Source organism: Tiliqua scincoides, chromosome 2 (assembly GCF_035046505.1).
Source record: "Tiliqua scincoides isolate rTilSci1 chromosome 2, rTilSci1.hap2, whole genome shotgun sequence".
In the NCBI taxonomy this organism is placed as follows: domain Eukaryota; kingdom Metazoa; phylum Chordata; class Lepidosauria; order Squamata; family Scincidae; genus Tiliqua; species Tiliqua scincoides.
Window position 1 is genome coordinate 188,104,210 of NC_089822.1, and position 144,179 is coordinate 188,248,388.

The window sequence follows — 144,179 nt, forward strand, 5'->3', positions numbered from 1 at the left end:
ACACTGAGGAAGGAGTGAAATTGCACAATGATCTGGCTCCTCTTTATCTGCCAGCCCTCCAAAAGAGCCTGGTGGGGGAAGGTGAAAATTGCTCTTTCATCTGTAGGGGCTCTTCAAACCAGGGGTCTTCAGACCCCAGCCCGGGGGCCAGATGTGGCCTGCAGTGAGCCTCTATCCAGCCCATGGTCAGCCTATGATCCCCTGAGAGCCTGTGGCCCCGTTGACCAAACACAACTGGAGTTGTGCTTGTGGGGTGGGGGAATGGAGGTCCATTTAAGTGTGTGCTTTATTTCTTGGTCTGTGTTGGTGCTTGGAGAAATCCTGGACATTTGAGCCCATTCATTCATTTATTCATCTAAACACAATCTCTAATATATTTATTTAAATTTTATATTTAATTTTTTTTTTCTGACCCTCAATACTGTGGCCAGATATTTGATGTGGCACTTTGGCTGAAAAGTTTAGAGACTACTGTTTTAAACAAAGGAAGAAATGTAGAGCACTCGGGGAGGTATCCCAGCATGCTTCAAATGTTCTGCTTTGATTCAAAGAGTCCAAAGGAGCCAGGTAAAGGGATGATGGAACTGGTGGGGGGGGGGGCAGAGCTATGTGCTGTCTCAGGTAGCCCAATAGCTTCAAATAGTCCTGGGTTCATGACAGAATTAACCCCAGACCTTCCCCCAGTCTCATTTTCCCTGTGTTTTTCATAAGCATGTACAGGAAAGTAGTGTTAGAACTAGTTTAATTAAATATTCAGGATGCCTGTAGCCTGATTTTGTCATGCTGTAAGCTTAAATGCTTAAAGTGATCTGTTAAAGCAGGGGTGGGCAAACTTTCAACTTTAGGGATCCTGGACCTTTAATAATTGTGTAGGAGAGAGAATTTCAGCAGGTGCAGCATGTCATCTGTGAGATGACACATTACACCTGCTGAAATTCCCTCTTCTATACAATTGTTGAAGGTCCAGGATCCCTAAGTTGAAAATGTGCCCACCCCTGTTTTAAAGCAAAATACACTTCACCCCAGTAAGTTTTTAAACAATTTTAATGTGCGGGGGGAGGGAGCATAGGGGATAACTAAATCCGCAGATATGGGATCCATGACACGACTGACTCCCCACCTATATACTTTGTTTAGCATCCAGCTTTTCTGGCACTGTACAGTTCTGCCTTTGATAAAGTGGTTTCATTTAGTACTGATTTGGTGCTTTTTGTCCTGGTGTGATTGACAGTCATTCTTAATATATGGGAGTAGTATTGGTTCTGGGCTAATCTGTGCCTGCTTCCTCCCTATTAATCAACTGAGGGCCCAATCCTATCCAACTTTCCTTTGCCAATGCAACAGCAATGCAACCCTGAGGTCAGAAAACAAATGTTCCCTTACCTTGAGGAGGCCTCCATGACTGGCCCCTCCTCACTGCAGGATGCAGCACATGCCCTGTTGGCACAACTTCGTCAGTGCTAGAAAGTTGGATAGGACTGGGCCTCCAATAGCCTTGTTTCACGTAGCATTCAACTTTGGGGAATGTATCTTCCATGCTAGTCAAAGTATTTCTGTATATCAAATTTCTGGACTGTTCTCTACTCTCACTGCATTTCTTTAAAAACACAGTTAGGAAAATATAAGTGGATTATAAAACCTTTGCTTCTGGGCATATGCAGGGCTGGTGCTATCATTAGGTCAACCAGGCAGCCACGTAGGGTGCAGTACTGCCATTTGAGCTGTAAACTGCCCTTTTGAGGGGCACAGTTTTAGACAGATTAGATTTTTTAAACCCATGTAAAAATGCAACTGACAGTTTATATTCTTTATTTTAAGATAAATACCACAATAATGCTATGGAATATAAAGTCTTACCAATAAAAATGGAGGCGTATTTACGAGTAATTAGCCTTGCCTAGGGTGCAAAAGAGCCTGGCACCAGCCCTTCTCACAAGTAAGATCATTTGTTTCTTTCTGAGGTTTTCTTATTGGTTACCTGATACTTTTATTGTTTGGGCTCCTGCTGTAGATTGTTATTTATTCTGCATGTGTCATCTCTACCAGTCTAATGAACCTGTCCAGTTTGCAGCTCTGAAATTTTAAGAAGTGGGATAGAGAAATGTTCTGGAAAGCACTCTCAGTTTACACTGGGGTACAACTGCTGAAGCAGAAAACAAATCAACCCCAAATTCCACACAACCGATTCCAGCAGCCTTTTCTGAATCCATTCTTTGGTTCATCATTACATTAGTGGGGTCGTGCATAGCACAAGACTTCAGGTGTAACAAAGGACAATTAACTTGAATGCTTGTCCCTATTCAAGGAACATAATCTCTTTGGTAGTAAAGTACTGTACTACTCAAATAAGACTTGCAAATAAGAACTCTGGCCCTACTTCCTTTTACATGTATTAACTCAATGAAGTGCAAACATGTTAAAAGTTCACTTTCTAGGTTATACTAGTCTATAAAAAAGCTCTTAAAGTGGAGTCATAGGGTTTCTGAGAGACAAATAAGCTGTTCCTGATGGATTAACCATGTAGGTGGTAGAAATCCTAAAATGCTAATTTAGTTAAGAGAATTCACTCAACTTTCATGCCTCTAGCCATAAATAATGCCAAGCTATCCTGATGCCTCCAGTCATGAAGGGATAGGCTACAAGAAGGCATTAGCAGGTACAGCAGCTTGATTCTAGTTAGGGTCACATTTTCCCAAGGGCTTTGGCCAGAAATCATGTTCTTTTTCATGAAAGTGATCCAATCCAATCAACATTCAGCGTAGTGTCAGAAGCAGCTGTTTTAATGCAGAAATCTACACAAACAATTTGAAAAATTGTAGGTAACTGTGTTTGTCTGTTAGAAATAATCCCCACCTACCCACTCCCCAGCTAAAATAGGGTAATACCTTTAGATTAACTGAAATGGTATAAAGTAGCTGAAATGGTATTAACTGAAATGGTATAGTGAGCAAAACAAATTGGGAGTGAGGGAGAAGCCAAAGGTGGGTGTTTGAAATAATAAAGTATATAAGTACAAAAGAACTTGCCATCATTTCAACATCAGAAATAATAACAATATTTTCAAAGCATTACACCTGCACTATTTCAGTAAATCTTACAAGAATCACTTATGGTTGACCAATATTATCATCCCAGTTTTAAGGGGGAGAAGCTCAGAGTAACTGGCCTTCCAGTGAAATGATCACTAATGATCTCCCACATTTCCGTTGGTTTGCTCATGAATGAATGAATCCTAATGTCTTTTTAGCGTAAGATCTAATATCTATATCTTATACTATATAGATATAGATATATTAATAGCCTAATATCTGCATATTGTAATATCTCAGAAAGTAAATAAGGCACACAGAATAAAAAGCTGTCAGCCACATTAAATCACGCTAAAATCCATAATAGTACATTCTCATGACAACATATGATATTTGTATTTATTCACAGAGTCTGACCTAATTTTAACAGCCTCTGAAGCAAACAGTGTAACCTTATGGGTGATTGCTTTGAGCTGCCACTTACCAATGTTTTTAGACAGAATGCTCCTTTAACTGTTGCAGCACAAACTTCAGTGCCTCCTAAGCTAAAACAATTGTGCACAGTCTGGCTATAAGTTATGTCTGCTACACAGTCCAACAGTATTTTCCACAAGACTTCTAAGGAAGATGATTCCATAAATACCTCTGCCAACTCGTTTAATTGCCTAACTGCATTTATGTTAGGAGAGCTTTCCCAATATCTAATCTAAATCTCACTTCCCATAAACCCTTCCATAATAACATTGCTTCCTTCCTTATCTGAATGATTTGGGTACATCCCAGGCTCCACAGATAAATTTGCAGTGCAATCCTATACCTGTCTACTCAGAAGTAAGTCCCACTGTGGCTAGTAGAGCTTACTTCCAAGTAAGTGTGTATAGGAGTAAAGCTTTCGTTTGTACAATATGCATTTTGAATAGAGATTTTTTAAAAAGTATAATTCACAATTTAGTTAAACTTATTTTATACCTGAGAAGAGCACTATGAAGTGATGTAGCAGAATGATCCAATATAGGTAGGGGGGGGGAAATCAATTAATTTTAAAAGTTATAGTTAGATACTGAGCAAAATGGACATATATAGCATTTCAACATGAATTGTGGCTGACACACAGTTTGTAAACACCTATCTTTGGTGGATAGAGGCCTTTTGTGAATCCCCATCCTGAAATGATATCTCAGCCAGCCTCATGGATGGGCCAGCCCACCAAGAGGAGAGTGGGCAGAAAAAAGGAAAAGGAGCGTAGAGTTTACAGTTGGCGAATGGAGTGAATGCTGATGAGGTAGGTCCCCTGTGGAGGTTTGCCAAATGTTCAGAGTCCAAAAATTATGGAGTTGAGTTTGACATAACAACATTTGTGATAACCCAACAAAATCTGTATAAAATAAATGGAGCCCATCTTCCATGAGAATTCCCATCTGACAAGGTTTCCTACAGTATACAACAGACAGTAATATATCAGTAATGGATCTAGAACATAAGACAGTTTTTGGGGGAAATGAATGTAAACACAAGTCTGTCATGGACGCATTTCATTGATTTGTTGATGGTAAATTAAGCGGAATCAGTGAGCCTAAGAAATAACTGGACTTAATGTTTAGGTGGGGAAAGTCCACTTATGTTTGTCATTTAAAATGCAGAAAAAATAAGAGTAGATAACCAAAGTAAGAGTTGCACAGCCAATTAAGTATGATATGGGTTTCACAGCCAGAAAGGTGAAAAGGTACAAGTAAAATGTTCAAGGGATCCTTAAGTGGATATTTCACCTGACCTTATCACAGCTTGATAAGCTTTACCCCAAAGTACTCTGAAACATGCCTGTTTACATAAACCCTGTCAGGTGCCATAGCATCATTCCTCATCTTTTGCAAGAAATGAGCTCACAGCTAAAGGTTCATTAAGAAAAGGGGGCAAACAAACCTTTGAAACCAAGTGCCAGAGTCAGACACAGCCCAGTTATTTTGTACTTACGGAACTGTTAAGGGTAATGTTATCACAATACATGTTCAGCAAATTTATGGAGGACATGTGCATATGGAGAGTTTAGACAAGCTGCTAGACTGAACAAACATCAAGCAGAGACGGGAAGGGAAGGGGGGGGAACTGTGGAGTTTCATGTGCGCAAAGGAAGACTAATTGCCTGAGGAACAGCTGTGCCGTGCTTGAAACTCAAGCTGAACAGCCTGCTCCAGCCAGGGTCTGACAACAAAAGGGCACCACTGAAAAAATCACCTGCCTCTGCTCCATCTGGGAGGCTAATTAAGAGGAAACAAACAAGAAACAAACACAGAACATCACTCTGCTGTTCAGACTGTGACTTAAGGTGGCACCATTTGTAAGGTGCTTAGAAAGGTCAGAGGTCCTTTGGCCTCTGTGCACCTCTCTCCATGAGAAGAATGGTACACTGCAGCACTGGCATGATGATGCCTGCAAATGGGGCTTTTGCAATGTTCAAGATAGTTTCCATTGCATATATTTCAAAAAGCACGATGAAGCCATATAACCAGCTTGCACTTTGTTTTAGAATTCATTCATTGGGGAAGGTTTGCAGAACAGTAGGTGACCTTACACAAGTTTTCAGTGCTAGAGAATTTCCTTCTTCCTTGTCAATGAGATCATAGCTCTTGACAGAGATGGCGTCAGAAGTCAGCCAGGTCTACCTGGCTAGTTCAGTCCCTGATTCCTCAGTACCAGTGGCAGTGCCTGATGTGCCATCCAGAGGCAGGTGGGAGTTCCCAGCGGGGACCTAGAGCAGGCTTTGGCCCAGTCTCCAATAACCCAGTGTCAACATTGGCTCTTAGCCACTCACAGCATCTTGAAAGGCCTTCCATTCTTTGAAATGATCCTTTGATTCTAGCATTGCATCTCATTGGCTGTAGTAAATTGCTCATGATCTTGTGACTCCTGGTTTTATTTTCCTGACTCCTGGTTTTATTAAAAGTTTAAAGGAGGCTAAGTAGACAGACGAGGCTTGATTTTCAGAAACAGTGTTACATCTGTTTCTGGTCCATACCATTTTAAACTGCATGGTTGCAAGAGACAGACAGACATCTGGGAGGAGGAGTTTAGCTTGAGCTTCTCTCTGACCTGCTAACTTGGTATGTTTGTAGGTTGTCATTATTGTTTATATGAAGGAATTTTTAATCTTGTGAGCACCCCCGACTGCAGTCTTAAATAGTTCAATCCAGAAACAGGTTTATAACCTCATCTGCTCTTTAAGTAAGACAGTAATTATAACCTACCAGTACCATAGCAGTGCCAAATAATATTGTTTCAATAAGAACATCCTCTTATAATTCATCATTATTGTAGTAATGGATGGTGCTTTTAACTCATGCAGCAGAGTCAGTTTAGGGGTCAGGAAGGGAAAGCCTGTGATGTTGACAGGAATTGTGACATGGGCTCCCTCTTCTGTGAGAAGCTGCAACTTTTCCAGCAGGGGGAACATAGATACTTGCTTGGACAATGCATAAACAGATTTTAGGCTCCAGTCTATGCTGCATTTACTCTAGAGTTGTTACACTGTGACCACAAGTGATTTGGACATATTCCAGCCTTAAGAATTTCTCCCCTTTCTATATACTTTATACAGGCAACAAAACGACAAACGGTTTATGGTTTGATGCACAATATATCAGAACCTGTTTTAACGTCTGCTGAAATTATGACAAGACTCCAGGGAATTTAATATAGCTGGTTTCAAGCCCACATATATGGAAGTCCAATTTGTGCAATTCTTCATCTCAAAAGAAGACAGAAGATAACTTGAATGGAGGTGACATAAGTGAACATAAGTTACATAAGTAAACCTAACACATGTTATGTAATATGTGTGATGGAGGGCTGGTTGGGCTCTATAGTGTGAGAAAGATCACGCGGCTCATATCCTCCTTTTTCTCTTGATACAAGCAGCCACATAGCTGCAGTCATGTGGAGAAATGTCCATGAGAACTGAGCCATGCATGGCTACAGCTGGCAACAGTGTTCACAGGCATGGCAGCATTTTTTTTCCAGCCCATTGAGGTGCATACATATGATCTTGTGGTCCCTGACATTTCCCCAGAGTTCATGGATATGTCCATGGCTAAAGAAGGGTGGAAGCCTGAAGACCCTTCTGTTTAAACAAGCCTTCTGAGTTCTCAGCCTTTTTAACATTTTTTTTAACATCTTTTAATATTTTTTTACAGGCCTGATTCTTTTATGATTTACTGCTGCTCTATGCTCTTTTTACCTATTTTTTATCTGACTGCTGTTTTTATGACATGTGTTAATATGTTTTTATTTGTTTTAAATTATGCTTTTTAATCTGTTGTAAGCCGCCTTGAGTCCCTTTGGGGAGAAAGGCAGGGTAAAAATAAAGTTATTATTATTATTATTATTTATTTGTGAAAGCCCTTGTGAAACTTGCTTTCATCTGTCACTCAGCTCTGAACGCCTCAAGGATACAACCTGGTGGAAGGCACACATCCTTCAACTTGTGTAGATATGCTTGCAATTGAAGCCTGGTGGGGTGGTCAGTGACAGTTGACAAGTATATTAGAACCAAGTTAGGCTAAATGAAAGCATTAATCCATGCCTTGCCTAGTATCCGTCTTTTGCATCAGAAGAATGAGTCAGCCAGGAGCGGATCCAGTGTTTATACTGGGGGTGAGGGTGGGGGGAGAACCCTGGTCAACCAGTCAGGTAGACCTGGGCTCCCGGTTGAACTTTTGCCTCTGGCCAAGATTTACTGGGTGGATAAACCTAGGCTCCAAGTCTGGGCAAAAGCCTAGATCTACCTGCCAGGTAGTCCTGGGCTCCTGGCCATGCTTGGACTGCTCCCCATGCTGGCAGGTGCCCTTCCTGGTTGATGTAACAGTTCCGGGGGGGGCTCTTCGATCCGCCCCCAGTGCCAGCAGAGATGAGTACAATTTCTGACGATATAAAATCTCATAGAAAATAACAAGAGTGTCTTCATCTGTGTGATTATTGCTCGTTTCCAGATATCTAAGCTTGGCAGTGGGGTTGCAAATCAGGTGGTGTGGATTTGGCTCAGATTTGAGTGCAGTACTTGTTTGTGATAGAAATTCACTCCTTTTCTTGGATCCTGACATTTGCCTTACTAATATCTGGAAGCAATGAGCTCTACCATCAACATCTGATAAACGTCCAGTTTTATTCTATGTCAAATTGTGTGTGTGCGTTTGCTCCATTGTAAAAGTGTAGAGAAGGAGAAACAGAGGGAAAGAGTTGTACGTCTCCAGAATGCCTTGAGGATACAACCTGGTGGAAGGTGCCCTGTTTCCTTCAAGTTGTGTAGAGATGCTTGTAATTAAGGCCTAGTACAGCTGTCAGTGACTGTTGACAAATATATCAGAACCAAGTTAGGCTAAGTGAAAGTTACTTAGCATTAATCCATGCCTTGCCCAGTCTTCGTCTTTTGCTTCGGAAGAATGTGCCAGCAGGGATAAGTACAGTTTCTGACAATATTCTGAGAACCACCTCAAGGTGGAAATTTGCAAATAGAGCTACTGTAGTAAGTAATGAGAAGCTGCAGGGCTTTCAATTATCCCACATAGTCTGTCTCTTTGCAACTTGACTGACAGCTAATTATGCTGGTGCCATTTTTTGGCAGTAGAATTTAATCTCCCAGATGGAAAGCAAATCAATCTGCCCATCCACTGCAGCTGAGGCATACTTTGGCTCAACTTTAATTTATTCTCCTAAGCCTACAAAGCCTAGTCATTTCAAGGTACAGAAATATCAAATTTCCTGCGTTAACTGGGCTGGTGCAAAAACACATGTGGCAGTGTTGGGATTTCATAGGCTACGCTCAGAAATGTTGTCACTATTTGTTTGCTATTAGAAAACAGCAAATATCATCTCCCTTTGATTCCTATTGAGAAGATCCAGCCAAGAGCAAAGGCATTTATGGACTGGTTGCTAGTGATAATGGTTAAACATGAGTTGTGGAGGCATTAAGTTGGATTCTATGGAGGAATGAACTAAATCTCTGAAGAACAGCACACAGAAAGGAACTGGTGGCAATTTTCAAGTCTTTTAGCCAAAATGCAGTAGCCTAGTTCCCTGTGGGTTTTAGCCCAGGGATGTAAATGCAATCCTTCTACTTACCTGCACTCTTCAGGCCTATCAATTATGCTGCTGCCTTTGAGTTGCAGTTACAACTTTAGGTATTACGGCCCTCTGCAAAGGACATACAGAGCAAACTGTAAGACTAGTTAGCGCAGACACCAGGCTGGATTCTCAAAGGTTACTAATAGGCTCCAAACCAACAATCAGATCAACGCTTCAGAAATAAGGGATGCTCTGGAGTGGTGAAGTCTGTAAAGGAGGGACAATATTATGCCCTTTGAAGCTGTGATGTTCTGGAATAGGATGCATCATTTGGTTAAATGGAGTTTGTTTATGAGCCATTATTTATCAGACAGTACAATATCAGCAGCAGACCATCAAGTTCATGGGGGTTCCTTTTCAGAAAGGGTTCGTTTCCTGAGATTCCAACAGATTTCTCAGTAGGAAGATCTTGAGATTCCAACAGATTGCTCAGCAGGAAAATCTCTTTGACCAGACCATGAATTATCATAAAAATACTATTAATGTCAATGCCCCTAGAACAGTGGTTCTCACACATTTAGCACCAGGACCCACTTTTTAGAATGAGAATCTGCCAGGACCGACCAGAAGTGATGTCATGACCGGAAGTGACATCATCAAGCAGAAAAATGTGTAACAATCCTAGGCTGCTATCCTACCCACACTTACCTAGGAGTAAGTCCCATTTACTATTGTCAAAAGAATATACATAGTAACTTGTTAAAAGTACAGGTCTGTAACATTTCCCCAAATGCAGTCACATACCATCAAGTCTAATAAAAATAAAATATTCAAATGAATGGGGACCTGAAATTGGCTCGCAACCCACCTAGTGGGTCCCAACCCACAGTTTGAGAAACACTGCCCTAGAATATACTAGATATTGGTAAAGATACAGTATAAGGATCTTGCCCCAAATCTCTCAACATGAAACTACTTAGGAAGGGGAACCCATCTTTTCAACAGAAAGCAGCAACCTTTCAATCCCACTCAATGGCCTGGGAGGCTCTACCCACTCTTCTGAAGTCATACCTTGTAAATGATTCTGGGCTGAAGAGCTTCACTGTTCCCTTGAATCTGATCAGTTCCCATCGGGGAATAGTCTTCCTTCATCAGTGCTCCAATGCTGAACAGGCTGAATGTGGGAGGAACACTAAGGAAAGTGTTCTGAAGGAAAGTGTGAAAGGTATCTTACTACAACTGAACTCTTAAAGAGGCACTAACCTAGGGGCAATTAGAGGATGGCATCAGGAACGAAGTACAAGTATCCAGTTGCAGAGGATACTTCAACTTGAGGATAATTCAAACCCCAAGCCCTGCAGGAAATATCAACAACATAGACAAGAGACATGAAAGAAAACAAGCGGACTTGCCCAAACTTGATCATTCAGGAGAGTCCCTGATGGTATATTTTGTGGGGCACTAACCCTTATAACTGAGCAAGCTGGTGATAGTTAATAAAGACAATCTGTTGAGCTATGAACATGTCTTGAGTCTATTAAGATTTGATACAGATCAACATGATAAACATGATCTCCCAAAGATCACAGTTAGTACTATACTACAAACCATGAACACCTACTACAATAAGGATAGAGTCATGGGACAATGGCCTAGTTGCTAATCTGAGTAGGTTTAGGATCTACAGTGCTCAAGGGTGGGATGACATAGTCATGAACTGTAGTAATGCTACTCACATTTTCAGAAAATGCTGGTATTGACAAGTATTTTAACAGGCTCTCCTAGAAGATGAGCCTAAACTCAAATTCAGAAAACAAATGTAATCATCATATTTTCTAACAGCCCAGTCCTATCCCCCCCCCCTGCCACCACCACTGGTGCAGACATGCTGAAAAGGCACATGTTGTATCCAGTGGGAGGCTTCAGAAGGGAAAGGGGATTTAAATTCCCTTATCCCTCCTGTTCCACAATGAGTGTCCTTGGACCTGTGCCAGTGATCTTGCTGGAGCAAGTCCAAAGAGATAAAAGGTTGGGGAGGCTGTGAAAAAGAAGTGTAGGATCTGGCATGTGCCTTCGCCATTGGATGCATCCTGCAGCCTCTCCACCCCCATTCCTCCCTCTTCTCACCCAATTTTGCCCCATCCCTGCCTGTGGTTTGGAATCTGGGATAGCCTATTTGCTTGTTCTCAATCACCACCTGAGGTCATCAGGTGATTAGCATGTGTCCATGAACAGCTCTTTGGAAGAGCATCTCATGTTCTAAAACCCAAGCGCTTGAGTGCCTTCCACACTCATTCTCGCTTTCTGCTTTTGCACCGTTGAGTAACATGCAAAAGGAAACTTGTACATCTCAAGACACATGCATTCCATGTGCATTTGGAATTTGCATTGCGCTTTAAGTCCTCTAATGGTCCACTCATATTTGGACCTTACCCCACCAAAACAAGCATTCTGATGCCATAAGGCTCTTTACAGCAGTTGCAAAACACAACATGCCAGTCAGCATGGCCTGGCCACCACCACAAGAAACAAGCAGACATCTCTGCATGCCAGCAGACTGAGGACACCTGCCTGCACCCATAAATCAGTGCAGGAGGTGGAGGGAGGCAGGTGGGGGAGGAATGGGCGGCAATGGGGGCAGGGGGAGGGCAGATCAGGAGTGGGAAGGGGGTGATATTGGTGGCTGCAGTGCACACTGATATCTTATCCCCCTTCCTCTCCTTGAACCCTTGACTTGGGTCCATTGGAATTGTGCCAGAAATATAGCTGGTGCGGGTCTGAGTAGACCCTGAGTGAGCAAATATTTCCTTACCCCAAGTAGGCCTCCTGAGCCCCTGCAGGATACAGTATGCGCCAGAGCCCCCTCCAGAGCCGATGCAGGATGCACCATATTGGCTCAGCTGAATCGCCACACAGGCAGTTAAATAGGATAGGGCTGCCCATTATGGACTGAGGAAAGCAATAGGACGATGATGAAGAACGGCCCTACTAGGTTGTTACTTTGCCCTCTACTCAAGTGGAGAGAGGCAAGTCTGTGCATGGTTGCTTTACATTGGTTAGAAATGGAATAAGCAAAGCTCTATTTTCTGGTCCTGCCATTTGCAAATATTTGTGTATGAGGAGCTGAAGAAAGTGCTCCTGCTTTAAATTGCAACTGCCATCTCTCCGAAGGGTAATCTGCCTCACATTCTGAAAACAGGTTATAGAGCTATTCCTTCTGATAAAAAATATGAGATAAAAATTCAGAATGGGTAAGGATTTGCAGACTGGAGATGTCGATGGAGATAAATCAGATTAAAGATAAAGCCAAGTAGCAGAGAGTCATAATCATTACTGGAACTTTGAGCCAAATATAGTAGTAAGTAGTATTAATGAGTTAACAGAAAGAGTTTTTTACAAAATAAATAAAAACATTTGTAGGCTGCATTTGTCTCTGCCTTGGACCTTACTTAATTGCAACATAGGAAATTTGCAACAGTAAAATAATAAGCAAAAGTCAGTTCACAGTTCCAAAAACAACATAAAGATGGCCAGAAAACACACCCGTAATATTTTCTTTTCCTCCTTTTTTATGAGGATGTAGCCTGATACATTGCTGTTTATATCCTCAAGAGTAATACCTATACCATAAACCATACAGTATGCACGATATAAATAATGCTGGTGGAGCCTTAACATCTGTGTTCTTTGCTGACAGCGAAGGTTAACTTAGAGGATGCCATGAGCATTACTCCATGCTCCTTTCCCCAGTGCGAGCTTCAGATATTTTAGAATAGGAAAATTCACACTAGTGGAAAAAGAATCAAATACAACTGGAATAACTTTCTAGTCACCAGTAGCTCTACTCAGCAGAGTAGCTTCCAGGTCTGCCGAAATTTGAAGGCAGACTCTTTACAATGCAGAAAAATGAGTCTTAAAATTCTCAGATAACAACATTGCAAGATCAGTGCTAAATGCTTGGATTTTTTTTTTGGGGGGGGGGGATTCAATGCAGCTGCATTAACAATGGTCAGAAAACTGTTTTAGAACAGTGTTTCTCAACCAATGGTTCAGGTACCACCAGTGGTACTTGAGGTCAGTCTGGTGGTACTCGAGTGACCCCTGGACTCCTGCTGCCTGGCAACAAGACCAGGATTGTGACACAACAAACAGTGGTAGGAGGCTTGGCTCAGCGGGCAGAGCTCCAAAGCATTCTTTTCCATGCTCAAAAAAGTCCTCCCATCCACTCTGAACCTCTTACTGGTGTTTGTCGCATCGCTTCTGGCCACCCAACCCAGAAGTAAGTGGCAATGATATCATTGCAGTTACTTCTGGTGGTACTTCAAACAGGTGGACCATATGACGTAGTACAGCGGAGGACAAACGTTCAGAAACACTGTTTTAGAATACTGCAAAAAAGACTTTCGGTGAAAGGAAGACTTATTAAATCATGCTAGATTCCAAATTTCCTAGTGCATTTCAAACACAAATGGTCTTCCTCTGGGGAAAGTACAATTTTCAGTAAATAAAAACATCAATATTCTGACTGAATTCAGTAGCTCCAATAAATTCCTCCAGAATCAATGCACTTAGTCAAAATTTGTAAGATTTTAAGGAAAGAAAACTTCACACTCAAATGCAGACAAGCCATAGCTTAGTGGTCAAGCACTTGCTATGTATGCAGAAGACTCTGGGTTCAATCTCTAACATACTCAGGTAAGGTTGGGAAGGATCCCTGGCTGAAACCCTGACAAGTCACTGCAACTTGATGTAGACAGAACTGGGTTAGATTTATCAATGGTATACAGGCTGGGCACTCCTCATCTGGAATTCCAAAATCCAGAATATTTTGAAAATCGTACTCTTTTTTTTAGCATAGATATGACTTTAAAAGTTTTTTTTGACTTTTGGTGTACCGCAAGGAGTTGATCAGCATAGCACAATGCATGCACAGACATTAAAAAACTTTTTAACTGTTTTGCACACCCACCAGCACTGCGCAAGGTGCATGGAGAGGCCTAAGACTGCATAGAAGGCGCCACTGAACCAGGCAAACACCTCAGGGGGCCTTGCGGGGGTGATGAGGTGGAGCCAGGGACCTCACCCACACTGGACAGCACAGAGCACCGCCAACAGTAAGTTATTCTTTGCATATTCAGTACAGTATTCCAAAATCCAGAAAAATCCAAAATCTGGGACGCTTCTAGTCTCAAGCATTCTGGATACAGGATACTCAACCGGTATTGGCCATAAAGAAGCTCTTTTGTCTAGATTTAGATGGCACACTGATGCTCCAAACAGGCTGGTAAAATTTGGAAACCAGCCTTTTAAATCAATCTTCCTTGTACCCACTTGTTTTGCTTTCTTATCTGATATTTCATGAGGCACTGATAAAATACTTTAAGCCAAGAGTTACCTTTACATCTATTCATCAGCACTAGGAATTTGCTTTTGAAATGCAACATGAAGTTCTCAGATTGCTGAATTCTGGACTCATAGTAAATGCTACCAGGTTTCTCTGTGCTTGTGTGAAATCATGGAATACACACAGTTCCAATTAAATTGTGCCGTGGCATTGCTAGGGGGGTGCAGGGGGTGCAGCCTGCACCAGGTGATGTGCACCAGGGGCAAGTGAAATTGCTAAAATCACGGTTTGTAGGAATAATAGCATCATATTATATCGTAGTGTAAACAAGACATGCAATGCTTCAATTACAATCATTTTGTCAAAGTTAGTTGATGTACCAAACTGGTGTTTGGTTTATAGTGGTTAATAGGAGAACAGGAGGCACCTTGCAGTTGGTATTCATCTTCAGGTTCTCTGTGCTCTGCTTCCCTTTCCCAGGAGAAGGAAGAACTACTGCTGTTAAGAGTGTGCATTTGTGTGCAATAGGGTGAATATGGTTCATTCATTCCAAAATGAGAAACCAAAGGTCTACATGAATAACAAATGGGTTTCTCATTCATTAGATGCTGCTGGCCTTGTACCAAGTTCATCTAGGTCAGTGTTATCAACACAGGATGGCAGCAGACCTCCAGAGTATCAGACAGGGTTTGTAGGATTTTTTCCAGCCTAACCTGAAGATGCTCCCAGGGATTTGAACCTGGGATTTTCTTCTGAATAGAAAGCATGTGCCCTGGCATTGAGCAATGGCCATTTCCAATTCATAGAATCACTGAATGTTGAGTTGTGTTTGTTTTTAAATAATAGGTCAACAGGCAAGTGATGTGGATGCTGGTGAACCTGTTGATATTCTATATCTGGATTTTCAGAAGGCATTTGACACATTCCTCACCCAGGACTCCTGGGAAAACTCCACAGTCAGGTAATAAGAGAGCAGGTCCTCTTCTTGATTAGGAACTGGTTGAAGACCAAGAAAAAGAATATAGTGTCAATGGGCAATTTTCACAGTGGAGAGAGGTGAAAAGTGGTATGCCTCAAGGACTGGTCTTGGGACCAGTACATTTCAATTTGTTCATAAATGACTTGGAGTTGGGGATAAGCAGCAAGGTGTCCAAGTTTGTGAATGACACTAAACTTTTCCAGGTAGTGAAGACCAGAAGGGATTGTAAAGAGCTCCAAAAGGATCTCTCCAGGAGAGAATGGGCAACAAAATGGCAGATCAATGTAAGGAAGTGTAATGTAATGCACACTAAGGCTAGAAATCAAAATTTCACATATAGGCTAATGCGTTCAGAGCTGACTGTGATGGATCAGGAGAGAGATCTTGGGGTGTTGGTGGACAGCTCACATCTACCCAATGAGCAGCAGCTGTGAACAAAGCCAATTCCATGTTTGGGATCATTAATCCATTCTGTGCTGCATGCCATTGAAGAGACAGAAGGCATATATTTAGTCCTGCTGCCATGACTCTGATTTTATGTTTTTTATTGTGCTGGTTTTTGTTGTTTCTATCATTTTAAAGGTTGCTATTGTTGTTTATAAATTATCTCAGGCACCTCCCTCTTTTTTATTCCATAAAAAATAAATCAAAGTAATAAAATATGTAACTTTAAATATTAAATAAATATAAATATTATTAAATATTGTATTTCAAAAAAATAAAGTTGTTGAATACCTTTTACAGTGTGAGGGATAAAATACTCTCTATAATGTTGGTTTATTTAACTGTAACTTCAGTTGCAGAATTCTGGGCTGGATAAGAACATTTGTTTTTCATTAACTGTCTCAAAAAAAGATGCAACAGGGCATTCAGTCATTTCACAATTCTGACATCCAATACTACGGTCTAGTTTCAAATTTTCACACCCACAGCATTTTCCTTGCAAACAACATATGGCATCTAATTCTCCATTTGTATTAAGGAGAGCCCAGATATAATGTCCATATGAAAAATGCTGACAAACTAAACTGGGTGTATTACAGGAAAAATTCCAAACCAGTAAGTACTGTTTTCCAGAGTTCTCACAATCCTTCTACTGACATCTAGTGGAGTTTGTGGAAAATGCACTTACAGGGGGTATATACAACATGAAAAACCCCATCCTTTTAAAAAGTAATCTTTAAAATGTTTGGTGTGACTATTAATGGAAAGAAGTGAGTTGGTATCCTGGATCTAGATCATGGAGGTATTCATTATTCAAATCTTAATTATTTGAAGATAGTCTATTTCATATAAAAAGTGTAAGATTCAACAATATTCTGACATAATCCCCCTCCCCCCAAAAAAACACTTCGCAGGAATTAAGCAATACAAGGTGAGACCCTAAGACACTGATCTGATAAGAGAAATATTTCCACCCAGGTTCTGACATCATTTATGAAATTATTTCCACTGATTTCAGAGAGTTTCAAAACAAGTCAAAATTGGATAGAAGCAATTCAACGGATCCTCCAAAATAGCTTGAAGAAAGGGCTCAGTAATCAATAAGGAGCGTGCCACTGCACATCCATTTTCTTTATGCCTGTGGAAAGAATCATCTCCTGTTATCTGTCCTCAGCGTCTGGTAGTCACAGGCACAAAGAACAAAATGTACATGAAGCAGTATTTTCTGAAAGCTCATTCTGAGGATGGGTTAGATTGCTTTGATTTGGTTTTATTCAGAAATTAACTGAACTTGCCACTTAATTCTTATGTTCTTATCTACTCTCTACAATCAATCCATCAATTTTTAAACTAGATGTTGTGTTTATGTTATTAATACAAACAAACTTTACTGGGGGGGGGGCACATAATGAAGCACATAATGCTTCCATGAAGCACACTCCAAGAATGGAAAGAGAATTCCGCTTGCATGAGCAGAAAGGGCCTTTTGCATGAGTGGAATGCTTCTTCTGTTCTCAGAGGAAGCTTGCATTCATGCACTTCTATTCACAGCAGTGTCATTCTGGCTGCAACCCTAGAATGCAAGCATATGACATTTCAGAATGCAAGCATATTACCACAAGTCTTTGATGAAGAAAAAAATATAGCATGACTTAGCTACAATTTTAGTATCAAATCTCCCTACTAGTAAGTAGCCTTTGCAACTAAGGGCCCAATTCTGTCCAACTTTCCAACGCTGACGCAATCATGCCAACGGGGTATGGGCTGCTGTTGTGGGGCGCAGTCATGGAGCCCTCCTCAAGGTAAGGGAGCATTTGTTCCCATACCTTAGGGCTGCATTGAGACTGAGAAACTTGGATAGGATTGGGATATGATAGGTTTGCATTGAGAAATTTGGATAGGATTGGGCTGTAATACTGTTTTAGGGCCCAACCCTAACCAACATTCCAGCACTGATGCCGCCCCAAGATAAGGGATCCCTACCTTGAGGAGGCCTCTGTGACTGCCCATCCCCACTGCAGGATGCAGTGCACTCCCCATTGGCATGGCTGCATCGGTGCTGGAATATTGAATAGGATTGGGTCTTTAGGCTGTCAGGCCCTTGATCCATCTAGTTCAGTATCATCTTCTCTGACTTCCAGCAGCTCTTCAAATAGGGATTTTGTCCAACCCCATCTGAACGTGCCAGGGATTGAACCTGAGACTCCTGCATGCTGGAAGTTGCTAAATGATCATAGAAATGCACTGCACATTTTCATATACGTACTTAATAAATGGGCAATTGTACAGAAACACAAGTGCATTTTTGATCATGCAAATCAAGATTGGGATGATGGTGCATGTCTGTCAAGAGGCTTAAAAACTCAAAATACACCAGTGAGAACATTTCGAACATTTTACTAAATCAATTCACACAAATTCAAAATTGCAAATATAATTAAGGACAACAGTATTCTTTTCTTCTCAAAGTCATCATTAAGACAAGAAGTAAACGCAAATTAGGTCTGTTGCATCTTTTTTTTCTTTAAAAAATGAGAAAGGAACATCACTCAATAAAAGCACCACAACACAGTTACAAAATAGGGTCTGCCGGTTTCTTTCACAAATAAAAGACTATGTACTGCTAACAACTTTCTGCATCAATCCATACTTCATTAAAATAAAACTATAAAATCTCCTAGATTACACTAAATTCAGACAATGCCTGGAATACAGTGCATTAACAGCAGTAATGCCAACTATCAGTGCCAACATAAAAACATTTTAGAAAGTCAAAAAAAGCCCCACCTTTATTCCCCTAGATGAGCAAAATTTAAAATAAGGGGCGCTCTGTTTCACAATGAGGAATTAAGAATTTGAGGGGGAGGGGAGGGGTAAAGAGGCTGGTATGGTTTGCTTTCTAGGCTTAGTTGGCATCTAACTTAGCCATTTCTTGCACATAGATCCCTATACTCTCACTATCAAAGAGCACAAAATACACTGTCTTGATTGAAGAGGACATTGTTGACACAAAATAGCTGGAAATGGCTTTCAGGATCAGCTGGGCAGCAGTCTGTTTCGGAAAACCGTTCCTATAGGAGAATATAGGGAGAAAATAAAGGAGATTATATTGGATAAATAATTGACAATTCCTATTGTCATCCTCTTCCAAAAAAATCCAAAATGAATCACCTTGTATGTAATACATTACAATCTATAAACCAGGCTTGTAGCAAAGTGCTCAAATTTCAAATTCCAAGGAAAAATCAGGTATGTAAAAAAAAACAAAAAACATAAATCCAAAAGGTAGAATTCACTGGATTTCCTGGAGGACTACCTCCCTCTTTTTTCTACAAGTGAGCAAAAAATGGGGGAGGGAGATTGGTTCTTGCTTACTGAATTGGACAGCAGGGTACAATGCAGAAGGCAGTAACCACTAACAACTCACCTGCCAGAGAGGAGGGAGAGAAGAATAAAGTGTTGTGGGCACCTTAGTGTCACCCCTGGCAAACTGGTCATTTAGGGGTACCACAGCCTTTAGCAAGCCTCTGGCCCACAATGTGACATTCTCAACAAAACCTATGGAAGAATATGTGAAGGGAAACTGTGGCCCAGGACACAGAACAAACCTGTTGACTTCATGAAGGTTTCTGAAACTGCTCTTTATAATGGAAGAATGCAAACAGCAAAACAATGGACTCCAATTGTTCTTACCCTTTAGCTTAACTCATTTTTGCCCAGCTCACAGGTGTACACATTTGGTCCCTGTTGCGTATATGCAACATTGGACAGAAATGGCTTAAAGTGGAAGATACATTATTACTAGTTCCATAACACACTAGGAAGTCCCTGTTTCATGGGAGCCAGTATACAAAGTACAATATTGAACTCACAGTGGTATGTAATTTTTACTGTATTTTCAGACAAGCCACCACCAGGAAATTGTCTGGAAAAGTATAGCAAGCCTGGGGCACTCTCAGTAGGAATCTCTTCGTAAGGATGGATTGAAGTGCTTTTTCTCAAGTTGCAGTTACACAGAATATATAGGAATGTGTGTATTAGGTAATGTAAGAACAGGGGTTGGATTTGGGGTGGGGGGAGGTAAGGAAGCAGTGAAAATGCTAGTTGGATCTCCAGTGCTGAAATTCTACAGAAATGAAGTTGGATGATTCAATGGGAAAGACCCCTAACCATTGCACTTAGGACTTGGTATACAGAACATGCAACTCCTTTTACCAAGGCTCATCCTACAAATTTGGTCAGTACAAGTTAAATTTAGCAGAGCATCTGGCACACTAAATGCTATAAACGGGCTACCCCTTCCTGCTAAAAAATATATTAAAAATATTTATTTGAATCACCCCCATGTAAACCCATTCTTTAGTCATAAAAGTGAACAGAGCTGTTTATATAGGTTTATTGAGTAGTGTCTGCTTGACAGATGTCTATTCCAGAACAGCTGTGTACATGTGCTAGATTTGCTAGCCCTAGAAATGTTTCATGTTTTAAGAACTTTTTCCCAACTTCCTTAAACTTGCAAAATACCACAAATTAGGATGAGTGTCTTATGCTTCAAAGGAACAAATTTTAATTTAATGAACCACCCTAATTCATATTAAACTCCTCCCTATCACAACCAATGTAGTCCTAACAAATGCTAAAAGATTGTCCTCTTTTTCCACTGCTTTATTTATAAAAGCTGAGACCTTACTGGCATAAACCAACCACACACACTGGAGAAAATGTCTCTGTGAAGCAGTCAACAGCTAGACTAACAAAGCTTTGAAAAGCAATGTACTACCTAGAAAAAAATGCTAGCATTAACATAATCAATCAAGGAAACAGCATGACCATATTCAACAGACTGTTGTCTCTGCAAATACTCTTTGCTTCATGCATACTATCAATATTCAGTTATGCTGATTGTTGCCTACAATGATACAGCTCTTTCAATATAAGATGTAAAGGTATGTGCATGATCTCAATGGTGGAAGTGGGCAGGAAGTAGGCATTGTGACAGTGAAGTGCTAGGTAAATTCTGGCAGAAAAGGGAATGTAATCCATTGTTATTGCTGCTTGAAATGAAAACCTATCAGTTGCAATATGTAACATGCACCATGTGATTTCACCTGTCATTGAAATACAGTATTTCTTGAAGCAGTAATAGTAAATGATTGAAAACTTGTGTATCACAATAGCTTGACCATATTCCAATGAGCAGTGGGTTCCTTAAAAGATCTGGTGAAGAAAGACATTCTGCAGACATGCCTTCTCACATAATTTTTCTGTAGTGGGACAAAATTATGGCTTTTGAATGGTGTCTTTCTTCAAAACTCTTAAATGGACAAACTATCCCGTGTAGAAAATAGCTGCCCTATATACAGTACTTCACATCCTACTTTTTAACAAGGGACATACAGGGAACCAACTCCACTCCAACTATGGTTACCTTCCTTGATCACATGAAGAAGGCACCAGCAGCCAGGACAGGGAGTGATAAGGACTGTTCCAGCTTGTACTTGCCTTCAATAAATGATGTGAGTACTGGGATGGATCTCTAATCCCTGTTTAGTTTGGCTTGCTAGAAAATGGCAGCCTTGTTCACTGATTCCACAAGCAAGAAGAAATTACAGAAGGGACATAAATAGAACAGGAAAATGCAACTTAATTAGCATGAAGGGAATGAGAGAATAGGCGGGACATGCTGTTTTTTGGTCACAAGTTTGATAGACCAACCTTACCTGCCACTTCCAATGGAAGGAAATGCAATTGATTTCAGCTTCTTCTCATCTGCCAGAGCTAAGCAGTTCTTCACTGTTTTTTCTAACAGCTCTTCACATTTGTCTGCACCCCAACTTGGGCTATTGCAATGGATCACAAACTTAGCAGGCAATCCATGGCCTGCGCTAACAGCAGCTGGTTGGAAAGAGAAGGCAAAACACTGATGGTTTAAATCAGCTTCAGATTTTGAAAAATGCAAATATGATTAAAGGCTTAACCTATCAAGGCCTTGTGCTGCCACAACTATTGTTCTGGTGTGAAAAGCCTGGTATGAAAGCCAGGCTACAGTTGCACACTGCCAGGCTACTGCTACAAATAATGAGGGGCACAGTGAATGTGACAGCAGCTCCAGGAGACTCCACAAGTGCTAGTAAGTTGGCAGCGGGGGTGGACCATGGGCAGGGAGGGGGGAGTAACAGGGCATTCTGGGGGAGGAACTGGGGGATATGTCAGTGGATCCAGCGGAAACGACTTGTGCCCAGACCCTAACTCTGAAACCCCTCCCCAGAAAGCCCCCTGGTTCTCCTAGAATCTACGCCAGCAAAATGGGTGCATAGCTCTGAGGAAATTCATAGATGATCAGGTAGGCTGCATGTGTTTTGCAGATAATGTGAATTAGGTTAAGGTAGTACATTACGTTAAGGATGAATGGGGATACCAGGAACAATGGATGTGGCTCAGAATTTATGTTCAAGGAACTCTTCTCAATCATATGAGCACCAAGTTGTGAAACAAAATTCCATATTAGTTTTTTCCACTTTAAATATTTGAGATTAGCCCCCAACATTCGCTGTATGTTCATTAAGAGCCTTGTGTATCTAACAACACTATACTTGGTCGCTTATACAAAATACAATGGAATGCTGAATCAGCATAATGGATAGGTTAAAACTAACAGTGTAATTCTAATTTGCACTAGAACAGGCAGACTAACATGCCTGTGCTGTATCCAGTGCAAGTTTGGAGCTGACTGTGGGCCAGCCTGGGGCAAGGGGAAATAAGTCCCCTTACCCTGGCTAACACCGCAGCAGCCCCAATGGTGCTACTTGGATCCGCACCACCTACAGAGATGGCACAAATTTGAGCAGACCAGAGCTGCCTAGGGCTGTCTGGGAATGAGGCTAGGATATGGCATAAGTGCCAGATCCTGGCCCCGCCTTCCCACAGGCCTGCCCACTCTCTCCCCACCCTGAAACACCTCCTCCCTGCCTCCTCCCAACGTCCTCCCCCCCCGACGCTCACGCCGGCCTGGAAAGGCCGACACCAACTCACCTGTCCACAGACCCGTGGTGGTATGGAGAGGCTAGCTCATGACCTTGCACTGGCCTCCCCAACTTGAATGGACATGCAAAAGTGCTTTACAGCACATTTACAACCCTCCTCGGCTGGCGCAAGGGACTTGTGCTGCCCTAAGGGTGCTTTAGGATTGCTTCCTAAGTGTGCAATATAATTTTGTTCCCCATTCCCCATATTATTACATTTTCTTTAAAATGGACTTCATATTCTCTTCTAACAGAGTACTTAAAACAAGCCTGGAAAGCTGTCTTGACAGAATTCTCGCAAACAGCTTGGCACAAAAAGACTTGGCCTTCTGTAATCTTAGAAGAATAAATTTCAGACAAGCCCAAGCTTCAGTCTATTGCACAAATAGACATTCAGTCCCCACATCTTTCACAGATTGAAACTGCACCTCCTGCTGTGTCCAATGGTCCATTCTTTTTGCGAAGTTCAACAATGGCCTCCAGGAACTCTTTTCCGCCTTTCTTCTCCAAAGTGCTCCCTGTGCAAGGACAGAGTTGTGAATGCTCTACATCCAAGATGTCATTCATCACTGCAGACAAGTCATACATCATAGATTTCTCTGACCAAATTTTTGGGGACTGCAAAGTAAGATCTAAACCTTTGGTGACTAGTCCAGAAATAATGATTCTCTCTCCCCCTCTTTTTATTTTTTTTAATGGTTACCATCCCACATATTTTTATCCTATTCTAAAATACGTTCTGATACAATTCTCAATGTCAACCAGCAGGGCAGTGATATTTCTAGCTGCTTCCTCTGCATCAGGTCATGAACAGTGTTCCAGAGAACATATTAATTCAGTGGCACTTTGTTAATGAATCAATTCTTTCCCTTAGCGGACATGTTCCCCTTTCACTTACAGATTGCTTGAAAGACAAGTTTGCCATAAGAAGAACTTGGAAACTCACCTCTTCTTCATCCCTGACCCCAACAGGTGGCCCCCGGGAGTGAAACAGTCTTGTGAGTGCAGCGGGCTGCTTTACTTGACAACTGCCCAGCTTGTTGAACCACCTTTAACCAAGAGGAAGAGCCTCAGTAATAAGGAGATTCTCTAGGAAACATATTCCTCCACTGAACTGCTTAAGTGCAGCTAAAGAAGCTTAACAGTGCTGCTCTGTGAGGATGGGAGCTGCATTATAGTTTACATTACAGTTGGAGAGTTACACAAAGGCACTAAATGGTTTAGATCTTATTTTGCAGCTTTGCTTTCATTCAGAAATAGAAGTAGCCCAAAATGTTTACTCCTAATTAAGCACCAAACCACACTGCGTTTTGCTTAATAATTGTACAAGAAGCAAGGCAAGGCAAAGGGACATTAACACTGGATTGATTTTGGATTGAGAAAGTTATTTTGCAAATTGTTCCTGAAGCCTAATCATAATCATATTTTATTTTGTGTGAAATGATTTCACTTTAGTAATAAGGATAAGAGGAGTGGGGACGAACAGACAGATGGGATACACTGCAGTTTCTGATGGAAGTGCACATATTATATGCTCAGTGAAATACATGGGCTCCTGTATCAAAGCAGAGCTATTGAGGCTGTACTCCATTTTACATCACAGATTAATCTTGGCAGAATGCTAGGAAGATATTAATTCTAACATGTAAGAGACATGCAATAGGCTTAAACTAAGTGCACTATCACATAATCTTTAGAAATAATTAGCTCAGTGTGAATTTTGTATGCATTCAAATTCTGGAAGACTGGTCTTTGTCCTTTGAAGAGCAATACATTCATAACAGTAATCTCAGTTAGCAAAGAAAATGGATTAGGGGCAAATGTTTCTATCAAACTATTATAAAGCTAAACTGGGCTTGGATAGGAGACTGACAGGGGGCTGTGGAACAATGGAAAGTTTCCTGAAGGAAGAGCAGGACTTCATACAGCTAAGTATTTTTACATGGCTGAGATAAATGATGATCTCTGCAGTAACTGAAGAAAATCGCCATAAGAATGTTTCTGGGATCAGCAGCACTCAGGGAATCTAATTGAGAATTCTGGCGCCAAAAAGCAGAGGGCAAACAGACCTCCAGCAAGTTTGTCTAGATCTATTCCTGAAAAAAAGATCCCATTGGTCGGGATTTAATGGTCTGTAGGCCTGGATTCTATACATTTATTACAAAAGTGGGAAGTGACTAGAACATACATCTTCACTTCACTAAGAATTACCTAAAAATGAATGGATGGCTGATTCCAGGAACATACAGCTTATGATGCCTATTGCCTCATAAGAAGGCTATTTTCTGTGATTAATTTAAAAAGCCTATTTCCTAAATTTAATACAGGTATTTCCTCCCCCCCCCCCCACCCAATGGTTTGCTTTGGTTCACCAAGTCTGCATTTATTGAGCACTGCTGCTGAATTGTTATTTTTTAAAACTTTTATTTTTAAAAACTCCATGAAATAACTATTTTCATCATTTAATTCTCCCTCTCCAGTTAATATCTACATGCATTAGTATCAACGAAGCTTCAAGATATTTTGGTGCCTACAGCTGAAAAGTCGTCGCCTCCACGGAATAAATATAATAAATGAAATAATCTGCTACTATTTAAAGATACCTCAAAGTCTGCCAACCTTTATAGAGATTTTGATTTTGTTTAGATTAGCTTAATCTAGTGTCACAGCTGTATTAATGCACTGTTAGCTGTAGCAAAATAATGCAATGCTGTATTGCTTAACCCTCTACACTGCATTAGCCGGGGTTTTATTAAATATTCTGCATCGTAACTTCCAGGTTAGTGGTTTCTTGCTCACAGGCATAAATATATGTGTTACTCCCACAGAATAGTCATTATTTCATGCTGTCAAAGCAGGCATTGGGATAATGGTGATAACGGCACAGGCAGAAACCCAAGTTTGTGAAATTTGCAAGATATTCCTCCTATCTGTTTATATATACTGCTGTTAGAAAGGCCTGCATATGGATAATCATATGGTTAATCATTTGAAGCTAAGCATGTGTGCACTTCTATTCTTTCTTCCAGCAGTCAAAGGCGAATAGAAGATCAAATGCTACTAAATGGAACAACCCAGGTTTTATTTAAGAGTCTTCCCACCCAAATCAGAGATCTGATATAAAAGGATGTTTTTATAATACGCTTTCAAACATCTGCTTGAAGATTTTAGAAACACTGTTTTAAGATACAGGTGTATTTTGCTTGGACTGCTCTGTATGCAATTTTGCAAAAGCCATTTAGGTCATGTTCAAAAGACTCATGTGTCTTTTGAACCTGTGGGGAAAAGTAATGTGGGAAGACGCCCCAGAAAGCTAATGAAAAATTGTATGTTTTCTAAAGTGACATACAGGGAAGTAGCTCAAAACTGTCTAAAGATGCACATATGCAAGCCACACATTTGACTACTTGGAAGTTTCAGAGATATGGACTCTCACCTTTAGAAAGTATGTGAGAAACAGCTGGACTTTTTATAAACAGAAGCCGATTCAATGAAAAAATGGGTCACCATCTAGAACAGGGGTGCTCACACTTTTTTGGCTCGAGAGCTACTTTGAAACCCAGCAAGGCCCGGAGATCTACCAGGGGGGAAGGAAGCATCTGACAGACACCCCCTTTAATGTATGGAGCCCTTGCTGGAGTCTAGTCAGTCAGTTTTGTTGCTGCATGCCTGAAGAGCAGCTAAAGTGTCAGGTTCAGTGTCAGTTTAGTGTCAGCTAAATATGTCAGTTTCGTCTAGTCACTAGACGAAACTGACATATTAACAGTTTGGAGAGACAGGGCTCCGCGATCTACTCATTTTGCCTCGCGATCTACCTATTGAGCACCCCTATTGAGCATGATTCTAGAAGACATGTTTCTAGTCTTAGAAAAACACCTCGCATCTGAATGTCTTCTTTCTTTCATCCACTGGGTAACTATCATTTCATCAATCCATACATTTTTAAAAGGGTGAATTGTAGTCTATTCTCACTGTTGCCAAATAAGCCAAGTAGGCCATCAAACCATCAACATTTTGCTTTAGGGGCTAATACATATATCTGATTAAAAAATGGGGATATTGGATCTAGTTCCAGAATACTCAGGCCTATTACAGCTCAAATCTTTAAAAAATGAGGACTTTGTATTAACACAAGAGGTTATACCCATAGTATAAACCCATATGGCTTAAGACACATTTTCCCCATTCTGGGAATTAAAGTTTTGTAAAAGTACCTGTGTTAGAGCTTTCTATATCCCCTTACAGAACTACGATTTCCAGGGCCCCATGGAGACAGGGAATGACCATCATTCCATTGTTTAAATCCTGTAGATATGCCCAAAGAACCCAAACAGCTGTGATCCCCTTACCAGACACACATAATTTCTGCACTACTATCCTTGTCATTTTTGTACTGGCACTGTATATAAACAGTAAGCACATTTTTGTCCTCATATCTGGCAATTAACCTCAGTGGTGCCTACACAGACAAGTCCCAACAAACCAACTGGATTATTAAATTGTGGATACAATTTAATAATTGTATCCACAATTTGTATCCAACTGGATACAAATTGTGATGATAAAGGCAGTGGTGGTAGGGGCAGCAGCTCCCCTCTTCTTTCTCCTGCAAAGGACTTGAGAATAATTTAGGGCTGCTGCAATTACAAGTCAAGCACATTGTCTGTTCGCAGGGACAAAGTTCCCACCTCTTAGGTGGCATTAGCCTAGCTCACCACTCCTATGGGAGCTGGCTTATGTCCATTCTGAGCATTTCTACCCACCTAAGAGAAGTCAGATAAGGATATTCAAGTGACACTTCCCTGATAATGGAGTGGAACAGGGACACCACTGAGCAGACTAAGGCAAAAGATTATTTGGGCTCTTGATTTCAGCTGTCGCAGGGTGAAGGCTAAGTATAACTGGGGCCTTCCCTTTCACTGGGGGTTGGAGAAGCTCTTTTATTTGTTGGGAGGTGTCTCAAGTAATTTGGCTAGGGAAGCTTAGCTAGATGTGTTAGCATTTATTAGTTTGCATGAGTCTGCCTCTCAGACTTTAAGGGTAATTGTATTTTATCCCAAGCAGCTCTCATTTCATCATCACTGTTTTTTATTTTGAATTCAAGCTTCTTTATTATTACTGATCACCTGCCTGGCTGCTTGCAACCAAGGCAGAACTTTGACAGTGCCCCAGGAAAGACTGTTGGGCCAGCACCCTACCAGAGAAATGAGCAGTGAGGTGGTACTGGGCATCCTGCTGGAGGTACCTATGCCCTCTTACTATTAAAAATTCCCAATCTGATGGCATCTCAACAAATCTGGGAAATTCAAGACATGACTTGTTTCTCAAGTGGATTTGGTTTTTAAATGTCCTGGTCTTTACTGGGTAGGACTGCTGGAAGTGAGAAAAGAATGCAGATCTGCAGAGCAGGGACAAGCTTGTTGCTGTTGATTGGTCATGCACACACATACAAACTCTGTGGCACTGAACTCTCCATTACCTACGTCACCACCGGTGTAGAAGTCAGAGTTTGTCGGGTGAACGACAGCATCACTGTCGATCGTGGCAATGTCAGCCTGAACAACTTGCAACTACAACAGGTAAACAAATGTACATCAAACATGTTGGTCAGAGACCCAGAACAGGATCTATACTTATGCATGTACCAACATCCTTGTCATCCTACCTTTCAGTTCCAAAATGTGTCATAAATAACAACATCATCCAAAATCCGTTTATAGGTGTGTATTGAGAAAGAGAGTGAGTAAAAAGAATGTAGATAATATATCAATTTTAACATTTGACCAATAGGACAAAGACATTGCAAGCACTTCAAAAAGTATCAAGAGCAGGTAGCCCCTGCATGACTTTGCAGAAACCTGTAAAATGGGATATCACAGAGCATGACGATAACATCAGCTAGTATATCTTTCATGAAGACATTCTGGGTTATCAAGTCCAACAAAGCAATTAGTTTTTCCATTTTAACATTTAACTAGCAAACCCTATTTGTAATTTTTTTTTTCCTGACTTTTTCCCATAGTGAATGTCCCAATTCTGGGGGTAAATTATGATCTGGCAATTTATGTGTTATGAATGCCTACTGAAATCAAAGAGTTGCTTTCCACTGAAAAAACGAGGCTTTAAAAGTCTTTAACATTGGCTGGATTAGGTCTGTTGGAATGCTTTGTCATTAGAAACAATGGATTTTAACCAGGCTAATAGAACTTGTGTGAAAGAGTTTTTGTTAATCTTTCATAAATGTTTGATAAGATTTTCTTTTGATAATTTATCATTTACAAATCTAAACATGTGTGTAACAAGATAAAGGAAAAATGCAATATACTGTGTAGCATCTCAAGTTCGTTGCTGTGATGAAAGAGTCCTTGCTCCAAAGGAAGAGACCATGTGAAGCCTGGTCTAAGATAATTATGTCTTTCCTTTCCATGAAATGAGCATGTTGTTAGCATTAAAGTCACTGTTTCATTAAGCAAATATGAAGTGTGATAAAACTAACAAATATGGAATAACAAACAGTTCCCTAACATTATCAAGATTGATAATTTTAAATATATACCCTTAGGTGACAAATAACATTTCTATCAAAGAAATAGTCAGCATGGACCCTCTGTTACAAGGTCAGCATGGATCCTCTGTTAAAACACTGTTATATTTATGTTTTGTATCATATTTAATGGGACAGGAAGTTGACTGAACTATCCTTGGAAAGCAGGAGAATCTCAGTTGATATTTATCTGTCTTTCTGAATGTCTATGCCTACTTTAACATTAATAAAAACTGAAACCTATTATCATGATGGAGAAACTACTTAGTTTGAAGGTCACTTGATGATACACACACACACACATATTTTTTAAAACTATTTTACTCCTCAAATAATCCACATAAGAAACATCCCCAAAAGAACTAACAGTCACATTTGATTATTATGGAAAAATATGTGACTTTGAAGCAAATTTGCCAATAGTCACATATAACTGTTATCTACAGAAAGCTGGAAATATAACAATGCTCCCATGATGTCTTTTGAAGAGTTTGAAAATATGAATTTATTACATAAGGATAAAATAGGAATTCCATAATTTTCATGTGACTGTTAGTTATGGCAGCCCATTCCCCATTTACCTAGATCATCTTTAAGGTCAATGTCAGCATTGGTGGGATTGATAATGGCCTCCACTTCGAAGCCGGCTAAATTACTGATTTCACTGTGAATAAGGTTCAGCTGTAAAGAAAAGCATGAGGTGGGAAATAACAACAGGACAGTTGGGAAATCACAGAGAAGCTGCAGAAAAGTAAGATTTGCAATGCAGAAGGGGGTAGCATCACTGCAAAAAAATGTGCAAAATAAATGGTGGGTCATAAGGGAGGTTATTGGTAAAAACAACAAGCGAAACAGAGTATGTTTCAAACCCAAGACTCAAACATGATTCTGTGGATGAGAGAGAAGCATTCGTTGGGTGAGAGCTTTTGCTTACCAAGATTTAATGCCTGATGGGGATAAATCTGCAATAGCATGGTATATTAGGGTTCTAGTACCCATGCTTGTATCCTACTATGGGTAGTTACAAACATTTTACGGCACATATGTATATGATCTTGTTTGCACTGAACTAAGAACCAGCTACCATTAGAAAGTTTTGCTTGTTATGGTTGTTGGGGTCAGAGGAGAATGCTTGTCATTTTTATTTCCATTCATATGGACGCACCTGCATGCCTAAGTGCTTCTGACAGGTACACATATCCTAAATGTTGATTAAAAAAATCTTTTTTTGATTTTTATTTTTAAGGAAATCTTTCTGTACTTAGCTCGGATGAGAGAACTTAATTTGACAAGTTTGGTACAGGCACTATATCTGATCAGAACTCACCCCTTACTCACCCACTCACTTATATGGCTTGAGTGTACCTTATGGCCCAATCCAGTTGGGGTTGGGTGCCAGCTGAATGCCTTTTCCACTGGACTGACTGCAGTAAAGCAGTCCGTGCCAGTTGTAAAAAGTGCTCGGACAGTGTGGTGAGTAGCGCACTGTCAGAATGCTGGAAAAAGGCTGGAGCCTTCCTACACGTGTCTTTGCCACATTGGCTGCCCACTGGATCAGGTAAGTCAGCAAGGGAGATGGGTGGGGTGGGAGGAACAGGTGAAACTGGGTGGGGGGGAGAAAAGGGGAAGGGAGGTTGCCAGAGGGGTGGATCTGGCAGCAACAATGCATGCCAAATCCTATCTTCCTTATCTGCAGTCTCCCCATCCCCTCTCTTTCCTTGGATTTTCACCAAAGAAATAGCTGATGCAGGTCTGAGGAGAAACATTGCAGGGTAGGAGGCTTACAGCTGTCCCTAACATGGTAAGTCTTCAAGGGCAGGGAGTTTTTGACATGAGAATTCTGTAGCCTGTAGTCTCAGACAGCTCAAGATGTCTATACAAGGTGATTGTTCTGGCTGTGGAGATCAGTGCTCAGGGACAGTCGCACTGCTATCTTACTTACAGTCAGTCTGTAAACAATGTATAATTGCCTGAACCTCAACTGGGCAATGTGCCATTTGTTGTGTAATGCTTTACATCTTGCTGTGTTCAGTCTGACAGTTCCTTTTTTGTGTGACCCAAGGTGCTTCCATTGCACTCAGGGCGCTTTGGTTCCTAGCTCTGATGACTTTGCAAGATGTTATGGTGACTCTGTGGTGCCGATAAATTTGCCCACCGAGCGGTGGTGCAGGTTTGCAGGGCAGGGAGAGGCATTCTGGGGTGGGAAGAAGAACCAGCCCGGGAAGGGGGTAGGACCAGCAGAGCCCTGCTCTGCCAGATCCTATACTCCATGTTGGGCTGTAAAGCCCAACAAGGAGGTTCTCTTGTTTGTGCCGGCAAAATAGCAGGTGCAGATTTAAGAAGCCCCACCGGACCTGGAGCTTTCCTTGGGCAAAGGGGACAAAAGTACCCAAGGAGATCTCCGGCAGCCCTGGAAGGGCACTGGATACAACGATCCCCATTTGGTGCTGTAGCGCTCAGTGCCGTCACAGGGGATAGGACTGGGTTGTAAGGCAGCTATTGAGGGAGGAGGAGAAAGGCAGAAGACAAAGACAAAGGCAGAAAAGTGACTCCTTCTGTACTGAATACTGAACAGGGAAAAAAGAACATTTGGATGTATATTCTGAAATAAAATGAACTATGCAAAGGTCTACTTTTAAACATTATCTTAGGCATGGTAATGATTTCTGCACCTTTCAATGCTTTCCCATCCAAAATTGTTTGAGCACTGTGTTTGATGACAACAAACTGATGTTCAAAAAGAAAAACAAGGCAAAAAAATAAAATCAGATTCAACTGATACTGATGGAAATACATTTAGGGAGGGAATCAGGATGCACTATCAACTTAAGAACATTTAACTGTTCAGGGTTCATCTTGTGTAGTTTGTGTGCCTTACAACTGTCAATATGCTATGTGATCTCTTAGCAAATGTACACTAGTATCTGGGTTTAGTTTGTTTAAAAAAATTATTTTTTTCAAATTTTCCATTTAAGAGATAATTCTTGTAAGTGCCTCCCACATCTGAACACATCCTTAGCTGAAAATATCAAAGCAGCAGCCTAATTACTAGTCAATTCGGAAATCCAATCAATCCAGATTCACACAGGGGTCCAGATTCAAAGAATTACTTGAGGCACATTCAAAGGCATGGCCAGTGGGGTTTTTGAACAGAATGGTCCCAGGCCACACCAGAGTCTTATATTAAAAATCCCCTTAGTTATGAACAGATGAAGCAGTCACACTATCAGTTGGTTTAGCGCAGTATTGTCTATATATGGAAGGGAAGTCGCTCTTTCCATTCTCAGGGAAGGGATGTTTTCCAGCCCTACATGGAGATGCAAGGGATGGAACAGGGTCTTCTGTATGCAAAACATCTGGTCTAGCACTGAGATACAGCCTATCCCAAGTTTCAAAGCTGGTTTGCCATGTGGGTCTGCTGCATTGATCACCGAATCCTGGCCATGTTCTACATACTAAACACACTAGTTTGTGAGAATATCTCCCTCAGTCCCCAGAGGGTGACATTTATTCATAGAGCATTATTTATAAATCAGCATGTTGTTTCTTAAGAAGAACCACAATCAAATGTAGCTTTTAATATTTGATGGATGTAGACTGGCAAAGTATAAAGATCATCTTTACACCAGCAGAATAAAAAATGTAAGTAGATGATAGACAGACATAATATGAATATTATACATGCTAAAGGCAACCAATACAAAATGTTAAACTGAACATTTCCGAGTGAAGATACCCACGCCTTCTCTACCCCCAAGTGAAAATATGACTTTAAATGTAAAATGCAGATATTAAAAAACATAAAACACTTCTCAAAATGTTGTTCACTGGAAATGGAAAATATTACTTCAACATGAAATAATAATATACCCAAAGGAAACATACCCCAAAAGCGGCAGAAGGAATCAATCACTTATGATTTATATAACTAAATATGTCACACCCTGATTTGAAATGTTTTCAGGTAGAAACAGCGGATGCGGAAAGAGTTAAGCAAGCCCCTGCTGATTCTCCCCTGCAAATGCACCCCACTCTCCCTCCATTACCATTAACTGGGAAACACATGCTTGGGAAACATGTATTTACCATGGTCATATGTAGTCCCACCCGTATTCATAGGATCACATTGCATGCTAGTGGAATTATTATAAGACATGCTGGAAGTAAAGCACATACCAATTACTAAATCAACAATTTTGCTTTCAAGTGCTTCCTGGCATTATATTTTTCCCCCAAAACAGTATTTTCAGAGAAAGATAAGATCCCTGAGACATATATATATTGCTGTTAAAATACCATTCTTAACTGCATACAATTAATTCTTTAAAAATGTATGTACTCAACATAAATGTTATGAGCAGAGGCTCTGTAACGAAGGCTCTGTAACTTAAGATAACTCTGGAGCTTCAGCCCTTAACACAACCAGTTCAACTTTAGCACTTTAGCTAAAACAACTATGGCCGCAATCCTAAGTGCGCCCTGGGCCGGTACAAGTCCCTTATGCCAGCCAGGAGGGTTGCAAATGTGCCATAAAGCATGTTTGTGCCTCCCTGTGTGTTGGCTGGGTTGGTGCAGGGACGTGTGCCGGCCCACAGGGGCTGCATCCAGCCTCCGCGTCGACATGGAGAAGTAAGGCTGCATTGGCCGAGCTTGGTCAACCCAGGCGTCTGGAGAGGATGGGAAGAAGGCAGGAAGGTGGGGTTCTGGGGTGGGGGGAGGGCGGGTGTGAGGCATTCCAGAGAGCAGACAGGAGGGGGCAGGAGGTGGGGTTGGGACAGTTATGCCAGATCCCAACCCCATCCCCTGAGCAGCACGGAGCTCCTGAGGTGGCGCAGGTTCGAGGAGACCCACTGGGGCAGTGGTGGCTTACCTGGGGTGGGGGGAAGAGTTTCCCCTTGCCGCTGGCTAAACTGATTCTGGCCCCAATCTTGTGCTGGATACAGTGCAGGCCTCCTGGCCTGCCTATTCCAGTGCAAGATAGGATTGCGCTGCCTGTTGCTTACTGCTGAAATTTCTTAAAATCAAAATGTGTTATACTAAATGAGGAATTATGCAAGGGTTAGTGTTACCTCTGGCACAACAATACACACAACGATAGCAATATCAGTATTCACCACTGACTTTGTCAAGCAGGCACACAGCCTTAGCTTTATCTCTGAGTCTCCCTCTCCTTGGCTCCCCACATTCAGTCTGTTGTCATCCTCCCCTGTGCAACTATATAAATTGCACCAGTCCATTTTTCTTTAGTTAAAAGTTTCGTTCAAGCTCTAGTTATCTCTCTTCTTCACTATTGCAACCTTCTTTTTGTCCTCTTCTCTATGCAAACCTCCATTGCCCAAATAATTTGCCTCTCTGCTTGCTCATACCATGTGCAGCCCCTCATCAAAATCCTTCATTGGCTCCCTGTGACCTTCCATGTTCAACAGAAACATCTTTAAACTCTTTCCTTTAAAGTACTCCATAGTCTAAACACACCCTAACTCTTTGCCTTGTTTTCCAACATACTTTGGCCTGTGATCTCAAATTCACTAACTCTACAACTTTCAACCACTCAGGGCCCTTTGCAGCTATTTACCCTCCCTTGCTGCCCCCATGACCATGTATGTATGTGACATCATCTCTGTCTCTTCCTTTCAATTCTTCCTTAAAGGCCACTTCTTCTGTGAGGACTTTGCCTTAATGCTCATTCCCAAACGTAACCAAACATGTGTAATTGAATTTGCCTACATTCATCCTTTGCCAGCTTGGTTCTCACTTTGTGATTTTCTCTACTGTCTATTTTAGATTGATCTCCTAAGGGGCAGGCATCCATCTTTATTTTTGCTTACAAAACAGTGAAGTGCCATGTATTTGAATGGTACTATAAAAACAATACTTAATTATAATTTTTTTAAAAAAATATTGGTAACATTCACAGCTGCCTTGATCCAGTATGATTTCTCGCTCCAGTGGCAAAGTCCTTGCATTGGAGGAAAGGAAACTGTGAATGCTTCTTATAAAAAATAATTGCTTAATGGCCAAGATGTTTCTCTAGATGTGTCCACGTTGGCAGTGGAGGAGAATTACAAGGATGGGTGCAAGTCAGTCAATTACGGAGGCAGAAAAGTACCTCCTAAGTAATACTGCATCTAAACATTATAAATATATGTAAGCCTACCTTTTGCCCCAGAAACAAACTTTTTGTGGACAGGACAGTAAAACCATCTGTGGGGGTGCCTTCTGTTGTGCTGTCAGCACTTGCTGATTTGCTGACTTCTCCCTGTTTCTTTCCATGAAAAGCAAACAAATAAATAAAATTAATAAACCCAATACATACACATATAATACAACTAGAGGTGTGCCCACATGAGGTGTGTGTGTGGGGGTGTTGTACTGCAGGTACCCCACAGCGTAAGGGAAAGTATGCAAATCCACAACTGATCTGGATCTTGTTAGTGAAGGTCAAGCCATCCCAGCGGATAGGTTTTCATCCACTGCATTATTGCATCTTGCACTGATGCAAGAGCCAGAAAGCAGCATGCCACCAGTTGCATGCCACAGACTGGCCACTAACAGGATTCTGCCAGGGGAGGGGTGGGTTGGAGCAGGATGGGGGACATTGCAGCAGCAGCATTGTCTGCCGTATCCTGAACCCCCACCTGGCCCCGATCACCCCAGCAGGCTCTTCAGAGCTACACTAGCAAAGAGCTGGTATAGATATGAGGAGTCCCATTGGGAACTCTTCCACAGCTGACACAAAGGTTAGTGATTATCATTCTTACCTCTCCCAGCCAGCCTCATCTCCAATTGGTGTGCAGAATGCAGCAGCCACAGTGCTGGTGGCCCTGCACCACACACGATGGCCAAGGATAGGATTGGGCTGAAAGGCACACAGCTACGCTGTATATTGGGGGTCTTTTGCATTTGTATAGAGAAATAAGTACACCTTTGGTAGTACAAGAGGGGTTTGGCATCTGTGGATTTGATTTGGCGTGGGTGCTATATCTATGCTGGAGGTCCTCACATGACCTCCAGGCTGTGATCAGAAGTGCCTTCTGGTCGCATCCAGAGGTCCTCTGATGGCCCCCACTCACGGATTCCATTATCTTATACATAAACCTGCATAGGATTAGGCTGGGTATATGTGAGAAACAACAGTGTACCTTAGACTTTCTTGCTCCTTTCTTGCCACCTGGTTTCTTTGCTGTGGTTTTCTTCTGTGATGGAGATTTTGCCTTTTTAGCGGGAGGTGGAGTGATGATAGCTTCCAGTTTTCCTTTTGACCCCCGTTTCTTTGCCAACAATTCTGGGTGAATGTTTGGTAATACACCACCACTGGCAATGGTGACACCTTTCAAAAGCTGTTAATACAAATAAAACAAAAAGGATACATGTGAAAGGTATGAAAACATTAGGACACCAGACACCTTGCTATTGAAGAAAAGAATGTAGAAATGCGTTATTTTAAGTTCTCCATTTCTCACTGAACACTGAGGCTGGGTGCGTCTTTCAGCCTGAACAACTGCTGATACATTCCTCATTCCTGCAATTAAGCTGGACCAACTATAAACTACTTCATAGGCCCTGAATTAGACATTTGGCTTTGTGGAAAGAATGAAAGGAAATCCTAGCCCTCACCCAACTCTTACCTGATTTAATTCTTCATCATTTGCTACAGCCAACAGGATATGCCTGGGAGTGACGCGGCCCTTTTTGTTGTCCCGTGCTGCATTTCCAGCCAATTCAAGAATTTCCGCTGCAATGGAAGATAAAACCATCTTAATTTAAAAAATAAAAAAACATCCCCAAACAACTTTATGGATTGTGTTTGATGAATAAGACTATAAAGTACGGTATGATCAATTTTCTAGCAGGTGAACCAAGGCTCACAGTCATCTGACACTACTTGTGCTTTATGGTCAGGAACAACAGTATTACTTGTTTTGAAGTAAATTACAATCACAACATCATGGTACTGGATTCATTACTAATCCTCCAGATTCATAAAAGACATTCATACAGAAGATGATATCTGTCTCGTACAGCACTGTGGCATCATACATCTACTTGAACACTTGTTTAATCTCACAGATTTAAAGGAAGCCATAATTCAGCTCAAATGTGAATTAAAATACAGAAAGATACATATTTGTTTGCACTTTACTATGTTCAGTTAAAACAGGAGTATAATACATGCTAAGCAAAAAAAACAAACAAAAAAAACCCTTGCAGGCCCTGATCTATCTTCACTGGTCCATGCAGACTCGTACCAGATAAGGCGCTGGTACAGGTCCAGGGAGACCCAGCAGCCCTGAAGGGGTTTAACCTGGGGCATGATGGACTTTCTTGAAGATAAAACAACATGGCCAGGTGTCAGAAGGCACACAGTTCTATCAGTTCTTAATTGTTCCCAATTAATCCACGCTCATTAAACCAGTTCTGAGTATTTCATCAACTCTCTTTTTTTCAAATAATCTATGTACTCTGAAGTCTTCTGTCCTGGAGAAGTGACAAACAAATCATCCTAAGGCACCTTCAACCTAGTTTGCTACACTTTCTTAACAGCTGAACTGCTTTGGGATCAACTCAAGAGTCCATCAGCCTATACAGGGATTTGAATGGGAAGATCTGTCTGAGTTACAAATTCTCAACTATTTTAGTGAAGACAATGCAAAAGGGTTGACTTATTGAGAACTAAGGAAAAGCCAAGAACAGAACTGTATATAGTCTGAGGCTGACCATGGGGTTGTATTTTTAAAGAGACCCATTTTTTACTCCTGGTTTTGCAAGATGTTCTGGATTGTAAAATTAAACCTACTATGCTTTTTAATGTACCAGAAATTCAGGAAAAGACTAGATATTTTTGTGATTTAATAAATTTTCTGTGCTCCTGGAGTAGTCCATTTTTATAACTCTCTCTCTCTCTCTCACACACCCTAAGTATCATGAGCATTCTTTAAGAATTTCTCCTTAATAGATTAAGAAATGATTCATTGCATTAGGAAAATTGTAACATACATCACCTTTGTGGTTATCTAGGAAGGGCAACAATTTTCAGTGAAAAAAGAAAAACTACATCTCACATCATATAAAGGATTAACTTCAGTCCATACACTGACTAAGCTGACCTTTGTAATGCTCCTCAGCCACTATAATCCCAACTCCCCTGTTAAGCCTATTATGACACTTACTGGAAAACCTCTGACTACTTCTGGACCAGCTGCAGAAGTATTTTATGAATGACATTAAGTATTTTTCAGTTTCCTTGTATTTCTCAAGACATGGTACCAAGAGATCATTTTTTAAGGTTGATATTTAACACAGGTTCACAGATTTGGGGCTAAAAGTTTATGACAAAATTTTAATTTAAAAACCTAACAAGTTAATTAAATATTGAATGCAATTGCTATAATTAAATCTGCCAAATGCTCACGGCATCCCTGAGGGTTGAATATTAAGAGCCAATTCGTATTACAATTCCAGACAAGACAGATAAATCATTTTGCTATTATCACCTGGTATCTGGAACTGTAACATGCGAATCAGCCTTAGGCTGCAGAGGTACAGGAGATAAACACCTGCCGTGGAGCAGGTATTCTGAATACTTCAAGGAGCCCACTTGGGCTTCTTTTCTCACCAGATTGCAGTGGGATGCTGCTAATGGAAACCAAGTGGTCTCCAAAGTTCTTCAAAAAAAAGTGCCAATCCTCAGACCTGAAAGTGTATTAATAATCAGGTTTCACCATACAGCAAGGCCAGTAAGATGGAACTAATAGGCCAGTAGGGTCCTGTGGACTGGCTTACAGAGAAGAGCTGCACGTGTATGCATGCTTGACTTTCACTGACAAAAATATCATGTGATTACTTGGATTTGTGAATGAGTGATCACAAATTACCGCCTTGGGTGCCCTTCGTGGAGAAAGGTGGATTACAAACCCAATAAATAAATAATAAATAATTAATAACCACAAATCAAACTTTCCTATTACAGACGTCAACTCAAACAAAATACTTTTCAGTGGAACCAGTTCATGCATTCAGCTGCAAGTATCAAGCACCGAGTACTTCAGTGAGGTAAGAAAAAGCGCTTTATGTTTGTAGGTGAATTGCTGAGTAGAGAAATGTGAACAATTGTGGAGGTCATGCTCTCCCACCCCCATCACTCCCAACAAACACAGCATGTTCTCTTCCTCTCCCTCAAATCATTCTAAAGATTCAGTTAGGATTGTTCTTCTTAAAAGACGTGGCCATAGCTCAGTGTTAGATTATGGGTGTGGCTGTAGATCAGTGGTAGAACACATACTTTGAAAGAAGAAGACAGTGGGGTCAATTCTGGCATCACTAGCTAGGGCTGGGAAAAACCCTGGAGACCCACTGTCAGAATAAACAATATTAAGTTACATGTACCAAGAGTCTGTTGTGATATAAAACTGCTCCGTATGGTAAAGTGGCACTGCTATCAGTCTGTCCAAGTATTGGCCATGTGTGGTAAAAACTCCTGATTTCCCTGTTATTTTTAAATCTTTCCAACCCCTCCCCCAAGATCTTCTGTAATGCTTCAGCCTCCCAAACTAGGCTGCTGAGATATCCTGCAGCCAGAGCCTATTTGAATTCAGCAGCATTCAAGTCACAGCAACCAGGACAGTGTGTGGATGGTCTTCTTGTTTGGCTTCCCCAAGTACCATAGATCCCCATCAACCCTCCTGATGGGATTGGGATGCGCCTGCCAATTCTACAATTCCTGATCCAACTTGATCAGGCCAAACAGCCCAATCCTACCCTTTTCCTCACCACAGCATGCAGCCATACCGAAACAGGCTGTGCTGCATGGTATGGTGGGTAGGGGATGAGCATGTGGCTTGGGAGAAGCAAGGGAAAATATTTTCCTTTACCCTTCCGTGAGCCCCTCAACTGTCAATGGGTCTCTTTGGACCTGTGCCAGCTAAAGAGCTGGCGCAATTCCAAGGAGAAAAAGGGGGCATGTTAGCTGGCTCTGGAGGGGACAGCATCCAGCGCACCTTTCTCATGCTGAATGGCATGCCATCCTGAAAGTGTGGGTAGAGGTGCTCAGATAGTAATAAATCTGTCAATTGGATTAAGTGGTGACATCATAGGTTTTATAAGGTTACACTCAAGGATGCCTGTGTGTGGTGCCCAGGTTTGTTATTGAAAACCGCTATTCTTTTTATTGAAAGGCATGCTCTCTCATTGAGTGAGTGCAGAAATCAGACCCTGGAACAGCATGGGTAAGAAAGTGAAGGGAAAAGTGTTTTCTGCATCAGGAATTAGTTTATCTTGTTGCTTGCATTTTAATCTCCTTGTCATCCTCTCTCTCACACTCACTGTTTTGCCATTCCAATCTGTTTTTCCATGTCCTGCTTTTGCAACCCTCACTCCTTTTGTTCTGATGCTTCAGTCTTTTAAATAAATGTCTATTTTTTACTGATTACACAGGCCAGCACACATTTTGCTTCCTTAAACGGTTACACCAATTCCTGGGTATATTTGGGGTGTTGATTCAAAAAATGGCATCTATTTTGCCCTATCACGTCTAGTTTTGGAGACACAGCATAGCCTCTTTAGTGAATGGTTCAAGCAGCTTCCTCATGAGCTTCCTACACCATGGCTTCCTGAGGAAGCTGCTTGAACCATTCACTAATGAAGCTATACTATATCTCTAGATGTGATAGGGCAAAACGGATACCATTTTTGGAATCAGCACCAGAAATTCATATCAAACCACAATAAAGTTTGGGAAAAACTTGTCTGACCCTCAATTTTGTAGGCCTGTGTTACCTGCCTGAGTTCAGGTCACTTGGACTTGGTATCAAACTTACTAAGCCATCCTAGTTTTGCTACTGTTTGGTTTCAAGGAAGGATTAAGGGGTTCCTTAGTTATCCTGGGAGAGAGGCTTTTCTTAGGTGGTCTCTTTCTGTCAGGGATCTAGCCTCTTCCACCTCCTCCCAAGGGGGGAGGTCTACATCTACCTTGGGAAGGTACATTGCGCTCCATTTCAGCCCTAAGGAGCATGCACATTCAAATCTGCTGCAGGAAAGAGGGTTTATTCTTGACCACAATATACAGAATGTTCTTCTTGAAAAGTCCCATGGATCATCAAGCTGCTACCCCCAGTGCTTTCAGTAGGAGCCTCACACAGCCATTTCTTACACTAAATTCCTCACCAGGAGGCTAGGGTTGCCTGAGAGGGACAGGTGTGCCCAGCAAGGAACACCCGTGGTAGATATGTGGGACCCCATGGGGTAAGGGTCTGAAGAAGTGGCCCTCCATCCTCTCCATCCAAGTGCCTCTGTCCCCAGGGTCAGTTACCCCTCCATTTCATTTCCCTTTTTCCTGCCACATCCCTCATTATTTTCTTTTCACCCAAACCTTAAGTTTTTAACCCCTCCAGTCTCTCCCTGCCTCTGCATTCTCACCTTCCCATATGTCCCCTTTTCTTATCCATTTCCTTTGGTCCTCCCTTGCTCTTCCTTCCCTCATTGCTATGAACTCCTGTTTCCTCCTTCTTCACTCTGACCTTCCTCTCTTGTCTCCATCCTTCTTCCTTCTGTCAGCTTCCTGTCTCTTTTGAAGTTCTTCTGTCTCCACCCCCTCCCAAGTAGCGTCCCCAGCCAGCCACTTCCTGCAGACTCCAAGACATTCGGGAATGACATCATCCCCAGCATCTCAGACTCACTGAGTCGGCCAAAGAGAGCATACACCTGACAGGCTCAAAACACCACAGCTTCCTAGCCTTAGATAGCAGCAGTGGAACACCACCAAGTCCTGATTAATAAAAGGGAGTAGGAAGTGGAGGGCTGGGGGGGGGGAAAGGGTTATCTATTGTTAACTGCTAGGTGCTTGACATTTCTGGTGCACTACCCCTACCCCTTCTTCCACCACACCATGGCTAGGGCTTTTTTAATTTTAATTTTATTTTTACACAGCCCAGGCAATGATAGACAAAGTTAGAAAATAACTGATTCACACAAAAATATATTTGAATATTAGGAATAGCCTAACCATATGGTTTCCTGGATAATTTTTTGAAAGTTATCATGTGCTTATTTTGCAAATAAATATATCTAATATTATCTGCCAGGTTGAAAAGACATTTGTTCAAATAGGAAGAAGAATTTTGGAAGAATGTCTTAAGCAAAATACCCTACCCATAATACGTACTTGAAACTGCAATTTGATTGCAACATGTCACGTGTTTCTTAACAACCTACTGACCCTTATATTTCCAAGTAAAAATGCTATTAGGACATTTCAGAGCCATACTTCCAGGTAAAAGTAAAACTTTCACCTTCTCCCAACTCTCTCTCCTGCTTCCAAGTGCCATTCCTTAGAATAATAACATTCTCTGTGGGACTGCCTTGCTCCTGTCTGAGGGGACACTCAAGAAGCATGTTTCGTCCCTCAGGCACTGCACTTTGAAGGCAAAGCTGAGATCCAGGCTCGAAACTGACTTAGCTCTCAGGAGAAAAAAATGAAATTGATTTTCTGAGTCTAGCACTACCACGTGCTGGAATCCCTAGCATGTACGCACTACTGAAACAGACGCCTGCGTTGGCTCGGTCATGTCGTGAGAATGGATGATGGCCGGATCCCAAAGGATCTCCTCTATGGAGAACTCGTGCAAGGAAAGCGCCCTACAGGTAGACCATAGCTGCGGTACAAGGACATCTGCAAGATGGATCTGAAGGCCTTAGGAGTGGACCTCACCAAGTGGGAAACCCTGGCCTCTGAGCAGCCCGCTTGGAGGCAGGCTGTGCAGCATGGCCTTTCCCAGTTTGAAGAGATACTTGGCCAGCAGTCTGAGGCAAAGAGGCAAAGAAGGAAGGCCCATAGCCAGGGAGACAGACCAGGGACAGACTGCACTTGCTCCCAGTGTGGAAGGGATTGTTCAGCCACACTAGACGCTGTTCCAGAACCACCATTCAGAGCGCGATACCATAGTCTTTCGAGACTGAAGGTTGCCAACAGCACTACCACATTTCTTCCTTGGAAGCAGACTCTTTCTGTATAAGTGCTTCATGAGCACCGCAAGGTCATTTAAGGGGACAATATTTTGATCTTGAAGATTCAGTCCTATTCCTTGCCCGTGCAGTAAAACCAAAGCTAAACTCTATACTCACTCAGAATTCATCTTGCTCTCCTCCAGAGGATGGAGCTGGAAAGCCAATGAGGTGAGCAGGTCAGAGATGCAACTCTGGCTAATAGTGCATCCCTCACCTGCACTCCAAATCCTCATCAATTTCATGAAGTGTTTGTGCCAAACTGCCTGCTGCAGTGTCAAAGCCCAAACAGAGCTGGAGATACAGAATGGGCCCCCACAGCAAGAAAACACATAAAGTTGCAAGCAGCTACATCAGCCTTAAACGGGCAATGTGTTTTCTGAGAAGGGAGCAATGCCAAGGTCTACATGGGCACAACAGAAGGGATGAGAGTGTCATCTAGTCCCTATCTCTTGCTTAAGGCAGGGCCTCGCTCTCCTGCCAACATGACCAGCTATTTACATTGTCCAGTTTTTTCTCATCCCTTCCAGAAACACATTCCTATCACAATCCAGTATTTACCAGCCACTCTCACAGATTTGCTCTGTTACTCTTGGCATTCAATGCAACAATGCAGAGGAATCAAACTGAAATCAAAGAGTCGACACGAATACGGTTCTTTGAAAGCCCAGAGGAATATTTTATTTGTTCTTCATCTGCCTCTTTTGCAGAACTGTTCAGGAAAGTGCTAAGCTTTCTTCCTTGGACAGGAAGTGGTTTGGAAAGTGGTTTTCTAATGGCCCTTGAGGGAAGTTTATGTGCCTCGCTTCCTTTTCAGATACAGAATGAAAATACAGTTTAAGAGGAAAGATCAAATGAAGAGCGGGAAGGAAGACGTTTTATTTTTCACTCCCATACACATGCTCCACTTTAGCAGTCCTTGACTGGCACAGCATAATAGTACGTATATTTACAACTAACCTGAGAACTTCCTTCTTGAGGATTGCTAATGAAAAACAAAATGGTCAATAGATGTATTTGGAGTGGGGAAAAAGAAGCTTAAACCAGGGCTGAAGTATTCTTCAAGGTACTAACTAGACATGATACTAAGAGAAGCCCTTCAGATTCTTTCCAAACTGTGGAAACATCACCCGTGGGGTACTTTTATAATTGCTTGACTCCATCTCTCAACACATTCTCTTTACACTCGCTTTAGAGGTTCAGTGTAATATTCCGAAGTATGGGCATTGTGACTCTTCAATCTTGTCCCATGGGGGGAGCTCTACTTCCAGGGATAGGGCTGGGCAGGATTTTCAAATGAAGAGTGAACCACATCCACAATCTGACTTCAGAGGGGCTTTATTAGAAAGGTAACAATGCACAACTATCAAGAAAATTCCTGAGAAAGAGCCATTGTTCATCCTTGGCAATTTCAATGCTAGAGTTGGTGCTGATCACAGTTTGTGGCCTACTTGCTTAAGTAAGTTCGGCACTGAGAAGATGAACGAAAATGGTCAACACCTGCTAGAGTTTTGCTGTCATCATGGTCTCTGCATCAGCAACATGTCCTTCAACATGAAGCCCCAACATAGAGTTGCTTGGAGACACCTAATATCAAAGCACTGGCACCAGCTCCACCTGATTCTCACCAAACGCTCCAGCCTTCCCAGCATCAAGATCACACACAATTATCAGGGTGCTGACTGCAACACTGACCACTCCCTGGTGTGTAGCATAGTAAAACTGCGAACAAAGCGATTGTACATACATTGATGGTCCATCCTCATTGGCAATCTTTCCAGTGTGGCCCACACTCGCTCCATGTTTTTTAGTCTACTGCAACTATTGTCCAGTGCGGCAATCCCTGTTGTTTAAATGACCTGGAAAAGGTATCTGACCAGCGAGTAACTGGTCAGCCGTGGGTTCTTTTGACATAGTATGGGATCCAGTGCGCGATTCTGGTGCTCCATCAGTCGTCTGTTCGGCAGATGACATGTCCTGCCTATCTGTGCTTTGCAGAAGCCATGTTCGTGAGCGGGTCACGGATCTTGGATTTTTGCCGGAGGTCTTTACTTCTGAGACCATGTTGCCATTGCTTTTGGTGGTTCATCCCAAGAAGGCATCTTTCAAGTGCCCGGTGGGTGGTTCGCATAGCAGTAACTATGGTCTTGTTATCAGCCCATGTTTCTGTGGCATAGAAAAAAGCCGGAAGTACTGTGGAGTCAAGCGACTATATCATACGAAAAAGGAAGGAAGACCTCGCATTTGACACCAGCAACACTCAGGATCAGGGAAAAGTGGAGGAATTTGCACGAGCGCTTGAGGAACCTTTTCCAGACCCAGCTGATGCAAATGCATCCAACAGATGGGAACATTTCAAGAATGCTGTTTATAACACCACCTTGTCCATATTTGGCAAGACCAACAAGACAGCAGACTAGTTTGAAGCCCACTCTGAGGAGTTGACACCAGTCATTGAGGAAAAGAGGAGAACTCAAGCAGCATACAAAGCCTGTCCCAGTGAGCGCAACCTGCAGGTCTTCCAATCTGCTCGCAGCAAAGTCCAGCAGATTGCCAGGAGATGTGCTAATGACTACTGGCTCCAGCTCTGTTCCCAGATACAGACAGCAGCTGACACGGGCAACATCAAGGGGATGTATGATGGTATCAAGCAGGCCCTAGGTCCAACATAGAAGAAAACTGCCCCTCTGAAGTCTGCCACAGGTGAGGTTATCCAGGACCAGGTGCAGCAGATGGAACACTTGGTGCAGCACTACTCTGAGCTGTATTCCAGAGAAAATGCAGTAACCGAAGAAGCGCTGAACAACATTGAGTGCCTGCCTGTGTTGGAGGAGCTTGACAGTGAACCAACCCTAGCAGAACTTCATGTGGCACTGGACTCCCTTGCCTTTGGCAAGGCACCTGGAAAAGACAGCATCCCTGCTGAAGTCCTAAAGTGCTGCAAAGAGAACATCGTCACTGAGCTGCATGAAATCCTCTGTCTCTGCTGGAGAGAAGGTGGAGTACCTCAAGACATGAGGGATGCAAACATCATCACGCTGTACAAGAACAAAGGTGACAGGGGTGACTGCTACAACTACTGCGGTATCTCTCTCCTTAGCGTTGTAGGAAAGCTGTTTGCCCGAGTTGCACTAAAGAGGCTGCAGGTACTTGCAGAGAACGTCTATCCAGAATCGCAGTGCGGATTCCGAGCCAACAGGTCCACCACCGATATGGTATTCTCCCTTAGACAACTGCAGGAGAAATGCAGGGAACAATGACAGCCACTCTTTATAGCCTTCATAAATCTCACGAAGGCTTTCGACCTGGTCAGCAGGGACGGCCTCTTCAAGATTCTCCCCAAGATTGGATGTCCACCCAGGCTCCTCAGCATCATCAGGTCTTTCCACGAGGACATGAAGGGCACTGTAGTCTTTGATGGCTCCACATCAGACCCCTTTGACATCCGAAGCGGAGTGAAGCAGGGCTGTGTTCTCGCGCCGACCTTGTTTGGGATTTTCTTCACTGTCCTGCTGAAGCAGGCCTTTGGAACTGCAACAGAAGGCATCTATCTCCGTACCAGATCAGACGGAAAGCTCTTCAACCTCTCCAGACTGAGAGCAATGTCCAAAGTCCAGCTGAAATGTCTGCGTGACTTCCTCTTTGCCGACGATGCAGCTGTCATTGCCCACTCTGCCAAAGATCTCCAGCAGTTCATGAATTGTATTAGCAAGGCCTGGCAAGACTTTGGACTGACAATCAGCCTGAAGAAAACCCAGGTCATGGTTCAGGATGTGGACTCACCTCCCTTCATTACAATCTCTGCGCGTGAACTGGAGGTTGTCCATGACTTTGTGTACCTTGGCTCAACAAACTCCGACACTCTTTCTCTCGATACTGAGCTAAATGAATGCATCGGTGAAGCAGGTACCATGTTTTCCAGATTCACAAAGAGAGTCTGGTCCAACAAGAAGCTGACGGAACATACCAAGATCCAGGTCTACAGAGCTTGCGTCTTGAGTACACTTCTGTACTGCAGCAAGTCATGGACTCTTCGCTCACAACAGAAGAGGAAACTGAACGCTTTCCACATGTGCTGCCTCCAACGCATCCTCGGTATCACCTGACAGGACAAAGTTCCAAACAACACAGTACTGGAATGAGCTAGAATCCCTAGCATGTATGCACTGCTGAAACAGAGATGCCTGCGCTGGCTTGGTCATGTTGTGAGAATGGGCGATGGCCAGATTCCAAAGGATCTCCTCTATGGAGAACTCGTGCAAGGAAAGCGCCCTACAGGTAGACCACAGCTGCAATACAAGAATATCTGCAAGAGGGATCTGAAGGCCTTAGGATTGGACCTCAACAGATGGGAAACCTTGGTCACTGAGTGTCCCTGCTTGGAGGCAGGCTGTGCAGCATGGCCTTTCCCAGTTTGAAGAGACACTTGGCCAACAGACTGAAGCAAAGAAGCAAAGAAGGAAGGCCCATAGCCAGGGAGACAGGCCAGGGACAGACTACACTTGCTCCCAGTGTGGATTGTCACTCCCGAATCAACCTTTTCAGCCACAGTAGACACTGTTCCAAAACCACCATTCAGAGCGCGATACCATAGTCTTCCAAGACTGAAGATTGCCAACAACCAACAACAAGAAACAAGAAAATGGAATCACAAGAAACCAGAAAATGGAAACAATTAATGCAGTTGTTTCACTGGAGGGGGGCTTAGCGTGGCTGTTGTGTCACTTCAGATAAGGTCTGTTCGCCCTCAAGTAGACATCCAGTGGCCCCAGCTTCACTGCTGAATCAGTAGGAAACGAGGCTAGCTATTATAAGCATTTAGTTGCAGCCAGTCTTGATTAAGGCACTCTAGCACTTCAGCTTGATTTTATTTATTTATACAGGTATTTATATACCGCCTTTCTTTGGTTGTCAGATTTCTCCTCAGACTTTAATCCAAGGCGGTTTACATAGGCAGGCTGTTCTAAACCCCCGTAGGGATTTTTACAATTGAATAGTTCTAGTCTTTCATAGAACTCCTCATTCCAGCGGGATTCCTTCCCAGTCTGGTCTCTCTCTGGCCCTTCACCTCCCACGCTCCACTTGATGGCAACTCCTCTCTGCCACCGAGGGTCAGCTCATCAGTATATCAGGATGTTGTCAGTTTTCGGGTACTTCCGGTTGTTTCGAACTGGCAGCCTCAGATCTTCAGGCATACAAGGCGGCATTGATTTGCATTTTGTCGGTTCTTGTTTCATGAATTTTTTAATAAATGGCATATGCAAGATAAAAACGTAATTGTAAAGATTTACAATGACAAATGTGTCTTAAGAAACCTAATATTATTCCCCAAGATTATATTATTCATTGATTACAATGAACAAGTATAATGCGATAAGCAAAACATGAAAAGGGTGCAGTCCTTCTACTAATAATTGTTTCCTATTATTAAGCATAGTGGTAGTCTGCGCATCTTCCACTACTGATGAGCAAATAGGAAACCTATGTAAGCCCAGGTTGATGAATGTACATTCCCATCTTCATATGCTGGGGACTGTGAGGATGATTCAGAGAAGCTCTTAAAAGGGGGGGGGGAATCTTAAGGAAAATTACTTTTAAACATTTTTATTTAGCACTAACATGGATATAATTAATGAATTTCACACAGAAGTTCCAAACTATTAGATCTACAATGCAAAGTTTACATGGAACTATTGTTCCTTGTAAATTTCAGATCATTTTCCTTACACATCATAGCAATCATTCCAACTTTGATGATTATCAAATTAAATTAGCCAAATTCAAAATAGGCATGACAGCTCCCCTTCCCACAATATTTCTTATGTCCAAAGGAAAAGTCCTTGTATTTGACAGGTGCTCAAAGCTGGACTCCATGTAAATGTGAATATACCTGATAGCTCTGAACTCTGACTTCATTCAAAGTCTGATTAGCTTTATTTTATTTCCTCCTTCTGGAGTAGAGATTTCACGTTTTGAGCAAAACCATTTCTCTTATTTCAAAACCCTTTGTCTTTCTTCATTTTAGTGAAATGAAGTCATAACTTTGAGAATTTGGTTACTAACAGCTAACAGATGACATGCTGAGCAACTGCCAGCTTTCCCAACACAAAAACCTTCAACAAGAGGGGTTTCTAAAATGTGTGAAACAAACACTGATTCAAAACAAATTTGAGAACCATCTCTGGAAACCAAATGATGGACACAGATGATTCAATTGAGGAATCCCAAATATGCCATATGGTTGACTCCAGATGAAACATTCCATTTATTTCATTTTCTAAAAGAAGCCTTCCATCAGTGATTTACTGAATTCTAAAACCTTACACACTGTTCTAGGTCGGTTTTAACCCAATCAACTATGACTGTCAAGAGTTTCCTGAGTTCTTTTCCTTGTACATTCCTTACAATCCTCACTGGAACATCCAACCCTAATATTAAAGAAAGGGAATAACCTGATATCTTTTTACATTCAAAAAAAAAAAAGGGGCCAAGCCTTACCATTGACTTACACTTATGGAAATTTGATACAGTTCAGTTCAACTTGGAGATATTTATTACGCTGGTAAACTGGTTATCCAGTTAGCTGTCCAACTATGCCAAGCTATTGAAGGTTTTATATTTGTGCAATATAGATGACAGATTGATGTTTACACAGAACATGCACTGTGGTTACAAAAGCCACTTCCAATTAGGACTTGCCGAAACAAAAAGCTGCAGCTTAGCTCTCCCCTCCTCTTTTCACACTCAATCCCAGAATAAATTAGTTTTGTAGAAGTTTCAAGCGGTGAGCCTCTCAGATGCTTGGAGCTCTAAGTTAATCATTTTGTAAGTTTCAAGATGTACGCCAAAGAATAGTCAGAAATTGAGTTCAAATGTAAAGACAGTCTGTTTTCAGCGCCTGTTAACAGAGAAGCAAAGGCATCTTGATATTTTCATACTTAGCTTCCTCTCTCTCTCTCTGCACGTGTGTGTGTGTGTGTGTGTGTGTGTGTGTGTGTGTGTGTAAGTAAAATGGTGTTTCTTCTTCCTACCAGTTTACACTTCGCTGTTACTCTTAACAGTTTACACATGCTTTTACTTTTAAATGTATTTAAACATGATTAGTCTAAGTGCTGCCAGATGTTGCTTGAGTGAATGCAGCATGTATGTTTTGGCTTGATTGGTTTATAACACAGGACAGGTCTAGCATCTTAAATGGTGTGTTTGTCTTACTCCTTGAGTTTTAAAGGTGTTCCCTCCCTTTAATTTTTGGTATATACAGTCTTTTTTTTAGGATTTTTTTTACAAAGTCAGGTGGTAGATCCCTTTCATGCCACACACGCCTCTTGCACATCTGGAGAATAGCAACAGCAATAGTAATTAAAAACAGGAATAAAACACATTGTGGACAATTCTTTCTTCTTTGTCCCTGTACATCTATGTGATGTATGCCTGGCCTCCTTTGTAGACCAAGGCCACAACCTATAGTTTACATTGCACAAGGTACAGGTCTATCACCGCTGGTTCTTGCAAATGCAGCTCCCCAAGCTCATAAGGCTATTTCCGTTGTCATCGCCAACACATACAGCCCTACCTTTGTGTATGGAGTTCCAATACAGCCTGAGGTGCAAAATCACATTGGCCAATTTTGCATCATTTGATTATTTTACACAAGATAACGACTACTTCTCTCTCTGATTTACTATCATGATAGAATATCTCCTGTAGAACTTTCTGGAAATGCCTTTGAAACACATCTAAAAACCTGAATAATTTTTAATATTTATTAATATTACTCTATAGGCATCATACATGCTTATGCATCTGTACATTTAGAATTGTTCAAATTAGAAGCAATGTGTAATGACAGTGTTGCCCCATTTCAACCAACAAAAAGAGGAGGCAATCTTATGCACACTCACCTGGGAATAAAGTTCATTTCCATGTAGACATGCATAGGATTGGGCTTTAAATTTGGTATAATGAGCATGGTCCTCATTTGTGAGAAAAGTTTACAAGAGAAGGAAAATGTACAGTTAATAATTCTATCTGATATATCGCCCCTCTCCTCATAGTAGGATTATCTCAGTTCTCCAAAGGCAAGAGATAGAAAGAAAGGATGATCAACTTTTAAAAAATGTTTCTGAATGGCTAAGTATGCTCTAATTTTCCAAATAGGACACAAAGCAGTAAATAACCACATGAATATATGAAACATGAAGTTAGCTTTATTTTCCTAACTAGTAAGAAATATGTCACTTTAAAAAGGTATCAATTGATGCCTTGCTCAATAATCAATACTAATATGCTGCTAAAAGACCCCAGAGTCTAATATTAAATTCAGATACAGCCTGAATGAGTATGCACCAAGGGAAAAGTACATCAAACCAAAATCAATGCTATACATGATGTTTATTAACTCTCTGTTCTGGGGAGTCATCTATTACAAAACAGACTTTTAAACACTGTCCACTGTACAAGGTCACTAGTACTGTCAGCAGTCCTGATCATGCACAAGTGTTAACCATTTGACCTAGAAACAGTAAATGGCACCAATCACAAATTACCAAGAAATGTCGCTGTAACAGCATGATTTCCAAATGTTGTACTGAAGCAGGAGAGTAGCCCTAATCATTTAGCTTCTTACACAAGATAAAATGCAGTTGTACCATTCCGTCCAAGTTAAAAGTCTGGAACCATATTCTGAAGTATGCCAAAAGAACTTTTCTCTTACATTTCAACTAAAAAAGAAAACAGTTGCACCATTATAAAGGACTGGAGGAAAAAGCTATCTGACTGTGTAAACTTTCTAACACTTTCCTGCATACACTAGTTGCAGGAAAAAAAGGTAAAGGATAAGGCTAGAACAAAAAAAAACACACCATATATTTGAACCAGTGGCATAACTAGAGGGGGGTTAAAATGCTAAGTTTTTTCAGGCACCTGAACACCTGTGTAAAGTGGCCCCTCTCCCTCACTGCCGGAGCTATACTAGGCAGCAGGAGCAATCCGGAAACGTCTCCGCTGTTGCCCTTGCCACCCCAAATGGCTCTGAAGACGAGGGGGGAGGGATCGCTTTACAAAGGAGATCAGGAACCTAAAAAATTTAGCATTTTGACGCCCCTCTAGTTACCCTCAGTTCCACCAATTAGTTTCTCTTTTTCATTGTTATCCATGCTAGATCCTTTAGTTAGGATAGTACACACATTCTTGAAAAATGTATAACATACAGGGCTTACATCAAATGTTCGAAAGAATGCTGACAATATATTATAGATTTTTCATTATTCGACAGCTGTTTTGCTCCTTGTACTAACAACAGAGTTCATAAATTACATTTAAAACCACATGCAGCTTTGCATCAAATTATTTTCACAGCACAACATCATCTTTTTTGATCCACTATATCCTATATTTGAAGAAGCAAACATGGCTATCCTATGTCATTAACAGCCCAATCCCACCTAAATCCCCACATGGCAATGCAGTGGGGCCAGCATAGCTTTTGCTATATCTTGCGGGGGTTTCAGTTCCTGGAGGTCTCCTTGGGGTAAGGGGACATTTGTCACCTTGCCCCACATAGGCCCAGCAGCTGCAATGGGTCAACTATATCCCTGGCACAAGTCCACGATGATCCATGCAGGCAGGACCATGAGTGATGTTGGGAAATGGCATGCACTGGCACCACCAATTCCACCTCCTCCCAGAGGATCTGTCTACCCCCTGCCCCGACTGGCATCCTGTTCCACCTTCACCCCACCCTATTCAACCCCCTCCCCATCCCCACTCCAGGAGCCTTCCAATGATTGTGGGCACCTGGAGTGCATGCTGTCACTTTTGTGACAGTGTGTGCTGTCAGAAGTCATGTTCCATCAGCGCAGGCCCTCAACAGGATTGGGCTCTAAATTAGCACAGTTTTTCTGAGAAAAAAAAAAATGCTAGCATGGAACAATAGTTCAGTATAATGAATTCTGACAGCATTCAGGATGAATGCTTAAACATATTGACTTTTATTTTTCAGTCGCTCTGTGGCATGGGACAGGTTTCTATACCAAAAATAAATCATAATTAAATGGCAAGCAAATGACTTGCTGGAGGATCTGAAACTCAAGAGATTCTGGTGATGTCATAAGCACAAGAACAAAGCCTACAAGTCAACAGAACCCTGAGAGGGAGTTATGGCTCTGGAATGCTAAAAAGTGCTTGTTTTAAATTTTACAAAATACATGGATTGGCAATAAAATGCAGTTCTGGAAAAATGTTAATGGAGAAAGCAGACATCTCAACATTTCCCCCTACCTGACTTTCCAAACTGGAACAATGTAAATCAAAGTACCTTACTGAAGAGGAGGGGGTCTGGTAGATCACCTGCTGTTTTATAAACTTCAGTCTTTCCTCATTTGCTGTGATTTTACTACATTGAACAGCTAACAACAGAAATTCCCACAAGCATCATTTAGAGTATCCTTAAATTATCAGCACAACTGTTCCATTTTTGTAAAAAAAAAATTATTTATAGGTGGAATGACCTGTGCAAGTGTATTGATAGTCCTCTAAGATATTAGTGATACAGAAAAAGAAACATTCACCAAGTTCAAATTCAATAAAAATTGTGGTGTCGGTCAAAAATCCATTTACTGTAGACTTTTGGTTATGAGGCCCACTCAATGTTTCTCTCACTGGAATTTTTCTCTGGATTAATTTGGAGCAGAAGAAAGTAATGTACAATTTTCAAGCAACACATTGCCTGGTTTCTGCAGTCTACAGGCTCTCATTACAGCCTCATGTTTTGTTATTTATATTTGAGCCCCTTCAGGGAGAAAGGTGGGGTAAAATAAAGTTAATAATAATAATAATAATAATAATAATAATAATAATAATAATATAAAAACCTGTTTGGCCCTTACAGTTGCCAAAACTGTATCTGAAAACATGTTGATAATAAATGCAGAGAACTAAAGAAGGCAAAGATAAGCATACAGAAATGCCAGATCATTCTGCTCTTTCATTCTCATGATTAAAAATTCAAAATATGAAAAATTCTAGTTTAAAATTCCATTAAAAGGTTTGTTACAGAGAAAGTACAAGAAGCTTACCAGCATCAGTTTGGCTTGGTTCCCACAATGCCCTGCAAGAGGAGAAATGCAACTTGCTTGCATAAAAGGGTTATTCAGTTCCCACTCAACTCTGGCAATATCAGTGGGCCCATGACCATCTGTATCAAATCTTCAGTATTGGTGACTGAGATAAGAGTACAATGGATCATCAGAAGAGGTGTTTGAAAATGGTGAATGCAAAATATCACGGAACTTCAGAAGCGCCATGCAGGGCTTTGCCCTGCCCCCCAGCAACCTGCATCCTGGAACTATTTCCACTGGTTCTCCCCTCCCGTTGTAGCCCTCCTGCCACATCCCAAACCATTCTGATGATGTCTCAGTCATTTGCAGTAGCTTTTTATGGGACTAAGCGGGTTTCAGGAAGGAGGAAGGAGTCTGAAAGCTTCATTATGGGATTTTAGCTGTATTTGCATGACTTAGGGTGCAATCCAAAGGTGCAGTTGGGCCAGGGCAAGTCCCCTGTGCTGGCCCAACATTGGCGTGAAAGCGTCTTAAAGCACTTCTGCACTGACGTAACTGCACCAATGTGGGCCCCGTGGAGAGTGAGTTTGTGTCAGCTGACCTCAGCCAGCACAGGGACCTGGAGGGGGCGTAGAGAGGAGGTGGGTGGAAGGCGTTCTGGGGCAGGGGTGGTTGGGCAGCGGGTGTTCCTGGGGGCAGATGGGGAGTGGGAGGTGGTGCCAGGACCTGGCAGTTAGGCCAGATCCTAGCCCTGTTTCTGGGCAGCCAGGGGCAGTCCCAGGCTGCTTGAATTTATGCTGCCGATTGAGGTGGTGCAGATCAGAGTAGCCCCTTTGGGACTGCAGTGGCTGTTCCCGGGGTAAGGGGAAAAAAGTTTCCCCTTGCCTCAGGGTAAGCCTATGGCTGCCTGAAACATGTACTGGACACAGCGCAAGCCCACTGGCACGCTTGCTCTAGCTCAAGTTAGGATTGCGCTGTTAGGATCCATGTTTTCATGTCCATTTAAAATATAATCAGTTATCACATATGAAAATCAACCAAATAGCCACAGGATTAGTTAACATTTTGTACTCAGTTATTAATGCATTTTTTATCAAGCCTGAAGAACAGCTTAAAGAACAAGGGAGGGCACCAGGATGCAGGTCTCTTGCTATCTGGTGTGCTCCCTGGGGCATTTGGTGTGAGATACAGGAAGTTGGATTAGATGGGCCTATGGTCTGATCCAGTGGGGCTGTTCTAATCTTCTTATGTTCTTAATACAAGCATCCATTTAAAACACCTGAGCGAAGTGAGAAATATTTTCAAATAGTTTAAAGGGACACCCTTCCTTTAGTATTCTTACAGAAGCATGCCTTTCAGGCTTCACAAGCAGCACAGCCATTTTGTACATAAGCATCCATACTGTAGTGCAAAACAGAAAGGAAGAATTAGCTAATATTATTCCTTGCTGGTCCTCAGCAATGCTTGGACTTATCAAGTGACCATAGAAAAGAGCACCATTATTTTATTTGATTTTCTCTGAAGAACATTTTGTGAACTGCTCTGTTGAAAACAGTATACAGTACAAGTCCAGAGTATACAGTACAAGTCCTGAATCCATGGATTCAGGAACCACTATGTTATCAAACCACAGGTTCCAAACCCCCAGGTTTGCTTGGACCTGTTTCCTCCAAACAATGTGCCTGGGACACCTTTTGAGTCATGGAAGCCACATGCATGACTTACCCTCCCTTACCCTCAGAAAGCCTTCTAAGTTTGGAGGGCAACAGCGTATGCGTTTGGAGGGCAACAGAGTACCTGGTTTGTGGATTTTATTATCTATGGGTTTCGGAATCCATGGACGTTCTGCGAATGGAACATCCACAGATGCCAAGGCAGGATTGTATAAATATTCTTAACAATAATATTACGTTATTTTATACATGAAACCTAAATATACTATTTTGCGTTGATCGTGTTAAAAGAACCACAGTCTGCAATCCATCAAGCCAAACACAGCCAATAGCCTTTTACAGTGACTCATCATTCTGGGCAACACTCAGCTTGGTAGATCAGAAACTGCTTAAGCCAACAGTACATTTCTCCCAGTTCACCTACTGTCCACTCAGGGATACTTTGTATGATATGTCTTAAGTATTATGGATTGTATCTTTGGCTGGAATGCAAGGCAACAATATTTTGGAAAAACTCTTGTAGAAACTGTTAGCCTGTTCCAGCTCAAAGAACTGTCATGAGAACCACTTTATGATATGACACCAAAGCAACCAAGGACTTTTTCTTACATAGTCGTGATGGGGAGGATCAGAAGTCAACTCTCTGATGACAATGCTTTCTCTTTCCCTGTCTGTTTTAATACTCAAGAACGATAACAAAAAAGCCAAAGAAAGAGTGTGCACCAGATGTGAAACTTCATACAAAAGAGCCACAGAAGACATAAGTTGTGGTTTTCCCTCTGGTTAGAAGCTGATGTGACAAAACAACAAACCAACCAAAAACCCCAACAGTGCATATTATTTAATTCAAAGGCCTCCAATATAGATGTGAAGCAAGAGCCTCTGCTGAGGGTCTGAACTGTGTCATTTGCCTTATTAGGAAAATCATCCTGTAAAACCCAAAGATAGCGTATATAGGCATGAAAGCAGACAATGAATCCATTCCACACATGCATATTTCAAAGGGTTGCGAGGATAAAAGGGCAAGTGATCCCTTGGAGCCCCTTATGCTCCAATAAATAAAGGTATCAGAGGACTCATCTTTTCTAATGCAACAGATTAAGACGGTAGCTCTTCTGAATGTTACTTCTCTGGCATGTATGAAAAGAGATAATATTAAAAGTACTGTGAACAACAACATAATGTATGCAAAATGCTTTGAATGCTCTAAAGCACTACATAAACCTTTAAAATTATGAGACATGGGCAAATATTAAAAGCTATATATAAAGTAGGCTTAACATCTCAGACTGATAGGGCAAAGTGTTAATACAAGTGATTTGGATTCTGATTTTATATTTTTCCAGGCTACATCAGTTATTTTCTATTTCATCTTCCACTACTGAACATTATTATGTCCTTTACTCCCACTCATCTTCATGGTTTTGCCAAATTTTGAGACGCTTGATTTAGCTCTTGAATGTGTACTAACAGAATTAGCTCTCCCAAAGCTTATCCATGAAGACCAAGCTTATCCATGAAGACCCTATTCAACTTTCCAACACTGATGCAGCCATGCCAATGGGGTGTGCACTGCATCGTGCAGAGGGGAGGAGCACCAGAAGCCTCTTCAAGATAAGGGGATGTTTGTTCACATACCTTAGGGATGAACTGCAGCTGCATCATTGCTGGAAAGTTAGACAGGATTGGGCCCCAAGTCCATTTCTTTCTATTCTATGGCTATGCCCAACAGGTGAGAGGTAAAGGACTGTTCAGGAAAGTCTCTAGGTTTGCTGATTTCATTGGGAGCTCTCAGAGCTCTGTTAAAGCTTAGGAGTTCAATAGGCACCCAATCCACAACACATAGTGAACTCCTCAGGCTTATAGGCTGCATATAAAGAAGGATTTCAAACAGCCATCTATGTTCATGATGGTCTGAGTGAAAGCCGTCAGAAGGAGCAGTTTAAAAGAAAAGGGAAGATTGCAAAAGAGAACCTTTATTAATAAGGTCAAGAGCACAATTTTTGTAGCCTAATTTTCACGAACATTTAATGGCGCTGAACTAGCATAGTATGTTAATTATAAGATAGTATTTCACACACTTATTCCTATTTGGACTAAACATATTAATTTTGGATTCTGATGCATTTTCAAACATACACAGACAATAGGGAAATCAGACAAACACAAATGTTCTTTTTCAGAGCTCTGCTTTTTAAAAAAAATCAAGTAGACAAATAGTAAAAAAAAACACAATAATCTCAGTTCCTCAGAACAGAATTAATTAAAGGCAGATAATCTATTTTTCTCAACTCTCTTTATAATACCTTCCTTGGGGATAGTTTGATTTGGATTGCAAGTCATGTTTTCAAATTCCCATTTTTTTTTTCTTTTTCAAAAGTATGTCTTCATGCTTCATTTCTGCTTTTCTTACTCAAGATACTTCAGCTCACAGAAGTGAGCAAATCACATATTTAATTGGTACCATGTGCTGCTCATTAACATTACCTGTAATACATCAAGGTTTTTAAAAAAATTAATGCTAGCCTGTGTTGAGTGTTATTTCATAAAGTTCATTCAATTTAGAAGCTAAAAATACAGTTCAGTGAAATGTAGTGATCACAATGACAGAAGCATTTTTTCCTCTGCAAGAAATCCAAAGCACATAAGAATATACATGCATTTAGACACATCTGCTAATGTCCAAATGAAAAAATCAGCCCAAAAGAAGTACAGAAAAAGATCAGAGATTTTCTTTGTGATTAAAAAACAAAAATGCGCCATCAATTAAGGTAATTTGAGGAGCTAGTCCTCACAGGAGCTACTTCTCACAAAATATCAAATTGATTACTAGTTATTTCCCAAAATTGCTAGACACCTGGTTGTTTCCCTCTTGTGCATAGGGGCCCATTGAATGAAGCTTCTTTCAAATTTCTGCAAATAGTGTGGGATACAGCAGACCCACTGTCAAGAATTGAGGCCCCAGTTGAGGCCCTTATGGAAGCACAAAAGCTGAGACACTTGCAAGTTTTCCATCTGCTGCCACAAGTGAGCAGTGGTATGGCACTCCATCAACACTGTGAGTAGTGTGAGCAGTGGAGGCCTCCATCAACACTGATAAGTCTTCTGGGTCTTCTGCTATATTATGGTGAATGGGGGAGGGGTATTGGATTATTATGATTGTTTTATTGTTTTCTGTTTGTTCTGGATGTCTGTTTGTTGTTGTGTACTTCGTTTATTTATGCCAATAGAGGTCTTATGTATGTTAGTGCGATACCATAGTCTTTTGAGACTGAAGGTTGCCAACTACTATGTATGCACTGATAAGTTGATGGGGAGGCATCATGTTGTGGGTGGGAAGGTGAAGGGGGAGCTTTCAGGTGAATCAGGGGAGGGCAAAGAATAGATCTCTGCACACCAGCATCCACCAGGATCCTTTTCCCAGGCCACCCCACTCCTTTTCTCTCCTCCGCAAAACGGCTGGCAATATTCAAGGAGACTCATAGGCAATCACGCAGCCTACCGGGGATAAGTAAGAATATTTTTACTTACCTCCTACACCTGCTTGATCCCTCCCGCCACCAACTGAATGAAGCACACACTCCACCAGCATGGCTGCACCAGCACCAATGGTGAGGAATACGATTGGACAAAAAAAGTATCAATTTAACCATCCTTGTCAATTTGACCTTTTTGCTTCTGCTACCTAGCTGAACAATACAGTACGGACAAATGTTCTGCCGACTCATTTGAACAGCATTAATTTGTGCAGTCTTTTTATTCAAATTTATTTCAGGGGTTCACAGCAAATTCAAAGAAAAGACACCCACTTAACTCATAATTTACTACAGTATATAGAAGTTCTGACAATCTGTTTGTATTATACTCCCCTACATCAAGAGATCCATTATTTCTCTCACCAAGTATCTTAAATTACTGAATTACTTAAGGAGCTAGAGCAGGGGCGTCCAAAGTTTTTGGCAGGAGGGCCACATTGTCTCTCTGACACTATGTCAGGGGCCAGGCAAAAAAAAAAATTAATTTACATTTCAAATTTGAATAAATTTACATAAGTTTACATAAATGAATATATTAAAGATGAACTTATATGAATGAATGAAGGCCTTGCAATAGCTCAAGGCCTATAAAAGGCCTTGCACAAAGCAAGGCTGGCCTTTCTTTTCTGCCGCTACTGCATCACAGATGTGAAGCAGCAAGCAGTGGAGGGAGCCCTCATCCCACAGCTCACCAAGAGGCCAAACAGTTGCCCTCACACTGAGAGCAGTTGCATCAGGCCAGTGTGGGCTTCAATAAATCACTGGAGGGCCAGAGGCTCATTGGAGACTGGGAGTTCCCTGAAGGCCGCATTGAGAGGCCTCGAGGGCCGCAAGTGGCCCCAGGGTCGGGGTTTGGGCACCCCTGAGCTAGAGGATTGCGAGTGTCAATTTCTAATGTTTGTCCATTCCATCTATCGATCAATGTATCATGCTTCAGTAATGGCTACTATAAATGTACTGTGCATATTGAAAAATGCAGTGCACATTCCAGAACAGTTTTGATAGATGGGATACCATTTCTATAGTGGTATATTGATACAAAGTCCTGTTTCAAAGATGTGGTGCAGTTGGACCAGATGTAAACTGATCAGATGATGCGGTCCTTTTCCACCATAGGCATAGTGTCTGTGGATAGACGATTTCCACAGAGTTCAACAGACCCTATTCCACCCTTACTACCTACTCACAGCCAGCATGACAGCATATGTGCCTCCCATATCCCTAGCCAACCCTCTCCTCAGCTTGATTCATATGCACCATGCACAAACTTCCCAGTCCCCTCACATTGGCTATCACATAGTCAGGAGTCACACACATGCATAGTTCAGACCAACACCATCTGCTTTGTGACATCCACTGGTAAGCAAATGGCTTTCTTCCACAAAGTTCCTGCTAAGTGACAGAAGTCTCATCCAACATGCTGCACCATTTTGTGAGCCACAGCTGAAATCAGGTGCCCAACAGACAAACCTGCAGATGCACAGAAAATGCTTTTCCATGAGACAATCACACACAGTTGGAGACTGTGTCTGCATGATTACAGTGCCAGTCACTGGAATCAATTCCATATGATTGGCCCCACCAACACACTTTGCTCATTCAGATCCAGCCCCCAGCCATTTGGAATAATCTCATGAAAAAGCAGCTCCCTCACAGCTGCGATTGTATTTGAATGGTGCCTTCAGTCAATAAGCATTTCAAACACATTGCAAGCCTAGGAAATGTATATTCCACACTTCAGATAAAAATGCCTCAGAGCCACTGACACAGTGAAAACAGGAATTATACAAAAACAACAATATAAAATCATAGCAGCAGAAAAGGCATAATGTATACCAGTTAAAACAATGCAGAACAATGTTCTAACTTAAAAGGAAATAAAAAGGTATTTCAGCTTTGTGCTGAAAAGTTTCAGGTTTCAGGCCTGATAAGACTTCCTCGAGAGTTCCAGAGCTGGGGGGGGACGACCCACAAGAGAACAGGCCCTCTCATTGGTCACAATTGACCTCATCTCATTTGACAGGAGGACCTGAAAAAGTGCATAATAGCTGGGCAAGTTTATGTGAGAGGAAGAAGTTCTTAAAGGATCCTGTGCTGAGCCATTTAAAGGCATGTTAAAACCAACACCTTACATTGGGGTCAGAAATATAGTTACTCAGCAACTCTCTGGAAGACCCGATATAAAGCATTAAAAAAATAAAATCTACCAACAGTATAAGGAAAAATCAATTTCTAAACAGTACCAGAACAAAACTGCAAAACAAAATATTTTACTGTTATATATACATGACTAGAATTAAGAACGACAGAACTCTCACTTATTTGGTCATCATGACTAATTTTCTGAAACTGAGCAAAGACTAGCTAAAGAATTAATATATATTTTCCTTTAAAGAAATCCAATCTGAAAGGATTCCCCATTGGTAATTAATATTTCTGTTTCAGCAACATTAGGTTTACAGGTATTAGTTTTAAATGCATTTGAACAGTCTTTTCAGAGTCCTGCAGTTCTCGAGAATGATACAAAGGCAGAAAAGTTAGACTGCAATCCTATAAACACTTACCTGGGAGTAAGCCCCCATTATATGCAGTGAGACTTACTTCTGAATAGGCATGACTAGGATTGTGCTGTTAGACTGTGTTTAGGGTGGATAAAAATAAGTGAATTAAAATCCTACCCATGGCTCGTGATCCATCACCTTAAGGCCTGGGCCAGCAGTGCAAAAGCTGTGCCACAATTGTATGCATTTGGTCCACCGGTACAAATGGGCCCACATGTGCAACAACAGGTCTCACAGCAGGAAGGTTGGTGGTGGGGCAGTTCAGGGAAGGATCAAGGTCAGTTTGGGGCAGGGAACATTCAGGGGTGGGAAGAAGAAGAAGAAGATCTCAACAGTAATGGCACACACCAAGATCCTATCCCCCTTTCTCCACCCTGAACTGCCCCGAGTCTCCTCAGATTTACACCAGTAAAATAGCTGGCATAGATTCAAGGACACCAATTGTAGGCCAGATAGCCTATAGGGAGTTAAGTTTTAGTTGCTTCTCCTGGGCTGTCTAATTACCCTCTTATAGCATGCAGCACACACTACCATTAGTGGCACTGCATGCTATGGGCTGCTGGGGGATAGGATTGGTCCCTTAGTTCAGTAAACAATTTATCACTCTGGTGTTGGTTGTTGTCCTGCTAATTTATTATGGCAAAAACATACAGTAGATACTCCCCTATAGTACCTGAAATTTTTGCCAAGTAATCAAGCTCAAATTATCACTTCACCTTATCTCCAGGTCAATCAGAGGGCAGAGCCTTTCAACTCTTAACAGTTTCCTTTCTCAAGGGCAGACAGGTGCCAAGTTTCTCAAGCACCAGGCAGGCACAGCTCCTTAGAAGCAATTTGTTAACCTTTTATTCTCCTTCCTTCTGCTGCAGCCTGGTTCTGCTTTGCAAATGCTTGCAAAGCAGGTCTGTTTTTTGAAACACCAGGACGGGAATCCTCCCTTCCATTTGAAGCAGGCTACAATTCAATGCACCCTTACTTAAGAATAACACCCATGGAAAGCAGTGGGTCTACTTCCGAGTAAAAAGGGTTGCAAATATATGCAGCTGCATCTCTCAGCTGTGAATTGAATTGCACACTCCCAGTTATGTGTTATGGTTGTATGTTGTACGTAGAGCTTCTGGCTTAACACACCAGACACCTTAAAGGTGGATTTGATTCATGGTTCTCCTGCAGTGGTTCCCAACCTTTTTCACTTGCATTTTTCTTGGCAGCCCATTTCCATAAACTGTACATATTAGCAAAATGTTTGTAATTAATAATACAAGCCCTCATCTCCTCTATATGAAAGCCCAGACTTCATGTATTTATCACAGTGTTTTCTCTTTTTCTCTGTTTGAAGAACAGAAGACTCTGCCTTTGCACTGTTTTGCACCAGAAGTGTGCTGAGAAATTCTGGGTGATCAATCACTTTCCATATTATGTTTCAGTTTTTTTACTGTGCTGGTTTTCAATCACTGTTTCATACATGAATTGACGACCAAAAACTAGCTATTGGTGGGGCTTTCACAGCCAACTAGCTACCTCCCTTCCTGCCTTTTTCTGCCATTATTCCATTCTTTTTCCAAGTACCCCTAAAGGTCCTGTTGAGTGTCCCTGGCAGTACATGAATACCAGGTTGGGAACCACTGTTTTACTGGTATGTTGTTTACAGTGCACTTACTCTGACAGTGCTTACAAAAAGGTGATGAAGACCAGAATTTAAAAAGAATAAAAATGTATCTTATGATCTTTTACTATGTTTTTAATAAATTAGAGACTACAGTTCTTAGGTAACAATTAGTGGTGGGTTATTTTTCAGGATCTGGCCTCGAGTAAAATCAGACAAAACTATAGTCATACACCCCCCTAAGTTTAACCCCCGACTTATCCGGGGGTCATAGAAAATTCCATGATTGTTGGCTCAAACCCTGCCCTCGACTTATCTGTGGGATCGGCTTATAGGCGGTATTCTCCAATATCCATGATTAATTCACTGAATGGGAGATTGTTCATCTCCCAATGACGTGACAATATCTGCTTCACCTAGCTTTGATAAAGAAAATAACCAAAGCATCATTCATTTTCTGATACAGAAACAAAATGAGTTCAAAAAGTGTTTGAAATAAATCAGTGTTTCAAAACAGTGTGTAGGTTCTAAAAATGAAACCTACATCTTTGCTCTGTGAAGAATACATATTAAGGTTATATCAAGCAAAAATACACTTTTTGTAGAAAACCAGGATTTAAATCAAATCCACCCTTAGTGTTTTCTTAGCAATTTCTGTATTTTAAGAGTAATGTGTGCATATATTAAAAAAATAGAGGCATAGATACCATATGGAGAATGTCAAGTGTGAATTCGTGAATAAGAAATGACATATGGGATTAGGCTCCCTTTTGATACTTCCAATAGAATTCCTAGTGTGTGAACCTGTTGTACATGTGTGATTTGCCACACCTGCCACAAACACAGCAATAAACTTGGCCTGTGCTGAAACAGCTGAGCTGTCAAGGCTCACATGACAGCGAGTACTTAATGCTGCACATGTGAAGTCTGCATTTGGTCAACTTGCTTGGTGCCAGTTTCACTTGTATGTACTAAATATTTAGTTTGAGAAATTTTTATTGTTTAGGCTATCCTTCCATTATCTAGCTGGCTTACAGGAGGTATCTAGCTGGGCAGGAGGTCTGGTCTAGAGGGTTGAGCCTCCATTTGCCTGAAGATAACATCCGAAGGTCGCCAGTTCGAGGCCACCGGCACCGTGCAACCTTGAAGCAGCTGACAAGCTGAGCCGAGCTATTCCATCTGCTCTGAGCGTGGGAGGATGGAGGCCAGAATGTGCGACCAGATCAAGAAAGAAACATCTGAATGTTGTGGTTTCTTGAAAGATAGAAACCTTCTTTCAAATTGTAAAAATCCCTACGGGGATTTGGGTTGCCTGCCTATGTAAACCGCCTTGAATAAAGTCTAAGGAGAAATCCGAGGACCAAGAAGGCAGTATAGAAATACCTGTATTATTATTATTATTATTATTATTACTACACAGGACACACAGATAAAAGACCATCCCATTTTGTTGCAGTCCTTTCTCCCTAGAAAGTTTAGGCATAATGCTTTGTGCTTGATACCTACTCAACCCCTTGAGGAAATGGATCCATATCTTTAACTGTAAAGATAAAGATATCTTTTTTCTCTGTAAACCGCTTTATGAACTTTTAGTTGAAAAGCGGTATATAAATACTGTTAATAATAATAATTAATAATAACTGCCTTTTTGGTCACTCTTTCTAATGATATCTCCGCTGTTTGCCCTTAATGCTAAGAAATAACACTATCCATTCCCCTTACAAAGAGTCAGTTTGAGCGTCAACTTCAACATTAAAGCCCCCACTTCTGCAGTTCACACAGAGAACCTGCTATTTTGGACACTCCTTAGCTCTTACTTGGATTCTATTATGTGCAACATCTCAGGTGGTTTTCTGGAACCTCCACATGGTTCTTACAATGTTTAAAAAGCCCCCAAACCTCACTTTGTTAAGAAATCCAATCCACTCCACTTAAAGTTCCCATGGTAACACCAAGCAGTTGAACAGAATGGACAAAATACAAAAACCAAAATCCAATCTGACGGTCCCCAGTATTAGATCTCCATTTTAAAATAGTTCGTGAGCTAGTTAGTGAAAACATAACATCCCAACTAACTGGATATTGTCCTAATTACCAGAACACTGCTTCTGTTGCTGTACTAATTGACTTTTCAACAATGCAGTCCACCACCTAGTCAAGCAAAAGTACCTGGTGTCAAGATAATTTAGCTTCAAAAAAATCAACAGGACAACAATACTCATATTTCTAGTGATTTTTCCTGTACTTTTAATGCCAAACTGCCTTGTAGCTATCACTTTGGTTGCCACTGTAAAACATATTGAGGTGATCCATGATATATATATTTTTTAAAACCCAGATTATCAGAGATATAACATATACACTAAACCTCACTGTTCGGCCCTGAATATGTTTCATATTGCCAACTCTCTTATATCTATATCTGTACACCATATATACACATTCAACTTATCAACACAAAGGCCTAACTGAAAGGCTCTTAATCTTAGTGAGAAGCCTTTTACAAATGCAGCATAAAGATAAGGTTTGCAACTGAAGTCTATCATGCAATATTTCCAGGACACAGAAATCTGAACTCAGATGCAAGTGTTGTTGGGATTTATATGCATTTATGAGGGTAGTGCCAATTAGATTTAATGATTATTAGTCATTCTTGTCTTATTCTTTGCCTGTTCTCCAAATGCTCTTTTGTGCTTGTATTTTATTTGTACTAAGGTTTCTTAGTTGTTGCTCAGGTGAACTTACCAGTCAGATATTCAAGGACAGCTGCCATGTACACCGGCGCACCAACCCCAATTCTGTACTTTGGATGCCCTTTCTTTATATAGCGTAGCATTCGTCCTACAGGGAATATGACCCCAGCCTTTGCTGAGCGAGAGGTCTTGGTGGACTTTTTCTTCCCACCCCTGCTGGACATTTTCTTTGAAGTACGATTGGGTCAGCACACTAGAAACAAACAGAAAGGTAAGATTATAAGGAAGGTCTATAACAGTTTGCTTGTGATTGGTGAATGATGTCTTCAGGATCTTTTAAAGAACCACTGATGAAATCATTTCTGAATGTTCTGTGATTCAACTGTCATGAGCAGCATGGAACACTCCAGCCTTTGTGACTGTGGAAGTGGTAGCAATATAGAATACTAAGAGGTGTTCTAGAATTACTAGTAGACAAAAGGTGAGGTTTTGGTTTGTGCACAACTATTTGATTTCCATAATTTGCATGTAGTATAAATTACAGAGAACAAATATATGCAATCTGAAAATCTATAACTAGTCAACAATTTAGTCATATTTTAGTGCACAGATTCACAAAAATAGAAAGTACCAAAAGTCTTGTCTAGCCTAGCCCACTATTCAGAAGACAGAACACCCAAAAGGCATGCTATAACCAGGTCCAATTTTCCATAAGCAGAGGACAGGCATATTACAGAAAAGATTACTCACATAGCAGACAACTACATGCTGCAGAGGCAGATCAAAAAGAACAGAACCAAGATCACTGACCAATATGATTTTGGGAAAAATTCTTTTCAACCCCAGATCACGGTGCTGCATGTAATTTAGGTAACTGAAACATCAGTTGCATCATTTGCAGTGATTGTGTAATGTGATGTTTTATAGTATTTCAGTCCATTGGTGTGAAAAAAAAAATCAGAAAACAGAATCATAAATTTGACTTTAAAAAACACATGGCTTTTTAAAAAATGAAACAAAAAAACTGGAATGCAGCGTTACTAATACATAACTAGGAAGACTATAAACATAGAGAAGTTGGAAGGTGGATATATAATTTTCATCTCGTAATGATTCATCTCTCACACCTGACAAAACAAGCTTCAGTTTTGTAAATATATAACCGTACACACACGTGCACACACTTAATAACTTAAAATCATTTCAATTAATTAAGTCATCCTTGCTAATACTTCTAAAAATTGATATATTATACAATAGCAAATAACTGAATATTCAATTGATTGTAAATGGAGAAATGGTTGTAAAAACACTGCTGAACTTGTACAAATAAATCCTGGGATGTTTAGGTGAATAGCGCCAGCACTATTCCCAGTCATTTTCCAGGTTAGGGTAGCCAGTTTGTACAAGACTGCTATTTATCACACTCTGATGATGTAGACAGAATTGGTCCCTGGTTTGTTCTTTCTGGTGATGAGTGGATTATCTTACCTGCTGTAACGACAACAAATATGTCCTCCAAGCTGAACATTTGGAGAAAGCAGAGTGACCACTTAGAGTCTAATCCTATGCATGTCTACTCAGAAGTGTTCCATTGTAATCAAAGGGGCTTACTCCCAGGAAAGTGTGAATATGATTGTAGTCTTAGTTGTAAGTCAACAGATCTACTGCAATTACTAGCCCCAGATGTACAAGCTATTGAAAGACACTTTGCACACGCTCCAAGGCTCACTAGTCTTCACTGTTATTTCATAACCTCTGACTTGATTCATAAGCCTTAGAAGCAGATTCCAAAGTTAAGCCCTGGTTAAAGCTCAAGTCTAGCTAAGTTCTGTAAACAATACATAAACCCTGTTAAGTTCATCTCTCTCTCTCTCTCTCTCTCTCTCTCTCAGGATAAAGGGCTGCAATTAAGCTTCTGGGATTTGAAGCAGTGGAATCCATCTCCCCACCAATTATGCCGTTTTATTACATTCTCCTACAGGAATTTCATGAACTTCAATCTGACAACTTCCTTCCACAAACATAATTGGACTTGACACCCATGAACGATGTCCAACAATTGCATGCTAATTTACGACCATTCAGAAACATATTGCTGATAGTTCCGCCGAACGCCTGTCATTTTACCTTGTGTTTTCATAAGAGTATCGGCATTAAATTAAAACGCTAAAAGGCTCCACGGAGAGTGGCGGTTTACAAGCTCAGAAACGGCTGCTCTTCTGGGAGCTAGTGGGTTAGAAAACTAGTCCAAATTCCTAAACCTTTGATTTCCTGTAAGGCAAGCCTGTAGTGGCTTTTTCCGTCACCCCTATGGAGATAGACAGTTTTATAAACAATGTTTTATAACCCAAAAGAAAACCTAGTTGTGTATATTAACCATAGGAAAACCTCCTTCTGACCCAAAGCCGGTCAGGCACAAAGGGGTGCCTTTTCACTGAGATTTTTTTACCCCGTTTTTTTTGCCTTGCTCTTATTAAATCACCACATTGGTGCTCGAATTCTTATTGTTGTCCTCTCCATTACCAATTTGTCCCTGCATTTTTCCCATTCTCTTGCTCCCACGCTTGCTCCCTGCAAGACGAACCTCTCCACCCTTGCACTGGGCACATCTCAGCCTCCACCGCCCAAGTAACTGCAAAATGAAGTAAAACAAGTTCACCCAGCCTTTTTCTAATGTTCGGCAACTTCTGCTCTGCAATGTCTGATCTGTGCTGACATGTTGTATTGGTTGACTGTACAGCCTCAGTTGTTGGAAGTTTCAAATGGGGATTCTAGTCTATTTCATCTGAACCTCCTCTTAAATTTCATTATCCTCAGGAAAAGAGAAGGGTAAAACAGAATCTTGTAATTTGAAAAGGATAAACAAAGCAAATAAGCTTTTTGGTTTAGACAGTGGTCTTATTGGACCTCAGCAACTGACAATGCCCTACGATAGAAAGGTCATATGACATAAAAAGAAAGGGAAGGAAAGAGTTGCTAACTGAACAAGAAGCCATCTTGTAAGCTGTGGTTATATTCAAGCAGGGGAACAGCAACTGTCCCCGTTAATTCTGGTGAATATTTGCAAGTGTTTCCCTTGTGTCTTTTTAAGACTGCGAACGCCTGTCAGATAAGGAACCATTTTTTTCCTTCATTTTGCAATGGAAACTGCTTTGTGAACTTTTTTCTTTTAAAAAGTATATAAGTATTCAAAATAACAATAACCACCACACGTTCCTTTGAAGCTGCTTCATACATCATATTTGTAAGTGTCCACCAAAGGAGCTTCCAATGTTTACGCGTAAAAATGTAAAGTGTGAAAATGACAAATGTATATTTAAAAACCGTACACTCATAGGGCACTATGGCTGGCTGCAGCTCCATGCTGAGCATCCACTGCTCAATCCTTTGCCAAGCAAAAACAAGTCTGCCCCTGCATATTATGTGAAATGGCCTTCAGTCACATCATTTCCTATAAGAACTCATTAAGAAATGTGTAATTAATACATATTACATAAGTATTCCTTTATTACAACATTTATCTCCCACTTGTCTCTCACAGAGAGAGGAAAGCAGCCTTTACTACAACATCAGTTCTAGAGCTCCTCATCAACCTTTGAGGAAAATATTGTAAAGGAAAATGAAGGGGAAAATTAGGAGGTTTTTCCCTGTAATTTTTCCATTCTTTAGCTTGAAAAAACAAACCTGGTGAAGCACAATTTTCCCCATATGGATCTTTGCAGGCATATAACTAGCGCCTCGATTAACCATCTGGCTAATTATGGCTTCTAAGATGGCCCTTAAAAAAGTAAAGACCACAAAAAACCCTAGAGAACTGAGCATTCTAAAACACTTCAAGTCCAGTTAATGTAATGCAAACAGCCAATTAGGTAATAATATTTTACAGTGGAATTTCAATCCAGAGTTTTCAATATAATCATAAAAGCATGTCCTTAAAAATGAAAAAAGCCAAACATCTGTCAGTCACTGGGAACAAGCTGATTTATTAACAACAGTTGCAAAATTAAATGCAACATTACTAAAATTTTACATTAAAAAATTACAGACCTGTTATTGGACATTTAACAATGACATGTGGTCATAACTTAAAATGTTACAAACTATAACAGTGTATTTAGTACTGTATTTATATACCACCTTTCCTTTTCAGAGTCCTCATTTGGATATTGCTCAAGATCAGGGGTGTCAAACTCATTTCATACAGAGGGCTGAATAGCATTTATGATGCCTGCTAAGAGCTAGAAGTGATGTCATTAGGCAACAAGTGATGTCATTAAACAGGTCATAACCAAAAATAAGCACTTTTCCTTACTTAGGAACTCATTAGCTTCAAATGACAGAAGAGGAAGTACATAAACCTTGATCATATTTCAAGATATGTTCAAGAGCACAATTTTCAAGTGGGCTTCCCTTTCAGCAGCAACACCTCAGCAGCCTAGAGTCTGAGGGCTAGATAAAAAGCTTCTTCGGGCCGCAACTGGCCCCTGGGCCTCATGCTTGATACCCCTGCTCAAGATGGTAAACATAGGCGGATGTCCTAGACCAGTGACGGCTAACCTTTTAGAGACCGAGTGCCCAACATGCAACCCAAAACCCACTTATTTATCACAAAGTGCCAACATGGCCATTTAACCTGAATATTGAGGTTTTAGTTTAGAAAAAACAACTCATACATTAACATCTTTTACCCCTATTACTTGTACCCCTTAATGAACTTTTCCTCTAGAAATGTGTCCAATCCCTTCTTAAAGGCATCTAGGCAAGTTGTCATCACTGCTTCATGTGTCAAAGAGTTCCACAGACTAATTACATGCTGGGCAAAGAACTATTGTCAGGGAGGGGGTGGCTGCAAGACCTTGCCACTGCTCATTTTCTCAAACAAGAAAATATATTTTTTTAAAAAGACCCACCCACAGAAGTGGGCTCTAAGGCTGCAAACCCAGCCACTCTTTCCTAGGAGTAAGCCTCATTGACTCTAATGGGGCTTACTTCTGAGTAGACATGCACAGGAGCAGGCTCTAAGGCTGCAATCCCAGCCACTCTTTCCTAGGAGTAAGCCTCATCGACTCTAATGGGGCTTACTTCTGAGAAGACATGCATAGGAGCAGGCTCCAATCCCAGGCACTCTTTCCTGGAAGTAAGCCTCATTGACTCTAATGGGGCTTACTTCTGAGTAGATATGCACAGGAGTGGGCTCCAAGGCTGCAATCCCAGCCACTCTTTACTCAGAAGTAAGCCCCATTAGAGTGGATAAGGCTTACTCCCAGGAGACATGCACAGGAGCAGACTCCAATCCCAGGCACCCTTTCCTGGGAGTAAGTCTCATCCACTGTAATGGGGCTTACTTCTGAGTAGACATGCATAGGAGTGGGCTCTCAGGCTGCAATCCCAGCCATGCTTTCCTGGGAGCAAGCCCCAACGACTTTAATGAGACTGACTCCTGAGTAGACATGCATAGAAGTGGGTTCTCAGGCTGCAATCCAAGCCACACTTTCCTGGGAGCAAGCCCCAATGACTCTAATGGGACTTCCTTCTGAGTAGACATGCATGGGCTTGGGCTCTTAAACTACCAGCAAACCCCCCCCCTTTTGACTAGGGCTGCAATCCTACCCTCATTTTCCTGGGAGTAAGCCCCACTGACTACAGTGAACTTACTTCTGAGTAGACATGCAATCCTGCAGTAGGATTGGGCTCTGAGGCTGCAATCCCAGCCACGCTTTCCTTGGAGCAAGCCCCAAGCAGCAGCTTTGCTGAGCCCGCCGGACACGCTGGCTGCGTGCAAGCCTTCCGCCTTACCCCAGACAGGGGAGGGAGGAAGCGCTCCCATTAGGCTGCTGGTGGTGACTCCTCCCAGGGGGCCTGGCTCTTTCCCCTGCTGTCTGTTCCTTTTCTCCCCCGTTGGCCTCGCACCTTCCTCCTTTGCCCCGGCTGCTGGAGCCTTCCAGGGGCAGCGAGCAGAGGCTTGCGCCTGGCAGCTGGGGCAATGGCTTCGAGTGCCCACCAACAACGTTCCGCGTGCCCTCCGTGGCACGCGTGCCATAGGTTAGCCATCACTGCCCTAGATCCAGTAAGGGACTTTACAATATTGTTCCAGGTATATAGAACCCTCCAAACTCCAGTTGTACAACTTCAATGATGTAGCCAACTTCATCTTAGCTGCAGAAACACTCTGAGCATTCTGCAGTCAAATCACACAAATCACACTGGCAGGAGATTTTCCAAATCACGCTGGTAGGTTATTCTTCTTGTCTGCTATTAAGTGGTAAAGAATTCACAAACACGCCAACTCTACCATTCTCTCACAGTGCCATGGTGCTGACTTGACAAGAAGCAGAGGTTGGCTACAGAAAATTCAAGTCAGTGTTTCTCAACCAGTGACACTCATACCACCTATGGTACACACCCCCAGACTCCCGCTGCCTGGAAGCAAGACCAGCAAGGGAACGTGACAAACAGCAATAGAAGACTTATGTCAGCAGGCAGAGCTTCAACATGTGCCTTTGCGTGCACAAAAAAGTCCTCCCATCAGTCCTGAGCCTCTTACCAGTGTTTGTGTGTTGCTCCTGGCCTCCCAATATGGAAGTAACTGGCAACAACATTATTGCCAATTACTTCCAGGGGTATTTCCAATAGGTGGCCCATGTGAGGTGGTATGATGGGGGACAAAAGTTGAGAAATGCTGATCTAAGTGGTCACCTCTCAGTTCTGGAACTAAAATGCATTTGATCCAGAATTGAGACTGGGAAGTAGGATCAAATTTCTTTACATACAGAATGGGTAACTAACAATGTTCATTAATTACCACTTCTGCTTCCTTAAGGTCCATGCTTTGGTGCTACAAAAATCACAGAGTACATACATTGAGGGCACATACCATTCGGGATGTCCCTCCCTGCACATCCATTCCCATGCATACACCTTAGAAGGCAAATTGGCACTCCTTGCAGTAGTGTAAGCACAAGCAGAGAATGTGGGTGACTAGGTATGCATGTATATGAAGTAGTGGTTGCTATGGTTAGGACTATTCAAGCCAACTGGCACTTCTAGTCAGCATGGGAACTTATTAAACTGCTGCGTTACAGCAGCTCCAGATGTCTCTGCAATGACATAAGCAAAGGTTATGTAAGGAGCTAGGTATAACTACAGTGTAAACCTGATTATCAACATTTGATTTTAAACTCTCACTAGTTTGTGATTAATTAATGCAACTTGGATTTGGTACATGACATTAATTTCAAGATATACTTCCATTCTTTTAAATAGACATTCAGCTGTGTATATGTAATGATTGGTAGACACAGTGAGCAAAGTTTGGGGGTGGGGGGGGGAGAATGTAAACCAAACCCATTTAAGTCCTCCTATTATCTGCCAGAGCTGCATCTCAGATCACGTTTCTTCAAAATGGAAAGAAGAGAGTGTTGGCAGGAGTTAAGCAATTAATTCTGCAACACTTCTTCCTTCCTTGACCTTCTGTTTCCTGAGATATAGATCTTGTGTGGCAGAGAAGGAACTGGCAAGAGAAAGGGGAACTGAACATGTTTCTCAGAGACATGACATAGACACTCCATAACGCCCCCCCCCCCCCACTGCATGAGGTATTTCTTCGGTGAAATGCCCACAACTTTCAACTAATCCCCAAGGAGAGAGTTTCACTGCAGGAAAGAGGAGATGCAGGAGAATGCAAAGCAACCCAGTGGAATTCCTGTAGTCATGACAAGTTCTTTGTGCAGACAACTGCTCTGGGATTTACAAAATCTAACAACCTATGGCATTTTTAAACCTGAAGCTTGTATGGCTGTGTTTCCAAATCCCTTTGACAACTTTCCTTTTAATTCCACCTGGCTTCCTCCTTGCAAAGGAAATAGTAGCACACAAGATATTGTTTCTGTATGGATTAACAAATTTTCTGCAAATGGGCTGGTTTTGGGGTGTGCGCGCGTTTTGGTCCCCTGCAGAGCTACAAATAGCTCTAGTTATTTCTGAACAGTAACTATGCACCTTCACTGAGAACAAGAACATACTTTATGCACAGAAGTATTCTGCCAATTTGTATCAGCAATTAATCAGCAAATGCTGATTACAGCACACAACAGGGATGCTAATACAGCTCTGTACTTCTTTTACAATAATCCAGACCAATTCCAACTCTATATTCTGGCAATGGACACATTAGACACAGGGCTTCTAGTACTGGTACCAAGGATCTGGTGGAAGGCAATCTGGTTATATCTCTGTTGTTTTGTATATAAAAGATCCTTGGTCCAAGTCCTAGCATTTTCAGGTATGGTTGGAAAAGACCCTTCTCTGCCTCTCTGGAGATTCACTGCTAGTCAGCATATAGACAAAATTGAGCTAGCTGGACCAACGTTATCTGACTCAGCATAATGAAGGCAGCTGGCCTGCTCTTTCCCCTCTACTAGCACAGAAGCTGTTGCTGCAGCTAACACTGTGGTGCTCTAGCCCCATACAGAGAAGGGGTTTAAGGTAGGCAGAAGTATTTAGCTTTGCTTTGCTTCCCTTACAAAGCTATCTATTGTGGTTGAAGCCCTTTTTTAGTTCTTTGCATAATGTATATTCCACTTGATCTTATTAAAAAAAATAACTCAAAGCAAGTAAAAGCAAGCCTTCCATTTTTGCACAGTCAATAAAAATAGCCAGCAGGCAGTATAAAGCAGGAACCCAAAAAGAAAGACCCAAAAACATTTTGAAGAAGCCAAGTCTCTGCCCAACACTGGAACGAATGCAGAAAAGAGTCCCACTGCCATTAGCATTGTATGCAAGGGCTTCCCTGTGGAGAGCACCCACAGGGTTACTGCTGCTCCTGGGAAAAAAAAATTCTGCTTTTGGTGAACCTTTGTCAGTAAACCCTTGGGTTCACTGGCTTGGTGAACTCTTGCCACCACATGTTGTTTGAAGGAAGCACTAAGATGTCAAATGAAGCTCTCAAGGAGGAAAATACAACAGAAAGCTGACCTAGGGCTTGGCTTGGACAGTCATTTCCATAACCAGGGATAGTAGTAGACAGCTAAGCAGTTGAATTATTACTGCAGCCTTCTCAGAATTCTCCTCTCTACTGAAGCTGGATGCATGGCCTTCCCTGTCCCAATGGCTTGGGGTGGGTAACAGCATGCAAAATTATGTCCCCCCCCCCCATCCTCTCCTACCTCTGGCCACCTAAATTCACTGCTTCTGGAAACATCTCCACTTGTGGTTGTGTGGCTGCATTGATAGGTAGACTGAGGGCGCAATCCGAACCCCTTACGTCAGTGCTTTCCAGCACTGGCATAGCGGTGCTAATGGGACGTGTGCTGCATCCTGCAGGTGGGTGTCACTCACGGAGGCTTCTTCAGAGTAAGGAAATGTTTGTTCCCTTACCTCAGAGCTGCACTGCCCTTATGTCAGCGCTGGAAAGCACTGACATAAAGGATTAGGATTGCGCCCTAAGTTGCACATTTTTTTTCATATTGGTTAGGCTTGTATCAGAACAATGTTTTGCAAAAAGATCAAGCTAAGTACCAAGAGGTTAACTCTAATTACCGGCTATTAATAGGCAATTGGATGCTGACTATGCCAGCTAAGCTATTAGTTTAGGTGTAATTTTTTCAGCAATAATGAAATAACTCAGAACACAGCATTCTGCACTTCTCATTTTTGTAAAACAAACAAACCTGGAAATCTGAAAAAAAAACACATTTTCTAACATTTCTACATATTGGTCACGATAGGCTGATTGGGCTGGACTGGGGTTGGTGGTACATGTGTAAAGACAGTGATACATCTGTTGACACTATACTACCTATCTAGGCCACTTTTAAAGTGATTATTATTTATAAAATGCACACTTGGAATAAAACACATAACATTGCTTTCAGCACTTCTCATTTTTGTCAAAACACAAAATCTGCAATAAAAAACCCCCAAAACTACACTGCTGGCAACTAGTATTCATATGAATGGGTAAGGCTGGTTCACAAGGTTTCACAACGAAAGTCTACACATGCACAGTAATTGCCTTGATACACAGATGACAGATTTTACTATATAATGGCATCAACAGGACATCTCCTGGGACCGGATAAATGACAAAACCAACTAGAGACATTTGTTATTTTTTCATCATCTCTTCACTTGCCAGCAGACCATGAGTTTAGCTTGCAACTATCAAATACCAATATTCCAGCTTTGCATATTAACGTTTATTGCATTTATTAATACCACTCTTTGTCTAAGGATGTCAAGACAGAGGATAAGAGATTGTTTCATTTTAGGCTTACAAGAACCATATATAGGTGGTTCGGGAAAGAGAGGGTGATGGTCTTTGGAACTGCATCAGAGAAATTCAATCTCAAATTCCAAGTAGGTTATGAATCTCAGGGTCAAGCTATGCATAATTTGGTCATGCACATGTGCTTCTAATGTAAAGATGCAGGAAGTGGAGGGAGATCATAAGCTCCAACATGAGCTTCCCTTCCAGGAAAACTGCATCTACAGAAGGCCCAATCCAGACTAAGATCACAGCCAGGGAAGAGTGAAAGGTCACCTGCCTCTATACTGTGCTCCGAATCCTGATTTCCCTTCCCTGCCACACATACAGTCAAAAAACAAGGCCAAACTATATGCTGAGCATCCTAATCTTAAATAAATTCCCCCTGCCAAGGCTGCTGTGCTAGTGGAGCGTACACGGCATCCCGTGGGGTAGGTGTCACAGTGGTCTCCTCTCAGTGAGGGAACACTTGTTCCCTTTCCCAAGGGTAAGCCTCTACTGCCCATATGGGTCTACTTGAACCTGCATCAGCTCTTTCACTGGCACAAGTCTGAGCGGACCCAGGAAGGCAGATCAATGCCAGGAAAGAGACTAGGATATCAGCAGCACTGCTGCCACAAATAGCAAACTCTTCTCAGCCTCAATTGACCTCTCCTCCCTGCCCTGGTCTTTGATCCATTCTTCCCCCTCCCCACCCCATTCTGCCCTCCCCCACACCTCTCCTGCCCCCACCACTGGCTTACCAGCTTTGGTGGGAGCAGCAAACCAGTAGCAAGGCTGTGATGCCACTGCCTCTTCTGACAGTTCCTGCAAAATGGTCACTGGCAGTGTGCTAAGCATAATTGACAACCATTTTACAACAGCAGAACACTATTTCACTGTTGTAACACCCCACCACCACCACTATGCAACATAATGTGTAGTTTAGCCCCAGGATTCATGGCACACAATCAGTCTGGGAATAGATTCATACTTCCTCAGCACAAGTCCATCCACAACATCATGCTGACTCAAACTCAGGTCTATCCACCAAAATAGTAACAGACTTGACCCCATGGCATAAGTCTGCGACATGCCACCATCCCCCCAGGATACTTAGATGCAACAGTCTCAGTGTGGCAGGCAAAGGCAGCAGCAGGGGTGTGGCACACACAGCGCATGGGGCTTTTTGCCTGCTTCCCGCCAGGCATGCCACTGCACCAAAGCTGCTCCTATTACACTTCATTGCCACCCCCTCCCTTCTGAGCACCATGGCCCATTGCTGCAAATGTGAAACAAAGGTGCCATTGAGCTGATTTGGATCATGCTGCTCTCCTGGCCCACCCAAACATGCAATGGAGTGCATATGCACACATATCCCATCCCCACAGTGTGTCATCCCACTGCCACATAAGAACATGGTATGGGCAGAAGGTCCAAACTGCCCACACTGCACAATTTAAATACTACTTTAAAGTATACTTGTATGTGAATTGCACCTCTCCATGTGATCTAAAATTTTGCAAAGGCAGGATTCCAAACTGCAGCAGATATGCGTAATACACAAATGGGCAGGCAGGCTGACAAATTCTGCCCTATGTGTTTTCATGGCATATGTAGAGCCCCCCTCCTGAAACTGTGAAGAGGGCTTTTGCTGCTTTCCTTCTGTGGTTTTCCCTGCATACATTCTTGCCTAGCCTCTGCCACAGACTTGCAGATTGTGTAAAAATACTGAAATCAGAAGTAATTATGCAAACTGAAAATATTCCCCTTGATTTTTTCCAACTAAATCTGCTTAAATAACTTTGATATTCTGGTATTAAGTTAGAAGAGATTTTTAACCCTGAAATCTATTTTCTCTGTACTACTTAGGGCGCAATCCTAACCCCTTAAATCCTAACCCCTTTCCAGCACTGGCATAGCGGTGCCAATGGGACATGTGCTGCAGCCTACAGTTGGGTGTCACTTACGGTGATCTCCTCAAAGTAAGGGAATGTTTGTTCTCTTACCTCAGAGCTGTATTGCCCTTATATCAGTGCTGGAAAGCACTGACATAAGGGGTTAGGATTGCACCCTTAATGGAGTATATTTCCAATAATTTATTTTATGCCACTGGAACAGTTTCCAACATGAACACTGTATTCCTATAACTCTATAAATTTTTGATATATTTTCTAATCAATAGTGCACGATTCACTTTGTGCTAAAGTTGGGAACCTTTGAGCTGTATTTTCCAATGTTTAATGTCACTGGGACATATTCAGTTTTCAGTTACACCAGTGTAAATCTAGAGCAGAATTAGGCTGCGTACATATCAAGCCAAATGCAGACTGGCATATTCATTCTTTATAAATAATATGTTTAACTACAGTATGTTGAAACTGTGACCATTGCTTAACTTCTCCTCTTCCCTCTTTCATTGTTTATTTTAGAAAAATAGCACATTTGACCTGAGAACTTAGCAAAATATGTCAAACACACAGCTTTAAAAAATGCCACAACAATTCTAATTCCTTTGGTTACATTCATTGATAAATCTTTTAAATTCAGTGACTGTTAATTCAATCAACAACACATAGGTACTGTACTAAATCACAATTCAACTTTATGCTTAAATACACCTCCCTCATTCACACATGTGAACTCAGGTGTTCCTTCTGTAATTGCAGACTTACTTGCATTTTGGTTGGTTCTTTTCAACCCTTTAGAAAAGGGAGGGGGTGCATGCGCTGTAGCAATCCCTTGGCAATCCCTGTTGCCAAGCAACGGTCTCACAATAACTACAGCATAAACATTAACACTTTGGTCAGGTGGATGAAAACTGAAAATATGATAAATAAGCTGACACAACTTGAATATGCTTTGGAACCCAAAGTTCTGCAAGTACAGTACATACATGGAATTAAGATCATAAGGAAAGCCCTGCTGGATCAGGGCAAAGGCCCATCTAATCCATTTTCTTATATCTATCTCACAGTGGCCCACCAGAAGCCTCAGGGAGCATAAAGACAACAGGAGATCCACATCCTGATGCCATCCCTTGCATCTGGTTCCTGATTCAAGCAAGTTACCCCTGATTCAAGCAAGGGTCTCAATTTGACATCTACAGATATACAAGCATGGCACATGTCCTCCAGCAAGAACAGCTTAAATACTGCCACACAAAGAGAGTACAGAGAGTGGGACTCACAATCAGAACAGTAGCATATGTTAAAGTTACTCTGCCTACATTCCGGTCCTTTCAAGTCAACGGACCACTTGAAATTACCTGGGTTGTGGTCTTGGTTTCACCGAGACAACAGAACCGGACCAGTTAAAGTAAGAGGTTTGTGTCTTGCACTGAAGGAAAATAAATGCATCTGCTGTATAATTTTATTTATAGCCCATCTATCCCTTCCAACTCCTCTCCTTAAACTGTCTGCATTCACCCGCAGTCTTCTGCAAGAAACACCCACATCAACACACTGCACTGGGAGATCAAATCATGCAGACACAATCACCACAAGCTCTGACAAGACCACTAAAATACCCAGGGTGGTGCCCATTCTTGGGCCTGTGTTTCTCTCCCCCTCCCCCATGTAGTAAAAGGGCCTTTACTTCTTGGAGCTGTGGTTTTAAAACACCCCTGGTGATTAAGCCCTTCCCAATTTGTCAACATGCCACTTTGGGCCCTGGTTCTCTCTGTCATGTAAAAGTGAAACGTTCATGTATTCACTGCTTCGCAGCTATTCTTTTTCCAGTCTCTGTACATTATCTTCTCATATCCAATGACCCAAGGTTAGAGAAGGAGGGTGAGGAAAGTAAAGGGAGGGAAAGGCCAGGAGGTTGGAGAAGAAGCCAAACCTTGCTTTTTGATCATCATTGTACAACAAACATGTATTCTGGGAAACCCCGGGCCCCATTCCAATGGGGATCTATCAGATTCCTGGCCAAGAAGTGATCACAATAAAGACACAGTAGTCAAAGCAGGGAGTTTATTTCCTGATTCTCTTAAACAGGGAAGTCTCTCTGATCTCCAGCAACCATCTCAACTCCCTTCCAGAGAAGACAGGAGAGCTTTTACTGCCTCCATCCCCGCCCCCTCCTGCTCAGCCCCAGATGACAGAGAGAAAAAGTCAAGGTTAATACCTTCCTGGGATCTATCAGGAGTTTAAGGCTGCAATCCTAGCCACACTTACCTGGGAGGAAGGCCCATTGACTATAATGGGGCTTACCTCTGAGTAGACTTGCCTAGGATTGGGCTTTAAGGCTGCAAATCCTATCTACACTCACTTGGGAGTAAGGCCCGTTGACTATAATGGGGCTTACTTCTGCATAGACATGCATAAGATTGGGCTCTAAGGCAGCAATACCATCTACACTTACCTGGGAGTAAGCCCCATTAACTATAATGGGGCCCATTAACTATAATGGGGCTTACTTCTGAGTAGACATGCCTAGGATAATGTGGCTTACTTCTGAGTAGACATGACTAGGATTGGGCTCTAACCTGACTGCTGCACGGGGGACCGACACTTGCCAGCTAGGGGCTGCTGCGGCCACAGGGTGTCTGTACGGGGGGGGGTGAAAGCAAAGCCAGCCGCTCCCACCCACCCCCTTTCCAGCACGACAAGGAAGGCTCGCCTGGATACAAAGAACGGCAACGACGGGCGGGGGAGGGGTGTCAGCCACTTACAGGGGCGCTTCCAGCAGCAGCAGCAGCAGCAATATGTCTCCCGGTGCCTCCCGCTCCCCTCTTTGCTCCGCAGCGGTGTGAACTGGAACGAGTAGACAGTCTGTTGTATGAAGTCCCACAATGCACCGCGCGCGGCTCGTCACATCCCCTCTTCTCGCTCTCTCTCACATACTCACACTCACACAGCGCCGGGCCTGCCTGCGGTCGGTCGCGCGCTACCACAGGCGCGAGCTGCCGTGTGCAGCGCGGCCAACGGGCGGCGGCTCGCGCTTCGGGGCTGCCTGGCTGGAACGCCGCGGGCTTGTGTGCCCCGCCCCCTCCAGGGGCTCTGTCTCGCGCCGCTGAGGCGCCCCGTGCGGGGCTGTGGCTGTGCTCCTGTCGCCGCACAGCTCCTCTGCAGCACCGTACCCCGGGCAGCTTCTGGAGACGAAGGGGCGACCCCCTCCCCCTCCTGCGGACGCGGCTTCTTGCCAGCCACCCAAGGGGAAGGGGAGCCGCTGCCCGCCTTCCTTCCTGGAGGGTGACCAGATGCAAAGGGTGCCTGCACCTCCAGCCACCTCCAGCATGGAAGAGGAAAGGACAGGTGCAACTTTCAAAGCCTCCCGTGTGGGGCTGCGCCTGCCCTCACCCCCCTTCCATGCAATGGCTGGAGCAGCCTTTGCAAGGCTCCTCAGTGACCAGCACACACCAGTGGGGAGCTCACACACACACACCCCCGTTGGTCCTACTAATAAAGCCCCGTGGCACACCTGCAGCAAACCAGTGTGCCACGGCACAGCAGTCGAAAATAGCCAGGCTAAATGTATAGGTGAACACCGTATCTGCTCGCCCTTTTCCGCCCTCACTTGAACAGCCCTGGGCCCATTCCTCACTGCCCAGAAGGAGAATGCAGGTGCGTGAAGATGGCGGCTTTAAGGGGCAGCCACAGCCTCTGCTGTCTCACCTGTCGGCTGAGCCCCGCAGCATCAACCAGACAAGAGAACACAGGTCAAGCAACAGGTCAAGGTGGTGGGACCTTGCCAGGCCAGCCACCTCCGTTTTTGCCTGCAGAATGCCTGGGCAGCATGGCTGTGAGGACTGAGGCATTCCTGTGGTCCCAATCACTGTGCCACCCGTGAGAGAGAGACACACACAAGTGAACAAGCAATGTGTAGGATTGTACAGAACCAGCGACTCGCTCTCTTCTTTTTGAGGGAGTGGAGGAAACTGCAGTGCCACTCAAAGAAAACCCTCCCAGCTCCTTCACCAGCCAGAAAGTGCGTAACAGTATGAGTGAGTGGAGGCAGCAGCTCCTCCTTGCAGCCACCTCTCAACCGCCTCCATTCCTTCCAGCACTGCACAGAATGGTCAGTGCCTTTGCTTTCTTTGAACAGCCCCTGTATTTCAACCAGGCCTGCTAGTGTCTGTGATGCAGATCAGGGCTCTGGCCTTTGCCAGGAGAGAACTGGTTAAACTGGTCTGCCTTGAGAGATAAATGGATCCAGACTGCTCTGGGGAGTTTGCTTGTTGAGTCATACTTCTTGCTGCCAACCCCTGGTGGATCAATGAACATCTTGTTCAGGCTTTTCTCATGGTTGCATCTTGATGCTCTTCCACTGTGCAGTATTTCCTTGCATTATATCAGAGCTCCAGGATATTGATCTTCAGGAGAGAGACCTGAAAGCAGATTGAAACAAACTTGAGCTGAATCTAACGAAACACAATTTTGAGTTTGCTGACTGAGCTTTGATAAGACTGACAGCAAACAAGAAATTTTTCTTTGTCACAGTTTCATCTTTGTGTCATTCAGGGCACAATCCTAACCAGGTCTACTCAGAAGTAAGTCCTATTTTGTTCAGTGGGGCTTACTCTCAGGAAAGTGTGGTTAGGATTGCAGCCTCAGTGCAACTGTTTTGAAAAAGGGCTGCTGCATCCACCCAGGGGAGATAGATCTCTTTGAAGTCCACTGTGCAAAAACTATTTTGCTGATAAAGGGACAAGTTAAATGTTAAGCATGTCATCATCTAGTTTGGGGGATACCTTCATTCCAAGTAAAAATGGTAGCTTTGATCATGATGTGGAGGTAGGACGTGTTCAACCCAGGAGTGGCAATGGGGATTGGTTAGTACCACTGATTCCTTAGTGCCAGTGGCAATGGTAGCACCCAATGTGACATTAGGGGCATATGGCTCTGGGCGGACTCTAGTGCAGGGCCCTGCCCCAGAGCACCCAACAACCCAGTACCAGCACTGGTTTAATCTTTGACTTCCATGCCATTTTCCCCAATGAAAACCCTGCCCCTCCAAATGTCTATGGACTTCTGAAGGTACCATTTGTTTCAGTGTCACCTCCACGGACCTATAGCAGCTTCAGAAGGGGAAACAATCCTTACCGCCACAGTAGAGTCCCAGGCAGATCAGACTCTTGTGCAGCTTCTATTTTTCCTTTGAATATGACATTAGATATCACATCTAGTTTGTCCCAAAGTCAGTTGCATATGCTCCAATTTGAATTCCAGAGTGGTTGCAACCATTTAGAAGGAGTATCCAAAGCATGTGCTTGTCAAATTTTGATAGATATGTATCAAGAGTATGGACAATGGACACCTGGGTATATCAGACTCAACACTTGATGTTTGCCTTCTGCTCGCCTGTGCTGAACACATTCTTACTAGCTGTGGGGTATAAGGGCCTAATCCTATCTGATTTTCCAGTGCTGGTGCAGCCCTGCCAATAGGGCATGCACTACATCCTGTGATGGAGAGGCAGTCACAGAGGCATCCTTAAGGTATGGGAACATTTGTTCCCTTACCTTGGGGTTGCATTGTACCTGCATCGGTGCTGGAAAGGTGGATAGGATTGGGCCCTCAGTCAATCAAGGAAAAGACTCTTCCTAATAACCTAAAGTAAGCTGTGATTCCTCCACTAATAAAAAAAATCCTTCTTAGAGTCAGCCAAAATGAATAATTATAAGTATATTTTAAATCTGTATTTTACAGGCAGTTGTGGAATAGCTCTATGAATTATTGAATAAGATGGATTTCCTGGAGCTTTAGCAGTTGGAATTGGGGCAATAACTGTCTTGGTCACCCTGGCCAATTCTCTTTGTTTAGAGTGCAAGCATTACTCTGGATCTCCCAGCTGCATTTAGTTCCATGATCCATCAAATTCTGAATGGTCTGAGGGCCCAAACCTATCCAACTTTCTAGCACTAATGCAGCCATGCCAACAGGGTATGTGCTGTATACTGTATTGAGGGGACAGTCATGGAGGCCTCCTCAAGATGAAGGAGTGTTTGTTGGCTTACCTTGGGACTGTACTGTGTTTCGGCCCTGGAAAGTTGGATGGGATTGGGTCCTGAGACAGGTGCCCTCTACCTGCACTCTTGGCTATGACTCCACTTCTGCCTGTCAGATTGATGCAAGATGGTAGCACTGGGGTACTTTCCCTGCTGAGCCTTGTCCTGCAAGGTTTCCTTACATCCTTACCACTCATTAACATCTGGTGCAGCTGCAAGGAGAAACAGAGCCCAATCCTATGCATGTCTACTCAGAAGTAAGTCCCATTATAGTCAATGGGGCTTACTCCCAAGTAAGTGTGGATAGGACACTCAGCAATATTTCATCAAATCCAAGGGTAGTCTCTTCTCTGAGTCTCCTGGAGCACAGTGCACTAGGTGTCATAAATGTGCCGTAAAGCACGTTTATGGCACCAGGCAAGGAAGGAGCGCCAATGCTGGACCATTGCTAGTTGGTGCTAGGCTGCAGCATCAGGAAGGCAGCACAGTGGTGGTAAGTCTCACCACCTGCCAGTAGAGCACCTTTTCAGGGGAGGGGTTGGGACTGGCTGACACAGTCTCACACAGCTTCTCCAGTCTGTGCCAGCAAAATAGCTTGCACCGACTTGAGTAGCCCCATTGCAGGGCTTGCCCCTTTAGGGGAAGGGGACAAACCAGAAAGGGGACAAACTCTGCAGGGCTGCCAGATGCAGCGGTAGCCCATTTGGCGCCGCTACACCAGCCGCGCCGGGGTGGTCAGGATTGGGCTGCCTGTCAGTCAGATAATTAATGTCAGAATCAGTTGTGGACTGGCCACTTGATTCAAATGCTGAAACATTGTATTATTTGTCCAGTTGATGTCTCCCTCTGTATGTGAAAGGTGGGGCAACTTTCCACATTGCTTTTCCAACCACCTGCCAAAAGTGCATGCATTCACACACTGAAATATTCTGCCAGTTGAAGTTGCTACCATGCTGGTTTTTCAGCATTTAGACAAAACACTCTTTAAAAAAAGAGAGAGAGAGAGAGAGATTTGTGCTGACAGATGGCAGTTGGTCCTGGGTCTTTTTCTACTGGAATTTACAAGGACTTATTTTTGGTTGTGTTTCCATTATGCATTTCCTTGAAATAGTTTTTAGAATGGTGTATTCAATTTTAAAGTGTTTTCTTATTGCGGTTTGTTTTACTATGACATTACATTGTTTTAAGTTGTCATATTGATGGCAGAGAACATGGCCTATACATTTTAACTTAATAAATACTATCCACATATATCAAAGGGAATGGAGCTAATGTTTATCAATGAGTGACTGCTGTTCTTCTCTGACCCTGCTCCTATGACACAGAAACTTTAATTGGATCTTTAATACTTTAATCTGTACCCAGTAACTTTTACAGACAGTCTTTCAGAAAATTCTCATGTGCACACCTCATTGAAATGTTTCAAAGCTGCACACTGCCCACCTGATTAATACACACTTAGTGATCATATGCAAAAAGTTGACTTAGCAGTTACTGAATGGATTGATCTGTAGAACATATTCATGTGCTTTGCAACCAGTTAGTTAATGAATGGCAAACATTTGGAAGCCCCTGGGCCAATAACAACTTTTAAATGAGACTGTGTGCTCATGTTTGCCACCAACATTGATTTGGAATATACACTTTTATTGCACAGACAAATCAGTATAGTCTACCATTTGTTGAGAGACATGTGTTAGCATAGTGTTGATAAAGAGATGTTATAATTCGATGTTGGCCCAGGATATTGCACAGGCACTTCTTCCTCTGTGACCAGAGGAAGACAAATGTAAATCCATGTACGCTGTATCAGTAGTAGCTATGGTACTGGCAAAGTGTGCTACACTGCATTAGCTTGTGGACTTTTAAATAATGATGGGAGTCAGAATTCCCCCCCCCCGCCACATATTTTGTGGTGCCAGTGGTATACAAAGCCACTTGCTAATGAAGACAATAAGATTAATGGTGTTCTTAACATTCCACGAAAGCAATTTTGTTGGTATTCATGGAGATTTTATCATGATTCATTTGAGAAAGGAAGATTTGTCGCACTATACATATGTATATTTTACCTAGTGAATGATGTATAATTTCAACGATAACCTTAAAAACACAAATACATATTTTTGCAATCACATTGCCATAGAGAATTAATGAAACAAAATGGCAATGTAACAAACTAGGAGATAATTCAGGGGGAAACTGGGATGATGACAACAAGACATGAGAAAATGATACCAGTGAAACCAGAAAGGTATCATGTTCAGCTTTGTTATTAAACCAAGTTAGAATTTTCCTCTAGGCTCAAATGTCACAAATTAAAAATAAAATAAAAATGAGAACCAGAAATGCAAACTGTTAGTCATGGAGGACTAGTGGATTAACATCATTCCATGAATTGTTTTAATGGTGAAGGAGTTGATTGCCTAAATATTTCTTCATTTTAATTTAATATTCATTTTCTCTTTGGAAGGCAAAGAAATCTGGAATTAATACAATATGAAGCTGTGATCTTATCTGTTACAAGTGGATAGTGATTGCTCTCTAAATTGCATTTGTAGCAGAGAATTGTGCTGATCCAGTGGGAGCTTCAGAGGACACTGTGCCTTAGAAAGACATCTGGAGTCCATCTGCTGTTCTTGCTATACTTACCAGTACACACAAGAACAGGCAAATCAACTTTTCCCCATTGTAGGCTGATTTCATCTCAAAAGTTGTGTTCCTGCAGTAATTTTTCCTTGCTAAAAAAAACAGTCAGGTTTGTCTCAGGGTCCCCTCCCTTTCAGATAGTTAGGCAGCTATTCTTTCAGTGGTCTTGTTACTGCAATATAAAACTACTGTTGAATTTTCCAGTTGATGGTAATGTTTCAGGGTCATTTCCAGGTTGAGAGAATCCTTGACAAGGGGACCTTTAGTGTCCATCTTTGTACCTAGATAGGCCCCTCATCCCTTATTGTGGAAACAGATGTTGAGATTTTTTAATATTTGATGGGTCAGCATCAGCATTCTAAAATGCTGATGCCAACCCAGCAAGAATTTAAAAAAAATACTCAGTTGTGGCACCATGCCTCTGGAACCAGCTGCCAGAAGACCTGAGGACAACTTCCTCATTATATAGTTTCCTGCAGGGTTTGAAGATCCATTTGTTTTGCTTGCTCTTTGAGGAGGGTGGTACACCTTAGGAACTCATTCTTGAATTTGATGGTTGCTTTTATGTTATTTTACAGCTATATTACGAGCTCGTGCATGCTAATCAGCTCTCTTATTGCTCTTACTTTTTAAATTGTTTAAATGTTCTCTTACTTTTGTTTTATTCTGGTGTTTTTATCTTTTGTATGTTCATGTTCTGTTGTACAGTACTTAGAATTTTAGAAAAGTGGTACAGAACTCTTTTAAATGAGTAAGGGCCCAATCCCAACCCCTTATGTCAGTGTTTTCCAGCACTGACATAAGGGCAATGCAGCTCTGAGGTAAGGGAACAAATGTTACTTTGAGGAGGCCTCCGTAAGTGACACCCAACTGCAGGATGCAGCACATGTCCCACTGGCACCGCTGTGCCATTGCTGGAAAGCACTGATATAAGGGGTTAGGATTTCACCCCAAATAAAATAAAAAATGAAACTGATGGTGAATATTCTAAGTGTTTCTCAAACTGTGGGTTGGGGCCCACTAGGTGGGTCACGAGCCAATTTCAGGTGGGTCATGTAGCACCTAACTCAGCTGCCATTGAAAATACAGAGCTAAAAATGCAGGGTGCAGAGCTGGAATGTTTGAATTCCCAGCTATGCAAAGTAACAGCATGAGCGTGCTCTGTAACGGGGCCTTTGGCTGACTACAGCTTAGGTTTGAAGCTTAAATTGATGATGTTACTTCCGGCCATGACTACCAGATTAATGACATCATTTCAGGTGGGTCGCAACAGATTGTCATTCTAAAAAGTGGGTCCCGGTGCTAAAAAGTTTGAGGACCGCTGTTCTAATGGAAATGCAGCCTTACAGATTTCACATTTTGCACCTAAAAGTTATATCTCAAAACTCATTCCTTGGTGTGAATTGTGGCAGCTTTCACGAGGTAAAACTTGGGGTTCTGGTTATCTGAAAAGTTTCACTTTAGTTTTGTATCCTAAGAACATAGTGAGAACCAGTGTGGTATAGTGGTTTGGTGGGCCATTTGGCCCATTTGGTAGGCCAAATTTGAGTGGGCCGCTGTGAGATATATAAATCACAGTGGGCTGCTGTGAGATAAATTTGGTGGGCCACTGTGTGATACAGGAAGCTGGACTAGATGGGCCTATGGCCTGATCCAGTGGGGCTGTTCTTATGGTTAGAGAGTTGGACTAAGGTCAGAGATGCTTTGGTTTGAATCCCCACTCATTATTTAGGGCAGGGGTGCCCAAACCCGGCCCTGGAGCCACATGCGGCCCTCGAGGCCTCTCAATGTGCCCCTCAGGGAGCCCCCAGTCTCCAATGAGCCTCTGGCCCTCTAGAGATTTGTTGGAGCCCGCACTGGCCCAACGCAACTCCTCTCAGCGTGAGAGCGACTGTTTGACTTCTTGCGTAAGCTATGGGATGAGGCCTCCCTCCACTGCTTGCTGTTTCATGTCTGTGATGCAGTTGCGGCAGCAAAGGAAAGGCCAGCCTTGCTTTGTGCAAGGCCTTTTATAGGTCTTGAGCTATTGCAAGACCATCATTCATTCATATAAATTAATCTTTAATATATTCATTTATGTATATTTATGTAAATGTATTCAAATTTTAAAGGTAAATTAATTCTTTTTTTCTGCGGCCCCTGACACAGTGTCAGAGAGATGATGTGGCCCTCCTGCCAAAAACTTTGGACACCCCTGATTTAGGGTGAACTTGTGCCAGCTACCTACCTTAAAGGTAGGTTGTGAGCAGGCAGGTTGCTTGTTGTAGGTTGTTAAGATAAGTTGTTGTGAGCATAAAGGGGGGAGGGCTTCCATTGTTGCTTCCCTGAGTTTTCTGAGGAAGTGTAGAATGTAAATCAAGCATAATCTGTGCACTGATATCAGTTTCTGTTAATGGATTCTGTTGACCTTCATGAATTGGGTGTGTGTGCCAATGGCACTGCACTGGAGTGGATGGGGAAGTTGTATCTGCAGTCACTTGGCATTGCTAAATTCTGACTCAAATATTTTTTAAAGGTGAAGAGTTATATGGGGAATTGATTCTAAGACATATGATTTTCTGAGTCTAAAGAGACTAATTTTCAACACAAGATTAATCACGGGGAGCCTCCATAGTCAGATTCAGCAATTATTTTCAGTCATCTTGGCTTGTAGTTCCCAGCACTGCTATTAGATAAGCTTTGGCTGTGTTGTTACAAAGCACTTTTTATCAATTGCACCTGATACCCTTTACTTACAGAGTTGATAAACTTGTGCCTGAGCTGTACCACTGCAGGTATGGGTTCATATGTTTGAATGCTCCTCCATTTAAAAATAAAAAATAAAAACTTCCCTTTACATATAAAATATGTTACAGAAAGGAGTTTTAGTGTAACCTTCTCCCTGACATGCTAACTTTCTACTTGCAAGGAATCTTTTTTCATGAAAGAGTAATCCATCATTTGCACCTTCTCTTATATTCTGAAGTGCTACAGTCCAGAAACAGGTTTGCCACCTTAGAGCCCAATCCTATGCATGCCTATTCAGAAGTAAGTCCCATAATAGTCAATGGGGCTTACTTCCAGGAAAGGATTGGATTGTAGTCTCAGTGAAAACTAGCTGGGAGTTCTTAGAGGATGGATGGATTTTTGAAGTATGGCACAGAAGGAAGTGATATTACATGAACATAATGAATATGGGTGGCAAAAGATACTCTCATGTTGTGCTGCTGGAACAAGCATTCTGGTGGCACAGCATGCTTTCTGGCATTTGCAAAACACACCCCACCAGACCAAATGGGCTGGCTGTTGCTGGAAGGAGCAAGCAGTCAGCTCCATGTGGCAATGGACACCTGCCGCCCGCCACTGCAAGTAAGAGTGCATGGGGGGGGGTGAGGGAGGTGGGGGGGCAGGTAGGGAATGGGCAGGTCCAGGAAGGGGACAAGCAGGGTGGCACTAGGGCCCACCAAATCCCAACCCCTTTCCCCTAAGTCACCTTCATAGATCCACAAGAACTTGTACCAGCTATATCACTGGTGGAGGACCAAGTAGACCCGCCAGGGCAGCAAGGGCTTATAAGCCTTCCTTTATGCTGAGAAGGCCTCTGGAAGCCAAAATCTCCCCATAGCATGCAGCGGTAGCCATCATGGCACTGAGAGAGTTGGGGTTGGGCTTCCCATTAGAAGTGATATTGTCAGTCAGCATAGAAAGTGACTGAGGAGAGGAAAGTTTGGAGAGCGTAATAAAGATTTAAGTTTTTGACATTTAGTTTTTAGATGGTGATGAGACATCCAAACAGATGTCAGTCTGACAGGTGGTTGTAAGAGATGGAGTAGATTTGGTAAGGTTGGAATAGAAAGGCCCAGTGGCATATAAAATGGAAGAATGATGTATATATTTTCAGAAAACAGTTGAACATGTTTTGCAATTAATTCTAAATCCTCTGAAATGCAAAGGAACTCACATGACCTAGTCCTAAGGGTTATCCTTGTGGGGGGAAAACTGTGCAATTAGTTTTGACCAGGAGATGGCACTTGTGTACACTCTCTCTCTCTCATCAGATTCCCCACATTTGCCATTTATCAAGATTTTAATGTTTAAAAAATTATCTGATTTTATTTGTATATTTAGTACATGTTGTACTTCACCTTTCTCACACTGCCATGGACACCTATGATGCCTGACCAAAAACAAAACAATACAGCAAGAAAACAGTAAACAAGCCAGAGGCAGAAGCACATAAATCATAAATCATCAGCAGTAAATAAAAAACCATCAGCATGAAATCATCAGCACAAATCATCAGATAAAAATATAATATATAGGGACATTAAATGTAGCAGCACAGAAAAAATATAAGCAGCAATAAATGATAATAAAACAATAAAAGACAGGCATCAAAAGTTGCAATAATAACAGACATAAAACATTAAAAAATCAAAAACACAATACCAAAAACCCTACCACAACCCAGCACTACATAAATGCCAATCCAAATAAAAATGTTTTTAGCCCCTGCCAGAATGCTTCAAGGGAGGGATTTTTGTACAGAAATGTGATATCGTTTACCAATATAATTTGGAAACTTTATTAAAAATACAATCATTGTTTATTTCATGAATGACAAATATTTTAAAAAGTTCTACTTTGTCCCCCAAGATTCTTCTTCTCAACTTTTTCTGCTTTTCCCCCCAGATTTGCTTTGCTCTGCTTTCCAAAACCTGAGTGAATGGCAAAGATTGGCTGTTGCCTGAACTGCATTGGGCTGTAAATTTATACTCGACTGAAAAAGAGAGTGTAGTTTCTGATTTAAGGTTATCTGTTATTATTTTCTTACCTCTTCCCTGTGTAGATGGAACATCCATGTGTGAATGGAATTGAGATAGAACAGCAATGTGTTTTTCAATATGCAAAACTTTACTGTTCCGCTGCATTGTTAAATAACCAATAAGGAACAGCATTGGGCTTGAATGCTGCAGAATGAGCATTGCTGCACAGGGTGTTAAGGCTGCAATCCTATCCATACTTACCTGGGAGTAAGACCCATTGATGATAGATTTTGAGTAATCTTGCCTATGATTGGACTCTAAGTAGGATTGGGCTGCCCAGCTCTAAGAGGTAAACACTGTTCTTACTTCAATACTTTAATCAACTTAGCATAGCCAGGAAGACTGTTTATCTAATGCAGGTTGTTGTTGCACTTTGCATGATAATAGCCACTTCTTCTACCACATAATTCTTTCACCTCACATTTTCCAACTCTGTGTGTGTGTTGCACTTTGCATGATAATAGCCACTTCTTCTACCACATAATTCTTTCACCTCACATTTTCCAACTCTGTGTGTGTGTGTGTGTGTGTGTGTGTGTGTGTGTGTGTGTGTGTACACATGTATGCCTCCTTCTTGCATCTGTCAAAGTGGACTTGGAAGTGGAAAGCTGTTGCTGAAATAGGTTAATCTTTAAAGTGCCTCAAGACTCTTTGTCGTTAGGTATATAGGTCACCCTGTCCCAAAGGTTCAGGCCATCATATCTTCTGTTCTGTATATAACATAAGGAAGCATAAATCATCGCACAGAAATGATAAATTATTTCATCTGCAGCTATGCTAAAATCTACAAATGGCACTGTGGTTATGCTACCAAACTGATATTATTGTTTTAAAACAATTTTTTTTGGACAGAAAATGAAATAAATTTATGTTGCATTTAGGAGAGGCATGTTCTTGACAGTTATCTTCATCATGTATTTTTAGTTTATTACGTGGAGGGTAATTTGTCAGGTGCTTGTCTGACAGGTTTATATGTAGTGTAGGGCTGTATTCTGTTTTCTTGGGCATATACATGGATGGTAAAATTGCTGTTAGAGTCAGCTTTTGTTTTACAAGTACTGTGTAGATAAATATCCTGGTTTCCTGTGCCACCTAGTGGAGATTAGAATTAATACTTGATCAGAATTTTGAGAGCCAAAGAGATCAAGTTGAATAGCCCTAAAATGGACTATTGTAATAGTTAGAGACAGTGCAAAAGTTCCCCTACATATGTACTTTTAACTTATGAAAGTTTAAGACATGAACACTTTTGGTTGGGGTTTCTATCTCCAGGATGATTACAAGTATTGTGAGGGACACTGAAGGACTCAAGTCCAGGTACTGCCACTGAGGAAATTATCTACTAGTAATTCTCTCATTAGGTCAAGGGACCCTTTAAAATAATTAGTCAGGGCTGTTTGCTACTGATAATAGTGATGTCGGACTAATAATAAAACAACTTAAGAACAGACCCCTGGAAACTCAACTGTTTGTAAATAGCACAGCTTCTGTATATGTGCTTAATTTTATCTCTTGCTCTCCTCTCCATGGCCATAGTTTACAATGCAGCTCATTCAGGGTTCAGACTTATACCTACTGTCCTGGAAGTAAACTCCACTGAACTCAGAGGGATTTTCTTCCAAGTAAATGTGCAGAGGATTGGACTCTACGAATTTTGTATATAATCTGAATTACAGCCATCAAATACTGCAGGGCGCATCACCCTTTTAAAGAGCAAAAAAAGAAAAATACAGAAGAAACACCAGCAACAGCTGCTGGACACGATGCCAGGAGAAGATGGACAGAAGATGGACAGTTGCTCTCCCCTTGCTAAATAATAGAGGGTACTACTTTAAAAGGTGTCTCTTGGTCCACTTAACAGGGATATACTTGCTTATTATATGTAGAGGACAACAAGAATTTCAGAAGCATACGCTTCTCTGAATGACGATGAATGCACCAAACAGGCAGGTTCATGTGGGAGAAGATTGTCCTTCAGGTATCCAGATCCCAAGCCACGTAGAGTTTTAAAGATTGTAATCAATATTTTGAATTGGGTCTGGAAACATGCTGGTTACCAGGGCAAATGAAAAAAGCCCAGAAGCAATGCAGTCAGACTAACAAACCTAGAAATGACCTGGAGTGCTATATTCTGCACCAGCTAAAGTTCCCAGACAATTTTTAAGGGTAGCCCCAAGTAGTATTCTACATTACAATAGTCCAGATGTGATGTTACTAGGGCATGATTATGCCAGGTATGCCTTTAGAAAAGGGCACAGGTGGTGAACTAGCTGAAACTGGGCAAATGCACTCCTGGCCACAACCACCACCTGGTTCTCTAAGGTCAAGACCAGGTCCAGAAGCACTCCCAAGCTGCAAGCCTGGTGCTTTAGGAGGAGCGCAACCCCATCCAGATAAGGCTGTAACGCCTGACCTGAATCAGCTCTACTGGTCAGCAGCTTCTCCACCCCCACCCCCTTAATCTGGATTAGGTCTTAATGTACTAACCCACAAATCCAAGTCCCTTACCAGGGGCCTATAAAACAGACAGAATCACCTGCTTTGAGCAGCAGGCTGGAATAGGTTGCCTCACAGTCTGCACTACCCAGTGCCTGCTCCACCCAGTTGTTTCCCCATCCTCTTCTCACTTGCTTTCCATATAGAGCAAATGGGAGAGGCTTACCTTTTCTTGCAGCTCTGCTACCAAAGAATATGACAGGAAAGCTGGAAGGGGAGGTAAGGATAGCTGTGTGACCCTATTCCCACTGACTGGGAAGAGGATCACCACCTCTGTCCACCTTCTTTCCTCCACTTCCATGCCCTCACTAGCTAAGCAGGAAGGATCTTGGGGGCAGAAGGCCCAGCCAGTTTTGAAGATGTAACAGAGGAGGTGAGGAAATGGAGGCAGAGGTGGTGTCGGTGTATGCCAAAAAAGCAAAAAGGGAGGTTGGAATTTGGGTGCTGCTTGAGTCATCACCTTGGCTGGGGCTGAGCCTACCCCTTTGCAATATATAGCACAGTGGGGAGGGAAGGTTTCCAGAGTGTAGAAGGATAAAAGGTATCATCCCCCCCCCCCCAGCAACCTGCAAACATTTAAAGACTCCTGTTCTAGGCTGGCTGAGCCTAAACAAGCAGTATTTTGTTGCACATTCCCATTCATCTATGCACAAAGGGCCTAAAATATTTGTGCATCTGTGAGCGGACAATACTGAATATCAAGTATTGTCTCTTTTATTCAGCACCATCCATACCCAAGACAGGAAGCTGAGCTATAAGCCTGCAGGTGGAAGAAGAAGCAATTACTGTGGTTTTCATGTCAGGAATTTGAAGATAATTAACCAAATTTTTAGTGAGGAGAGTGACACTGAGTGATTACAATTCTCATTTTCAACACTAATGTTAAGGAACTGCAGCAAGCTTCCTTTTGTTGCCTGGCAACCTTCAAGTGCTCTGGATTTTTTTTTTTTTTTAAGGAGTGAGAGATAATTTTTTTGTCACAAAGTACCAATTTGGTAGTCAAGTTAATATACTCTCTAAACAGTTGGTAAAACCCACCTGGAGAATTCTCTCTCTCTCTCTCTCTCTCTCTCTCTCTCTCTCTCCTAATTAAAGTAAATAGGCATTCAGGAAAGTCTGAATAAAGAAATGGCAGATCTCTTGACCTTTAAAATGACACTAATTATTTCCAGGCCTCTTTACCTGACCTTCCTACCTGATATGTCAGATTCTTTGTTAGAACTTCTTCTTTAACTTTAGGTCAGGTGAGGATACCTGGTGTATTTTTATACCATATATAAACATGGTCATTATGAAATGTCTTGAACATAATGGCAATTCTCTAGAAACATATATTATTCACAATAATATTTTCCAGAATTGTATTGTAATAGATATTATGTATGAATGACTGGTGGTAGGCATATGTGAGTGAGAGAACAGTGGGTTTATTGCAAGGATCTTGCAGGTGTACTGTGCCTGCTGTATGCTAGATAAGTTGCATTCCCCTGCAGAATCCTTGTCATTGGGGGGGGGGGGGTGCAGAAGATGGCAGAAGCTACTGCCAAGTTCTATCCTATCTCATGCCTCCCACAGACTACCCGAATCTGCACCAATGATTGAGCTGGTGCCAATCTGATTAGCCCCTTAGGACTACTGTGTTGGGCTGCCTGGTTCCAACACAGGGAAAAGGAGGACCTCCAGCTGGCTTGTTGGCTCTGTGGGATACAGCAGTGGCCGTTTCGCTGTCCCATGGCACTGGCAGCTAGCATAGAATTGGGCTGCTAATATTAAGAAAACCCCAACCTTCTTGCACATGCATTGGAACCTTGTAAGAGGAATAGCTGAGGAAGTGACAATTTGGAGTGGAGGTGTAATTTTGCTTCAAGGCCTTGTGGCAAAGATCATCTGTGCGTGTACACACACATGCATGTGTGTGTACCTGAAATTTAGTTATAAGATTTCTGTTCCGCATCTCGCCTTGCAAACAAGGTGCAAGGGGGAAAAAGGATGAGTATTTCTTCTGCTTGCTACTTCTCTGTCTTAAATTGTCCTGTCTCAAAGTGGGTTTCTTCCTTTTAAAAAAAAGCCTGCTGGGTTTTATTACATGCACTTATGTGACATGCCCATTTAGGCCTTCAGTGTCCCAAGCCAATCTGTCTGCTGTCAGTGGCATCACTAGGATTCTTGTCACCCGGTGTGGAAGGCCTGCATGTCACCCCATGCGGTGGGCGGGGCCACACCCCAAGTGGTGGGCGTGGTGATGTACCATCACCCCACCCCCACTGGTTTTTTGGCTGTACCTTTTGATAGAACATAGATATTTCAATGTGGTTTGTTTCATTGCATTCTGCATGAAATTACGCATTGATTAATATTTAACATGATAGTATTATTCCTCCAAACTCTGATTTTAGTGATTTTGAAAACTTGTAGAGTCACGCAAACACACCCTGTGTCAACTTACTAACACTTATTGCAGCAGTTCTCAAACTTTTAGCACTTTTAGAATGACAATCTGTCCAGGACCCATTGGAAGTGATGTCATGGCCAGAAGTGACATCATCAAGCAAATTAAAATAAATAATTATAAATAATTAAATTAAAAAAATAATTAAATAAGGGGTAGCCAGTCCTGTTCCACCAAGTGGATTTTCTCTGTAGTCTGCCTGCAATAACACCCCCCAAAAAAGAATCAGTGAGATTTTCAGCCCTCCCCAGTGCCCAGTTTAAAGTTCTTCTATTTCAAGCATACCAAAATAAAGACCCACCTGGCTTTACAAGTGCAAAATAGAAAACATTCCCCTTACCAGTAGAAGCCTCTTTTTTTTTGTCCTTTATAGTGGGGGGGGGGAGGCAGGCTGCCTTCTGGAGTATTTGTTGCACCCCAGTTCCATCAGATCGGGACCATTCCGGTGTCCTCGCATTCCCCTTTGCCTGGCCTGATCACAAGCCAAGGCACGTTTGCCTACTCGTTTGCCACACATTTGCCACACTCGTTTGCTACACGTTTGCCAAGGCCACGTTTACATGAGTAAACGTGACCGTGTTTCGGCTTAGTTTCGCTTTCCATAGGGCTCAATACACTTGCAGCTGGGAGGGAGGGACTTCCTTCTTGGGTGTTTTTTGGGGGCTGCATTCATTGGGTAGGGACCATTCTGGTGTCGCTGTTTTTCCTCTCAGCCTGCCCTTTCCGACGGACTAAGGCAAGTTTGCCTATGCACGACTAAACGCACGATACAGCTCTGTTTCACTTTCCATAGGGCTCCAGGCATTTTTGGATTTCCAGATACTTGGCCATAACTTTTGAAGGAAAGGAGCTATTCTGGTTTTTTGCATTGCATTCCACTGGAAATTCTGCATCCAATGGTATATGGCATGACAGGGTAGCTCCTAAAACCGTGATTTTAGCATGTCACCCCTCCCTTGCATGTCACCTGGTGCGACCCACACCCCCTGCACCCCCTAGCGACCCCACTGTCTATAGTTCCTTTCCTCAGCAAGCGGCCCTGATGGTGATGGAAGGGAATTAATGCCTTACACCCATACTTGTGCTGACTATGACCATGAAGTTGGGGAATTTTATTTGTTTTCATAATTTTGGATTGGAGCAAATAACATCCAGCTCAAAGCTGAACCAATCGTACCACAGCAATGACATTTCATGTTTTGTACATTTTCACCCTGTGAGATTTTTTGCCCCTGCGCTTCTTCACCACAGTCTCAAGAGTAGCATTCTATGTCTTGCACCCCATTGTTCAATGACTGTGGGTGATTAGAACAGCATGGCTGGCAAGTGACCTTTCTGCCCAATCAGTCTCCTGATAGTCATACAACCAACCAAAAAAATAGAACCCCTTTGGTTCTCATTTCTTTCCTGAGCACCAGTACAGAAATGGCAGCCTGGGAACAGTGTTAATAATTATGGGACGCCAACAAATTGTCTGAAACACAAAGGTGGGTCAGATGAATGGTTTGAATAAAAGTAACTTATAGTGAACCATCAGGTGGGAATTAAAATTTAATTTAGAAGGTACTATCACTGCTGTGGTACAGTGGTGATTTATTTGATTGATTGCTGCTTTCTTTCACCTTTGTGAGCCTTAGGTTTTTACTATCTGAGGAAATTAAGGCTGAATTGCAGCAGGAAATTCCTTGTACCCAGGTGTTTCTGGTTATCCAATAAATAATTCCTCTAGGGTGGGACACAAGGATTTTTGGAATCAAAATGATTGCTTATTGCTTAGTACCACAGCTATTCTGTTTGTTCCTAGACAGAGCAAAGAAAGTTCTGCTGGACTGAGCAGCAATTATAGGAAACTGATAATTCAATTGTTCTATGGTGACAGTTTGGTGAAAAGCTTATTTTATGAGATTGTTTCATTCAATGAATTCAGTCCAGAAGCCACACATTGGATTCTTTTGAGGTTTTTCAGGGTTTCTCTGCCACAGCCTGCTTCTGTGGTCTGATTCAACATTTGCTCAGTTCAACTGATTGCAGAATGTTTTCAATCAATTACATTTTCTTTTCATTCAGTGGGAGCTAGGATCTTTGAAAACAGGTTATAAAGAAGAGACCAAGACACTTCCAATGAACAACCCCTCTTCTGTTTTTCATTGTGATAACCAAGAACAATGTCAATTCAATGGCAAGTAAGAAAGTGAAATGAATTGTTAAGAAAAGTTGATAAAATGTTTATTTTCAAAGGGTGTGTGTGTGTAGCACAATGGAAGTAAGTTTCAATGAATTTAGTGGTTACTTCTGAGTAGGCATGCAGGACATCATTGATCACACAGCTGTGTTTCATATATAAGATGCAAATAATAGAACATACTGAGATATGATAAAATAAGACAAATCACTTGTGTTTCAAGGTAAATTATAAGAAATAAGACACGTTTGTCCAGTTTAGGCATGATTACAAACATAGGTTAGTTAATATGAGAATGAGCACGTTTGAATTTTCCAGCTTGTGGTTGGCTCTTCTTCCTCTCCCTCTGCACATAAAGGGACTGTGTAGGAAATTTCTAATTGCAGATTGCAACAAAGTACGTTTTCCCATTTCTTATAAAGAAGTCAGGCTATCAAACCAGAATTCTCATTCCAATTTGGCTTTTTTCTTATATCAAAAGGTCTTGGCTCTTTCTTTACAACCCATTTTCACAAGTTCTAACTCTCAATCAATGAAAATTGTTTTAATTTAAGGATTTAATTGTTTAAAAATATGCTATGATAGATTGAAATAAGAAAATTTAACTCAAAATTAGAGTTAGAGCACAGAAGCTGGCTCTCACATCCTAATCCTGGCGTGATAACCTGGTGTCCAAAAAAGTGATGTCTTGCACAAACCACTGTTTGCTACATGCTCATGTCAAGGAAGCTGTGTATGGATGCCAGGCATACTGTGTGAATAGTGCTTATTGCCGATAGATGACTGAAATAACTTGGTTCTTCTATGAAGGAAAAAAAAGGAAGAATTGTAGAATGGAGTCATTCTGACACTAGAACTCTAGGTCTGGATTGTTCATCCAGAACAGATGGCTATTTGCAAAAAACCAGACTAGGTCAGCAATTTTCAACCACTGTGCCATGACACATTGGTGTGTTGTGGATGGTCTTCAGTTGTGCCATGGGAGTTTGGGGAGTGTCATTTATTAGTAGGGCAATTGGGGGATTTGTGTCCCCTACCACCAGCATGGTGTGCCTTGTCAATGGTCAAAAAACTGATGGTGTGCCTTGACAATTTTAGCACCTTGTCAGCGTACCGTGAGATGAAAAGGGTTGAAAATCGCTGGACTAGGTTCATGCCCTTCTCACCTTTCCAAGGCTCTGGTCGTTGTCCTTTCTCTCCCCTAAGTAGACCCCAGTGGTGCCCTCCAAACATCTTACTTATCAGAAGGATGATGTATGGTGTCAGTGGAGCTATATGTCTCTAATCACAGCTTACTCTGTTACATACCCACTGACTTTGCCTAAAATGGAGAATAGATGTGTTTGACCACCAGATGTACAAAATGGGTGGAATGTTTGTTGTCTGTTGCTGTGTATGTTACACTTTCCATTTCTTTTCATTGCAGATATTTGTGTTCCACTGATGAAAGCATTTTTTCTTTGTAACCCACTTACAGCCCAATCCTATCCAATTTTCAAGTGCCAATTTTCACATGTAGCTGCTGTGCCTATGAGGTATGCACTGCTTCCTGTGCTGGGGGTGCAGTCACAGAGACCTCCTTAAGGTTTGGGAACATTTGTTCCCTTACCCCAGGGCTGCATTGTGGTTGCACTGGTGCTGGAAAGTTGGATAGGATTGGGCTGTTAGAGCCTAAACACTGTGTGAGGTTACCTTGTATTTCACTTGAAACTATTGCTGCTTTTATTATGGAATGTTCCTACTGTTGTGTATATCTGTAATTTGTACATTTAAAACAGATCTAGTCATTTAAAAAAAAAATTCAACTTATGCTATTGTTCAAATAAATGTGATTGTTCTGTCTAATTGGCAAAACTGCAACCTGAAGGTATGAGTTCTGATTTACTAAAATAAATAATATGTTGTATATTCAAAATATGTGTTGTTTTTTAAATGAAAAGGATTTCTTGCTTTTCAGAATGGAAGCAAGTGATTTCTGCAATCAGAGTTGCACAATGTAACTATGTAGAAGCCAATCTATATGTTCAACATCAAGCAGTTATACTTTCCTGGACTGTACCACTTCAAAAAGTACAGAGTGGGAAAACAAAAAGTACAGGGTGAATACTACCCCATCTAAGAAACCCCAGGATTTCAGGGGAAAGGAGAGCATAACCTTGCTGGTTTATATGTGCAAACATTTTTTTTCTCATGGACAAGCATTCAAACATGTAACCCCCTAAAACTGCACTCTGAAGTGATACACAATCAGGAAAAAATTACTGGTAGATTCAGCTAAATATAGGAACTGGTCCTAGCTGCTCAGGTGTGGAGGAAAGATATATCTGTCCAGTTTTTAAAAGAAATTCTGTATCTACATACAGACACCCCTACTTTAAAACCCTTTTAATTTGTATTTTAAAGCCCTTTCTGCTTTTTTGAATGTCCAGGAATAAGCAAATGTAATTACAGGTAATTTGCCTTAACAAAATCATTTTGTAGAAGGGCTTCAGAAAATTATTCATGGCTTCATGTGCTGCTATAGTTTAACCCCAGAAGTAGGTTTGCATTTCCGTGAACCTCAAACAACTCTGACTCCATAAAGCACAAATGTGCTTTCATTTCAGGATAAGAGTCTTGAAAGGAAAATGTAACCGCCAACAAAACCAATTAATGGGAGAGGGCAGGCAATTCTCCATTGCACCATGTGGGAATGTAATTTGTAGTCATGTATCAATAGGGAATGCTTTGCGTGTGCAAGTAAGCAAATTTTGTCAGCCACATGGAAATACTTTAACATTTACCAACAAAATAATGGCTGTTACCGATTATAGGGAATCACTATTTAGGACCCAATCCTATCCAATGTTCCAGCTCTGATGCAGCCGTGCCAACGAAGTATGTACTGCATACATACAATTGTTGTATGTATGCATGTATGTATGTAAAGAGAACACTTTTTCCCTTAACTTGGGGCTGCATTGCAGCTGTATCAGTGCTGGAAGGATGAAGAGGTTTGGGCCCTTAGACTACAATTCTATACATACTTATCCAGAAGTAAGTTCATTGAATACAGCAATACTAATTTCTGAGCAAACATGCACAGGATTGTACTGCTAAGTGGCAATCCTATGCACACTTACCTGGGAATAAGTCCCATTTAACTCAATGGGACCTACTTCTGAGTAGCATACATAGGACTGTGCTGTTAGACTTTAAACTCAAATACCAGCCACAGCAAGAAATATTAGTTGGGGGGGGGGGGTTTGAAATGCTTAATGCAGAACGGCACCACAATTAATTCACATGTAGTTAGCCAGAAGATAAGGAAGGATGAATGAATGGTAGAATGGACAGACATTACTAAATTGCTTGATGACTTACTACTGCACACAAAAAAGACAGTCAAGCTATGTCATGTCTGATTATAAGGAACACGATCATGTAAATTGCCCCTTTGACCATCATGATATATGGATGTCCAGTTTTTCTCCTCAGACACACAGAGAGAACACCTGTTCAGTTCTTTGTTATTGCTGAATTCTGCAAAGCCATCGTTAGATCTACCCCTAGTCTTGTAAATTTGAACAGCTTCAAAAACCTTTCCAGGTGTGACTGATCTCCTCTCTCCTCCATTAAACAACAATATATCTCTCATTTTCACCTCCTTAGTCATGTTCTGACATGCTAGATCTGTTCCATTTAATGTATAAATATGTTTACAGTTAAAAAAAACTTTAAAATATACTAATTCACCTATTTATCCAAAATTGCTATTGCCACAATAGGCTTTCCTCTTTTTGACTGGGTGCACTGTCTTTCATATTTGAATTTTTTTAAAATTATACCTCTTTGACTCAAAACAAATGATGAGAATAAAGAGTATGAGCAAAAGAATGCATGAGAGCCAAATCCTGTGCTTAGTGGCATGGTTCCATGCTGCCGAGCACTGTCACAAATGTGCCCTAAGGCACGTTTGCTAGCCTCATCGCTGGGCTCCTGCCTGTGCTAGCCCAGCACCGGCCGGAGCTGGGTTAGCACGGGGCAGTGGCCCAGCTTCCATGGCTTGGCAGTTTCCCGGACCGCTGAGCCATGGCATGGTAAGCGGGGATGGGGACAGGCGTGGCGAGGAGGCGTTCCGGGGAGGGGGGAGGCTGGCGGGGGGCAAAGTGAGGGCGGGGAGGAGGTGTGATGCGGAGGTGTGGCGCAGGGAGGGGGGTGGGCTGGAGGCATGCCAGGGGGAGGGAGGGAGGTGGGTCCACGGAACTCTGCTCCGCAGGATCCAAGGCGCTCGGGGAGGGCTCCACGCCCTACACGAGCAGACGGCGGTAAAGTGAGTAGCCCCAATGCAGGGCTGCTTACCTTACCTGGGAGAAGGGAACGAAAGTCCCCTTCTCCTGAGGCGCCTCCCGCGGTAGCCGGGGCACACAGGATCCGGTGGCAGCTGTTCTCGGTGCCACCAAGGCTGGGCGCCCCAGGCAGCTCAGGATTGGGCTGTGAGTTAGCTATAAAAATTTTTAAATATTAAACTACAAATGATGAACATGAAGAGATAATATTGTGGAGTTGGAGTCAGACTAACCTAGGGTTAGTCCTGACTTTCAAAATTACTTATTATTAGCCCATTTTCATTTATTTTAAGTCCTTTAAGATTTTTTGAGGGGAAGTTTTATGACTGAAAATAATTTTGGAAGTGCCTAGGATGAAATTAGCCAAAGGAACATTTTTCTAATTTTGGTTTGGTTATTGTCTTCAAAAATGGTGGCCCTGACGATAAATGTTGATAACTTAGGACCTGTGTGATTGATTTCTAAACAACTTTAACTAGGCATTGGAATAAAATGTACATGCCTTCTTTTTTTGATGAATAATAGCCATTATTTGGCATTTCCAAGTCTTTCAAAGCAACATTTAGCAACATTGTCCTTGCTGACCAATATTTTTGTTAACATAAGGCTACAATCTTGGCCGTATGCACCATGGGTCTTACTCTGAGTATACATATGTAGGTTTGTACTGAAAGGGTCCAGCATAGGCTGCTGCAAAAAGTGCCATAAAGTGCTTTGTGACTGTAAAGGGAACAAGATCACCAAGCAGAAAGGCCAGAGCCTTCCCACATGAGCCAGTGCAACAACGGATGCCTGCCAAACCATGAAGCATCTGGACTCGACTTCTGGTTTATGGACACAACTTCTAGTTTGCTTCAGCAAACTGTAAGTCACTTCTGAATACATCTGCAAGGCATACTAAGGCCTGCAGAGCCAGTGGAGTGGGTTGTGGAACTGGGGTGACCTGGAAGTGGCCTCCAGAGGCTTCCAAAAGTGCTTTGCAGTGGAACATTGAGCATCAAATCGTAACCCACTGTGGAGGTTGAGGTGGGTCGCAATGGGGAAAAGTTTGGGGACGCTGAGCCATAACTTTAAATAAAGCATCATAAGTTTCAAAGTAGATATAAGTGGAAAGAGAAAGTGTTCTAATGTACCAATTTAAACTTGATTATTTTGTTATATATTCTGAGTAGGGCATGGCCATGGGGGGTGTCAGTACAAGTTCCTTCATTTCAAAATGTACCATTGCACCACTGGTGATGGCGGTGAAATCAACTGGAGGTTTATCACCATTATGAATTTGACAAGTTTATGGAATGTCCTGCCTGCTGTGAAAAGTGAAAGGCTCACAGAAGTAAATAAATTATAGTATTTGTTCTAGAGTCATAGCACAGTAATCTCTTTTGTGCTGATTAGGAAGTCAATGGCTTTTTAAAACTGCAGTTATAGTTTCCCTACACTTCCCTACACTTGTTTGCCATCATTTTTGTGGCAAGGGTCTTGCTTTCCTTGTGGTGATAGTGTCATTTATTGACCAAGTTCCGAAGAAAGTATTTCCAGAGTGCTTCTCACATCAGATTGCCTGATCATGTGCTCTGTGGAGACTCTTCCTTCTTCTAAGCAAAGAGAGTTGCTCACTTCAAATAAGTGTTCCCTCAAATTCTCCTCTCCCCCAAGTGCATGGAGCACTACTATGGCTGAGCGCGGGTGGTTCCAGAGTGCTTGGCAATGATGTCATCATCATCACCAATCTCCACAGTACTGAGAGGGAAGCTACATGGGACTTCCATTAGAGCTGTGCTGCTGTGCAGCTTAGAAGAAACACTGCTTTAAATCCCATGGGATTTGATGTAATGAAACTTCATTACATCAATAAACCTGCAATTCCCCATGTTTAATGGACTTGTGCTGAATGGGGAAACAAGAATGGTGCTTGACATGAGCACGTTTTAATTTTGCCTGGCCCACAGGTGTACACATTTGGTCCCTGTTGTGTATATGCAACATTGGGCAGAAATGGTCAGTAGTATCCTTGTAATTCTATCCTTAACTGCATGCGATTCTGCTGAGCATGTTGATTACAACCATGGATCAATTATTAGTTAATCCAATCCAGCTCTCACTTTTTCTAGCATTCTTTGTTCACAGTAATTTCAAAGACCTGATCTGGAGGCAGTTTGCAGTAACTTTTTCCAGCCAATGAAAATGTTGTATGCACCTTTTCATCTTTTCTCTATGTTGTCATTCACAACTAATCCAAGGACAGAAATCTTAGATAGTTGACATTTTCATAAACTGCTAACAGTGGAAGCATTCTATAGGAAGACAGTGAATACTCTTTGAAATTTTAAGTGTCTCAGACAATGAAAGAGGATTTCAGCATCAAAGATGTGAAAGAAAATAGCTAGGTACATGTGATTCACAACTGAGTGCTTCTTCAAACACTGAATGTGACAGTTTCTGAAAGCAATTGAACTGATAAAATTCATCATTTCCATCTTTTGCAATATTTACTAATGGAATGAAGCTATCTGATGCTTACTATACCCATACTATTTGTTGCCAGATTGAATTCCACAGCATCATCTCATTTGTATGGGAGTTTATTACAAAATAATATTCTGTATTTTTCTCCCAAATGTTTTAATTTCTGTAGGCAGACAAACACTTATGTGCCATGTCTGAGATGCATTCCAGAACTTAGCTGATGTTTCTCTTACAAAATGACTGCATAGGCCAGTAATCATTAGTGTGAAAATGAGGACATGAAGAAATGAAGCTGCCTGCAGCTTTAGTCTATCTAATCTAGTATAGCTTCCTCTGACAGGCAGTACCTCTCCAATGTTTCAGCCAAGAGTCTGTCATGGCTCTGCTACTTGATATGCTTTAACCTGAGATAGTAATCATTGAGCATGCAAAATATACTGTATACTCTACTACTGAACTATAGATATGGAGTTTGGTTTTGCTAATGGTTTTGTCATGGCTTTGCCATTAAAAATCAAAGGAATATTCCAGTTAAGCACATACTTAAATAACCCCATTGAATAAGCAGGAGTTAGATCATATCCTAAATCTGTTTAATTTCCTATAGAGTAAGAATGGTTCCTTTATCACTTGTGGGGTACACAGCCAGGTTGTAATCTATGCTCACCCACACTTACAGCATTTCACAGATTTGAAGAGGCCAGGTCTCAAAGGGTTCCAAATGCTGACCCAAAGATTTATTTATTTATTTAAGAAATTTAGGTTATATTCTATGTGTGTCTATAAGAGCATATTCTATGTGTTGCTGGGACTCCCAGGTTTTATGAAAAAGTAGCTAATTCAGCCAGAAAGCTTCTCCCGCAATGCAGTTTGGCATATTGCTGAGTTATTTGCCCCAACTGCTAGAAAGTGTAATGATCCACATTCCATGATACACAAGTTTTAATCTGAACCAGATAGCCTTCCTTCAAAGGGAGGTGCCTGTTTCCAATGTTCTAAAAAAATTACTTTATAGGAAAAAAAATAGAGAAAGAGATTAAAGGGAATGTAAATTAAGGCACCAGTTGAAATATACAAAAGCACAAAGACATTCTTCTACAATTTTACATGCAGTCAACATCTACACACACCCCTTATAGATATAGATGGGGAGGGGAAATCCTGGGGGAAAATTTATTGTGGTACAAAGTTGCTATTTAAGCTGTAATTAGATATCTCTAAGTAATATTGGCATCTCTAGGTTATTAGGGCTTCAACATAAGTACCTGGAAAGAAATCCCATTGAACTAAATGGGCCTTACTTTTGAATAAACAAATAGGATTGTGCTGTTGGTATCCATTAGTAACAAGCATTGACTAGTCCTCCCAGTATAGGCTTCTTATTGGCTGGGGAATCTAAATGTCACTCCTTGGGTCAGGTCATTCCTATCCTACACATTCTGCTAATGACATGCTGCCATTCAGGTAGAATGCTTTGCTTGTTTCAGTCCAGGCCTGCTTGGTCATGGCTCTCCCTTTTGGGCAGGTCTTTCCAATAGCTGGCTAGATTGCTGGATACTGGCCGTGCCATATGCCTCTTATTCATGGTAATTACATAAACTGGGACTCATGAATTCCATTAATCCAGGTCAGCTGCCAGTGTCTAAAAATGTCTAAGGGCCCAATCCTAACCAACTTTCCAGCACTGATGCAGCTGCAATGCAGCCCTGAGGTAAGAGAACAAAAGTTCCTTATGTTAAGGAGGCCTCCAAAACTGCCAGCCCCACTACAGGACTAAGTGCACGTCCCTTGGCATGGTTGAATCAATGCTGGAAAGTGGGATAGAATTGACCCCTTAGTCTTCAAATGCATTTTTCTCTTTTTCTTTTTTTCTTGCAGGGACCAGGCCCCAGTAGCCCCTATGGAAGAGCTTTCACTGATTCAGACCATGTATTATTTGGTGGGTGCAAGATAATGTGATGGTTGGATGTGTAGACAAGGGGGAGTGGGAGAGCAGAGCTCAAAACCTTCCCCTACAACAAGAGTCATTACATCATCACCAGGAGAGCTCAGGTGCTGCCTTTGAAACTGTTTTAGGGATAGGAGTGGGCCCTAAATTTAGCATGTGTAAAACAAGAGGTGTGTGTACACCATTTTTTATTGCTATGTTAAATACCAGGTGCATAAAAGAGACCCCACATTCATTTGGAAGTTGGAGTGCCGTGTCCTTTTATGCGAGTGAACCAGCGTACTGAAATTCTTTGGGGAAATGTGCAATTTCTCTCTTCCTATTGTTCCCTTGAGTGCTCTTGGTAGGAGGAGCTAGGGCCCTAAGATTAGAGGAACATGGATCTATTATTGGTGACATTCCCAGCTGCTATGAGAACAATATACCCATCTTCCTGAATACTAGGCAGGGATGGGCAAGTCCAGCGTGGCTTGAGTTGAGTTACAAGTCTCCAGCCCTGCAACTTGACTCGAAAACAAATCCTGACAGGTGGACTTTCCAAATTGCCCAGAGTGTTTTGGCAATTTGAAAAGACTCCAGTCATGAGTCTTTTCCTTTAAAAAGCCAGCTATGGCTCCATGGAAAAAAACTGAGCTGCTGCCGGGGCATGGGGGTGTGTCAGAGTTCTCTTTAAACACTCCTCTGATGTCCCTATCCCATTTGTAACAAGGCAGGAGGGTGTGGGACAGAATGCATGGCAGTGAGGACAGAAGCAGCAAGAGGGAGGGAGGTCACATGCAGCAGCTGGGAGGCTTACCAGGACCCAATCCTTTGCAGCTCTACTCAGAAGTAGTCCAATTTGCACCAGTTGTTAAATGAGGCTTCCTCCTCCCAAGTAACAATGGAACCCATAGCAGCCATGAGGTTAGAAAGTGTGATCACTACAAACTGGCTCCTTTTGGCTTTCCTGCCTACTTTTCACCCCTTGCTGGGCTTCTCCAGCCAATTCTAAAGCAAGAACCCCCTTGGGCTCCTCTTCCTGCCCTACCTCATCCAATGAAAAAAATCAGACTACCCATTCTTCATCCAATGATTATCAGTTTCTTCAGAGATGGACAAGAAAGCCTGTTCCTGCCTCCTTCCCCCCACCTATTCCACGCAGAAGCAAAACATATACTCTTTCCTACTGCTTATCCGGTCTGAATGATAGCCTTACCAGGTCTTTCACACCACAAAAAAATAAGCAAGCACACCCAGGCACAGTCAGACTCCAGTCTGCATGTATGGGGAATCAGTGCCGACTCAATCACTGGCCTCAGACTCAAGCCCATGCTGGAGTCATTGACACAGGTGACTCGAGTGCACTGGATTCAGCAAAAAAATGTGTTTTTGCAACTCAGACTTGAGTCCTCATCCCTGATGCTAGGGTGGGGGAAAGAGTAGTGGAACAGGGGGATGTTGGAGAGTGTAGTGAAAGACACCCAGCTTGGGGAGGGCCTCAATTTATATCTCTTTGGATTGGGGCTGGGCCCAGTTGTTGGAAGAAATTGAAAACAGTTTCCTCTGGGGGGGAAGCAGAGTAGCTCAAGCAGCAGACCCCCCCCCTTTTTGGGTATCACCCCAGGGAACCTCCCTCACCCAGCTGACTGCTAATCAATAAAAAAAAGACAAAGAGGCAATGGCTTGTTAAAGCTGCAAAAAAAAAAGAAGTTATTTACTTACAGTTCCATTGAGTGTATATTTACAGCATCTGATTAGGATCAGAGGTTCAGCTAACACTTAGAGATAGCAAGGCCCTAGAGCTGCCTCATCCTGCATGCCTTGTGCTCAAGATGGCCTGGGCATCAGAGCCCTGGTGTGCACATCTTAACAGGTTGGTGGTCAGAGGACAAGAGGAAGTGCTCAGAGGAGAAGGGAAGGATAAAGGGTTAGGGCCACACCCCACAAGGATCACAGAGAGAACAGGTAGAAAGGTCAGAGTCACTGGGCCATAGCTTGACTCCTTCTGGACAGCATCCTGCCCTCTCTGGACAGCAGATGGTATTGCATCAACTCCAACACCAGTGTTCTGGAACCGATGCTTGTGATGTCAGCTCAGTGAGGGGGACAACATTCTTGATTCTGTGACAACAAGCACAATGCTAGATTAATTGGGGAAGCAATTTTTTAAAACTACGAGAAACTAGAAATGTTTCTAGAAATGTAGAAAACGACAAGAAACTAGAAAATTTCTAGTTCGAGAAACGAGAAACGTTCTTCGAGAAACAAAAAACTACGAGAAACTAGAAATGTTTCTAGAAACGTAGAAAACTACGAGAAACTAGAAAATTTCTACGTAGAAACTAGAAATGAGAGTCAGGAACTCACACACACACACACAAAGGCATGCCTAAGATGGTGCCTACTGCCCCTGTGTGTATCTTACATACAAGACAGACACAGCTCTCTACAGGGACACCCTATCCTTGAGGCAGTCATATTTGCCTCATCTCTCAGCTGCTGCCTCCTCCAACACTGCCACAGCTGCTGCTGCTGCTGCTGTTCTGTTAGCTCTAATGAGTTGGCCTTGGACATGGAGCAGTTGGGGTAAACTGGTGTGGTTCATATGAATCTGTCAAATAGTTGTGGTAGCCTGGATGGGATCTTCTTGATGAGTCACATTTCAATTAACCAGTGGGGTTGGTTGGATATAGCATTGCCCAAAGAGGATAACTGAAACTCAATACATGTGTTTGTGTCAATAACTTGTGTTGTTAGTAATAATAACTTGTGTTAATAATTGCCATGGGCTGAGGGCCCAATCCTATCCAATTTTCCAGTGCTGGTGCAGCCTTGCCAATGGGGCATGCACTGCATCTTGTGGTGGGGCAGCAGTCACAGAGGCCTCCTTAAGGAACATTTATTCCCTTACCTTGGGGCTACATTGCAGTTGCACCTGTGCTGGAAAATTGAACCGGATTGGGCCCTGAGTTCTTCCACAACATGGTTGAGGGCCCAGTATTATTCCAGAGAAATGGTTGGAGTTTTTATTTCTGAAATAATGATCAGTTCCTCCTTCCCTGAAAATTATTTGGACAACTGAGAGCTTTTTGACAACAAATTTTGGTGCTGTTGAGATATGGATTTTACTCTAAAATTGCTGAAAGCCAGCTTGAAAGCCTGTCTTGTGCAATTATATTTCCTGTTTCCATCTGGGAACTTTTCAGGGTAACATTTTGTTGAAAGGAAACATAAACAAATTGTAAAAGATTAGAGCTGCATCTCTTGGCAAGTATGAGTGCTTTGCTTACCGTCATTGTCCTTGATCGAGAAGTTTCATAGTTCGTGCTGCCCTCACAGGAACCATGCAAGCTTTTATGCTAAAGGTTAACATCAGGATGTCTTGCAAAAGAGTTGCAGAATTTAATTAACTCTGTTCCATGTTTGCAGCCCTGTGATTTCTCTTTCCATTAACAAGAATTCACATATGGATTAAAGTGAAATAAAACCTACAATTTGAGTTCAGTTCAAAAGTGATTGGAAACATGTATTGCCTTCCCATGATCTGGCAATGAAAGAGGGAAGTTATTATGGTGGTTTAGTGAGTTTGTAAGCTCCTTATTGCCTTTGCAGATTTAATCTTATTGAGAGAAAATTTGATCTGGGGAATACATTGTTCCCATTTTTGTTTTATTTTTACAAACTCTGCCTTTTATTCTGAACAAGCATCATGTTATTTTGGAATTGACAAGCTAGAATGTTTCAGAACCCCACTAGCATTTCGTACATGTGATAATGAATAAATTTAATTGATAATAAATTTCAAGATATAATAGGAGGAGGAAAACTGCCTAGATTGCATTTAGGGAGTAACGTATTGAGATATGTCTGGGGGTGGAAGAGAGACCCTGGATGAGTGAAACATTGGCATACAGTTATCATTTCTTTCTGACTCTGACCCAACAATGTCAATTCACATAGGGTGGATCAGGCCCAGGAGGGAATGGGATTGGTGACGCCGGTGCACACTGTACCCTATTATTAATTAATTAACAGTATTTATATACCGCTTTTCAACTAAAGTTCACAAAGCGGTTTACAGAGAAAAATCAAATAACTAAATGGCTCCCTGTCCCAAAAGGGCTCACAATCTAAAAAGATGCCAAAAGAACACCAGCAGACAGCCACTAGAACAGACAGTGCTGGGGTGAGGTGGGCCAGTTAGTCTCCCCCTGCTAAAAAACGGAGCACCCACTTGAAAAAGTGCCTCTTACCCAATTGGCAGGGGCTATCCCTATCCTCCTTCCCAGGCCAGATCTGTCGACATGGATCCATTTGAACTTGGACTAGCGGTTTAGCAGGGACAGTCCAAGTAGACCTTTTGCCACAGCTGGGGCTTTCCCCAGGGCAAGGAGATAAATGTCTCCTCATCTCAAGAAGAACTTCAGATTGAAAAATTCCCCTGCAAGATACAACACAAGCCCCACTGGCCCCACTACATTGTCGTGGAGGAATTTCAATAGGATTTGGCTACCTGCCATTGGCAAGAACTCATTGGGTAAGATTGAATGCAAACCATTTCCAAATACCCTTTAGTTGAAGTAAGTAGTAGCTATTTCTACACTGTGTTTTGCCACTCTTCCTTTGAAAGGCAACACTTCACCAGAGGCTATTTGTACATTTCTGCTTAGTTTGGAAAGCAACTTATCCAGCAGTACAGTAATCTGCTTCTGAATGTGTGTGTGCTTATGTATGTGTGCATTGCATGCATTATAAACCTCAGAAATTTCAATGCGTAGTGGGAACTTACAATTTCTTGCCTGTTGTATCCGTCACGGTTCAGCACATACATTGTATTTCTTCATGTGAGATGGTCAAGATCACTAATGTGAACAAAGATGCAGCTCTTTTATGGAAGCACCTGGTTCTGCTTACATTCCCATTTAACTTTGGAAATGCACAAAAATAGATCTTAATTATATGGCTTGGTTTCATTGGGGTGTGCAATTGAAATTGTGGTGGGGCTAATGCTAAAAAGCACCTACCTCCTTGCTATAGTTTGGGGCCATTTCACATGACTTTCCCCCATGCTATTCATTTAAAAAGAAAAGGAGGGCCAAACACATACATTAATCAACACGTGCTTTGACCCTTAGATGACTGAGGGTGCTAACGCGTATCTGTAACAGACCTGCCCTCATTGTGCCCTGTGACACAATGGCGTCCCCATCACACAGCCACCCCCTTCCCTGAGACACTCACCAAGCCTCATGCAAAGTAAAGAATGACTCAAAAAGCCTTCGGAGGCTACTCAAACTGTTTTAACCAATACTTTTAGTTTCCCGATGAAACTGGAAATATTGCTTAAGACAATGTGAGAAGCCTCAAAAGACTTTCCATGCACTGCTGAGCGCCATGTGGGCCTTTGCGTGCCCGCGGAATGGCTCCAACAGGCAGGCGGGGCAGGGCAAGTGCAGTGCTCTAGGCATTTGTCCCCCCCTGCCCCAGGTCCGCCACTAATGCATATTACCAAATTTTCAAGTATTCACAAAATATTTCTGAATTAATCTTATTAACACCCCTGTCTAAAGTACTGTCCATCACTGCATCGTGTGGTAGGATGGCAAAGAAAGGGTAAATCAGATGTTGAATGATAAGCTCTGTCTTGGGTAGACTGGTGAGAACAGGTGCTCTGAGATGGGCAGGCAATAATTTTGAGGGGGGAGAGAAGCATTTGTCCTCTACTCTTTCCTTGTCTGGCACTACCTGAGGTCCTGATCCAAAATGAACTGTAGCTGTGCAACAGCACCCAGTGAATTTTGTACTGACATAGCACACTTCTCTGCTTTTGTTTGCTTTCTGTGATTGGTCTCACTACCTCAGCCGAGTATCACAGAGCCCCTCTCACTCTTCAACTAGCAAATTCAAAGAGCCTTGTTGGTATAAGCAGGCTGGATTTCATGAAGCTGATGGGTGAGGGATGTTGAGCTAGTTTTGCCCTAGCTCAGATTGAATATAGTGCAGAAATGCCCTTCTTAGCATAGATCATAAATCCAAATGTGCAATGTCTTTATGTTACTGCTAATTAACTCCGCATTTCGCAAGACAGTCTGCTTTTCAAAGTGCATTCTTTTACCATATGCCTGCTGAGCAATAAATCCTTTAGCTTCTGAAACATCTATTAGAACTTTTACAGCACAAATACATTGGTAATAATGCTGTAATCAATTGCTGACCTTTCTTCATAAAACCAAGAATACACTATATATTTTATAATCCTTGCTGTCTTGTCTTGCTAATGGTACTTGGGTTGGAATAGAGTTATTCCTCACTATTTAATGTTCTTGGCTGGTACAATTTATTTCTCTATATTCTTAGCAACCCTGTGTATTTTCAATGACCTAACATCCTGATCCTAGGAAAATGGGAACCATCACATTATTCACAACCGATGCCTGACTATGCACTTTCCAGAGAAAAGGAAACCTGCGAGTAGGAGCACTCCAGAGCTGCTTTATCAGCTCTGTGCAAGTTCATTCCTTCCCTCTTTTCTCACCTATTGTTTTACATGCTCTTTATTCCTGTTGACCTCGCTAATCAAAAGTTAATTGTTCCCACTGGCAAAATCAGCAATCAAAATTCCTGCATCTCATGGTGTGACTCTGGAGCCAGCTGTTGCCCTGTGCAGCATAATAAAGCCAGCCAATGCTACTGCTGGTTTTTGCATTGTTAAAATTGCACAATGGGGTTGTTGAAATATTCTGCTTTGTTTATAGAGAGCAGAATATTACTGCCTTCTGTGTTAGTCCTTCAGAGGAAGGAAATGACTGTGAAATATTCAAATAAGCTGAAAATCTTGGGTGACAGAGTTTATAGGGTTCCTGAAGAGATGTGTCTATACTTTTAGTTTAGAAAGAACTCTGGGCAATAGCTTCTCATGTTTGATAGTGAATTGAATTATATCATTGCTCCTGAATATTGGACTGGACAGTTTTCATGTGCCTGTTGTTTTTTTGTCGTATAGCTTGTGGCCAGTTTTCAGTTTGGTTTTTGACCTACAGCTTATATAAAGTACAAGCAAGCTGGATAAAAATTACAGCATTGTGAAACCACAGAAGCAGCTGCTCCTGTTCCAGCAACTGGCGCCATTAAGACCAAGGCACTAGAATAAAAGGCTCAACATTCAGCATATGGAAACTGTGTGTAGTCCTGAGAGTCCTGGACACTGCTTGCATGTGTTCTGAAGCAGAGGGTGGAGAAAACTGGCCTCCTCTGTCTTACTCAATGGAAGAAAACTGTTTTAGGGCACAATCCTAACCCCTTATGTCAGAACTTTCCAGCACTGGCATAGCGGTACCAATGGGACATGTGCTGCCACTCACAGTTGGGTGTCACTCACAGAGGCCTCCTCAAAGTAAGGGAATGTTTATTCCCTGACCTCAGAGCTTCATTGCCCTTATGTCAGTGCTGGAAAGCACTGACATAAGGGGTTAGGATTGCGCCCTTGCTCATGGAAGAAAACTGCTGCTGGCAGCTAGAGTGGGACTACTATGAATTGTCAAGTTGTTCTAAGAAAGGCATATCTTGAACATGATCCCTTTGGATCTGCAATTATCACATGAGGGCCATCATGAACACTTCTTAGCCATACTCAAATCCACCTGAAAAACCTGGAAGGCTGCTGTGTTCTTGCAGAAGAATTGAATTCAAATTCAATATCCTGAATTATTAGCAGTAAAGCAAGCATTGATCTGCCATCAAACCGATTATATTGCAGAGTTGACTGGTTTGCCATTGTCTAATAACATGATCTAATACCTATTTTCCCTTAAGCCTTCATTGCATTCCATCAAAATATTCATCAATATGATAGGGTGGGGTGTGCATGAATGGAAGTTTTCTCTATTGCAAGAGCTCAGTAAGGTTAGAATGCATGTCTCTGCACTCTCTAGCAGAGCATTGTGAATGACTGTTCACTGTGTTGTGAATTTTTTTTTTGTTGAAAAGTGGTATAATAATAATAATAATAATAATAATAATAATAATAATAATAATAATAATAATAATAATAATAATAGTTGAGCCATTTTTGTGCCTAAACATTGTGCCGAAACCTTTCAGGGGTTTAACAAAGCCAAGCCATTGATTATCACTTGTTTGTGATTGCATTCAAGCCCATTTTTCACTTCAAGCTTCTGTATTTCTTGATGCTGTTTCTTGCAGACTATGCTGAGGCTTTGGCAAGGAAAATGTGCTTTCTCCTTAGGATCTCTCATTTCCTTGCAGTTTTTTTTGGCAGTAATTTTCCTCTAACTGTAATCCATAAAGAATATTGTTTTCATTGAATTCTGGGAACTTAATGAATGGTTATAGGCTTGTTTCCTGTTCAGTGCAATATCTTTACTGGATGCTAGGTGCATTTCACAAGCTAGTTATAAATTTTACCCCAGCTTCATCTGTTCTACCTGGGGAGCAATCATTGAAAGGAAACATACATGGGGAAGTTTTGATTCTTTTTGTTCATTGACATTCAGAGTCAAGATGAAGAGCATTTCTGGCTAGTGCATTGAATAATGTTGGAGACGTTTTTAACCTTTTAACTTATACTTTATACAGAGAGATGAAGCAAGGAGTTTCATATATTTGTAGTGGAAAGTCCTACGATCTGTAAGTGTACAAAGAACATAATAAAGGATTTGCGTTGGGGAGATAGGAAAATGCAGCTTATCAGGACCACCCTTTATCCACTGCAAGCCAAACATGGAGCTGTCTGTGAAATTTCAGATGCAAGAGAAAGCCAAGAGTTTCACCTCGCTTAAACCACCTTGTGAATATGGAGTGATTTGTCTAGAAACCCCATACATTTGGGGGAGTTTGTGAAGTAGTTGATCAAATCTGTCTGGATCCTCCTGTGTTCAGCTTGTTCCAAATTCAGAATAAATCTGCAGTGCAATCCTATCTAAACCCCTCTGCCAATCCAGCTGTGCCAATGGAGTGCATGCTGCACCCTATGGGAGGTCTGCTTGTGGTAAGAGAACTTTCATTCCCTTACACTGGGACAAGCCTCAGCTGCCCAAATGCAGCTCCTCAGATCTGTGCCAGCCATTTTGCTAGTACAGAACTGAAGAGAGGGAAAGGGATAGGATCCTGGTGCACAATGGTGCTGCTGGGGTCCACTCCTTCCTCCCCTGTCCCACCTCCTGTCCATCTCCCTCCCTGCCCAGACACTCCAATGTTCTTCCCACCACCCACATTTAGTCCCGTCCCCCCCAACAGCATGCAGCACATGCTCTGTCAGTGGTGCTGCACATTGTGGGCTGGCAGGGAATAGAACTGGTTCCTAAAGTACGTGTATTTCCTGTGAATTTCCCATTTTAGATTTCCTTAGCCTTTGGCTGAGCTGCTAAGATATCAAGGAATGCACCCACTAGAGAATTTTTCTAAGGGGGAAGGTGCTGTCACTGAATGTTCAAAATTGGTGGTGCTGAAAAAATTATCTTCCGTAAGTGCAGGATCTGCTATTCTGTAGGAGGACTGGAAATATGGAAAACAAGAAATCTGAATGGGGGTCAAGAGAGCAGGAGAGATTGAGAAAAAAGCTCACAAGGGTGATGTAGAAAGGGTGATGTAGAAAGATCACAAGAGTTGTGTAGAAAGGGGCAACTGAAATTCATATTGTTTCAAAATAATGTTGGCTGTGGACCAGACAGACAGACAGACAGGCACACATGGAGAGGCTCATCCAAGTCCATAAGAGAGCATGTTAAAGGGCCTGAATTAATTCCACAGGAATGTTAGTTTTCCATCTCATTAAGACACGGGCTGTTCTTTGAAATGGTGCTTGATCTCAGCATATTTTTTGTGCCATGGTGTCACTCAGCATCTGTGTTTGGCTAGTGGTAAACAAGAATGGCATTGTTTGTTTCTGAGGTGGAATATGAGTGTGAAATGACATTTCAGGGGGCTTAGCTTTTTTCTCTGTCTTGCCTGAAGCTGTTTTGCCTCAGCAATTGATATCCTTTCAAGTGCATGAGGGAATTTCCTAACCAGCTGTCACACTTTGTCCTTGTGATTCACTAGCAAAAGTCCATCAACCTGAGGCACTCTGACAGTGCATCTGATGACTGAGGGATAATAGTCTTAAGGTTCCATCAGATCCATGAGATATACCAGCATATCCCCATGTATACAGATGCAATGACAGCCCCACTGGCATATAAGTCTGCTCACCAATAGATGTGGCATGGGCATAGGTGCAGCATCAGAAAATGCTATGCCAGCGCAATTCCACCAGCCAAGATGCCAAAACAAGGGGGGGGGGGGGCCATGGGAAGACATAGGGATGCTAGAGGGATGAAGAGGAGTCAAGGTATCCTAACCCTCCTTCAGAGAACAGACATGCCCTTGATACCAGAAAAATGCTATGCCAATGGCAAAGCTGGTGTAAATATGAGGAACTCCATAAAGAGAAATAGGAAAGGGAAAAACAGCAAGAAAATGCACTTCCTACTATTCCCCTACCCCCTCCCACCTCCCTATGATGGAGCACAGGCTACACTACACTTGGTAGCCAATCACAGCACACCACCCAAGTACAAAAACCCTTGCCAGGGAGACAGCATTTCAGATGCACAATTTTCCCCTGTGCCCATGCAAGTGTGTATATGCCAACTGAGTATAACATGTCATGCGCTGGAGGAAGTGGGCTCAAGGCCATGATTGTTTATGCCACATAAATCTACTAGTCCTTAAGTTTCCAGAAGACTATTTGTTCTCTTAACTCGTACTACTGTATGTGTGTAACTTCATTCTTGATCTACCTGTGTAGGACAGCCTGGGAGATGTTGTAGGTGTCAGAAAGAAACCAAGGTGCCTGCTGCTTAGTGCACTCTCTAGTACAGTTTCAGAAGGTCATATTTTCAACCCCTTGGCGGTAATGTATTCGAAATACAAAAAGACAACCAGAGATCTTAAGGACCAGCAATTAGCACTGGCTTTTGACCTCTTCAACTCCCTTATTAAAAAGGTCATCCCTGCAAGCATTCACTATTAAAGGGGTGGAGCAGGGACAGGAAAGAGCACGACCTTGTCCGTTAAAGCTGGCACATGTCAGGCGATCAAGAGAGGATTCCAAACAGCTCCAATTGTCAGCCTGTCTGCTTGTTGATGTTACCATTAGGATGAGATGCTGGTGTAAAGAGTGGAGGGGGGTGGGGTTATAAGTGAAGCTATAGGAAGAAACTTATTTAGTACCACTTGTTCCACTTGCTTTATTTCTGTCTAGATTCAGTAGGCTGCTTTAAATTTTGAATGAAAGGGATACAAAAATCTCCTCAGACAAAAAGTGCAAATATTTAGATTTGCACTTTCATAAGACAGTTACCATTAAAGGAGAGCATATGAGGCCAAACTCTGCACTATGTTAAATACATGAGGTGGTGCACTGAGTTTGCTAATGCTTTTTTCTTAACAATATGCACATGCTTGATCTCATCTGATCTTGGAAGCTAAGCAGGGTCAGGCCTGGTTAGTACTTGGATGGGAGACCACCTGGGAATACCGGGTGCTGTAGGCTTATACCATAGTCTTTCGAGACTGAAGGTTGCCAACAAACCAAGCAACTTCGGAGGCTGATTCAGACTCGGACCAGAGTTTGATAGAGATTTTTTTTAACCCTTTCCCTCTGTGCTGTTTTGCCCCTGCCATGCATCATTTTCTACCTCCACCCTTCTCCCTGCCCTGTGCCATTTTGCCCCCACAAAATTGCCCCCCCTTGAAACTGTGATTTGCTATACCAGTATGGGGGCAAAAAGCAGCCTGCAAGAGGGCAAGAGAGGGCATATTATTTTCAGTTTATTGAGGCCGTAGCCCTTTGCGTGCTACTGGCCTATATAATCTGGAATGCAGATCTTTATCATTCCTGTGATTCTAGGGCATAGTCTGAAGTGTGAATGTGCAAGAATAAATGGGGGGACCAGAGAGGCATAAAGCTATGAGTGCATGCTGACTGTTAATACATCAGAAAACCAAACATTGATATAGTGCTTTCTGACTGCGTCACATACATAATCTTGATGGAATCCTTACCATAGCCCTGTAAGGTCAGTATGCATTGTTAGCCCCATATTGCATCTAAGGCTGGAAAGGAGTGGCTTGTCTCAGACTATCAAATGAGAGCATGGCAGAGATGCGATTGGAACTGGGGACACCTTGGTTTGCGGTTAGTCTCTTCTTAGACACTGTGCTACACCATCTCACAATGCTGCCTCCCTTTAAACTCACTTTGTGGATCCACCCTTCAAAAACGTAATTCTAGATTTTTTTTTTTTAGCTACACAACTTTACTATTCGGTTTAAACGATTAGACTGAATCTTTGAACCTGATCGAAAGTTCTCCAGGTTCTCCAACGTATATATAACCCTGCCAGTGATTTCCGCATCCACTGCAATGGCAGGGGCCTCTCCATGCATGCAGTGGGAACACCAAAGGAATAGGAAAGCCCTCATATAAACAAGAATCTCATGCGCCTGTTGGGTTTTCCCATGTGCATGGCATTGCTCTGATTATTTGTTTCTTGCTGTTGGTTTGCCAATAACCTGTTAAATTACAGCCAGTCAATTAACTTTTATACTGTATTTCAGTGTAATATTTCCCTGGAGTTCTGGTGATACAGGAGTAATTCTCAAAAATAAAACCAAAGTATTATACTTGTAACTTTTTTCATAGGGACCATTTAAAAAAAAACAACACCAAAAAACCCTAGGTTACATAGATATTTCTTTTTCAGCAAAAGCATTTTTATTGCTCCTTCCCCTTTTGCTCTCATTAAAATCAACTCTGCACCCCCCTACTTTTCTTTCACGTATAAATAAATAATGCCTGATTCAAACCATTAAGAAACAGCATGAAAAGGATCTCATGCAACTACCACATCTGGAATAATAGTCAACATATTTTAGAAGAGACTTCATTTTTCTCACACACCATACTAAATCATGAAGGTTTCATGTGCCAAAAATAACACAGGAGGTTATGACTATGGGAGGACATGAACCTATAATGAGGTTCAGTAGAGCACTAATCTTATTGGGTAATGCAATCTGGTTTGCTTTTGCTTTTAAAAAATAAAGAGAGCATTGGTGGCTTTGGGAGGGGGGGTGTCAGCATTCGTATAACATTGCTCTCTCTTCCTCTCAGTTCTACCATGCACATCAGTACATTTCTTTTGCCCCAAGTTAGTTTCGATGCACATATACCATATATGCCAGTCATTTTAGTGTAAGAAGGTTCATGAAGCAGTGAACCATTCTAGACAAGTATTGTGTTTGCTTAGAGTCTCTGGACATTATAAAATATGGAAATACATTTCCTTAGGTCAGAGAGGACCTGCTCCCTTTTGCTTCAGTTTGATCTTAATTTGAAATTGACCCACTGGTTTTATGTCTGGATATTAATAATCACTAATGACCGCAGTTGTCAAACTCTCCGAGAATTTGAAACCCACAGTAAGTCTTTGCAGGGGCGGGGAGGGGGAGGCAGCAGGGGCAGGGGGAAGGCAGCGATGCCATCCCCAGGATCGTGTTGCTCAGGGAGCTGCAGGGACTGGGATGCACTCACCAGTCGCTGCAGCAGCCGTCCCTGTGTGCGGGGAGCTCTGCACAAGCGCCTGCAGGGTGCCCCAGGTCAGGGAAAGGGAGAGTGGAGCGATCTGCTCTGCCTCTGCAAAAGCGGAAGCGGAGCGCAGTCGCCCCACTCTCCCTTTCCCTGACCTGGGGAGCCCTGCAGGTGCTTGTGCAGGGCTCCCCGCACACAGGGACGGCTGCTGCAGGGACTGGAGGGTACACCCCAGTCCCTGCAGCCCGGTCAGAAGGGAAAGTGGAGCGATTGTGCTCCGCTTCCGGTTTTGTGGAGTGGGGCCGATTGCTCCGCTTTCACTTTTCCTGACCTGGGGAGCCCTGCCGAAGTTTGCGCAGGGCTCCCTGCACCCCTGGGAGGCTGCAGGAGGCTTGGGCAAGTGCACCCAAGCTCCTGCAGCCCCCTGAGCGGCGCAATCCTGCGGATCGCGCCACTGCCTTTCCCCTGTCTCCAGGCTGCCCCCGCCCCTTAAGGGGGCAGTGGCCAGGACTCAGAGGCTGGGGTGTCGCGACACCCCAGTTTGAATACCACTGACTTATGAACTTGCATTGGGAAAAGAGAGTTAAATAACTGTTTGGTTCTGGAAGGGAATAACATGAGTCTTGTTTGTTTCAGTTTGGTCTGGTTTACACCTGGTGCTGGCTCTCAAGGGACTCTTGGCAAACCGCCCTCCATGGGCCCTTCCTACCTGCGTAGACCCTTAAAGAATCATGTTGCCAGCACCATACAAAGGTGGTGATATAGAAGTGATCTTAGGCTCAATAGAAGGTCATTCTGGGGACCCTGGGCGTCTGTCAACTGTTCAACAATGACAGCCCCAGATGCCAGTCCTTTTTGTACCCAGATCCAAAATAAAAGAAGGGTTTAGGCAAATTTACAGGTAGCATTGCCAGGGCCAATCCAAGACCTCCTGATGCTTGAGGCAGCATGCCAAGTCCCCCTTACCCACTGATGTGCCTGCCTCTGGTCCTCCCACACTCCACTCCTCTTCCCTCTACCTATTCTCTTTGTCTCTGTCTCCTCTTCTCCCTTTTCCAATCCAGGGACTGGAAGGAGAAAGAGGAGCAGCAGAGGCAAGTGGGTGCACAGAGATGAATATCCCCTACCAATCTGGGCAGGAGGTCTGGTCTAGAGAGTAGAGCCTCCGTCTGCCTGAAGATAACATCCAGAAGGTCGCCAGTTCGAGGCCACTGGCACCGTGCGACCTTGAAGCAGCTGACAAGCTGAAGCCGAGCTATTCCATCTGCTCTGAGCGTGGGAGGATGGAGGCCAGAATGTGAAGCCAGATCGGAATGAAACACCTTGAATGTAGTGGTTCTTGAAAGAAAGAACCTTCTTTCAAATTGTAAAAATCCCTATTTAATAAGGGATTTAAATAAAAGCCTGCCTATGTAAACCACCTTGAATAAAGTCTTGAATAAAGACCAAGGAAGGCGGTATATAAATACCTGTTGTTGTTGTTGTTGTTATTATTATTATTATTATCTGCTGCCTGAAGTGACCATCTTCTCAGCAGACCTTATGGATATGCTGGCCCTGCATTGCTAAGATTTCTTTGGAGTAAAAAAAAGTGATACTTGGTCTGAAAAGTTGTGTGTGTATGTGGGGGGGGGGGTCTGCAAAAGTGGATGTTTACTTTTACTCTAATCTAGAATAATCTAATCTAGAGATTTACTCTATCTGTTTCACTGTGTTGAATAGTAGCAACTAGGTCTGCTGATGGTGCACCCATGTGCTTGGTAGTTGGTTAAATTGCCCTCAAATCTTTATGCTGCTACCAAAATCAGAATTTTGACAAATCGCCCCAAGATGATGACCATAACTAGGCAGATTTGTAGTGGGTCCACTGTGGCACAGTAAGTTGAGACGCTGAATCTGAAATCTAAAGACGAACGATTGTAGCCATGAAGTTCATTTGGAGACATGGAAGAAGTAACCACCAAACCCAGTTTATCCTACAGGATTATTGTCTGGATAAAAAAGCACCGTAAAACTCTTTGCTTTCTGAAATATAGTATAGAAATTCATAATACAAGCAATGCCTGTATGCCAACCTTTATTAAAAACACTTATCTAGTGAAGATAAGTTATGTGTTTCTAAAAATTCAGTAATCTCCTGTACTTAAAACAAAAATACATTCTTCACCCTTGGTATGCATACTCATCAGCCAGGCCATAATAGCTGCTTTGCCAGTTCAGTAGTAGTCAACCTGAGTAATGTATTACATTAAGTGAAATCAAAACTTCACATATAGGCTAATGGGTTCTGAGCTGTCTGTGACAGATCAGGAGAGAGATCTTGGGGTGGTGGTGGACAGGTCGATGAAACTGTCGACCCAATGTGCAGCAGCAGTAAAGAAGGCCAATTCTATGCTTGGGATCATTAGAAAAGGTATTGAGAACAAAATGGCTAACATTATAATGCCGTTGTACAAATCAATGGTAAGGCCACACCTGGAGTATTGTGTCCAGTTCTGGTCGCCACATCTCAAAAAGGATATAGTGGAAATGGAAAAGGTGCAAAAGAGCAGCTAAGATGATTACGGGGCTGGGGAACCTTCCTTATGAGGAAAGGCTATGGTGTATGGGCCTCTTCAGCCTAGAAAAGAGACATCTGAGGGGGGACAAGATTGAGACATACAAAATTATGCAGGGGATGGATAAAGTGGATAGAGAGGTGCTCTTTACACTCTCACATAACACCAGAACCAGGGGACATCCACTCAAATTGAGTGTTGGGAGAGTTAGAAGAGACAAAAGAAAATATTTCTTTACTCAGCGTGTGGTTGGTCTGTGGAACTCCTTGCCACAGGATGTGGTGCCTTTAAAAGGGGATTGGACAAGTTTCTGGAGGAAAAATCCATTACGGGTTACAAGCCATGATGTGTATGTGCAACCTCCTGATTTTAGAAATGGGCTATGTCAGAATGCCAGATGCAAGGGAGGGCACCAGGATGCCGGTCTCTTGTTATCAGGTGTGCTCCCTGGGGCATTTGGTGGGGCTGCTGTGAGATACGGGAAGCTGGACTAGATGGGCCTATGGCCTGATCCAGTGGGTCTGTTCTTATGTTCTTATAGTATATTACATTTTTTGTTAAATAATCTTTGTTTTCCCTTGAGAATTTCACATTTGCATTATAAACATGCACAACCTATCTGATGATAAAACATATGCATAGATTTGCTTTTCGACCACAATGCACCTTTAAATGTTCTCTCCATTCCCTTTTGCCCTCCTGCTATGCTTTCCTTGTAGCCTCATGCGAGCCTATATCTTAAGAATCAAAATACCTGATGAGAAAATGAAAAAGTGCTTTGCATTAATATCTTTTCAAGCAGTTGTGTGGTGTATCACATAACATGACATAAATCAGTAGCAGCTCTCGGGAAACCCTGCTGTCTACCAACCAAACTCAGCCAGTCATAAACAAGAAGCTGTCTAGTTATGGCTATGACTGGAGCACAGAGTCTGGTCTCATAATTATATTAATATCAGCATAATTAATAAATACCCTGAAATGGAATAAATGCACTGACTCTGATGCCAGAACTAGCATGAAAGTAACATAATAAAAACTGAAGTGGAACACGTGTCTTTTGGATAAGCTGCAATCTATTGCTCCATGTGCTCATTAACTGTGCTACAAAGTGAGAACCTCATATTCAGGATATAGTGACTCAGTTTGGAGGATCTTCCAAACCCTTAAATGACTAGGGGGAGGCACCTTCAGGTTGTGCAACTGACACTGGACAAAACTACAGGCTGCAATCCTATATGGAGTTACCTGGAAGTGAGTCCCATTGAACTCATTGAGGTTTACTTCTGAAAAAACTTCCATAGGATTGCACTGTATTTGACAGGCATTGGCCCATTTCTTGCTTCACATTCCAAGAGTCTGCACATAGGAGCCCAAGTTTAGCAGTTACACAAGACCAAACTCCAGGGGCCATCCTCCAACATCCCACCTCTTGTTCTGTCCTTGGCACACGGAGCATGCCGAACCTTCAAGCCTTGGGGAGGGGGCCTTTTCAGAGAGCAGAAGGGAGGGGTAGAGATGTGAGATCTTTCTAGCCCTTGGTTGTACCTCTTGCCTTTTCAGAGGGCAGCCAGGACTAGGATAGGACAGGACTAGGATAGAGCAGGTGCTGATGGTGGCAAGCCATTGGTCTCACTTGTCTGCCAACCATGCTGCACACACTGCCTCCTTGTGCTGTTGACAGGCTCCTTGGCATAGAAGCAATGTAGCAGGTGCAAGGACCACAGGGCTCAAAATTTTTTTACCTCAAACACATGTGTCCATGTATGGACACATTGCTGCCCCCTATACGTGACTAGGAGCCCAATCCTGTGCTTGGCGGCATGGCTTCATCTTGTAGGTGTGCTGGAGGAGTGCCTCACTGCCAGGCTGTTGCCCGTGCTAGCCCACTGCCAGCCAGTGCTGGGCTAGCACGGGGCGGTCGTGCAGCCTCCGCGGCTTGACAATCTCATGGACCGCAAGCTGCTGCACGGTAAGCGGGGGCAGGGGCGGGGAGGAGGCGTTCTGGGGAGGGGGGAGGCGTGACGCGAGGCGTGACACAGGGAGAGGGGCAGGCTGGAGGCGTGCCAGGGGGAGGGAGGGAGGTGGGTCTGCAAAGCTCTGCTCTGCAGGATCCAAGGCGCTCACAGAGGGCTCGGCACCCTACACAAGCACCTTTAAAGTGAGTAGCCCCATTGCAGGGCTGCTTACCTTACCCTGGGGAAGGGGACAAAAGTCCCCTTCTCCAAGGTGCCTCCCGTGGTAGTGTGGGGCGCGCAGGATCCGGTGGCCGCCATTTTTGGACCTGGGCGCCCCAGGCAGCTCAGGGTTGGGCTGTAGGACTGCAATCTCAAGAATGGCTGAGAAGCTGCAACTCAGTGGAAGAGCACCTACGTTGCATGCAGAAGGTCCTAGGTACAATATCTGGTATCTCCAGGTGGGGCTGGGACAGACCTTTGCCTGAAACTCTGGTGAGCCACTGCCAGTAAGCACAGACTATACAGAACTACAAGGACCAAAGGTCTGGCTCAGTGCAAAGAGTTGTTATCCTGCCCATTCATCTGCCCTGGACTGGGCTATAAGACTGCTTTATGCAAACACGAACATAACTGCCTCTGTTAAATATCATTATACAAATACAACAGAATTTGCTTTATTTCTAAGCCCCAATCATACAACTGTTTCAATATCTGCATATGTCAATCACATATAGCCTTCAAGATATTGTAGTCTTTTAATTTTCAATGTGTATCTCTCCCAGATTAATACGCTGTACTGCATTTACTATTTTAAACATTACACTTTTTCTTTGTTCGTTCCTACAAGACTGCTGTATAAGTTAGGGCGCAATCCTAACCAATTTTCCAGCACTGACCTAGCCACAGTGCAGCCCCAACGGAAGGAAACAAGCATGCCCTTACCTTGAGGAGGCCCCCTTGACTGCCTCCCACACTGCAGGATGCAGTGCACGCTACATTGGCACAGCTATGTCAGTGCTGGAAAGCTGGTTAGGATTGCACCCTTAGGCACTGTACTCGTTCTCTTGTGTGGATTATACTATCACTCACACCCTTGACAACAGCAATGCTTTTTCACTGTATGGTTTATCTTCTATGATGCAATGTTTTCTGATCCCTAAGGCAAGGCAGTAAAGTACCTAAAATAGCGACTGTATGAGGTCACATTTTAAGGGATTGTTGTTTTCATTCCGTCATCAGTAAGTTAGCTAGGGAGAGGTAATACAGAACCTGGTCTGTCTTCATGGTGTCTCTTGAGCAGTACCCACTTGTGTCATCTCTTTAAAGGCACAATCAATTTTATGCCTTGATCATGATAGAAGATACAAAATTATTGTGGCATTACTATTATTTTCTCATACATTGTTTTTTCGACTTTATGGCTCCCCCTGCTGGGTACAAAACTATAGTTTCCTTATGCGTGCATGCGTGTGTGTGTGTGTGTGTGTGTGTGTGTGTGTGTGTGTGTGTGTGTGTGAGAGAGAGAGAGAGAGAGAGAGAGAGAGATTAACCTCTTGATCATGAACTCTGCCTTAAACAAATCCACTACAACAGACACCATACTCTGGAAAAAAAAATGAGCAGGCTACAGCCAATTGAAGTCTTACTGATATTGAAGAGCCTAAGCACATGCTTTAAGAACATAAGAACAGCCCCACTGGATCATGCCATAGGCCCATCTAGTCCAGCTTCCTGTATCTTATAGCGGCCCACCAAATGCCCAAATGCTTTATTCTTTCCCATGTTTAATTCAATTTACTCCAGCACACTAATGAAGAGAAATTGTTTCTATAAATTTGGCTTATGCTTCTATGTAATACTTTGAGGTGTTTAAAAAAATTGATATTTTGGTACTTTTGATTTTTATAAAATAAATATGCAGTTAGGCATCATGAAAGAACAGCCACTAAAATATAAAGTGAAACCTAAACTCTTCATTGAACACCACACTAGTATCCTTTGACAGTGTGCCCAGACAAATGTGAAGCTTCTTTTTCCTGACCACACTCATAGCTGTGACTGAACTTCTCTGTTTCAATGCAGCCATGCTGGATCTACTACTGTGATGCAGCAGATAGAGGGTTAGGCTTGAACTAAGGAAACCTGAGTTCAAATTCGTGTTCATGGAGTTGATCAGGCAACCTTGGTCAAGTTGCTGTCTCTCATACTAATCTACTCCAAAGGAGTGTTGTGGTGATAAAACATGTTGGGATGGTATTTCAATCAAATCTGAGTTTAACTGTTTTATGTGATCCATTGGGGTTTTGTCTTGTTTTTATCATTGTAATTTTAAAAAATATTTTATTATTGTTGCTTTTAATTCTATAAGCTGCCTTGATTGCCCTTACCAGGAGAAAGGTGGGGTGCAAATTCTTTAAATAAATACATAAATGCATACATACATACATAAAATGGAATGGTGTCCCCATGATAACCCCTGCTAATTGGGTAAGAGACACTTTTTCAAGTGGGTGCTCCTTTTTTTAGCAGGGGGAGAGTAACTGGCCCACCTCACCCCACCACTGTCTGTTCTAGTGGCTGTCTGCTGGTGTTCTTTTGGCATCTTTTTAGATTGTGAGCCCTTTTGGGACAGGGAGCCATTTAGTTATTTGATTTTTCTCTGTAAACCGCTTTGTGAACTTTTAGTTGAAAAGCGGTATATAAATACTGTTAATAATAATAATGATAGCCACCTTGAGTTTTGGTGTCCCCATGATAGCCACCCTTGAAGGAAGAGTGGTGTACTAACGTAATGAACAATATAGCCATTGTACAGTTATTTCCTAGGATTCTTCATCGAAACTTCTCGCCCCTTCATGATCCTAAAAATCGAATATAGCAATTTCCCCCACATGCACTGGATATATTGTGAACAATACAACTGTTGCCTTCCTAAAAATGCTTCAGCTGAGAGAACATCAGGTTGAAAGTTCACTTTTCAGTCTACTGAGTGTAGAAGTGCAGGCAGTGCTTAGGTGTGATGAAGTGTGATGGAATGGATTTTATGACTGAGTAAACACTAGCAGGTTCTATATCTTAATGGGTTATTTAACTGACAGTCCAATCCTAACTCTCTGCTGGTGCAGTAGGGCCATGTGGCCTATGCTGTATCCAATGCCTGTTAGGGGGAGGCTGGAGATCTACTTGGGATAAAGGGGTATTTTCCCCCTTACCCCGAGTAACTCTCCAGCCTGCTTAGTGGGGTACTTGGATCTGTGCCAGCTAAATAGCTGGCACAAACCCAAGCAGCCCTGTGTACAGCTTTCAGGCTGGAATGGGGGTTAGGATACAACCCATAACTAGAGATTACAATGTCACATGACATCATGATGTCACTTCTAGGTTCTCCCTGAAGGAAGAGGAGGTGTTGGTGATTTTGCACCCCCAAAGCCACCAGCACCTCCTCTTTCTCCAGGGAGAACTCAGAAGTGACTGCCTTACATGTTGCACCCACTTCCTGTCGTAGCACCTGGGGCAGGTTCCCCTCCTACTGCAACAGAGGCCTCCTTCACCATCCCTGCCCTCTCCTGGGCTTGCACTGCTTGCTTCCCACCTTCTCCTACCCCAAAACACCCCTCTCTGCCTCTGTTCCATCTTCCTGCCACTCTCCCCTGCTTCTCTGCTGCTCAGCAGAGTACTCACGTCCACCATAGGCCATCAGTGGGAATGTAGTGCTGACATGCCGGCACAGGCCTTCCTGCTGACACTGCTTACTCCAGGGTGGTCACAAACATGCTTTACATTAAGATTGCATTGTGAATCATGCCGTTCAGTGTCAAGACAATGTTCATGTGAATGCTGCACAGGTTCTTTCATGCTATCATTGAGACATGTATAGAGATACGCATCTTGTTCATCTTGCTGCAGATTCAGGACCAGTTTTCCTTTGATGACATCAGCTACTTAGCTGTCATAGATACACAGACGAAATATTGCTAATTTCATAGCAATATTGTGCTGTGCATCTTTCTGCTTTTCGCCTGCTGAGTGAGTTGCAAAATGTGTGCAAAAAGTTTTGAAAAAAGCATCTGTAATGTCTATATCACCAGCAACAAGAAGAATATCAGAGGAAATATGTTCACTTATTTGTAACACTTGACAGGGAGCTAAAGGCAGCCTATACAGGGATATCTGTGAATGAAGAATGAAAGACTGGCATTTGTTATTGTTGACATTTGGGAAATCCATATAGAAGAAATGTTAGAAGGTAGTCTCTTTCACTGTGCCTCAGTCTGCTTGAACAGATGGAGATCCAGTGAAGTGACTAAATGTACAAGAAAATGCATGTTGTAGTTTGTTCTTGCCACCAGGTGGCACTCAACCCTCGTTTTAGCATGTTGCTTAAAAAGATTTGAATATGTTTCTAGTGCTTCTGTTGCTAGTGTTTTAAGTTACAATACTCACTCAGGTATGTGCTCTCTTGTCTCCTGCCTCACCTGCTGGGAGCTCTCTTGAGTTGGTCCTGTCTGTTTCCATATATGTTAATAGAGAGAAAACAGAGCAGACTCTTGAAGTGCAATTAGAGAGTCTGGACGCTCCTGTTTGTTTGTTTACTTATGTAAATACATATATATCCCACTTTTCTATAAGTATGCCAAGGGCAACCAGCAACAATAATTAGATCAACATTAAAATACCACAATATGAAAATAAGAGAGCAAATAAAACCAACCAGGAGGATAAAAAAATTCAACACCCCATATTTCCTAGTGGTAAAAAGCCAACTGGGGTGGTCTTACTTAGAAGGGAATTCTGCACCCTTGGTAAACCTCAGTGAACACATCCTCCCACATCCCAAAGAAATGCAAGGCAAGTCAGGTGTGTAAGAGAACACTCAAAGAGCATCTTAATACTAACATCTAATAACATCTAATACTCACAAAGTACTAACAAATACTAACAAATAATACTAACATCTAATACTAACAAAGAGCATCTAACAGGTAGCTTAATACTGTATTGAAAAACTTGATTTAAAGATATCCTGGTCCCAATCTATTTAGGTTTTAAAGTTCCTAACCCATGCCTTGAATAGGGCCATTGAAAGATAGGGTAAGCCTTGTTGGGTTCAAACTTCTATCGTCTGCTGACTGTCCATTTTTAAATTCTGAAACAAATTCTATTTGTTTTAACAGGATTCCTGTTCCCTATTGAACAGCTTCTGAATTTGGTTACATGCTTGTTCTGAATCCCCAGGTCTTTTTAGATGCCAGTTTGTTCCTTGTATAGATGTACTTCTCACCATTGTTCATGTTGGACCCTGGGCTATGCAAGTGAACTACCTTCAGTACTTGACTGAGTGCATAGACTCCTGTGCACATGATATGGTTACTCATGTGTTGGTGAGCTGTAGCCCAGAGATGGAACAGAAGGTTCCAGATCCCATCCCTTATACCTCCAGGTAGGGTGGAGAAAGACCCCTCTCTGAAACCCTGGAGAGCTCTTGCCAGCGAGTGTAGAAAATATTAGCTACTTGAACCATTGGTCTGACTCAGTGTAAGGCAGGTTCCTGTGTTCCAATCATATCAGCTCTGCTTGTGATAGAGATCCACAAGGTATATTGTGAAGGTGTTTTAATAATTGAAGACATCCAGTTGGTTAATTTTATGAGTTTTAGTTGGTTTAATCAACTGATTAAATTTGCATATACATGCATATAACAAGAGGGAAAAAAACTCATTCAAAAGACAAAAAAACTTCCTTTGTGTTTAGATATTTATTTAATGGATTTCTATCCTGCTTTCTAAAAAAAACTTAGAAGAGACATTCCTCTTTCTCACACAGGAAGTAATGCCTCATTGAATACAGCACTTGGCACCTACCATTTTTAAAACGACATTTAAAAAAAAAAATCACTGGAGGTACCTTTTACATCAATCAATCTTTTCAGATGAGCAATCAAATCAATTAATCCATGAGCAACCCAATTCAAACTCCTAGTTGAGGCTACAATCCTATCCAGACTTTCCTGGGAGTAAACCCAATGTACTGTAATGGGACTTACTTCTGAGTAGACATGCATAGGCTTGGCCTCTGAGTCACCACAGTTCCCCTAGTAGGCCCTGTGCTGGCTCCGGAGTGTCATAAGGCTGATTCACACCAATTCAGGAGAGCTGGATCAGTGCAGTGGCCCACACTGGCTTACAAGGACCAGATTTAACTCCTGTGCCAATTGGACTGGATAAGTTTATACTATGTGGCACTGGGGAGGAGAGAGAAGTTGGGGGGCATTCAGGGTGGGGGGGTAGGGAGGGGGCCTTTTCAGGCAGAGGAGGTCAGAACAGCAGGTGGATCAGGCCCTGGAGGGGGCGATATCAGCAGTGGGGGCAGCACATACGAATCCTAACCTCCACCCCTGGCCCCAGCAACCTGGCATGGCCTGCTCAGATTTGTGCCAGCTGAATATCCAGTGCAGATCTGAGTAGCCCCATAGGGCAGGCTGGGGCTTGACACAGGGTAACAGAAAAATTCCCATTACCACGAGGTGATCTCCAGCCTGCTCCTAACCTGTACTGGATACAACGCAGGCCACTGTGACCTGGCTGTACAGGTGCAGGTTAGGATTATGCCCTATTTCAGCCCTAGGACTTTACCACACAGTCCTATAAATGTCTATTTAGAAGTAAGTCCAATTGTGTTCAATGGGACTTGCTTCCAGGTAATTCTGCATTGGATTGCAGCCTATTTGGACCTTTCTGATAGGTTCAAATAATTTAGGATTGTCAACCACAATATCAAGTCCAGTTCATCAGTTTCCTTGTGTTTCCCAGCGCAATCTGCAGCACAACTATCACATTTGTGTCACTTATTGAATCACTGCAACTGCTCTGAAATTTAGTCGGTGATCTCTTCTTGCTAATGGCTCTTACAACATGCTTGTATGCCATAATATTAGCCTCTTCGGGCCTTGTTCCCTTCAAAGTAGCAACTATCAAGGACTGTGATGATGCAGTTAATGAAGTGCTGAGATTTAGCCCACCTGTTCATGTGTTGGCAGATGCTGTTGGCCATGGACTCCAGTGGGTGAAGCCCATTCAGTGGATGGACCACTATACTCAGAAGCAGAATAGGCCACAAGGATATAGCTCTGCAGCCATTTTCCAGTGACTGTTTCAAAACACGAGTAGGTAAGCATGACGAGGGAAGTGACAGGTGTAAATACTAGAGTTATATACCCAAGACCACACAATTCACAGAAAATAAGACGCTTTTACTGGCAACCCTGTAAGTATGGAATTCCGTAGATAGATTTATTTGACTACCCCCCTCCACTTGCTGTGCTTATGAAACATTTGAAGACCTACCATTTTAAAAAGGCCATCTCTCTGGGGTAAGCCTTTATTTTGGCTGCCGTTGTGTTAGTTTTTACTGCCAGTTTGTTTATATTGTATTGTTGTATTTAATGTGGTTTGTTTGCTGTAGGCTGCAATCCTATCCACACTTACTTGGGAGTATGCCCCATTGGCTATAATGGGACTAACTCCTGAGTAGATATGCATAGGATTGGGCTCTTAATTTTTTTTTTGTAAGCGGCTTTGAGAGGCTTGAAAAGTAGGTTATAAAATAAATAAAATGAAAACAAGCACTAGTGCCCCAGGTTTGCTGGTGATGGGCCCAGCTGCCACAGGACACATTCTAAAATGACAACGATGTGGGGTGAGGAAGGGGCTGTGCATGAGTAGCTAGCTAAGTTGTACCCCTCCTGAAAAGTGTAGGACAAATCCCTCAGTGCCCATTTCTTTGGATAGCTTTGCACTGGTTGGTTGGACAAACTGAAGAAGGTCCTGTGTTGTCTTCTCCTATGCAGATTCTCCTTTTGTGAATGAGGGAGCAAACAGAGGAGGATGTCACTAGGATTTCCGTGATGAATGATTGTCAACTGGGGTGATTAATTGGATCAATGAGGATGCCCTGGTGAGCAACAGTAGTAAGAGGCATCAAATAGCACAGTGAATGCAAAGTCAACAAATAGCAGTGTGTGTGTTGTTGGTTTTTTTTTTTTAATTTGTCTGATGTTTCCTCTTTTTATTTTTATAAAGTAAAACAGAATGGAATTTATTATTTGCTATATATAGAAATCTTTAGGGTAATTACTGCCTTTCAAATGACTCTTTAACTTTCTAGTGCTTTCTGGTGTCTAGTGCTTTCAAGTGTTCAAAGGACCTCATGTGAATGATCTGGTAATCTTTACAACAACCCTTTAAGGTAAGCTGATATTGCAGCTGGGACAGGGAGCTTAGAGGCTTGTCTAAGGCCACCTAGTGAGTTCGAGATTTGTACCAGGGAAGTCCAGATACACAGCTTAGCTAAACCAGATCACCTTTAGTCAGGGACCCGAGGTTAAGGACTGGAACTATCTCCACAAGTTCCAATGCCATAGGCTATATGCTTTCCTGCTTGGCCTCAGATTCGATCCTGTTATCACAGGATTAGTAAGCAGCACTTTTGTACTGGTTTCTGAAAAGAGAAGTGATGAAGATTTTAGAGCAGCCCTTAAATCATGATGTATTTACTATGCTGCGGTTACTTAGGATTCAAGGAAACCCAGTTTGCACATGTTTAAAGCAGGCATAGATGTGTCTTCTTGGGCCCAGGGCTGTGCCTAAAGATGCCACTCCCCCGTGCCTGACCTGGAAGTAATTGCAGTGACATGATGACATCACTGCAATTATGCTCAGAGTGGTTGCGCATTACTCTGAGCGGTTGGCTGGTTTTTTTTTTTCCAATTGGATGCAAAAAATTTAAAAAGTGAAATAAGCAGGCAGCCGCTCAGAATGGCTGCGAGGGGAGGCAGCAGAGGGGACTCCAGCAGCTGGGCCTCCTCACTTCTGCAGTACCCTCTCCTGTAACCCTTGAGCTGATCTGAACAGCCACTTCTTTGACCTTTTTTTTCTGTGGGGGGAGGGGGGATTAGAAAAGGATTACCAAATCTCAAGGAAACTGCTTGGAAGCGGGCAACTATTTCAGGCTGGTCACATGGCATAGCGCGTGCATCATGGGGGCAGTGGATGCTGCCCCCCAGGCATGCCCCTCCGGGGCCCTGTTCCCTCCATAGTTATTCTAGTGGTTTAAAGCACTTTAGAGCCTAATCCTATTCATATCTACTCCAAAGTAAATCCAATTTTAGTCAATGGGGTTTACTCCCAGGCTTGGAGGCAGGCTGTGCAGCATGGCCTTTCCCACTTTGAAGAGACACTTTGCTAGCAATCTGAGGCAAAGAGGCAAAGAAGAAAGGCCCATAGCCAGGGAGACAGACCAGGGACAGACTGCACTTGCTCCCGGTGTGGAAGGGATTGTCACTCCCGGATTGGCCTTCTCAGCCACACTAGACGCTGTGCCAGAACCACCTTTCAGAGCACGATACCATAGTCTTTCGAGACTGAAGGTTGCCAATACAAGTGCAGATAGAACTGCAGCCTTAGAGCACAATCCTAACCAATTTTCCAGCACGGGCATAGATGTGCCAGTGGGGTATATGCTGCATCCTGCAGTTGTGGGGCAGTCACGGGGGTTTCCTCAAGGTAAGGTAATGTTTGTTCCCTTACCTCAGAGTTGCAGTACCCTTATGTCGGCGCTGGAAAGAGGGTTAGTATTGTGCCCTTAGTCTTTATTTTATTCCGTCACATGCGCACATGAGCTCTGGCACTGAAAGCAGGTTCTCTGTAGGGCAGCCCAATCCACTGTAACTCCTTGCACACAGTGGCACAGCTAATGATCATGTAGCCTGGTGCCCAGCTCAAAATGTTGCCCCGGAAGTGAGGTCACACCCAGGCTTTTTAAAAAGTGCAAATTGGGAGGAACCCACCTGCTCCCCCCAGCAGCTCACCACCCACTTGCTCAGCTGCCTCCACCCAGTCAGTAGCATAGCTAAGGCATCTATCTATAACCTGGGGTTAAAGAACATTTTGTAGCACCCCTTGCATGACAAAATCAAATTTAATTAAATAAATAAAAAAAAGTTATTGGTTCCATGCTGTATCATAATAGCTTCTCATAGGCACTCAGAGCAAACAGTCTCATAGGTCAGTTTGGAGTTAAGAACATCCACCTTTTGTTCCAGCAATTTACAAAGGCAATTGTGTTTTCATGTTCTGGTTAATTGGCCATAACTTTTGATAGAAAACACATATTCCAGTGCTGTTTGTTTCACTGCATTCCGCTTTAAATTACCTTTCCAGTGATATATAACATGATAGCATTATTCATACATACCAAGATTTTCACAATTTTGGTCACTAGTGTCAAGCTCAGTTTGTTGCCCCCCTAAAGCTTGATGCCTGGTGCAACTGCTACCCCCTGCACCTCCTTAGCTATGCCACTGCCTGCACAGCAATGCAGCAGCACCAGTATGGCAACCACTGTGCCCTGTGGGAAAGTGTCAGCCTTTAAAGGCGTCCTTGGGGCAAGGGAATAGTTGTACCCTTGCCCCAGGGTAAGCCTCTGCTGGCCCACAGGGTCAACTTGGACCCACACCAGCAATATCATTGGTGCAAATCTGCATGGATCCGGGAAGGTGGGTTGAAACTGGGAAGGGAGTTAGGTTGCAGTGTGTACTGCTGTTGCTGAAACTACCCCTCCATAGTCTTGATCCTTCCTGCCGCTGTTGCCACCCTGTTCTACCCACTCCCAATTTCCTTCCACCCCTACACCGACTTACCAGGGCCAGTGGGTGTCCAAAGTCTGTCGGCTGGTGGAGCTGGCTGCTCACTTTAGGATTGTGTTCTATAGTACTGATGGAAAAATGTACTTCAAAATACAGGTGGAGCCTGTTTATCCATGGATTTTACATCCGCGGACCTGGCTCAACAGGGGTCCCCTTACTCGGGCCCTACCTGAACTCTCCGAAGGCGACTGGAGCTGCACTCCAGCCCCCTCTGGAAGGCTTTCTGAAGCCCTCCAGGGGCTTCCTCGGGCCTCAGAATGCCTTAAAAGGCATACACTTCTGGTTTCTTGAGGGAAACTGGAAGTTACATTTTTCAGCCTGAAAAAGCCATTCTGAAGCCTGCAGAGGTTGCAGGCAGATGTGCGTGGCCTCTGCAGGATAAAGTAAGCCTTCCAGAAGGGGCACAGCTCCGGTCCCCTTTGAAGGGTTCAGGTAAGGCCCAAGTCTGGCTCAATGCAGGTCCAGGGGACCCATATTGAGACAGATTCACAGATGTAAAATCTATAGATAAACATAAACGTACCTATGGTTAAACATAAAAATCCATAAATAATCCCCCCTTCTGGGGGTTCCCTGAACCTCAGAATGCCTTAAAAGGCATAAAAATGCCACTTCCGGTTTCCTTCAAGAAACTGAAAATCACCTTTTTGGCCTGAAGTGGCTATTCTGAAGCCCACAGAAGTCGTATGCAAACTTTCCAGGTTCCAGAAAGCCTTTTGGAGGGGACTAGAGCACAGCTCGGGGCCCCTTCTGAAGGCTTAAGGGGTTGAAAATTGTGGATTTGGTATCCATGATTTTCTGTATCTGCAGGGGTTCCAAGAATGGATCCCCATGGATATCGAGGCCCCACCTGTACAACAGAATGCAGTTCACTAATGCACACTGACTCAGTTGTGAAGAGGCACTTACAGAAACTCAGTTAATACTAATCTAAAATAGTTCAACACATCCCTTATCTCGCAATAGCTTAGATCTGTTTCTCAAACTGTGGATTGGGACCCACTAGGTGGGTCGCGAACCAATTTCAGGTGGGTCCCCACTCATTTCAATATTTTATTTTTAATATATTAGACTTGATGCTACCATGGCATGTGACTGCATTGGGGAAATGTTACAGACCTGTACTTTTGACAAGCTACTATATACATATTCTTTTAACAATGATAATAAATGGAATTTACTTCTGGTTAAGTGTGGGTAGGATTGCAGCCTAGGATGGTTAAAAATTTCCCTGCTTGATGATGTCAGTTCTGGTCATGACATCAATTCTGGTGGGTCCTGACAGATTCTTATTCTAAAAAGTGGGTCCTGGTGCTAAATGTGTGAGAACTACTGGCTTAGATGAATCACAGATTCTTATTCACAAAGGGCTGGATCACAGATTCATATTCCTCAGATGTCAAACTGCATGTGTGAAATTGCATAGAAAAAGCTCTGTCTCAGACCCAATACTATTCAATCAAATCTGTTCACACATTTGTCTGATTCATGTTATCAACTGTCCCTATTTAATTTTTCAGTTCCAATTTGAGTGGCATTAAAAGTGACAATAATATCATTATGACAATAGCACTACTGTACGCTGTAAAGGCAGTACCCTACCTTGGAGTTATGGTAGTGGTTGAGCCCTAGAAGTAAAGAGGGATAATTAAGTTTCAGAATCATAATTTCCAATCTTCCTTCTTTTGGTTATTCCACATAATTGTTCAAAATCTGAAAGTTAACATTTGCATTTGTGGTGTGTGTGTGTGTGTGTGTGTGTGTGTGTGTGTGTGTGTGTGTGTGTGTGTGTGTGTGTGTGTGTGTGTGTGTTTATTTTCCCCACCTACCTAGAGCTGGTATGTGTTGATGAAGACTTGTCTGTATACAAAAGTGAAAAATCAGAATCTAGCTTTCCTTCCACTATTTTAACTTCCCTGAGAGTATTTATATAATCATATGGTAAGGTGTTCATAGTTTTAGGTGAATAAAAATAGTATTACAGCAACCATAATAAAGAAATGTAATCAATTGATTAAAATAAGCAATGGGTTGAAAGGGCAGGTGGTTCTTTTGTATTCTCTCACCCTCTCTGTCTGAAATCCCAAATAAGGTAGTTTTTTGATCAACACAGTTCCCCACTCCCTCTCCAGAGGCTAAATAGATCTACTCTTGACCAGCTACAATGGCTGAGCATGAACATGTTCTTAGGTTAATAGAAATCCAATAAGATATCAAATCAGTTTGGACTTTCCTTTTCTTTCCTAAGCCACAGGGAGAATTGTCATGTGCCCTGGCACATCGAGCCTTTCTTCCTATCTCTTAGCTCCATTGTATTTGGGTGAACAAAGCCAAGAGGTGTAATTTAAAGGTGCTGTGACCTCCCGTGAGCAGCTCCATCCATTGTACTTAGGGATTTTTTTCCCCACTGAGATCTCTCCTGATCATAAATATGCATGAATAAAAGAGCCCCCAGTGGGGGTTCATAACCAGCTTAGATAAAGTCCTTTTCTAAGTTTTTCACTTTCCGCTTCCAGGCATAGAAATTAGGGGACCACACCACCGGATTAACCAGTGTTCCTGTTCTCTGCAGAATCATAACAATCATTATAATTATCACTTACAGAAAGGAGCTTATCATATAACAGCTTCTTTTCCCCCCCGTTTGCTAAGGGGACAGAAGGAGTGGGTGGAGAGATCCTTCCAACCACAGGGATCTGTGTCTTCATTCATTATTTTCCAAACAAGTCAGTGGAAAACGGAGGTCCCTGAACAATTTACAGATTACACACTCTGTACAATTGAGATGCGTACATGCACATGCAAGCCATCCTTTTGTCTGTTCCAGGCCTGGAACATAAAGCAGGTACATTTTGGGGAATGAAAGGATTTTTTTAAAAGACACCAAATGTTTTTGGGCAGAAGGTATAAGAACAACCTTGCATTTTAAAGCATAGCGACTCCAGCCTTCCTGCACAGCTCCTACTGAATTAATCTTTTCTTCTTTCTTTTACTTCTTTGGCTCAATGAATTGTGGTCAAGGCCATTGTAACGTGAGCACTTCCCGGGATGGGATTGGCTAAAGGAGTCTCCGAGAGGCCCCTTTTCACAGGGGACTAATTGCTTTAGACCACCAGTATTTGGGAGCTACAGATGTCTTCCTTAATTTGCCTAGAGAGCACAATTGGCCCCATCTGTTGCATTTTTTCTTCCCTCCCAGCCCCTCCTCCCTCTCATGTCGCCTTCTTCCTCCTATCGGCAAAGGCCTAAATTGAAAACTCATCAAAAAGTAATACAAGAGAAGTTTGGCTGGAAAGCCACTGCCGAAGGGGCTTTGGCTTCTTTCATAAAGGGCTCCCCTGCTACTTTTGCTCATGGGCCGAAGACCGGAGAAAGGAACGGGGAAGCAGGAATGACCTGGAGGAAGAATGAGAGTGGGTGGGGAGGAGTTAGAAACCAACAGCCAGATGGGAGAGTTTCAGGGAGAATAATTTGATGTCATAGCTTAATGGGGTATGCACAGGAAACGCCTTGTGTTTTTATATACACACAGCAAAAAGAGATGACTTTCCAAAACCTCCGTTGGATGGCCAGGGCAAGGCAGCTGCTGTCAGAGTGACACCTGTGAGGGAATATCTATTGCCATGCTATTTATCATATGCCCAGTACACCTGTTTACCCCTAGGTTTCCCACACCTAGTACTGGTCTGTCAAACAAGAAATGAGGCTGCAAACCTGCCTTGTACCATTTGAGACTGTTGGTGGACATTTGCATGGTTAGATGCACCTGCATATTTAAAAAAAAAAAATCACTGCACTTAGAAATGTTGTGTGCCCACAACAATGCTGGGCTGAAGTCCTTCTCTCTGTTGTCCAGATTTCTCTGTATGGAAAAGGTGTTTTTTCAGTGGAGAAACATTCAATAATATGAATCTGATAAAGTGCTAAACTGGACTATTTCAGTCCGGAAACAGAGGTGCAACCTCCTCTCCTGTTCACAAGAACAAGACACTCAAGCATCAGGGAGAGACCCTCTGCTCTGAGCCCACATTGTTTTCTTGCTTGCCCAGTCTGCTGCTCCTGGCTTCCTCTCTTGTTTATCTTGCCTTTACTTCCGCCATTTCCAGTTCTATGGCTGCTTTAAGCTTGGCTCCCCCAGACTTCCTCTTTAGCCCTGGTCTGGCCATTTTACTAGAATGGTAGCAATTTATCCCAGATTTATTTCCTGGGTGTAGGTTGCTAACAGACTTGTGACTCAAGTGATGCAGAAACCAATAGAAATGTCCTGGAATTTGGAGAGGAGGTTACCTGCACAGGTTTCTTTTTTTGTATAATCTAAGTGCATGAGGAAGTGTAAACACAAAATATTTTGTATTATAGCTGGACCAATTGAATATGGATCTGTTGGATCTGTAAGGGCTGGCTTTTATAAAAAGGCACCAAAACAAGGCCTGAGTAACAACATGAATTCTGAAACAACAAATAGAGTCCTTTTTCTTCTCTCTTCCCCCACCAGCTTATCACCTCAACAGTCCTAGAGATATTGTGGGTAAGGTGATACCTTTGAGAAGCAACATATGTTGACGACTAATTAATCTGACAACTGGAGTCTCATTTTCACTCTTGACTAAATCCCCATCTGAACTTAGTACACCTAGTAAACCTACCACTAGGAATATATCACATATCCTATTGGAGATTATTTGCCTAACAAGACAGGAGTTAATGACTTCATTAAGTGAAATTATATTCTTTTTAGTCTCAATGCAGAACATTTGGACAACACAGCCAGCCATATTGTCCTTCTGCTACTGTTTGGTAAAAAGCTGGTAGGCTCTGGCCCATTTCTGAGTTTGGCTTTAGCAGTGTTGGACTGCTTGCAGCCTGGCTTCTTCCCATGGTGCTGATCAGACTAGGATGCAGGGGGCATTCCATGCAGTGGTTTCTTCCCATGGGAGTGTTGAGCCATTATGAACTGGAACAGGGGTGGACAAACATTTTGGCAGGAGGGCCACATAATCTCTCTGATGAGGGCTGGGGAAAAAAAAAAGAATTTACATTTCAAATGTGAATAAAATTACGTAAATTTACATAAATGAATGCATTAGAGACAAAATTTATATGAATGAATGAATTTTACTGAGCTTATTTATAATACACATATGCATGGCATCCTTCAGTCTCGGGAGACAATGGTATCGCACTCTGAAAAGTGGTTCTGGAACAGCGTCTAGTGTGGCTGAAGAGGCCAATTCGGGAGTGACAATCCCTTCCACACTGGGAGCAAATGTAGTCTGTCCCTGGTGTGTCTCCCTGACTGTGGGCCTTCCTTCTTTGCCTCAGTCTGTTGGGCAAGTGCCTCTTCAAACTGGGAGAGGCCATGCTGTACAGCCTGCCTCCAAGCAGGTATGCTCAGAGGCCAAGGTTTCCCATCTGTTGAGGTTCATTCCTAAGGCTTTCAGATCCTTTTTGCAGATATCCTTGTAGCACAACTATGGTCTACCTGTAGGGCGCTTTCCCTGCATGAGTTCTCCATAGAGGAGATCCTTTGGGATCTGGCCATCGCCCATTCTCACGACATGACCAAGCCAACACAGGCATCTCTGTTTCAGCAGTGCATACATGCTAGGGATTCCAGCTCATTCCAGTACTGTGTTGTTTGGAACTTTGTCCTGCCAGGTGATACTGAGGATGCGTTGGAGGCAGCGCATGTGGAAAGCGTTCAGTTTCCTCTCCTGTTGTGAGCAAAGAGTCCATGACTTGCTGCAGTACAGAAGTGTGCTCAAGACGCAAGCTCTGTAGATACCTGGATCTTGGTATATTCCGTCAGCTTCTTGTTGGACCAGACTCTCTTTGTGAGTCTGGAAAATGTGGTAGCTGCTGTACCGATGCGTTTGTTTAGCTCGGTATCGAGAGAAAGAGTGTCGGAGATCATTGAGCCAAGGTAAACAAAGTCACGGACAACCTCCAGTTCATGCGTAGAGATTGTAATGCAGGGAGGTGAGTCCACATCCTGAACCATGACCTGTGTTTTCCTCAGGCTGATTGTCAATCCAAAGTCTTGGCAGGCCTTGCTAAAATGATCCATGAGCTGCTGAAGATCTTTGGCAGAGTGAGCGGTGACAGCTGCATCGTCGGCAAAGAGGAATACAGGCATTTAGAACCATATGAGAACTGTGAATTGTTTGCCACACACCTCTTGAACATGAAAACATACAGACCAAGCCAGACCAAGTGAGAAACACATGGAGACATAAGTTGCTCAGAGGCAATGGGGGAGGGGAGGTTTAAAATAATACCTGGGGAAAAGCAGAGAACACATGGAAACTATAAAAGGCCTTGCTCTAACTCGACTTGCAGGTTGCGCCTGGCAGTTGTGGCCAGTGTGGGCTCCAACACTCTCCTTTTTAAAAATTTTTTTTATTATTTTCCAAAAACTAATATAAACAAACACACATAACACAAAAAACATAACACACTTCACTACACACACACACACACACAAAAAGGGGTGCAGGAAATCATGTATCATTATATATCACTAAAGCTAATAAATCATTACATATGTTGCTTCAACACTCTCCAATGGACCAGAGGCTCATTGAAGACTGGGGGCTCCCTGCAGGCTGGATTGGGGGACCCCAAGGGCCGCAAATGGCCTCGGGGTCGGGGTTTGCTCACCCCTGAACTAGAATAATACTGGCATAGAAAAGACTCTCAGTGCAGTCTTTTCCCATGTGATCTCAGACTTCCAATATTACTTACAATCCAATTCTGTTCTCCCCTCCCCCCCCATCCCACCGATGCAACAATGCCAGAAGGCCTTCTGCTGCATCATGCAGGGGAACACCTGCAGACATCTCCCCTGGGTTAAGAAACATTCAAGGTGGGTATGTTTCTGCAGCACGAAGGAGCCTACTTGGACCTATGCTAGCAAATTCACTGGCACAGGTCTTCATGGACCCACACTACAGGATTGGCCCCAGGAAGGGGGCTTGGATTCAGCAACTGCCACCAAACCCACCTCCTTCCTGGACCTGATCTGCCCATCCTCCACCTCCCACCACTGCTTCCCTGCAACTGGCATTCAGAGGCACACTGCTGCCTGGATCTGGAGACAGCACGTAGTCATCATAACTATTCGCCATTGATAGACCTGTCCTCTATGAATTTCTCCAATCTCCTTTTAAAAGTCATCCAAGCTAGAGGGCATCCAAGCTGTCCAAGCTTGGATCCAAGTCATCCAAGCTGGAGGCAAGGAGGAGGCAGCAGTGCAATCCCCAGGACTGCGCAGCTCAGGGGGCTGCAGGGGCTTGGGAGCACTTACGCAAGCCTCCTGCAGCCTCCCC

At 42.5% G+C, this 144,179-nt stretch overlaps 1 protein-coding gene across 4 annotated transcripts; it reads right to left on the reverse strand.

Annotated features, from left to right (window-relative positions):
- Positions 1-18,231: 18,231 nt before the first annotated feature.
- On the reverse strand, positions 18,232-81,487 carry MACROH2A1 (macroH2A.1 histone). Of its 4 annotated transcripts, XM_066613908.1 has the most exons (10): positions 81,462-81,479; positions 80,055-80,125; positions 66,593-66,793; positions 37,045-37,151; positions 36,559-36,756; positions 35,574-35,681; positions 28,352-28,442; positions 23,301-23,390; positions 21,571-21,745; positions 18,232-18,921 (listed from the first exon to the last, which is right to left on the reverse strand). In XM_066613908.1, exons 3-10 carry the CDS (start codon positions 66,762-66,764, stop codon positions 18,756-18,758), a joined length of 1,107 nt encoding a protein of 368 aa, XP_066470005.1. In that variant the 5' UTR covers positions 66,765-66,793; positions 80,055-80,125; positions 81,462-81,479; the 3' UTR covers positions 18,232-18,755. The 4 variants fall into 4 exon arrangements, with proteins under 4 accessions (XP_066470005.1, XP_066470006.1, XP_066470004.1 ...); XM_066613909.1 differs by lacking the exon at positions 80,055-80,125 and having other exon boundaries at positions 35,574-35,675; positions 81,462-81,487; XM_066613907.1 differs by lacking the exon at positions 80,055-80,125 and having other exon boundaries at positions 81,462-81,487.
- Positions 81,488-144,179: the final 62,692 nt, after the last annotated feature.

Coding starts and splice junctions, on each gene's coding strand:
- MACROH2A1 (XM_066613910.1), bottom strand. CDS start 66,764: ATGTCCAGCAGGGGTGGGAAGAAAAAGTCCACCAAGACCTCTCGCTCA. Junction 37,152..66,592: donor TGTCCTTGAATATCTGACTG/GTAAGTTCACCT, acceptor CTTCCATTGCAG/CGGAAATTCTTGAATTGGCT. Junction 30,098..35,573: donor GTTTGTTTCTGGGGCAAAAG/GTAGGCTTACAT, acceptor TTTTCTTTACAG/CTGAACCTTATTCACAGTGA.